The sequence below is a fragment of the Chiloscyllium punctatum genome, chromosome 23 (genome assembly GCF_047496795.1).
Source record: "Chiloscyllium punctatum isolate Juve2018m chromosome 23, sChiPun1.3, whole genome shotgun sequence".
Lineage (NCBI taxonomy): Eukaryota > Metazoa > Chordata > Chondrichthyes > Orectolobiformes > Hemiscylliidae > Chiloscyllium > Chiloscyllium punctatum.
In genome coordinates this window covers 9,213,614-9,357,792 of record NC_092761.1, presented here as the reverse complement: position 1 = coordinate 9,357,792, position 144,179 = coordinate 9,213,614, and the positions used below count along the sequence as shown (strand labels likewise).

Sequence of the window (144,179 nt, the reverse complement as noted above, 5' to 3'; positions counted from 1 at the left end):
ACTGGATATAGACTGGGGAGAGCAGTGAGTAAGTCTTCGTCAAAAAAAAACCACAGCATAATGTGGGTGGTAGAAAGTTTGTGTTTTGGATGAAGTATAAAACAACCATAAAGTATATAACTGGAGGCAGAATGCAGAACTTAGTGGTACAAAGGGATTCGTGTGTCCTGCTCCATACATCACATCAAGTTAGTCTGCACAGGCAGCACGTGATTTGAAAATTAAATTAAATGATACTTTTTCTTGCAAAGAGTATTGGGTCCGATCTTCAGGATGTTTTACTCCATCTGAACGGGAAGCTGCTGAGACGGCATCTGATGCACTGTGTGTAGCTGTAATTCCACGGAAATGAAAAACAAATTGCTTTTCAAACGTTTCAAAGATGTTTCACTTTACTCGTTCTTGCGATGAAGGCATTATGTTAGGTACGAAAAGAAGTTAAGGCCTGAGAATGAGAAATGTTCTTATTGACCATATAAGATTTTGAACTGGTGAATACCTGATGAAAATTTTATCTTCTATGGGAGAACAAGACTGGGAAAGTAAATTAAGAATAAGAGGCATTATTTGAAATGCAGATATTGTGAAGATATTACAAGTTGTATTTTAAAAGTATACAGAGCATATAAACACATCTTCAAATCTAGTGACGCTTTTTGTTCTGAAAGAAATGGCTGGGTGTCCAACAGCAGCAACGATGTACCTACATGAAGCAGGGAATGTGATGGAGTCATAGAGTTCAGGCAGTGTCCAAAGAGACCTCATTTGGTCCAGTTTGGGGCTGGATGACGTTATTGTGTGATTCAACCCATGTTGTTGGAGAGCATTGAGAGGAGCAGGATTTAAAGGTATTTGCAAATGCAGCACCTGATGAAGGATAGTCAACATGGCGTTGTGCATGGGAAAGCATTTCTAACAAAGTTCATTGCATTTTGTGAAGAAGTGACAAAAAAGATTGGTGATAGTAGTATTGTGGGGGCTGTCAGTATATACTTCACCACGGCATTCAACAGGATTCCAAATGGCAGACAAGTTATAAGGTTAGGTCTAAGTAGATCCAAGATAAGCTAGCCAAATGACTACAAAATTAGAGTGAAGATCGGAGACAGAGAGTGGTAGAGGACTGCTTTTCAGACTGGACGCCAATGACCAGTGATGTGCCACAAGGGCAGTGCTGAATCCGCTGCTTTGCATTATTTATATAAATGATTTGAATGCGAATATTTGCCTGTTTATTATGTTTACACATAACATAAAAATTGGAGGTGCAGTGGCCAGCAAAGTTTACTTCAGAGTACAATGGGACCTCGATCAGATGGGTCAATGGACCAAGGAGTGACAGATGAAGTTAAATTTAGGTAAATGTGAAGTGTTGCATTTTGGTAAGGTAAAATAGGACAGGACATACAGAATTAATGGTGGGGGCCTGGGGGGTATTGTTGAACAAAACTGTGCAGGTTCATTGATGCTTGAAAATGGAGTCGCAGGTAGACAGGGCGGTGAAGGTGGGGTTTGGTAAGCTTGCCTATATTGATCAGAGCATTGAGTATGCGAGTTGGGAGATCACGGAGCGACTGGGCAGGATGTTGATGAGACCACATTTTGAATACTGTGTTTAATTCAGTTCACTCTGCTACAGGAAGGATGTTGTTAAACTTGAGAGGGTGCAGAAAAGATGTACAAGGATATTGCTGGGCATGGTGGGATTGAGCTACAGTGAGAGGCTGGACAGACTGGGGCTTGTTTACTCTGGATCATTGGAGGCCGAGGCGTGACATTATAGACGTTGGTAAAATCATGGGAGGCATGGATAGTCTGAATAGCCAAGGTCTATTTCCCAAGATAGGGGAGTCCAAAATTATAGGACAAAGGATAAAGGTGAGAGGAGAAAGATAGTAAAGGGACAATATTTTTGTCCAGACTGTGGATTTCATTTAATTTCGTTTCATCCAAATTTGCATCCACCATTTAAAGGCATTTGGCTGTACATATTAATAGGGAGAATTCTTTGGGATATAGGCCTAATGCTGACAAATGGGTTGAGATCAGATTGGGATTGGTTTATGTCGACAGGGTTCCCTGCTGTATGACACTGTAAGAGAGATGAGGAGAAATTCTAAAAAGGCCATTTGAGTGGTAATTCCCTTACCTAGAGGTATGAGGTGCCTCTTTGTTCACATTTATTCAAACTGAGTTCATTAATATTTGACAGAGATTGAGTCATGGATAATGGAATACAGACAGGTAAGTTTGACTGAGACCACAACCCGATATTCCCCAATCTTAGTGCCCATTGGAGCAGTTTCATAGTGTCGAACGACCTAATCATGCTCATGAGTGCGATGCTCCATTGTTCCATTCAGCCCCTCCAAACTGCTAGACAGGAGCAGTTGGAGGCTACTTACTGCTATAACGTGGTGTAGAGATAGAAGGAAGACAATTCAGAGATCTTTCAGTGGTCTAGCTCCCCTGAATCTCCTGAATCGAGAATTCCTGACATTCACTACCCTCTGTTTGAAGAAACCATTACTCTGCTCATACACAATAACATATTGATATGTGCGATAGAGGTGAATACAAGGGCTTAGCTAAGAGCGACTGGCCCTGGTATCAGGACAGTACTTAACTGAGGATAACATCAAGGAGCCTGAGCAAAATCGCAATTCATCAGAATCCATTGCAAACTCTTCGCTGTTTGGAGTTATTCAAAGCACAATGGAAGATGTTTATCATCACTGGGCATCAATCATCTCAGCTGTGGGACATCACTGCAGGAGATCCACAGTGTAGTTCTCTCAGCCCAGGCATCTTCAGTTTTTAAGCAGGGAATCCGTGCATTGTGGAAGCAAGCCATTCAGCCCATTGAGTTCACACCGAACAGAAGTGGGGATATTCACTGTAAGTTACAAAATGTTCAGAACCCCTCGTCATCCCTCAGGTCCTAAAGTAGTATGTATCCTTGTGCAACAAGACCTAGACAGCATTAAAGCCCGTGCTCTTAAACTGTCGCTAATATTCATATAACAGTGCTGGCAGACATTTCGACAGTAAAAGAAGGAGTTCACTCTAACCATCAATCTGGCTTCACAAGAATGTGGGAAAGTCATTTAGCCCACCAAATCTATTGTGCAAAAAGAGAGACAACCCATTCAATCCCTCCTGCCTGTGACACAGGGCGACAAGCAGTCTGTCCAACACTCCACGTCACTAACACAGGAGGAGAAAGAGACAATTTCACACTCGGAGTCATTTACAAAGGAACAGGAAAAGGACTTTCAGCTTCTCAAGTCACTAACCCGGGAACAGGAAAGTGTCAGACATGGTCTAACATCACAAACAAATGGAGCAGGGTGTAAACAGATAAATTGCTCCACTTTGTTCCTCGTAGCGTTATTACTTATAATACATATCTATTACTTTATCAAGGCTTCTTGGGATTAGAAAGGAAGACAATTTTTAACCAGTTTCAAAGGCACCTTCCATTGCTGAGAGAGCAGAACCATCTTCTCTCTGGAAGTCAGAAGCTTGTGGGGAAAGGCTAAATGTTTCAGAATGAAGGTATTATGGCTTCTGACGGGATTATGGACAATGTAACATTGAGTGCAGAGTCACACAGTAACTGTGCATGAAATTGTTCAGATTTCATTCCGAGCCTGTAGCTCATTGTCAATCGACATGAGGTCTCTGCACAGGGACGTAAACTACTGGGAATCAAGCATCCTATAGAATGTATGGAATTTCCCACCTTATCAATGGATGATGCAACATAATGAGGATCGTTCATAACCATCAAGTTTCAATTTTTATTCTCTCACAGCGTTGCAGATGAAACAGAAAGTTCCTGCATTCTGTCCTTTAGATAATATCATGTCAGGGTTCAGGCTGGTGAAACTCCTTTGCATTGTCTTGGTGACATGGAGATCATTATTTATAAAGTAGACTAAGCCTGAACACATTACCTAAATACTGGCTCAACAAAATACCACCATTGAGGAAGAACGATTTACGTTGGTAATTTAATAATTTCCCATGACCGAACATATATCCTTTACAGTAATAATTGCTTCCTGCCCCGTAAGATTTCTGTTAATGACTTATAATCCAGCACATCTAGGTCCTTTTCAACAACAGCCCTTCCCAACCTCTCACCATTTTTAAAACCTAAATGTCAATGATGGTATTTGTTCATATCTGAATCAATTTTATCTCTTGTGAACAGCTATTGCACAAGAACTGATCCTTCTGATACCCCAGAAGCCTTCCATCCAGGAAAAAAAAGCTACTCTGTTCAGTTTGCTCATTATGCAATTTTTATACATATGGTGTATATTCCACCACACTACCTAACCATGAACTCTAACATACTCCACGCATCTGCATTCAACCATGTCAAACTTCTTCTGAAATTTAAATTACGTCACTCACACTGATTCTCAATTGTCAATGACACGGTGGACAGAGTCCACAAAATCCACCAGGTTTATCAAATATCATTTCCCTTTACTTAATCTAGGCCAAATCTACCAACTTATATCATTTTTCTCCAAGTGTCTCGTTGTCACATTCTTATAAAAAATCCAAAGTTTTCTCTCAGATGACATCAACCTATTTAGTTTTCTGTTTGCCCTCTCTGTCCTGTTTTATTGTGGTTCTGTTCGCCGAGCTGGGAATTTATCTTGCAAACGTTTCGTCCCCTGTCTAGGTAACATCCTCAGTGCTTGGGAGCCTCCTGTGAAGCGCTTCTGTGCTGTTTCCTCCGGCATTTATAGTGGCCTGTCTCTGCCGCTTCCGGTTGTCAGTTCGAGCTGTCCGCTGTAGTGGCCGGTATATTGGGTCCAGGTCGATGTGTTTGTTGATAGAGTCTGTGGATGAGTGCCATGCCTCTAGGAATTCCCTGGCTGTTCGCTGTTTGGCTTGCCCTATAATGGTAGTGTTGTCCCAGTCGAATTCATGTTGCTTGTCATCTGTGTGTGTGGCTACTAAGGATAGCTGGTCGTGTCGTTTCGTGGCTAGTTAGTGTTCGTGTATACGGATCGTTAGCTGTCTTCCTGTTTGTCCGATGTAATGTTTTGTGCAGTCCTTGCATGGGATTTTGTACACTACATTAGTTTTGCTATGTTGAGTATCGGGTCCTTTATTCTTGTGAGTTGTTGTCTGAGCGTGGCTGTTGGTTTGTGTGCTGTTATGAGTCCTAGTGGTCGCAGTAGTCTGGCTGTCAGTTCAGAAATGCTCCTGATGTATGGTAGTGGGGCTAGTCCTTTGGGTTGCGGCATGTCCTCGTTCCGAACACCAACTAGCCACGAAACGACACGACCAGCTATCCTTAGTAGCCACACACACAGACAAGCAACATGAATTCGACTGGGACAACACTACTATTATCGGACAAGCCAAACAGAGAACAGCCAGGGAATTCCTAGAGGCATGGCACTCATCCACAGACTCTATCAACAAACACATCGACCTGGACCCAATATACCGGCCACTACAGCGGACAGCTCGAACTGACAACCGGAAGCGGCAGAGACAGGCCACTATAAATGCCGGAGGAAAGATCACAGAAATGCTTCACAGGAGGCTCCCAAGCACTGAGGATGTCACCTAGACAGGGGACGAAACGTTTGCAAGACAAATTCCCAGCTCGGCGAACAGAACCACAACAACGAGCACCCGAGCTACAAATCTTCTGCCAAAAATTGTCCTGTTTTATATATTTAGGTTTACAAGACCTGCTGTCCAGTTCTCAGGATCCTTTCTATTATGTAACCAGCTTTGAAGAATAGTCTGTAATTCTTTCGCTAGCTCTACTGCCACCTCCTCAATACTCTGGGATGGAACTCATCTGATGCAGAACCTTACTAACCTTTGATTCGATTAGATTTTCAAAAACATACTTTTCATTAATTTTAGTTTCATGCAGTTCCTCATTTTCACCAGACCCTGTTCCCTAGTATAACTGGCAGTTTGCTTCTGTACCTTTTTCAGGGAGATGTACTCAATGTATTCCGCTCATGTGGCAGATGGCTTCTAACAACCAGTGAATATTTCGGAGGACCGCACTTTGGAGATGATAAATATGTTAACAACGTCTCCCTGGAAAGTTCCATAATTTATCCAGTTCACTTCATGGTGAGTGACAGCACAGTTCTGTCCCTGGTATGAGGCTACAGATTATACTGATGAAGGGGGCACAGCTCAGTGACCACATCATTTTTGAAAGGTTCACATTTTACGTTTGGAATTGGTTCAGCTTAGAAAGATATTCCTGGAAATCGCATAGAGGATAGTACAGTGCCCAGTCCCTCCCCGTGTACGGACCTTCCCTTCTGTATAGTCTCGGCTCCAACTGTTTCCCATGAACCAAAACACGCTGTTAATGCAACGTCCAGAGTGGGGTCACCAGACCCTTGGTCTCGCTGAATACATGCAGCAGCTGATTATACACACCAGAAAAAAAATCACAGAACCTGCCTTTATTATCTAATGACAGGCGCAAGTCAAATCCTCACGCACACAGTACACCCATTCCGTGTTGAAAATGTTTCTATTCCTGCCTGAAAAAGCCGTTACATCTCTGGCAGTCTCACAGTAAACGTTCCTTTCTCCAAAGAAGCCGTTGACAATGTAACATTACTTTTATCTGTAACTCAGTAACTATAACGACAGCATCTGTATTGCCAATGGAGCTGACCACCATACTCACAGTAGAGCAATAGAGGGAATATAACTCATTTTAAACAAGGGAATATCCAGATTGACGTGATATTCAGGAATATGCAGAAAGGGATTATGTTAGAAAAAGGTCCCTTTTTATTTTCCTTCTACTTCATCATCAGCAACCCCTTTGTTTGCTTTCCATTTCTCTCTCTCTCTCTCTCTCTTCCTCTGTCTGGCTGGACATTTCTCCATCTACTCAACTAACATCCCCGCTCCCTCCACTCATCCAGCTATCCCTGATATAAATAATATTATTTCCCAATTGCTTTCAGTGTCGATGTAGGGTCACTAGACTTGAAACTATCTGTTTTCAGAGGCTGCCATATTTGCTCAGATTCTCCAACATCTTCAGACACTGGAGAACTTTATTTCAAATCTCCAGCACCCACAGTTCTCTGGTTTACTTCACCTTTAATGTTGTTGTTTCACGGGATGTCAGCATCACAGGCCAGGGCAGCATTTGTTGTCCATCACAAACTGTCCTTGACTGTGAGTTCATTTGTCAAGACAATATTGAGCCTACCATGTGGTCGTGGGTCTGAAGTCAAACTTAGTTTCTTTATAAATGACTGTAAGTGAAATAATGAAAGAAATCCTGATGGTTTATCGTTGCCGTTATTAAAACGAGATTTCATTTCAATTTTTGTCATTCGAATTTAAGTTCTGTCATTGGTTGTGATTGGATTTGAAACAATGCCTTTATGGTTATTACCTGTGCCTCTCAATGACCCGTCCAGTGGCATTGTTACTCTGATATGGAGTCCCTATTATGTAATAGCTGGAGAAGAAAGTCTTTCATCAAACATCTGTTTATCCTCGCCCCACTTTCCAGTACCTGGTCCTTATCCGTGCATGCTCTAGCTCCTCGAGTTTTCAGCTAAATACTCCTGAAGTGTTTTGATGACCCTTAGCTTTACCACACGTTGAAATAGTGAGTTCCAGATTATCAACACTCTCAGGATGTAAACATTCTTCCTAAATCTTCTCCTATATCTATCGTTTTATCTATATCCCTGGTTATTAACTCTTCCCATAAGAAGTTTATTCCTGTCACACAGATCTATCCCCTTTCTATGCACGTTAATCAAATCTTCTCTCAGCTTTCTCCGCTGTCAGATAAAGAGCACCACTCGAGCTCATCTATCTTTGCAGTGGAGAGTGTAGTGCTTTAAGAGCACAACATGTCAGGCAGCAACCGAAGAGCAGGAGAATCGATGTTTCAGGCATAAGCCCTTCATTAGGAATGAGACTTTTGTGTCGGGGTTGAGGGAGGGGAATGGGAGTGGTGGTCAGGTAGCTGAGATAGCGATAGGTGGATGAAGGTGAGGGAGAAGGTGATAGTTCAGAAGGGAGATTCTAGGCCGAGTCCAGAGAGTAGTGCCTAGTTAGAGGCTTTGGACTGGGATAATGTGGAGGGAGATGAAATGAGGAAGCTGTTGAAATATGCATTTATCCCGTGTGGTTGCAGGGTCTTAAGGTGCAATTTGAGACCTTCTTCCTCCAGGCATCGGCTGGTAATGGAATGGTGGTGGCTTGTGCCCGAAGCACCGCTTCTCTTCTCCTCAGATTCTGTCTAAAGTGCTGTGCTTTACCACCACGACAGTCTCGACTCTGAGCTCCAGCACCTGCAGCCCTCACTTTCGCTTATCTCCGCAGGGGGAATGCCTGAGCTCAGGCACCATCTTGATAAATCTCCTCTGATCATCCTCCCTTGAAAACACACGTTTCCTGAAGGCTGGCGATCAGAACAGAACAAAATTATCCAAAGAAAAGCAGAAATGTCGGAGCAAAATCAGTAGGTCTAGTTCATCTGGGGAGAGACTTTCCAGCCAAACGATCCGCCTTTGGAACGAATGGTATGTGTAGGTGGGGAAGGAACGTGATAGAAGGTGGACAGGGTCTAAAACGATTGAACTCCATGTTGGGCACTGAATATTGCAAGGTCTCTCAGTGTGAGATGACGTGCCAATCTTCCAATTCGCGCTGTTCTATGTGGGATCTCTGAAGCAGACCAAACTGAGATGGAGGCATGGGAACACGGTGGAATGTTGCAGTGACAGGAAGTTGGAAGTTCAGGATTCTTTTTTGCTTGCAGACAGAACGTAGGTGTACTTCCATTTGACATCCGCTCTGCTTTTCTCTCCCCAGTCTAGACGAGATCACATTGTGAGCTGGAAATTCAGCTTGCTAATTTGAGGGCGGGGCAGATAAATCAGGGGAACCTTTCACAGTGAGAAGAGACATCGTAAACGAGCAGCATTACACCTTCTGGAATTACGTGGTATGCTGCCATATGGGGAAGTGCTGGGGGAAGCAGCATTGAACGAGGGTGTACAGAGACAAATTGTCCTGCATAGTGCCAGTATTCAGTTGTATAGGCTAGTGGGGAAAGGGTGGTAGAATGTATGTCTTCCTAAGCTTCCTGCTATCAGTAAACACCTCACAATGGAGCACAACTGCCAAATGATTTTCATTCCAACACCGACACTAGGATTAGCTTACAAAACTCACCTGTTTGCATTGTCACTGTCACTCTGTCTCCCCGGGAGCAGTAGGACTCCCCACGCTGATTCAGACAGCACAGTTCTTCCTGTGACATGTCCCTTTGAGAACAGAATGACAGGTATTAATAACCCGTACTTGGAATGGAGTATCTGTATTGTTCAATAACAATCGATAAACTATATTAACTCCTTTTCAAATCATTTGACCCGTAGCCTTGCATGCCTTGGCATCACAAATTCACATCTGAATACTTCGGAGAGTTATGTGGGTTTCTGCCTCTCCGTGTCTTGCATACATTGTGTTCCAGATTTCAACCACCCACTGATCGAAAACGTTTATCCACGCATTCACACAAGTCTTTCCGCCTCTGACCTTAAATCGAAGGCCTCCCGTGATCGAAATCTCCATCAAAGTGAAACATGTATTTCAGTCTACGCTATCCATATCCTTTGGTATTTTGTACATCTTAATCATACCCCCCTCAATCTCCTCTGCCTAAAGAAAAACAACTCCAGTGTGTCCAATCTCTCTTCTTCAGCCCAGACATGATCCTGGTAAATCTCCCCTGCATCGTTTCCAGTGATATCCCATCTCTGCTATAATGTGAATTGCATAACTACACACAATAGTCTCGCGAGAGCCGAATAAACAAATGAAATAAATGATGCGGAAATCGACAGAAACTGATGTTTTTTGGAATAAAGTTTCTTTTCCTCAATGCTGCCCTGTGCCCTTTTCCTCAGCTTGATGTTTCAATAATCGCTGGTCCATGTCAGTATACGCTGCGAGATGGGGATTGATCTCACAACCGCGTTATCGAAATGGATCAACTGGTTTGAAGGTCCCGATGGTGAGACTTAGGCATGGTCACCCAGCAACAGTGAGCGCAGCAACACCAACTGAACGGGGTCAATGTGAAAGTGATTGTAAGGGAAATGGGCGGGGGAACTTAAAGGAGGTAAGTGATTGCAGGAGGGAGGGAATTCTCCAAGAATGGATGAGTCTGATATATGACTCGTAGAGATATGAGAGAGAGAGAGAGAGAGAGAGAGAGAGAGAGAGAGATTTGAAGGAAAAAAACATAATCTCTGAAAGTGCTTTCATCTAAAATCAACTAATTTCTTTCTGCATTTCTTCAGCATGAGTCACAAGGAGTAAAATGCACTCGGATTGGAACGAGTTTACTGCGGCCACAATGCAGAATATTTTAACATTCAAACCATCACTGAGTCATGCAGAGACACGCGTTTAAAATCAGCAATAATTACAGTGACAGAAGGTATGTTAGGAAAAGTAGCAGATGCACAACAGGAATATTAGGCAAGCGATAGCAGACATGTGGGAATTCAGAATTAGCTGAATCTGTAAATTCATTATCCCAGACGCTGTGTTGGTTCCATCGAGTACTGCATGTTGAAGACTGAGTATGATAGATTTCTAGAAACAAAAAGGTTCAGGAGACTGTGAGTGATATTGGTGCAATGTATGTTTCAATAACAATGAGTTTAAAGCGGTTGCTTCACCAACGTCCACACACAAGGAAAGACACAATTGCTGCAGCCAGTCACATGACGCCAGTTCCGAGATCCGGAAATCAGACAAACTTCGTGGCGCAGCCTCGAATACCAAACCGGAAATGGGGTGATAATGAGTACCTGAAGCTATTCTGTGGCACCAGTGACATGATTGGTAAAGGCACGGTCATACAGTCATAGAGATGTCCAGCATGGAAACAGGCTCTTCGGTCCAACCCGTCAATGCCGACCAGATATCCCAACCCAACCTCGTCCCACCTGCCAGCACCCTGCCGATAACCTTCGAAATCCTTCCTATTCATATACCCATCCAAATGCCTATGAAATGTAGAAATTGTACCAGCCTCTATCACTTCCTCTGGCAGCTTATTCCATACATGCACCACCCTCTGTATGAAAACGCTAACGGTTAGGTCTTTTTTATATCTTTCCCTTCTCAACCTAAATCTATGCCCTCTAGTTCTGGGCTCCCCGAACCCAGGGAAAAGATTTTGGCTATTTATCCAAGCGCATGAAATGCTGAGGCTGGAAATGTTCTGTTCAAAGGCGGGGTGGAAGGGCATATTGGTTTCAATTTATGGTATTATTAAGATTCAGCAGCAGCATGAACCCGCACTGAGGATTGGCTCAGAGGAAGCGTGCTGGAGCCTAAAATGAGAGGTCGATGTATTGAAAGCATTCTAAGAGAATTCCCTGAACAGAGCGATATTTTGTTACTTTGACAGTAAGAACTGCTTTCGCTCATATCGTCTCCACATCAATCTCTTGCTCCAGTAAACACTCCAATCCAGCGTACATTGCTTCCATTCCAACACAGAAACGCGTCGTATTCTCTCTCCATCTGGGATAATCTGAATTGGCAATATTATTCTTTGAATGGAGAAGTATAGCAGGGACTTGTTAGTGTAACTGCGATCTATTGGGCTAGTAATCTTTGGAGACTGGAGCGTGGCAGCTGCTGTTATTTAAATTCGATCAATAAAATCTGGAAAATAAACCCAATCTCAGAAACAGAGACAATAACTTTCTATTTCTGAAAACTCATTCATTCATGTCCATTCGAAATGGAAATCTGCCGACCGTAACGAGTCCAGTCAACATGTGATTCCAGACCCACAACAATGTGGTTCACCCATGAATGCCCTCTGACTCAGTTCAAGGAGAACTAAGAATGAACAATTGCCGCTCAGACTAATGATAACAACATTCCGTGGGAGAATAAGGAAGAATAAAAATACATGGACAACGGGGAAAATGGAAATCGTGTCTGTGTCGAGTCGAATTCAACTGATTATCAAACTAAATAGACACAAGGATACCCGCAGCACCAAGATGTTAGAGCCATGGGATGACTGCAGGAAGGAATTCAATTACCCACTGAGGTGTAAACTCACTTGCTCACAGTGCGCACAGGTCACCACTCCCACACATGAGAAGTGATCCCTCAGGAAACCAACGGACAGAGTCACCAGCATGTTTACAAATGACAGCAGGAGTTCGATTCTGCTGTGATTGCAGCTGCTAATCCCAACCAACAATGAACCATGCTTGAATGCGTGTTTCCAGTGGAGTTCCACTGTTTTCTGATGTATACCAATAATTTAGACTTAGTAGGATCCATGATTAAGAAAGTTGATGATGATGCAAGAATTGGTCGTGAAGTTGACTATGACAAAGAAGGTCAGAGACTTCAGGAATTTATTAATCAGATAGAAAGGAAAAAAATGGCGAATGCAATTGAATCCAGACCAATGAGTGTTAACGAAATTGGGGAGAAGAAACAATATCAGTGAGTATTCTGTGTGGTGTAGACGGACAAAGAGATCATGGAGTGGACATTCATGATCGCTGAACATCAATGCACAGGGGAATCAGTTGGATGGAAGTGTGTACTGGAGAAGCTGGAGATCAGAATCAACATTAGAGTGGGGCTGAAGAAGCACATCAGGTCAGGCAGCATCTGAGAAAATAAAAGTGACGTTTTGGGCAAAAGGCCTTCATCAGGAATAAGACTGGGAGCAGCAAAGTTGACAAATAAATGGGAGGGGTGTGGCTTGGGAGAATTTAGCTAAGAGTGCAAAAGGTAAATGGAGGTGTGGTAAGAGTGTTAGGTCGGAGACGAGGGTGGAGCGGATAGGTGTGGATGTAAGATAGACAGGTGGGACAGGTCAGTAGGACGGTGCTAAGCTGGAAGTTTGGAACTCGGGTAAGGTGTGGGGGAGGGGAAGTGAGGAAACTGGTGAAGTCCACATTGATGCCATGGGGTTGAATTGTGATGATGTAGAAAATGAGATAATCTTCTTCCAGTCGTTGGGTGGTGAAGGAGTGGCGGTGGAGGAGGCCCAGGATCTGCATGTCCTCGGGGGAGTGGCGGGGGGGGGAAGTTGAAGTGTTCAGTCACGGGGCGTTGGGGCTAATGGTTGCCAGTTTCCTGGAGATGTTCTCTGAAGTGCTCTTTGAGATGGTGTCCGGTGGCCCCACTGTAGAGGAGATTGCATCAGGAGCAACGGATGCATGTGGAAGGCTTCCTTGGGGCATTGGTCAGAGGTGGGGGTGTGTGGGCGCAGCTTTTGCAATTCCTGTGGTGGCAGAGGAAGGTGCTGGGAGGGGATGGTGGGTCAATGGATGGCGTGGACTTGACGAGGTAGTCGTGGAGGGAACGGTCTTTGTGGGAAGAGGATAGGGCTGGGGAAGGAAAAAAATCCCTGGAGGTCAGTGTTACTGATATTTTTTACAAACCCACTGACATCCACAGCTATCTGGATTCACCTCCTCCATCCCATCTCCTGTACAAATGCTATCCTATGTCCCCAACTCGTCCGCCTCTGGCGCATCAGCTCCCAGAGGAACAGTTCCACCACTTGGCACCGTCCTACTGACCGTTCCCACCTGTCTATCTTACATCCACACCTATCCGCTTCACCCTCGTCTCCGACCTAACACTCTTACCCTACCTCCATCGCCACCAGATTCCCTCCTTCTTTAAAGACCGGAATAACCCTCCCATGTAGTTGAACATGCCCTCCAACGCATTTCTTCCATGTCCCACACATCCATTCATGAACTCCACACCTGCAAACACAATAACAACAGAAAAAGGACAGAGGAAGGTCTTCACTTTCCATTCCACCAACCTCCGCATAAATCATATCATCTGCCGACATTTTCGCCACCTCTAAATTGACCCCACCAACAGGGATATATTTCCCTCCCCAAATCTATCCGCTTACCTCAAAGACCTTTCCTTCCGTGACTACCTAGTCCTGTCCACACCCTCCAATGATGCACCATTCCCTCCCGGTACCTTCCTCTGCCACCGCAAGAATTGCAAAACCTGCACCCACATCGTCCCCCTCACCTCTGTCCAAGGCTCCAATGGTGCCTTCCACATCTATCAAGTGTTCATCTGCACTTCTACACATGTCATTTGTTGTAACTGCTGCTCCAGACGCGGTCACCTCTAAATTGGGGAGACTGGATGTCTTCTGAAAGAGCACTTCAGAGAACATCTCCAGGACACCTGCAAGAATCAACTCCACTGAAACATGGCCAAACATTTAGACTCCCCCTCCCACTCTCCCTTGGATATACAGGTCCTGAACCACCTCCATCGCCACTCCCTCACCTCCCGACACCTGGGGGAAGAATGCCTCATCTTCTTCCTTGGGTCATTTTATCCCTGTGGCATCAATGTGAACTTCAACAGTTTCCTCATTTCAATACCCCATCTTACTCCAACTCTAACCTTTCATCTCAGCACCGTCCACCTGACCTGTCCCACCTGTGTATTTTCATTCCCACCTATCCACGCCACCTTCCCCTCTGACATATCAACTTTACCCCCACCTCCATCCAACTACTGCACTGTCAACTGCCTTCTCCCCAGACCCCCTTTCCATTTATCTCTCTAATCCAGAGGCCCCAAGTCTCATTCCGAATCAACAGTTTTTGCCTGAAAGGTAGATTTTTCCTCAGATGCTACCGGGTCTGCTGTGCTTCTCCAGCACCACTTTCATCTTGAGGGGAATCAGTTGATTGACAGGGGTTTTGGATATTTTCTGTTGTTGACCACAGGCTGTGGACGATAGCAGAACTTTAGCAACCACCAGCTGAGGGAATAGCTAAATGACTGAGCACAAGTCTGGTCACTGCATTAATCAACATTTATTTAATTTTAAGATAAAAGATGGAAGGCTGAAGTATGCAACTTGGCCCATCAAGATTGCTTCATCACTCAATGAGTTTATCACTGATTCCGTTCCATGTCACGGCTCAATGGGCCTTGGAGGGGAACTTGCAAATCGTGGCGGTTCATTGTATCCTCCAACCTTGTCCTAATTGTCAGTACAGCTGTTCAGCTTTGAAGGTTTTGTCAAAGATGCCCGGATGACTTACTCTAATGCATCGTGTAGTTCGTGCACTCTGCTGCAATTGTGCCTTAGCGGTGAAGGGAATAAACATTCAGGTATTGAATAGGATACAATCAAATGACTATTGTCGTGGATGGTGTCCAGTTCCTTAAGTGTTATTGAAGTTACGTCCATTTACGCAAATTGGGAGAGTTCTGTTCCACATCTCATTTGTGTCTTGCAAACGGCGTAGGATTCACGGATCAATGAGTTGTGTTTATAATCAAAAACTGTCTGCCAACGGACATGCTTTTGTTATCAAATTTTTTAAATAGCCAGTCTCAATCCGTTTTTCCTAAATACTAGCTCCGTGGAGCGATTATTAAGGGGGATTAGATACAGTAAAGCAATTGAATGTCAATGGGGTATGATTAGATTCTTATTTGTTACTGTTATCGTTGCTCTATTTCGTTCTTGTGTGGACCAATCTGATTCCAATCGCTATCAGATTTCAAGGTCCAATTCCAGTCTGTGTTTGAAATTTCAACCGTTGCCTCACAGAAATGTCTCCACCTGCCTTAATAATATGTAAGGACGCTGCAGGGGACAGCAGAGATTTACGAGGATGTTGCCAACAATGAAGAAAATGGAGCTACGTGGCATTATTGGTTAGGCTGGGATTATTCTCCTTGAAACAACGGAGGCGTAGGGGAACTCTAAAATCATATAATAACATTTAGAAATGTTCAATATTCATTGGATTTTGACATCGTAAAATACGGGCAGGTGGTTTACCCTCTGGTATGAGAAGACAACCAGAGAACATGAACTCAGAATTAGATATTGCCTATTTAATTCAGAAATGAGGAGGAATTTCTTTGATAAGGGGCCAGTGAATCAGTGGAACTCCTTACTGAAACTGTTGTTGAGGCTGTGTTGTGCATTTTCAAACTGTGCCAGACAGATATTTAACCAGAAAGACGATGAAACATTGTCGAGGCAATGCAGGAGAATGGAGTTGAGGATTGTCAGATCAGCCATGAATTCGTTGAATGATGGAGCAGACTCATAGAACATAAAACATAGAACATAGAAAAATACAGCATAGTACAGGCCCTTCGGCCCTCGATGTTGCGCCGACCAAAGCCTACCTAACCTACACTAGCCCAATAACCTCCATATGCTTGTCCAATGCCCGCTTAAATGACCATAAAGAGGGAGAGTCCACCACTGCTACTGGCAGGGCATTCCATGAACTCACAACCCGCTGAGTAAACATTCTACCCCTAACATCTGTCCTATACCTACCACCCCTAACTTTAAAGCTGTGTCCCCGAGTAACAGCTGATTTCATTAGCGGAAAAAGGTTCTCACTGTCAACCCTATCTAAACCCCTAATCAATTTGTACACCTCTCTCAAACCTCCCCAAACCTTCTTTTCTCCAATGAGAATAGCCCTTCAAAAAACCATGCTGACTATCCTTGATCACATTATTCCTATCCAGATGTTCATAAATCCTATCCCTTACGATTCTCTCCAAGACTTTGCCCACAACAGAAGTGAGACTCACTGGCCTATAGTTACTCGGGCTATCCCTGCTCCCCTTCTTGAACAAGGGGACCACATTCGCTATCCTCCAATCTTCTGGCACTATTCCCGTAGACAACGACGACATAAAAATCAAGGCCAATGGCTCCGCTATCTCCTCCCTAGCTTCCCAGAGGATCCTAGGATAAATGCCATCAGGCCCAGGGGACTTATCTATTTTCATCCTTTCCAGAATTTCCAACACCTCTTCCCTACATACCTCAAGCCGTCCATTCTAATTAATTGTGACTCAGTATTCACATCGGCAACAATGTCCTGTTCCTGAGTGAATACTGACGAAAAGTATTGATTTCGTGTCTCACCAATCTCCTCCGCCTCCACACACAACTTCCCACTACTATCCTTGACTGGACCAATAGCTACCCTAGTCATCCTTTTCTTCCTGACATACCTATAGAAAGCCTTTGGGTTTTCCCTAATTCTACCAACTAAGGACTTTTCATGTCCCCTTCTCGCTGCTCTTAGCTCTCTCTTTAGATCCTTCCTGGCTACCCTATAACTCTCAATCACCCCAACTGAACCTTCACGTCTCATCTTTACATAGGCCGCCCTCTTCCCTTTTACAAGGGATTCCAATTCCTTGTTAAACCATGGCTCCCTCACAAGACCCTTTACTCCCTGCCTGACTGGTACATACTTATCAAGGACACCCATTAGCTGTTCCTTGAACAATCTCCACATATCATTTGTGTTCTTCCCTAGAAGCCTATTTTTCCAATCCACGCATCCTAAGTCATACCTCACCGCATAATAATTTCCCTGCCCCCAGCTATAACTGTTGCCCTGCAGTGCACACTTATCCCTCTCCATCACTAGAGTAAAAGTCACCGAGTTGTGGTCACTGCCCCCGAAGTGCTCACCTCCCTCCAAGTCTAACACCTGGTCTGGTTCATTACCAAGAACCAAATCCAGTATAGCCTCACCTCTTGCCGGCCTGTCTACATATTGTGTCAGGAAACCCTCCTGCACACATTGGACAAACACCAACCCATCTTACGAACTCGAGCTATAGCTTTCCCAGTCAATATCTGGGAAGTTAAAGTCCCCCATAACAACCACCCTGCTACTTTCACTCTTCTCCTGAATCATCCTCGCAATACTTTCCTCTACTTCTCTCGGACTATTAGGAGGCCTGTAGAAAACTCCTAACAGGGTGACCTCACCTTTCCTATTTCTAACCTCCGCCCAAACTACCGCAGATGGCAAGTCTTCCTCCATTACCCTTTCTACTGCTGTAATACTATCCTTGACAAGCAATGCCACACCTCCCCCTCTTTTACCGACATCTCTGACCCTACTAAAACATTTAAAACCTGGAACCTGCAATAGCCATTCCTGTCCCTGTTCTACCCACGTCTCTGTAATGGCCACAACATCGAAGTCCCAGGTACCAACCCATGCTGCAAGCTCATCTACTCGATGGTCTGAATGGCTGACTTCTAATCCTGCATCATTTGATCTAACGCCTTATTTTATTGATAAGTTTAGAATTCTGAGAGGTTGGGATTAAGTGATAGAAAAGCTTTCTCAAACTGATCAGACAGATCAAGAACTAAGCGCACAAGCTCATGAACAAGAAATGTGCTGTGGCCTGGAGACAACGCATGGCACTGGGCACACCTCAGATGGGTATGTGCAGAAGCTGTGATTGCTAAAGAAAAATGGTGGATCTAATATTATTGGCAATTTGGTGATCACGCTGGATGATGGATCGCGGTATGATTCACACAGCAAAAGGTTGTGAAAGAATGAAAGATTCGTTTCATTTCAAACGTTTCTGCAGTTCCAATTCCAAATGACTGTTAAAAATACTGATCAGAACTTTGTGTGGAGTGTTACATTAAAATTCACAATCCCACTGGATAAACTATTGCACCCGATCTCTCCTTATTTGTTCACCTTTCATTCGATGTAAATTCATAGAAAGTCAAGATGTAATGAAAGGAGAAAAGAAACGTTTGCACTCCTTTTCATTATCCCAATGTAACTTACAACAGAATCAAATTGCTTTACTTCGACTTTGATGAGGTATCGATTTATCACAAATCTCCGGTGCAATGAAGGGCAAGAGCAAGATTCTCCACGTTAAATGTTGCATTCAATTTTGCTCCGAATTTATTTCAGCTTAAAGAAAACACTGATGAGAAAAACAGAAGGTTGTCCTACAAAACAAGATGGCAGTTTTGATGCTCAGTTACTTTGGCAGATTTCAATGGGTATCAAGTGAATCCAACATCATGGCGATCGTCCTCCCATGTTTATGGCATGGGATTAAAACAGGAAATCGATCTCCAAGAGACGGGTCACTTCCTATTCATTATGGAATAGCTGTCCTTGACAATAGACAAAATCTGCTCAGATCCATTTATAATGCTTCATGTGGAATATTAATAGAAATCTTTCAAAACTATGAGTTTTTGTTGCTGAATCTTACTCAGCTGCAGACGTTTCCGGTATTTCTTTGCATCTGAAGTCGTCCAAATTAGATATTGTTTCCTCGCACCTTCTACCCCCACACCCTCCTTTACACTTTTACCTGGCCACAGGCTATCTCTCTCCTGGTGAAACTCACTGTTTCTGTGTCTCTAAATGTGCCTTTCAAAATATTTTGGAAACGGATTGTCTGAGTGAAAGAAATTCTGTTCCCATTATTTCTTTGTCCCAAATCGATGGTTTTGAAATCTTGACTTTCAGAAATTTATGATCTTGAAAGAGTGAATTTGCCACATATTTACTCTCTCCAAACCTCAAAAACTCTGGAAAACTTCCATTCGGTTTTTCTTGGTTTAGTTTCAAATTTTCCAAAACACAAATAAATAAAACTCCATCTCCACTAAATGCCGTCAGCATCGTCTCCAATGTCTTAGCAGCCCAGTAAATGTGGCAGTGTCCTCTCTGATAGAATCTCCGATTCCCTCCAATTCAGAAAGTACAGTTCAGTCAATCAGGTCTGTCGGGAGACTCTGAACACCATCTCAACCAGACCTAGCTCCCGTCTCTACCTCCACAGGCCTCTGGCTTGTGATATCAAATAAACCTGCTGGAATAAAACCTGGCATCGTGTGACTGCTGACCTTATTACTGCGTTACCCATGGCTAATTCACTCAACTTACTGAATTCACTCCCTGGACATATCAGCGCAATTTAACATGGCAAATCCACCTAACCTATACACTTAAGAGCAGTGCGAACAACTGAACAAATGTACCATCACATTGAACACTATCTGTATCATTTACACACTGGCAACTCCGCCTAGTGAAAGCAAGCTGCGCCCACCAACCCGAATTCAATGCATCAAAACGCGGTTCTACGCTGTACAACCTCAGTAGTTCTGCTGGAAATGTCTCTGTGCTCAGATCTGAATGGGTTTATTCTGTTTTCTTCCTCAGATTCCTGCTTTAAATAAACATATCAGTCAGGACCAACTCTATATAATGGTTTTCATTGCTACACAAACACAATGTGCAGTTGGCTGAAGTTACGTGTTTGCACTTTCACTTACACTTTGTCTTCCCAGGAGCTGCAGTCCTTCCCCAGCTGATTCAGACAGCACTGTCCTTCCTGTGACATGTCCCATCGAGAATGGAATGCCAACCATGAATAACCTTCACTGGGGAACAGAGCGGCAGGTTTAAAACCTTTAGATGCACCCAGCGGAGAACTGAGCCCTGTGACAGCCGGGGACACTAACCACGATACTGTGGAGGAGGACAACATCGAAGGATACCCTTCAGCCTGTTGTGGCTGCACTTGTCAAACACAACTGCTTAACGACCTGAATCAAGTTTTCCATCGTTTAGCCCATAATCTTACATGTTTTGGCATCGCAATTTAACATCTCAATTTGTTTAAGGTTAGAATGATTTCTGCCTCTCTGACCCTTTCCGCAAATCTACTCAAACCTTTCTGCCTTTTCCCGAAATCTCTTGGCCCCAGTGTCCAATCCCTCCATCAATAACAAAAGCTTCTTTCAGTCTATCCTATCCATATCCCTCAGTATTTAGTACATCTCAGTCATGTCTTCTCCAATCTCCTCTGCTCGGCGACAAACAACCCCAGTCTGTCCAATCTCTCCTCAAAACTGAAACTCTTCAGCCCAGACAATATCCCAGTGAATCTCTACTGCAACGTTCCCAGTGCGATCACATCCATGCAGTACCGGAATTGCAGAACTGCACACAGTAATCTAGCTAGGGCCTAATGAACTTTTTTTTCTATTCTGTTACAGTATGAGGGCGTCGCTGGCTCGGCAGTATTGATTGGTATCCCTAATTGCACAGCGGGTAGTTGAAACTCAACCATATTGTCGTGACTCTGGAGTCACATGGAGGCCCGAGCAGGTAGGAATGGCAGTTTCATTCCTTAAATGACGTCAGGTGTTTTTTTTTCAACAATTGAACATGGATATATAGGAGTTATTAGATTCGTAATTCCAGGTATTTATTGAATCCCAATTTTACCACCTAACATGGTCGGAGTCAAACCCACGTCCCTGGTGTCTGAATTAACAGTTCAGTGTTCAGTGGTAATAGCGCTCGGCCTTTGCAGAAAAGCAGTGAAACTGATCTTATCCAATTAGGTTGCTTTTCCCCGATACTGTTCTGTGCCATTTTCCTGAGCTTGACCCCCCTCCCCCCCCAATAATATCTGGTCCATATCAATAAAAGCTGCTACATGAGTATTGATCTCACAAAAGTCGTAACCAAATGGATCAAATGGTCTGCCGGTCCCAATGGTGGAGTTGGGGCAAATAGAACAAATCTTCACCTTGGAGAAAATCAAAACTTTAAACCAACTGATTCCTTTGCGTTTCACAAAAGACTAGGGCATATTGAGCAATCACTGCCGTGACTCGGATTCGAGCCGAGGTTGTTGCGGCCACAACACAGAATACTAACCAGTATATGACCACGGCACCCCACCAACAAACACACTAAGCCCATGCAATAAGTACAGTATCATAAGGAATGTTAGGCAGATCACCAAATGCACAATATCAGTGTTTAGCGAACACTGGCAGATATGTGGGAACTCAGAATGGGCTGACCGTTTAATATCGGTTCCCCCAGTGGCTGTGGTGATTCCATCATTAATGTGTTGAGGGCTGAGATAAATAGATTTCTCCAAAACATCAAAGATTCCGGGGACAGTGCAGCTTTTGTTACCTGCACATCCACCAATGTCATTTATTGTATCCATTGCTCCCGGTGCAGTCTCCTGTACATTGGGGAGACTGGGCGCCTCCGAGCAGAGTGCTTTAGGGAACATCTCTGGGACACCCGCACCAATCAACCACACCACCCCGTGGCCCAACATTTCAACTCTTCCTCCCACTATGCCGAAGACATGGAGGTCCTAGGCCTCCTTCACCGCCGCTCCCTCACCACCAGACGCCGGGAGGAAGAACGCCTCATCTTTCACCTCGGAACACTTCAACTCCAGGGCATCAATGTGGACTACACCAGTTTCCTCATTTCCCCTTCCCCCACCTCACCCTCGTTCCAAACTTCCAACTCAGCACTGTCCCCATGACTTTTCCTGACTTGTCCTACCTGCCTATCTTCTTTTCCCCCAACCACTCCACCCTCCCCCCGACCTATCACCTTCATCCCCTTCCCCACTCAACTATTGTATTCTATGCTACATTCTCCCCATCCCCACCCTCCTCTCACTTATCTCTCCACCCTTCATGCTCTCTGCCTTTATTCCTGATGAAGAGCTTTTGCCCGAAACGTTGTTTTTACTGCTCCTCGGATGCTGCCCGAACTGATGTGCTCTTCCAGCACCACTAATCCAGAATCTGGTTTCCAGCATCTGCAGTCATTGTTTTTACCAAGCTTTTGTTGAAATGTATACTTCAATAGCAATGCAGTTTAACATCGGTTTCTTCACGAGTTTCCCCACACAAGGCAGTAACCACTGCTGCCACAGAGTCCCATTTCCCAGCCTCAGAATCAGAGGAACTGAGTGGCGCAGTCGCAAATAACCAACTTGAAATCAAGATGGGAATGAGGTCGCAGAGATACTGGCTGGCTCAAGTGACACAACCGGAAAATGCACGGTGTTTCTATGATGGTTTAGAGGCGCAAGCAATTCCGAGGTTGGGAGTGCTCCTAGTCAAAGGCGGGGCAGAATGGAAAATTTGTTCCCGTTTATAATAACAGCAATCTACAGTGCATCTTGCTGAGACAGCTGAGTGACACAACTGGAGCGTGGGCAGCTGTTTTGAAGTTTAATTTTGCTTCACTATCACCCACTTCCCTGGAATGAATTGCTTTCACCATTTTTATTTCCAATTGTTTAATATCTCCCTGCAGTCTGCGGCTTTCTTCCTCATGGTTAATTGCATGACAAACTGTTGTATGACCTGTGCACTGCTGAATCACGGCCACGACAAGTCCTGATGAAGGGCTTTTGCCCGAAACGTTGATTTCGCTGCTCGTTGGATGCTGCCTGAACTGCTGTGCTCTTCCAGCACCACTAATCCAGTATTTGCTTTCCAGCATCTGCAGTCATTGTTTTTACCTCACGACAAGTAAATATGAATCATTGATCTATATGAGAAAATAGTGGAACTCACTGCAGGCATGCTTCGTAAGTTTGCAGGCGACATCAGAATTGTAGACCGTGAGGAAGATTATCTAAGTTTCAAAAGGATCTTAATCCAATGAGTCATTGGACTGAAAAATGTAAAATGGAGTTCAATCTGGATAAATGGAAGGTATTGCATTTTGGTCCAACAAAAAGAGTAGGGCTTTGCGTATGTTGGAGAGCACGGAGGCTCGGGATGCAGTTACTTAATTCCTTGTAATTTGCTTTACCTACAGACAAGATGCTTCAAAGGCATTTAATAAACTTCCCTTCATTGCTCAGTCCTTTGTGTATAGTAGTTATGTTGAAGTTTTGCAGGACATTGATGAGGCCTCTTCTGGAATATTATGTCCAGTTCTGGTCGCCCAGTTGTAGGAATGATATTATTCAGCTGGGGTAGGTTCAGAAAAGGTATATACGCATGTTGCCTGTGGAAGGTTTGAGTTATAATGAAAGGCTGGATAGGCTGAGACTATTTTAAGATTCGAGATTGGGGTGCTGGAAAACCACATCAGGTAAGGCAGCATCCGAGGAGCGGGAGAATCATTTTCTTTCGCACAAGTGTCCTTCACCAGGCTCTTCCCCGAAACGTCGATTCTCCTGCTCCTCAGATGCTGCCTGAACTGCTGTGCTTTCCCAGCACAACACTCTCGACTCTGATCTCTCATCTGCAGTTCTCACTTTCTCCTAGTCGAGACCGTTTTCACTCTAGGTTAGGGGTTTGAGCGGCGACCTGACAGAAGTTTATGAATTATTGAGAGGCAAGTTAGAGTTAATGATAGCTGCCTTTTCCCAGGAGGGGGATTTCAAGATGAGAGAGCATATGTTTAAGATGAAAAGAGAGATTTTTAAAAAAAAACACATATGAGGCATTTGTTCAGGGAAGATGTTTTACGTGTGCAATTAATTTGCTGAGGAAGTGATGGATGAGGGTACGTTTGCAATATTTAATGGACAATTGATTCCAAACATGAATGGGAAAGTGGGATTTTAAAAATAAATTTATTCATGCCTAGTATGTCAATTATTTCCCAGAGGGCATTTAAGATTCAACCACGATATTATCCATCTGGAGTCTCATGTGGGACGGAGCAGATGACGATGACAGTTTGCTTCATCTGGAGACTCTTTAATTCCAGGAGCTTATTGATTTGAAACTCCACCATCTGTCATGTCAGGACTTGAACACTTTGTCCCCAAAATATTACCTGGGTTTTTGGATTAACAACACAGTGATAAAACTACAAGGGCATTATAACCACTCAACGGGTACAGGAGGAGGCAGATTGGACAAGATTAGTTTGGCAGTATGTTCAGCATGGATCGGTTGGACTGATGGGCCTGTTTTCATGCTGTATGACTCTATGATTGACGCTATGGAACAAATAGCTGGTTGGGATTAACAGCAGCATTGACAGCATAACCGAACACCTGATGGGATATGTAATCCTGCTGGAGTCTCGGGAGGTTGTTTTGCTCAGTGATCCCTTCCCACACACGGGACTGGTGAACGGTCTCACCCCAGTGTTACTGATTAAATGAGTTTCCATTTCCGTGGTTAATTGAATCCCTTCCAGCATGTTCCCACATTGCCCTGCTTTCTCTATGGTATCGGCCTCCTTTTTTTCTACACAGGGTGAACGATCCTTTCAAATTGTTTCCACACAGGTACAAATCCTGTTGTCCATGTTGTTTCTGTGTTTTCATTGTTTCTCATTCATCCACAGGGTGTGAGTATCACTGGTCAGTACAACATTTATTCGTCGCCCCTCGTTCGTTGCTGTCTGGCTACTCCACAAACCCGGCTGCGATCCCAGCCTCGGGTGTCTGTCCGTGGGCAGTCTGCACATTCTCTGTGTGTTTGTGTTTTATTACTCCCTCTGACCAAAGATGTGTCAGTTACAGGGATCAACAATGAGAAATGCAGGCTTATGGGATAGGGAATACCGTGGGGTCTGGTGGGATGCGCTTCGAATGTACCGTGTGGACTGGAAGGGTCGACAAGTCTGCTTCGCCACACGGTGGGGATTCTTGAATTTAGGGTCAGCTAATGTTTTTCTGATCCTGGAGTCTCTGGTAGGCAGGACTGGGTGAAGATTGTTGAATCCCCTCTATAAGGGATATGAATGAATGGGATTGCAGGAAATTAAAGTCATGATCTCTGTTTCTGAGGTCAGGCTTGTATTTCAGGTTTTATTCATCGAACTTAAACATCACCGTTTCAGTATCCCAGCCCCCCAGGATGACGAGTTTAAAATATCACACCAACACCACGTTCTCCAGTTTGAAATCTTGCCTGTGTGAAAGAAACTGATACTGAGCTGATGCGAGCAAATGTCGCTGTCACCGCCAGTTTCAGAAACACAGATCCAAATAGCAAAATCATCTTTTAAACCCACCATTGCAAAGTTCACGGCTCAACACGGTCCAGTTGTGCCACTCAGCTGTCTTAGCAAGATGTACTGTCGATCGCTATGAGAGTATAAACGGGGACAACCATTCCCTTGATAACGAGCTCACTCAACCGAGGAATTTCTTGCGCCTCTATACCATCATAGAAGGACGCACGCTCACCTATTGCATCACTGGATCCAGAGAGTAACTCCGCGCACTCATTCTCATCCCCATTTCCGGTTGGATCTGGGTGGCTGTGCCGATGTTAAGCTAAAATGCTATTGAAGCATACATTTCAACAATATCCTGTACTGTCCCCTGAGTCTTTGATGCTTGTCGAAATCTATCAAAATCAGTTTTTCTACATTCTCATTCAAGGGATCTCCACAGCCTTCGAGGACATCGATCTGAAAGATTCAGCTCATTCTCAGGTCCCACATGTCTGTCACTGTTCGCTGAATACTGATATTGTACATGTGCTGTTCTTCCGAACATTTCCTCTGCTAGTATACTTATTGCTGCTTGCAAGCATCATGTTCTGTGGTTACTGTGATCGTGGTTGTCGGTATTTTGCATTGTGACCACAGCATCCTCGATTTGAAACCAAATCACGGCACTAAGTGTTCTCTCCTTTGTCCTTTTTGTGACACATGCTAAGAAATTAATTATTTTACCTTCAATTTTCGCTCTCTCACATCTCTGCGTTTCATATATCAGGATTCAAACACACCCGTTATCGGAGATTTCTCTCCTTCCCAAGATAATTAATCCTCATTTCCGTCCCTCCTCCCATTTCTCTGAGGCAATGCCCAATCTATCACTCTCTTTCACATTCATACTGTTCTGTCTGTGCTGCTGCTGCGGTCACTGAAATTGGGTGAACGTGCCCCAATCCCACCATCGGGACCTTCAAACAAGTCGATCCATTTGGATACCGCGGTTGTGAAATCAATCCCCATGTAACAGCTTTTACTGATATAGGACAGAGACAATTGTTGCGTCAGGTTCATGGAAAATACCCAGGACAGTTTTGGTGAAAAGACATTTTATTGGAAAAGATCGGCTTTTGTGGCTTTCTGCGTTGGTCTTGTGGTAATTTCATAGGACTGATAATCCAGAGACCGAGGTAATAGTCTGGGTACTCGGGCTTGAATCCCACCATGCCATGATCGTCAAATTTGGATTCAATAAATATCTGCAAGGAAGAATCTAATGACTACTATAGATCCATTGACAATGGTTGAAAAAAAATCTGTTTCACTGATGTCATTTCGGAATGGAATCTGCTATCCTTACTTGGTCTGGGGTGCATGTGACTTCAGACTCATAGGAATATAGTTGAGTCTCAACTGCCCTCTGGGCAATTCGGAATGGGTAATAATTTCTGTTCAGCCAGAATCGCCCTCATACTAATACAGAAATTTTAAAACAAATGCTCATTAGCCTCAAGCAAGACCGTTGTGTGCAGTTTTGCAAGTCACATTATAGCAGGAATGTGATCACACTGAAAAAAATGCAGGAGATATTTACCGGGATACTGTTTGGGCTGAAGAGTTTCAGTTGTGAAGAAAGACAGGACAGAGTGGAGTGTTTGTCGCAGTGTAAAGGAGATGGAGACAAGACATGATTGCGTTAGGGTATGGACAGGGTTGACTGAACGAGTTTCCCATTGATGGGAAGATGGATCAGCAAGGGCCAGAGACTTAAGGAGAAAGACAGAAAGCTTTGAGAAGATGTGCGAAAAAGCTTTATCAGCCAATGGTTGGTTGGAATTTGGAATACACTGTCTGTACTTTTCAGAGCGGCAGATATCCTTATAATCTGAATAAATATTCAGATGTGAATTTTTTGATGCCAAGACATATAAGGCTGTGGGGTAAGCGTTCTGAAATGGGATTCAGTTCATTAGGCAGTTGTTTTTGACAAGTGTGGCCACATTTGGTTGAAGGGCCTCCTTTGACACTCCTGTCCTCGGTAGTATAATGGTTAGTGTCCCCGCCTGTCACAGGGCTCAATTCTCCACTGGGGACAGTGTAAACGTTTTAAAACTGTCGCTCCATTCCCAAGTGCGGGTATTGATACCTGTCCTTCCATTCTCGATGGGGCATGTTACAGGAAGGACAGTGCTGCCTGAATCAGTGTGGGAAAGGGCTGCAGCTCTCAGGGAGGCAGAGTGTCAGTGAGCGGCCAAACACGTGACTTCTGCATACTTCACCTTGTGACTGTGTTGGAATGAAAAGCATTTGACAGACTTGTTCCGGACTGCAGTGTTTACAAGAAGCAGGAAGCTGAGGAAGAAACAACATAAACGCATTCAAATATGAGTGCAGAAACATTTCCCGCAGCACGAATGAAATTGTAAAGGACAGAGTAGCGTTTCGATACATTGAATTTGGGTTCATTTGTTTTCATGAGTTTTACCAGGGTATAAAACCATCAAAAAATGATACAGCATTTGCTCAGTATGATGGAACATTGTCTTAATAATTCGCACTGCTGTCAGAGGGAGGGTTAGGTTGATTGGCAAAGTTAAATTGCCCGCTCATGTCCAGGGAGTGAATTAAGTAAGTTAAGTGAATTAGCCATGGGTAATGTGGGGATAAGGTCAGAAGTCACATGACGTCAGGTTATACTCCAACAGGTTTATTTGAAATCATAAGGGGGAGGGATTTCACTTCTTCAGGTGAAATATAAGGAAATAGGGAGGGGAACTAGGTCTGGGTGAGATGTTCTTCAGAGAGTCAACACTGGCTCGATTGACTGAAATGCTCTTTCTGCACTGTAGGATTATGTGATTCTATGAATTGATAATGACGGTGTTTACTGGGGTGTAAAGCCATTAGTAAAGATTCTGATGGGGTGTACTGAGGATGAGAATTTATTCACTTGTCTTCTGGCAAAATTGAGAACAGTTATCCCTGAACCAATGAAGGCTTAATGGGGTTTTTTCAGATTATGAAATGTTTGGAAAGAGCAAATGAGTGGAAAATTCCATCTTTCAAGTAAGTAAACATCGAGATGTCAGGCATTCAAAGCCTTTGATTAACCTTTGAAGGACAAAGAAATGATGAGAACAGAATCACTGTCACTCCGAGAATCTGTTTTTCAAAATATTTGGAAAGGCACATTTTGTGACATACAAGGAATTAAAATCACAAGGAGAGAGACAGCGTGTGGCTAGGTAAAGGTGCAGAGGTGGGGTGTAGTCGATCGGAAGTTGCAGAGAAACAATGTCGAAGTTGGTTGACTTTAAATGTAAAGAAATTTCTTTAATGTGTGCAGCTGAATAAGATACGCTTCCAAAACTCTGCATTTTGAAAGTTTTGGCATAATATTCCACCTAAAGCCTTGCAAATGGAACTGAGTGGATTTTTATTTATTGTGAAGGGAAGATATTACATACTGAATAGGAAGTGACCAGTTGCTTGGAGATCGACTTCCTGCTTTCATCACATACGTTAAGGATGTGAGAACAAACACCATGATGTTTGGTCCATTTAATACTCAGTGAAATCTGCCAAAGCAACAAGCATTTAAACTGGTGGGTTTTCTTTTGCACTTTAACCCTGTTTTTTCTAAGCAGTATTTTCCTTAAGCTGAAATTAAGTCAGAGCAAATTTGAATACAACATTAATCGTTCCAATGAGATATATCTAATTCACTTCTGATCATTACAATGAAAATTGTGAGGTTTCAGCAAAATTACAATGAAAGTAACAAATCAGCATTTCTTGCGATTGAATCCAATTCAGGTTCAGCCATATGAGAAAGGCCATTGAGCGACAACATCGCCTTTATTTCACTCACCATGGCTGCTTCTTCACGTGAGAGAAAAAGTGACTGAAGAAATTACGAGTCAAATGTAGGTGTAAATATACGGAAAATTCTTGTCCTGTTTCATTCTGTCTCAGTTCTGACTCAGAATGTTTTACTGACAGCTATTCATTCTGACGAGCATGGCTATTTATTGGAATTTGCTGTTATTATAATTCCAGTGAAAGCAGTAACACAATAGTGTGGATCCGATTCCGCTCTGGAACTTTCTCATCCATGACTTTCACCACATGTAACCTGATGAGGTCACATGTCACCCCACTACAAAATGTGCAGAGGAGACCGAGAGATTATGGTGGTGGGTTATTATACCGTTGTGCTCCACATTCACAGTTTCGAGTCACACTCTGGTTGCTAACTTTGCACACCGCTCTAGCAGTTTTTCTTTGCACCTCACACTCTGGTATACACTGGATCGAGAAACTTGTTCTTGCCCTTCACTGCACAGGAGATTCAAAAATAATCGACACCACATTAAAGTCGAAATGAAGAGTGAGAGCAGTCATTCTATTCAATTGTAGATGGTGTAACGCATTTTTCTTTCCGCCCTACATTCCATCTTGTCTTTCTATGAATATACATCGAAAGAAAGAGAAAAAAAAAACAAGAGATCGGGAGCACAAGTTTATCCAGTGTGGTTGTTCATGAGTATTTTAACCTAACACTTCACACAAAGATCTGATCAGTATTTCAAACAGTCACTCGGAATTGGAACCGCATAAAATTACTGCAATGAAACAGACATTTTATTCTTTCACAAATTTCTGCTGTATGTGAATCATACAACGATCCATCATCCACCGTGATCACTGACTTGCCAACTGTATAAGATCTAGCAACTTCCTTCAGCAATTGCAGCTTCTGTACACAGCCACCTGTGCTGTGCCCAGCGTCATTTGTTGCCCCCAGGTCACAGCACGTTTCTTCTTCCTGAGTTTATGGGCCTTCTTCCTGATCTGTCTGGTCTGTTCAATAAACCTTTTCGTGTCACTTCATCCCATGCCCTCACAATTCTGAACTTTGAATAAAATAAGGCGTCAGACGAAATGTTAAACCAAGTGGAAGTATGCTATTCAGCCCAAGGGGTCTGCTCAAACGTCCAACGAACTCATGGTTGATCTGGTTTGGAGATGCCGGTGTTGGACTGGGGTGTACACAGTTAAAAATCACACAACAACAGGTTATATTCAAATATGTTTAATTGGAAGCACACTAGCTTTTGGAGCGATGCTCCTTCATCAGGTGACAGTCACCTAACTTCTGCTCACTTAGCTCGGCAAAGTTTCATCATCTTTCTGATTAACTATCTGGCACAGTTTGAAAATACCCAACCAGACAGTCTCAACAGTGGTTACTGGAAAATGCCACAGATTCTTTGACCCCTGAGAAAGAAATTAATCCTCATTTCTGAATTAAATGGGCAATATCTAATTCTGAGATTATATCCTCTGGTGCTCTCCTCAGAGTATAGCGCAAGCCACCTGCCCGTATCTACCCTGTCAAGATCCCACGAATATTGAACGTTTATAATTGTTATTATGTGATTGTAAAGCTCCCCTTCTCCTTTGTTTCTAGGAGAATAATCCCAGCCTAACCAATCATTCCACGAAGTTCTACTGTATACAGAGTTAGCAACGTGTTAGTAAGTCTGCGCTGTCCCTTACAGCGTTCTTACATATTATTAAGACAGGTGGAGAAATTTCGGCGAGGAAACGGGTTGAAATTTCAGGCACAGACGGGAATTGGAACTTGAAATCAAAAAGCGATTAGAATCGGATTGACCCACAAAAGGACCAAATTCAGCGAAGATAACGCTGACAAATGAGAATCTAATCATATTCGATTGACATTCAATGGCTTCAATGTAACTGAATTCCTCTTTGTAATCCTCACTGTTATTGTTACAACTCCCCAAATTCACTACCACTCATTGGTCTGGATTCAATTCCATTTGCCATTTTTCCTTTCCACCTGATGGCTACATCCCTGCGGTCCCTGACATTATTTATCATAGTCAACTACACGACTATGTATCGTTATTAATCTTCTAAATCATGACTCCTAAAAAAAAGTTTGAATAACTGATCTACATCAGGAAACAGTGGTACTTCACTGGAAACAAGCATCCAAACATGGTTCCTTGCTGCATGGGATGAACAACTGCCATGTTCCAATTTCCAAGGGTTGCTAGCCCAGTATCTCACCACTACATTTGCAGATGACACAAAGGTTGGTGGAGAAGCCAGAAAACATAGGGGACTGTCAAAGAAGGAAGGGGAATATACATCGACAGAAGAGTTGAGTGGAGAAATGGCAAATGGAGTTCCATCCAAGCAAATGTGAGGTGATGATTTTGGGAAGTCGAATTCCAGAGCCAAGTATACAGTAAACGGAAGAGCCTTGGGTAAACTTGATGAGAAGACAGATCTGGGAGTTCAGGTTCTTTGTACACTGAAGTTGACTGCGCAGGTGTATAGAGTGGTCAAGAAGGCATATGGCATGCTTGCCTTCACTGGATAGGGCAATGAGTATAAGAGCAAGCAAGTCCTGCTAAAATTGTACAAGAGTTTGGTTCGGCCGCGTTTAGAATACTCTGTGCAGTTCTGGTCGCCCAATTACCAAAACGACAGAAGTATAAATCGTTGCCCATCAAACTACTTCACCACTCAATGAATTTACCACTGATTCCTCTCCAGCTCATGCTGGTATGTGCCTTGGAGGATAATTTGCAAATGGTGAAGTTTCAGTGCATCTTCAACCTTGTCCTTATAGTCGGTACAGTTTTTGAGCTTTGAAGATTCTGTCAACAAAGCCTGGATGACTTACTCCAGTGAATCTTCTATGTGGTGCATTCTGCTGCAATTGTGCCTTAGCAGTTAAGGGAATAAATATTCAGGTGTTGAACAATATACAGTTAAGTGACTGCATTGTCGTGGAGGGTGTCCTGTTCCTTCAGTGGTATTGAAGCTGCACCCACCTCGGCAAATGGAGAGAGTTTTGTTAAGCATCTAATTTGTGCATTGCGGACGATGTCGGGTTCACACGGAGACAAGAGTTGAGTTAATAATCAAAGTCGAATGAAGGACATGTTTTTGGGAATGATGTTAGTAAAGACAAAGGATTCCCCCTCTGCCCCACCCAGTCCCTGGGATCCTTTGGCCTGCTTGCACCCGCACCCGCCCCCCCCCCCCCCCCCCCCCCGCCTCACGGTACCATAAATTCAGATTAGATGAAAATGGGGGAGGAGAAGAGACAGACAGACAGGGACTGGTAACGGATGACCCACAAGAGGAGGATGAAGGGGCGGTGGAGAGGGATGTTGTTGTTCCCTATCCTCAACAAAAGAAAGGGAAGATAAAGTAGATGTAGAGGAGGGCTCTGGAGTATCTTAACCAAAGCCTAAGGGGGAAAGACAAAAACAAAAAAAGCGGAAGAATGTAAAGATTATCCCCTTCGGGAGGTACCAATATGTGACAAAGAGATTGGGGTTTTAAGTGCCCCCTCACCAGTGGGGAGGTCAGAACATTTTAAAAGGAAATGAAGGTCCTGGTTGAGGATCCGGAAGGGTTGTCTGAACAAATTGATCAATTCTTGGGGCCCAGTCTATATACGTGGACTGAGTTAATGTCTATTTTGAATATACTATTTACTGGGGAAGAAAGGGGACTTATACCAGGAGCAGCCATTAAAATATGGGAATGGGGATACTGGACAGGGAGAGACGGAGTTTCCCCTCAGAGACACCCAGTGGGAAAATCAAAACCCGGAGCATAGGGAAGAATTGAAAGACCTGATTCTAAAAGGAATAAGAGAGACAGTTCCAAAGTCGCAGAATTTGACTAAAGCCTTTGAAGTTAGAGAGGAGAAAGATGAGACTCCCTCAGCTTTGTTGCAAACATTAAGAGACTCAATGCGGAAATAATCTGGAATGAACCCTGAGGACCCAACGGCACTGGGTGTTTTGAAAGTATGTTTTGTGACAAAGGCATAGCCAGACACAGAGAAAGATAATGAAGATAGAAAGGAGGAATGAAACACCATTAGATGAATTGTTAAGAGATGCACAGAAAGTTTTTGCAAAGAGAGAGGATGAGAGGCAAAAAACAGAAGGCAAAAATGATGGTCGCTACAATTGATGAGGTGGTTAAGAAAAGAATGGAACCAATAGTGAGCAACCGGAGCGGTGGGTGGCAGCATTTAGGACAGAGAGGAAGAGAGAGAGGGAGAGGACAAGGGGGAGTATTTGATAGAGGGTTCGGGTGACAGGGGCAGAGATGGAAGTCTCCACAGGCAGGATGCGATTATTGCAAACACTTGGGCATTTTAAGCGGGAGTTTCCTGACCTACAAAGGGAAGAGAGGGCAATTCCGCTTATGAAATTTGATGAAGAATCTGGGTATCAGGGGTTCCTGCCCCCGGGGAGCCACCAGAAACTCTTCATAAACTTGAAGATGGGACCCTGTGGATATGGGGGTAGCACGGTCGTCGCTGAATTTTAAACGAAAGAAAGTAGGAATGTCAACACAGTCAATTACTGTTTCAGGGGTAAAAGGGGAAGGATTTCCTGTTCCAGTATTTGAACCTGTGATGATAGAAGTTCCGAAGTATACAGTCACAGGGGAACTGTTGTATATCCCTGATATAGGAAGTAACTTACTAGGGAGAGATTTAATTATCCGCTTCAGACTGGAGATTTGAATTCAGGAAAAAGAATTAGTTGTACAAATGGCAATGTTGACAGAAGACGTGGAAAGATAGATAGACCCTATTATATGGGCTAAAGAAGGGAACCCTGGAAAAATACAGATCCGTCCCCAAAAATTAAGTTTAAAAAGTTTATGAGCGACAATATCCCATTTCCATAGAGGGTAAACGAGGACTGAAGCCAGTAATTGAGGGGATAGAGATGGTCTGTTGGAGCCATGTATGTCTCCTTATAATATCCTAATCTACCAGTGTGAAAATCCGATGGAACTTATCGATTGGTGCAGGATTTGAGAACATTGAATCGAAAAGAACAGGTCAGGCGCCACCCAGTGGTGCCAAACCTTATGAAGTAAGATCCCTCATGACAAATGGTTTAGTGTGATAGATTTAAAGGATGCCTTTTGAGCTTGTCCCTTGATGGAGGAAAGTAGGAACTTTTTTGCCTTTGAAAGTTACGATCCCAAGACAGGACGGAAACAGTAATACTGGTGGACCGTGCTCCCTCAGGGGTTTACGGAATCCCCGAATTTATTTGGACAAATGTTAGAACAAATATTGGAGAAATTTAGCAGCCCCAAGGGAACTACCCTGTTGCAGTATGTAGACCGACCTCTTAGTAACAGGAAAGAGAAGAGAAAGAGTAATAGAAGCTACTAAAAAAAAATTGAATTGCCTGGGTCAGCAGGGACTGCGAGTATCTAAAAACAAACCACAATATGTGGAGCGAGAAGTGAAATACTTGGGACATTTAGTTAGTGAGGGAAAGCCAAAGATCAGCCCTGAACGGATAGAGGGAACAGTGGGGATTCCGCTGCCCAGGACTTAACGGGAATTACGTAATTTTTTGGGGTTTAATGGGAGATTGCAGATTGATTCTTATGCTCAAAAGGCGAATGAATTATATGTCAAACTATTAGAGGAGGAACCAAAGTGTCTGAGTTGGGAAGAAGAGGAAAAATAACTACTTAAGAATTCAAAAGAGATCTGATCCATGCCCCCATATTAGCCTTACATTCTCCAGATAAACCTTTCCAGCTCTTTGCTACCGTAGATAAGGGAGCGGCTTTGGGAGTATTAACCCAGAGGTGGGGAGGAATGAAACAGCCAGTAGCATATCTTTCGAAGCTATTGGATCCAGTATCCCGGGGGTGGCCTGAGTGTGTGCAGGCCGTGGCTGCCACTGCATTGTTGGTGGAGGAAAGCAGGAAGCTTACATTTGGGGCAGCCCTAATAGTAAGTACCCCACACCAAGTGAGGACGATCCTAAACCAAAAAGCTGGGCGATGGTTGACAGGACTCGTGGGTTCTGAAATATGAGGCAATATTAATAGAAAAGGATGATCTAGTGTTGGTCACGGACAATTGTTTAAATCCAGCTGCCTTTCTTTGGAAAGGGGAAGGAGACTCTACTCAGAATCCAGAGCACAACTGCCTTGACATTATAGAATACCAAACTAAGGTCTGCATGGACCTGAGAGATGTACTGCTTCATGCAGGAGCCCGACATTTTATAGACGGATCATCCCGGGTGACTGAAGGGAAAATATATAATGGGTATGCAGTTGTAGATGGGACGAAAGGTAGTGTGGTAGAGGCAGGAAGGTTGGCAAATGGGTGGTCAGCTCAGACCTGCGAACTCTATGCATTGGAAAGAACCCTTAGGGCGTTAGAAAATAAAGAGGGAGCAACATACAGTGACTCTAAATATGAATTTGGTGTTGTGCACACTTTTGGAAAGGCATAGCAGGAAAGAGGACTGATAAATAGCTGGGGGAAGGAATTAGCACAAGAGGAGTTGATTAAACGGGTCTTGGAATCCGTATTACTCCCCCGAGAAATCGTGGTAGTGCATGTAAATGGTCATCAGAAAGGAAATGAACCAGAAGTTAGGGGGAATAGATTAGCCAATGAAGTGGCTAAGGAAGCAGGCCTGGACCCACAAGGAGTGCTGATTCTTTCCCTAATATCTACTGTCCCTGATCCCCGGAAGCTCCTATATTTACTGAAAGAGAAGAAAAAGAATTGAAAGTTTTCGGGAGCTGTAAAAACAGCAGACGGGCATTGGATGTTACCTGATGGAAGGAGAATGTTAAACAAAATGATGATGCGAGAAATTATGGCTGTCCTACATCAAGGCAGCCATTGGGCCGTACAAGCAATGTATATTTCAGTTCTTAGTGAATATGGATGTAAAGGAATATGTACAATTGCTAAACAAATATGTGAGGGATGTGTAATATGCAGAAAGGTAAATAAGAAAGTCTTGAGAAAACAGACCCCAGGAGGAAGAGACCCGGGATTGAGATCCTTCCAGAGTATACAAGTAGATTATACTGAACTACCCAGAGTAGGAAGACTAAAATATATACTGGTCATAGTAGATCATCTATCTGGTTGGGTTGAGGCATACCCCCGAGCTACCGCCCCTGCGAGTGTGTTGTGTAAAACAATATTAGAGCACATAATTCCCTGAAATGGACGAGTGAACCACATAGATTCCGACCAAGGAACTCATTTTACCTCTAAAGTGTTACAGGAGATAATGAAAGGGTTGGGAATTTACTGGGAGTTCCATACTCTATGGCACTCGCCATCATCAGGAAAGGTTGAGAGAATGAACCAAACACTCAAATGACAGCTCAGTAAATTGATAATAGAAACCAGACTCCCTTGGACCAAATGTTTACCTATAGCTCTCTTGCGAGTACGAACAGCCCCAAGGAAAGATTTGGGACTATCCCCTATGAAATCATATTTGGATTACCTTATCTGGGAACAAACGGAGAATTGACAATTCCCAAAACTAAAGACTTGTTCTAAAGAAATATATACTGGGCTTGTCCACCTCTTTGTCTCTCCTCAGGAAACAGAGTTTATTCGCACAGACTCCGCTCCTTGAATTCACCGTTCATCCCATCCGGCCGGGAGATTGGGTCTTAGTAAAATCATGGACAGAAACTAAATTACAGCCGGACTGGGAAGGGCCGTATCAGGATCCTTTGATTTCGGAAGCGACAATAAGGACGGCGGAGAAAGGCTGGACTCACTACACTCGGATCAAAGGGCCAGTGTAAACTACAGTTGAGGAAGAAGTCTGGACAGCCGAATCAACACATGACCCGCTGAAACTCAGGCTGAAGAGACTTGAGTAACTAATTATACGGTGGGGACGTGAGTGTGGGATTATTTCTGTAGCATTGTGTATTAAGTTTTTTTGTGCTTCAGCACAAATCTTAGAATGCTGGGGATGCTTAGAGTTATGATGCTAGCTCTTTTAGTATTGGGATTTTGTCAAAGATCATTTTCATATGTTTTATTAACGGTCCCTGAGTCTGATAATCCGCAAGTAATAGACCTGATTCATGTAGCTTAGTAAATTGTGGGAATGGAGATAATCAGAGACAGTACTGCAGCTCAGAGATACATCTTAAGTCCTTTGGGGATGGTACTTGGTACAATGGTCTTATCACAATACACCGGACCACCTTCCGATCACCTCTCGATTATCCTGATAAAGACTGTAACCCAATATACCTAATGATAAAGAAAACCACATGGCACGAAGCAATTCTCAGGGTCGGGGGTGGGGGGGAGGGGGGAGGGGCACTTATGAGATACAATTAGATTAAACGATTGGGATAGAAATGTAAACAAACAGGAAGGATTTCTCGGGCTGTTGCTTTCAAATTAGCGTAGGACAGGGAAAACGGGCAGAACTATTGGATAATAAGGTAAAACCTTTCACCCCTCCCGATGACTCTAAAGTAGTAAAAATTAGAGATAAAGGACTTGAAACAAACCATCTAATAGAAACTGGGTATGGGGGTGCAGATGGGTAAAGTATGCTGTAAAAAGTCGGAACAAGAGCAATTGCTATGCATGTGCCTCTGGTCGGCCAGTGGCCCAGGTGGTTCCCCTTCCGCTCGGGTGGAAGGGAGACAGGAAGGGCATGAAATGTATGATAGCCCTGTAACAGGATGAGACTGCATGGAATGATAGGAATTGTACCTCCCTATCTCTGATGTTCGCTCCTTTGGAGAAGAAAGATTCGAAAGCCCCCTCCCCTCAACACGTTTTCAGCCGGAGTCGGAAATCACTCGTTGTGTGTGCATAGACGAGGTACAAATCGGTCTGGAGATTTGTGGGAGCTGAAAGTATGTACAGAGATTAAGAATGTCACCGAAACGGACAAGGGAGAGAACTATTCAGCACTAAAGGCTCCCTGAGTGGATCTATGGTGGTACTGTGGAGGCAAAATATTGAGAACCACACTACCACTGGATTGGAAATGGATATGTGCAATTGTACAATAGGTAATTCCATTTACCCTGGCATTTGAGAAGGAAAAGATAGTGGGGAAAAAGGGAAGGAGTAAGAGAAAACTGTTCGACACTTCTTTCGATGACAGGATTTATCTCGATTCTATAGGCGTCCCTAGAAGGGTACCTGATGAGTTCAAGGCTCGTAACCAGATTGCAGAAGGCTTTGAGGCAGCTCTCTTTTGGTGGGTAACAATTAATAAAAATGTAGATTGGATAAATTACATTTTCTATAATCAACAACGATTTATAAATTATACAAGAGACGCGGTTAAAGGAATATCAGAACAGCCTGGTGTGACAATTAGGATGGCATGGGAAAACAGAATAGCCCTTGATATGATTCTAGCACAAAAAATGTGTGTGAGTGAGTGATGTTAGGAGGAAGCTATTGCACCTTTATTCCTAATAACACTGCACCTGATGGTTCAATTACTCGGGTGTTAAGGGGATTGCCTACTTCAGCAGAGGAACGGGCTGAGAATTCAGGAGTAGACACATTTCTCACGGGATGGCGTGAATCATGGTTTGGAAAATGGAAGGGGGTGGTGGTTTCCATCCTTACTTCCCTGATAGTAGTAGCCGGGGTATTGGTAGCCATTGGCTGTTGTGTCATGCCCTGTATACGAGGACTCACCCAAAGACTGATTCAGACAGCCTTAATAAAACAGATACCCCTGAAATGTAATCAGGCGGAGGAACTTTTTCGATTAAATATTGAGGAGTTGAGTGAGACCAAGATGGATGGAATCTCCAGAATGATGCTTGCAAATTTTGGGGGCAATGCTTAAAAGAAAAATGCAGAAGATAACAAATGGTAATTAAAGATAAAGGGGGAAATTTTGGGATATAGTTAAAGTAGTATCACTTCTGCAATCATAATTATTTATGCAAGGTTTATGCACTCACACCAGTGTATAATTGTTTCAACCAAGAGCTGAGTCAACAAGAATGAAACCTATGTGAAGAAAATATATAATTGTTTTTGTATTAGCTAAAATGTGCATACAAGAATGAAACGTGACTGCAAACAATGGCAGATGGTACAGGCAATGAGATAAGGTGCTGTGAGGATGTAAGTCAAGCCAGATATGCTTGTACAAGCAGTAGTTATAAATCTGTTTCCCACTTTTGCAAAAACACAAAAACAAACCCCAATTAAAAGGTGATAAGGATCAATATGGTTGGGGAAAGGGAGGGAATGTCACAAGTCGGGGAATTAGGTAGAGGTGATGGAGGATATACCTAACAATGGACCACAGCAGGATGTGGTGAAATGGCCAAGTAAAACTTGTAATTTGTTAAGCACAAGGCCGGATCAGCCAAGCGAGAAATAACAGCAATGGGCTCCAAGTTTGGAGTAGTGAGTCCTATATAAGGTATGTATTTGCGAAACGTTGTGTGCCTTATTCCAGGCACCACGCTTGCAACCATCTAATAAACAAACTGATTGCTTCAGATCTTGTCTTGGGCTGAAATTATTGAAGTGAGTGGGCTTTGTTTCTCACAGTCTATAATTTAAATTTACTTTGATTTCTATTCTCTCAAGTTCTCATATTAATTGCTCCTCGTTTTCTTCTTAACTTTGAGACACATCTCAAAATTCCGAGCACAATTATTTCGATATGAATTATAAGTTAGTATCTGGACAAGAGAACCAATGAACAGCTACATAGACCTCTTGAACATGAGGGTTGGGCATTGAGAACAGAGGATCAGTGGTTAGCACTCGTATCTTCGTGTTATGCACTTGGGTTTGATTCCATCCTCGGTCACATGTTTGTGTGGAGTTTGCATGTTCTGGTTTTCTCCCACAATCCAAAGATATGCAGGTTAGGTAAATTGGCCATGCTAAGCTGCATGTTCTGTTGAGGGATGTGTAGGTTATGTGCATTAGTCAGGGGTAAATGTCCAGTAATCTGAGAGCAGAATGGTGCTGAGTGGATTATTCTTTGGAACGTCAGTGTAGACTTGTTGGGCCAAATGGTCTGTTTCCACCTAGTAGGGATTCCATAAACTTAGAATTGTGTTTTGCTAAACAAAACTGACATTTTTTTAAATTGTTGAATTGAAAACTTATCTTTAACTGTCAATTGTCAATCTTGTAAAATATCTCCATGTTACCGAAATCAATGTTCAAACAAAACACTGCACATAAAGCCACACAAAGATCTTCATGACCGTCTAATTACTGTTCAGAGAATAATCACAGTAAATTTTTATTGTTTCTGAGATCAATCCCCACTATCACAGTAAGGATCTGGTTATCATTCCCTCCAATAAACGCAATCGTTGTCCCCTGGTATTTCAGTTCAGTCGTTATAGAGCATACTGGTTGTTCAAAGGATGGTTATTCTTTATTATGAAGGGCCAAGGGTTCTAACGGCAAGAGATGTTGTTCGTTCTGATTTGTTGCATGTTCTCAAAGAAGTTTTCACTATAAATATTGCAAACAAATGTGTTTATTTGGTCTTGTTCAACTGCTGATGCTAACATTTTCAGTTCATGTACATTAAGCATATTTGGAGCAAGTGAGGAAAGCTGTGGTGTTGGAAAAGTGCAGGGACATTCAAAGAGCAGGAGTATCGAAAAGATTCCTGATGAAGGGCATATGCCCAAAACGTCGATTCTGCTTCTCCTTGAATGCTGCCTGACCTGCTGTGCTTTACCGGCACAACGCTCTTGCCATTAGAAATATTTGACTACATATTCAGGTATAATACTAAAAGTTGCCTCTGTCAATTTAATTTACTGTGCTTTCTATTCACTGAAGTTTTCATGTTAATTGCTCCTCTGTTTCTTCTTAAATCTGATACAAATTTCATAATGCAGAACACATTAAAATTCACATGAATTATAAATTTACAGTCTCGACAAGAAAACCAATGGAAGGCGATAAAGAATTCTTAAACAGCCTACACATTTGAATGAAAAAGCACTTCCTTCTAAAAAATGTTTCCACGTCTGTATCTTTTTCTCAATTCAATAATCCTGCAAGTAGTTTATAATTGTCAGTTGATTTTTCGGAATGAGTACCTAATCAATGTCAATGTAACAGCTGAAACACTAACAACAGATTGATAACTGGGTGTTAAAGACCTGATTTGAAGCCAACAAATGTTTTGTATTTACTAGAATTCCATCAGAAAACATTCTTGAATCATAATACAAGAAGTGAGATATGTGAGAGATGTGCAAACCTTATTTTTTAATGAACAAACTCCCATATTTCCAAAGCATGTCAATCTTTCGGTCAAAATGAACAGTTGAATGGAAAAATAGAAACAAGTTTCTGACAATTCATAAATTGAACAACAATTACAAATTCACTTTGATCAAAGGACAGAGTAATATTTAGATGAATCACAACATTTAGTAACAAAGTAGGTAATCAGCTGACTGACAAGTAATAGGTGGCAGCATTTGTTAGTTTACTGAAGAAGATATCAACTTTATTTCAAATTTATAGCACGAGAGAACAATGTTTAATGTGTTTCAATTGTTTGCACTTGCCCCTTTGCAACAAAAAAAATCAATCTCATTACTTAGACAACGTAATCTTTAATTCTGCAACATTTTCAAATACTTTCCAGGAACTTATAAGCAACAGACTTAGATACAGGTATCTCCACTATCCGAAAGTCGAGCGTTATTATGAAACCTTACATAAACTGAAAAGGGGTAAATCGAAGAAGCATTAATTTATATGGGAAAGACCTCCACTTTTTTCGTAAAAGTGTAAATCCTCTTCAGATTTCTTTCAGTTCGAGACAACAGGGACCGATGTAATTCCTTTGTAAAAGCAAAGTGGCTAAAGCGAATTTTCCAACACATATTTCTTGGTAACCTGACAGAAATAGGTATCAGACTTTGTGATTATTGATAAAAGCAGATTTAATGTTGGATTGAAAAGCAGTTCAATCTGTGCTTAGGTACTCCGTAATCAACATTCAGAGCAGCTCTTGAGAGATTTCTGTTGAAGGTGTGATTTGAAACCTTCCCTCGGGTCTAGTAATAGAGACACTGCCACAGCTCCACAGGCTCCTTTCGTAATGTTCCCACTCGGGGCGGTAGGACTGCAATATTATGTTTAAAGTGGTTACACAAATGAAAACTAATCAGCTGTTTATTGTAGTAATTCGAATGGGAATTAATTAGGTCGTTTCTGTGTGTAATGGATTGGAAATTAAACAATATTTTACAATAACAATAGAATAAATGAATGACAGTCTTAAATAAAGAGGAATCTCATTACAATTCTTTGAAAGACAAATTGACAAAACTGCCGTGATCATTGTACTTTAATTTTAAAAATGCATCAGTCATTCAATGTGAATATTCAGCCGAAGACAGGTTCCCTTCCTTTCAACAATATACAACTTCCACAATTTCAAAACGAACAGTCATTGATAAAGGAAGGAACAAGCAGATGTTGATTCTATTTTCTTCACATGAACGTGTGATTCATTTAAGTAAGTTTGATATATGTAAAAAGGAAACTCTTATTGTGGTTCTAAATACAATAAATGTTAGCATGAAGTGAAATATTATCAAATCAATTCAACTGTGTTTTCTCAGTTAAAATACCGTTCAATATTCAAAGTAGTCGAGTGATTGTACACTGCAATATCTTTACAGTAATTCAGTGCTGAAACATAATTCCACATTTGTACCCCTTATAATGAAGCAAACTTGTGCCAGAAGTCAGAGGAGATAGGGGAGGTCCTTAATGAGTACTTTGCTTCAGTATTCACGAGTGAGTGGGACCTTGTTCCTTGTGAAGACAACGTGAAACAGGCTGATATGGTCGAACAGGGCGATGTTAAGACAGAGAATGTGCTGAAAATATTTAAACATCATGGGCCATAGGTTGTTATGAGCAGGGAGGTAAGTGATTACTGTGTTTTGGCAATGATCTTTGCATCGTCGCTGTCCACTGGAGTCATACCAGATGATTGGTGGTGGCAAACGTTATTCCCTTATTCAAGAAAGGCAATTGAGATAATCCTGGGAATCATCGATGGGTCAGTCTTAATTCAGTTGTGGGCAAATATTTGGAGAGAATTCTGAGAGACAGGATTTATGATTATTTGGGAAAGCATAGATTGATTAGAGATGGTCAACATGGCTTTGTGAGCGGCAGGTTATGCCTCACAAGCCTCACTGAATTATTTGAGCTTGTGGCAAACACATTGGTGAGGACAGAGTAGTGGATGTGGTGTATATGGATTTTAGCAAGGTGTTTGATAAGGTTCCCCATGGTAGGCTCATTTAGAAAGTAATGAGGCATGGTATATAGGGAAACCTGCCTGGTTAGATAATACATTGGCTGACCCATAGAGGACAGGGTGAGATTCAATGGATAGTTTTCAGCTTGGAGCACGGTGACCAATTGTGTTCTGAAGGGATTAGTTCTGGGACCTCTGCTCTTTGTGATTTTTACAAATGACTTGGATGAGGAAGTGGAAGAGTGTGTTAGGAAGATTGCCAATGACACGAAGGTTGGTGGAGTTGTGGATAGTGTGGAAGACTTTTGTAGGTTGCTAGAGGACATTGACAGGAAGCAGAGCTGGGCTGAGAAGTGGCAGATGGAGTTCAACCTGGGAAAATGCGAAGTTATTCATTTTGGAATTTCAAAATCGAATGCAAATTTTCAGATTAAATGCAGGATTTTTGACAATATGGAGGAACAGAGGGATTGTGGGGTGCACATCCATACATCCCTCATAGCTGACATCCAAGGTGATAGGGTTATTAAGGCAGTGCATAGTGTGTTGGCTTTCATGAGCGGGGAGATTGAGTTTAATAGCCACGAGGTTATGCTGCAGCTCTATGGATCCCTGATGAGACTACACTTGGAATATTGTGTTCTGTTCTGATCACCTCATTAGACATAGGATGCAGAAGCTTTAGAGAAGGTGCAGATGAGATTTATCAAGATGTTGCCTGGACTGGAAGGCATGTCTTATGAATAAAGTTTGACAGAGCTGGGGCTTTGGTCATTGCAGTGAAAGAGGATGATAGTTTACTTGATAGCTTTGTGTAAGATGATGAGAGGCATAGAGAGAGTGGATAATGAAAGACTTTTCCCGACAAAGTGGCATAATTTTTAGATGAATGCGGGAAGTTGTGGGGATTTGTGAGAGATAGTTTCTTTATAGATCGTGGTGAGTGTGTGGAATGCAGTGTCAGTGGTGGTAGTAGATTCAGATCCATCAGGGACATCTAAGCATCTCTTGGATAGGTACATAAATGATAGTAAATGAAGGGCATGTTGGTTAGTTTGACTTAGAGGAGGATAAAAGGTCGGAACAACATCGTGGCCAAAGGGCATGTACTGTGCTATACTGTTCTATATTCTATGGATTGAAATGAACAATTATTATATATTAGCAACATATAGATTTTCAATCTTTATTAGCTTACTTAAAAATAATGATAAATTTAATCTTGCTATTTGACTGTGCTATCTGCAAAAATGAACAGGAATTGTTGCAGGGAAAAGTAATTAGGATTTACTAAATTTATAAGGCTGGGATTACACAGATCATTCAAATGAGCAAAAGTCATATTTTGAACAGTGCACGTTGCATCAGAAATAATTGATTCTTTTGTAGATGTGTGATTGGAAATAAAATGGATTTTTATATTACTGTATAGGTACTAGGGAAGATTGGATTAAATTCAAATATAAACTTCACTGTCGTTGTTAGCAAGACTGAACTAAAGCATACTATAATTATTGTCGGACAAATGCCTTAATAATTATTGTTAGAATCATGAAAAAGGATATATTGGACCATTTTTCAAACAGCCAATAAATTAAATTGTGAACCACAGTGTACTTGTTACCCAGACCAATTATTATGCAATTATCGTAATGGTAATGACGTGATAACTAATGCTAAAACCTAAACAGATAAATTGGTTCAATACTTTGTCAGCATGTTGCTCTGAAAATGATTGGATATTTATTAAGATCAGTAAACTGAGGGACAAAATATGATAGCTCGCTTGATAGAATTGAAGGAAAAAATGAGACAGTGTTTATTGAACACGATTGTTTTTGTTTAAATATGCAAGAATAATATATTTTCCTCCATTGGTTTTCTTGTAGAGACATGTTTTTTTTTAAATTTTGTCATGATTCAATGTTGAGACACTTGTGTCAGAGTCTGCAAAGGGGAGAGTGAGAAAGAATGAAATTCTAAAAAAGCAGAAAGGAAAGGAATTGGCGAGCAGAGGAGCTCCAACTGTACTGTCTCACCCTGCCAACATCTTATTGGGTATTGGGTGAGCTGGAACGCAGACTAGTCAAGCAACAAGCTGACACAGTCATAAGCACAGAATCATAGCTTACAATGTCCGAGACACCATCGTCACCATCCCTGTATGTCCTGTCCCACCGGCAGGACATGGATGTAACTGAAATGCTGGAACATGCAGGGTAATGGACTAAGATCTGCAGAATATGATCAATGTGATTTATTTGACATTTCTCCAGAATATTAAACTCCAGTACAAATTCAAAAGTTACTAGCGCCATCAGACTTGAACTACAAATGTCAGAAAAAAGAAATATCAGATATTTACAGCACACTTGGCCAATCCTGGGTATGTGTTGGCTGTAATAGAACTCCCCAGGCTTTTCAGCTTTTTGTACTCACCATTGAGAGCAACGATTTCAGACTGAACTCTGCCCTCTATGGTTTTATAATCTGTTTTTAACGTATTTCTTTGACAGCTGGACACCTTGTTTCCTTGTTTCTTTCCCAGCTCTAACTCCATTCCCCGTAGCCTTGAGGGACGACCATTTCTGCTGTTTAATCTCTCCTGCCTTCCCCCATGTGACAGACTATCTTTATATCCTTGTCTCACCCCCACCTTGCTCACAACCTGTTACATTTCTGATGGTTCCCAGACCTCTGTAACTTTCACTGCACCCCCTGGGTGAATGGCGCGAGTTTTGAATTCTCTTCCTCCTGAGATAATCAGAATTTTTTCCGGTTGCAGTGTCCCCCAGATTTTATTTTGAAAAGCAGAGCATTTGTGTCAGAGTCAAGTATTTGTGAGCCTTCATCCACAATTCCTAGCATTTGGATGTAATTTGTGACCCTCCCACAGATGTGTAACGTTACTGGATTGGGCATGCTAACATGGTCGCAGTGTGCAATTTAGGTGGGTTGGGCTAGCCATGGTTAATGTGTGGTTATTGTGGTAGCGTGGGTGAGCAGGTCGTTGCAGACTCGATGGGCCGAATAGAGTCTTTCTGCACCCACGGGATTCTGTGCTTCTAACTAGTTGTGATTGTTGTCATGTTTTCCTCATGCCAGTTTCATTCAACTCAGATACATATGCTTCCTTTATGATTCTGTGGGTGCTCACTCACTCATTTCCTTCAGTTTTACATCAAGTTCACACTGTGTGAGAGGGTGGGAATGGATTTCTAAATATAAATACTCCAGCCAAAATCCCTCACTGGTCAGGAACTGTTTCTGCTACTTTCATCACTCACAAGGAAGAGGAAAATAAAGGTTCAGTCACAAATCTTACAGGACTATAGCGGTTATAATCACCAGGAAAGGCTGAACAGCTCAAAATGCTTTTCTCAAGAAAAGAGGAGGCTCAGAGACAACCTGTTAGAAGTCAAAAGTTTTGTGTCTGTGTTTTCAGAGATTTGAGGTTGAAATCATTGGTTTGGAAGCATGTTTCATTGCCCCAGATCATCAAAGGTGCTGTCTAAATGTGCATCTTTCTTTCTATCTGTCGGAGTTAACAATCAGATGGACAGTCAATGTCTGAGTGTCTTATCAAATCCCTGATTGAATCTGTCTCCGCCCTCAAACTCAGGTGCCTCACCACTCACTGGGTCATGGAGAAACTCTGCCGTTACAATGAGAACTTTCTTTGCTGTCACCGCTCCTCGTGATTCCGCCTAATCCCCACTTCCCTTCATTAAATCCCAGCTGCCTCTAGTCCACCCACATGGACATGTTGAAGAGCATGACAGGAGATTGGATTGAAACCGAGAGTTCAATAGCCTGATAGAAATAGGAAGAAGGAAATACACGGTGATTGTGCATCCCAGGGGAAACAGACTCCAGGATTAGTCCTTGTAGGCATTCCTGCAGTAATACGAGACAGCATTCCATAATGAGAGTAAACCCGGGTGGCAGGAGAGGGAGCCACTGAACATTAGCAAGTTAATTTCAAACACAGGAGGTTTGTTCAGTCAGTAACAATGTGTTCGACATGGAGGTGAAGTTAGCAGTGAGGGGAAATGTTACCACAAGCTGACAATGGATAACTTTCATTGGAACAGGAGGACCCATTCAGCCCCTTGACTTTGCTCTGCCATTCATGATGATCATAGATGATGTGTGACCTAACGGACAATTTTCAAAACCCTCTAATTTCATCAATAAACTCCTCTGTAACAGACAAGAAGAGTATTGGAAAATTAAACATCTGCAAATGCTGGGAAATCAGAAAAAAATAGAAATCGCTGGAAAAATTCAGCAGTTCTGGCAGCATCTGTGGAGAGTGAACCTTTCAGGACCAGTGACCGGTCAGGTGACCAGCTGCAGCTGACCATTCTGCCTGTTCTGGAACACACTCTGGAACAGGTTTGGGTGTGAGATTGTCAATAATAACGGAGAGAAACAGGAGGACCGGCTCAATCAGAATAAGGAATTCACTTAACCCTTCCAGTGGAACACTCACCGACACAGTCACACTGAGGAGAGGCTGTTCACCTGCCCCACGTATGGGAAGGGATTTACTCGATCTTACAATCTGCTGAGGCACCCGAGATGGCACAGTTGGTTTAGCCCCTTCACCTGCTCCATGTGTGAGAAAGGATTCATTCAAATCTCTCACTTGCAGAGACATTAGTGCATTCCCACCGGGGAGAGGCCATTCACCTGCTCAGTGTGTAGGAAAGCATTCACCATGTCCTCTGACCTGCTTAAACACTAGCAAGCTCACTCTGGGGAAAGGTCATTCACTTGTTCTCATTGTGGGGGGAGATTCACTCAATTGCAGCACCTGCGGAATCCCCAGTGAGCCCACACAGGGGGAGAGGCCATTCAGATATTCAGTGTGTGAGAGAGGATTCAGTGATTCATCCGGCCCCACTGAGACCTCCGTGAGCCTACACAGGGGGAGAGCTCATTCAGATGCTCAGTGTGGGAGAAGGGATTCAGTGATTCATCCTGCCCCACTGAGACCTCAGTGAGCCTACACAGGAGGAGACCTCATTCAGATGCTCAGTGTGGGAGAGGGATTCAGTGATTCATCCTGCCCCCAAGACCCCAGCGTGTTCACACTGGTTAGGAGCTGTTCACCCCTCTGTGTGACAAGGGATTTGCTGCGTCTTCAACATGATTGAGACACCAGTGAGTGCTCACAGGGACGTGGTCATCCCCCTGCTCCGTGTGGACTGCAGGACTCTGATTCTGGAGTTACTGTCCATCAGAGTCAGGAGTGGGCCTTGTACATGATGACACTGTTGGAGTATTGATGTTGTTGTTGTTAACACATTAACTGGGTCGGAGGTGACTGAACTTACATTGCCACTTTCTGAACCTCAGGATCTCTCTCTGGGCAGTTAAGTCTCCACAAACAGCAATGTGACAATGCCAGAGATCATCTGTTTTGATTTAAATTGTGATGGTAGCACGGCTGCTTCACAGCATCAGGTACAAGGTTTGAGTCCAGCCTTGGTCCACGGCCTGTGTGGAGTTCCCACATTCTCCCCATGATAGTGTGGGTCCCCTCCAGGTGTTCTGGTTTCCTCCCATAGTCCAAAGATGTGCAGGTTAGGTGGATCAGTCGTGCTAAATTGTCCACAGGATCCAGGAATGTGCAGACTAGGTGGATCAGCCATGGGAAATGCAGTGTTACAGTGATAGAGTGCTCTGGGCATGATGTTCTTCGGATGGTCGGTGGAGTTTGATGGGCCAATGCTCTCCTCCCACACTGTAGGGATTTTATTCAATGCTTGAGGATAAAGGCTGCAGAGCAGGGTGTCCTTGGAGAAGGAGCATGTGGTGTGCATCAATGCTCTCTATGCCTTTAGATAGAGGTGGGCACCGTAGGGGATATAGTGGTTTATCTCCACCGCTGCACCCTCCGCACAACTCTACTTAGATTTAGTCCCTTCTCACTCTGTAACTTGTAATGGTTTGCTTGGCACGCAATGGGCTTTGTTTGGAGATATTCTATTGGTCACACAAATGGTTTACTGCTGGTGATGATATGTCTAGATTAGAGTGGTGCTGGAAAAGCACAGCAGGTTAGGCAGGATCCGAGGAGCTGGAAAATGAATGTTTTGGCAAAAGCCCTTTTCCAGCAGCCCTCTAATCTAGGCTCTGGTTTCCAGCATCTGCAGTCCTCACTTTTGCACTGCTGTTGATTATATGTTAACCAAAAGCAAAATGGCATAATGATGATTTTGATGGTGGGAAGTTTGCTGTGATAATATTTCTGGGTCGGAGAAATGGGGAAAAAGAACACTTCACAGCTCACAGAACGAGAACTGAAAATCAGTTAAATCAAACCAAAGGTTCAGACAGGGAGGGAATATTTCCCTGGAGTTTGAGTAGCTGGAAAGTGATGGTGTCCGGGAATAGACAGGATTTTGTTTTACAAAGGTTGAAAGTTTTAAAACTGTTATATTCAGACAGTTTACGTTATATTCTTTAATTTTATTTGCTGTGCAAAAAACATTTACAACATTTTAAAACCAAAATTTACAAACCTTGTGTTAAAGATAAATGTTAAATAAAATCCTTCAAACCATCCCTCACTGAAAACTGCTGTGGAAGTGCAATCTCCTGGAGAATCCCTGCCCACTTCTTCCTATCCGGGCTCCATGGTTATATACATACCTCGGAGATAGCAGCAGGAGGAGACCTTTCAGCCTTTCAATCCTGCTCCACCATTCAATGGGAAACAGCTGACCATCCAGCTCAGGCTCCTGTTCCTGCTGTGTTCCAATCCCTTTTCATGACTTTACCTTGGAGAACTATATCTAAGCCCTCCTTTGGCTTCACTGTCTTTTGTTCCAGTAACGTTGCTGTGTTATTGTGTGGGTGTAGGTGGGAGTAATGTGATGGTGCTGCCTCCTGGAGGATGCACTCAGCATCCCTCATCATCCTGCAGTAACATCAACCAGGGTTCAGCAACTAGAGATAGAAACCATTCCCAGGATATGCGCATCACTGGCTCAGCCAGCATTTATTCCCCATCTCTAGTTACCCTTGGGAAGATGGTAGTGAGCTCCTGTCTTGTACAATTCACAGTCAATTTGGTGCAGAGAGAACGACAATGCTGCGAGGAGAGCGTTGCAGGATTTTGGCCGAGTGATTCTCTATCTTTGCTTCTTCAAACGTTGGTTAACTTAATCATGATCTGCACATGATTTTGAGATTGAAGTCTGCAAATCTTCACCATCTAGCAGCCTGTATAAAGGAATATGCACAGGTTAGAAATTCAGAACAGACAATTCTAGTTTCTCTGGAATATTTTCCACCTTTCTTCCCCCAAAGCTGTAACCCTCCAGCCCACTTACTCTCTCCCACCATTCTGACTCTGCTACCCCCTAATGTACACCCGCCACATTCTCATGGAGTAACTGATACACAGCTCCATGCCACCATTTCCCGTCCCTGGTTAGACTCTGCACCCTTTCTGGGTTCACTTCCTATCCCTTCAGTTGCTGCAAGTCAATAATGCAACAGCACAATGAAACAAAAGAAAACAGAAAGGGAGGTGGCAGATCCTGGACAGAAGAGGAACCTTCAGTCTGCGAGAATGGGTCAGATCCTTCTTCGTTCCCAATTAGTTGATTCCCTCCATTACAATGAATTGGGGATGGGGAAAGGCCTACATGGGTGTAGTGACACTTTGACCCCCTCCCCCAACAGATCAATACTATGAGCAGATACATTCATCCTCCAGCCAATCATAGTGTTAAAAACTTTCTGCAAAGTATATTTACCCAAAGCACATGCTCGAAAACCCGCCCACATTCTGTACATGTACAGTGCCAGATTTCCCCACACACGTGTGATCCCTGCCTCAGGGATTGTGGGAGTTGTAGTCCAAATGAAGCCACTGGAGCCCTGTCTCTGGAAAGTCAATGAAAATTGTGGACTGGAGGGTGTTGTGTATCTGATCCCCATTCAGACACACAGAACATATGGACTGTCACTGGGTTTGACTGAGACATCTGCTTCCACAACCTGATTTTCTGATGTAAGGAATACAGATTCAGCCAACTGGGGGTGTGGAGAGGTTAATAGGAGGTGAAGATTTTAAGTAGAGGTGTCTCAATGGTTAGCATTGCTGACTCACAGAGTCAGGGACCTGGATTTGATTCAGCCTTCGGTGACTGTGTGGAGTTTACGCGTTCTCCCCGTGCCTGTGTGGGTTTCCTCTGGGTGCTCCAGTTTCATCCCACAGTCCAAAGATGTGCGGGTTAAGCGGATTGCTTATGCGAAATTCCCTGTGTCCATGCCTGTGCAGGTTAAGCCATTAACCAGGGGAAATACAGGGAATGGGTGAGTCTGAATGGGATGCTCTTCATAGGGTTGGTGTGGACTCTGTTTCTATTCTATTCTCATGAAGAAGAAATGTACCTATCTCAATGTGCTATGAATCTGTGGAATTCCCTATTCAAAATGCAGTGGATGCCAGGACAATGAGCAAATTTACTGAAGAGACACAGATGTTGAATTTGCAATGAGTTGACGGGTGAGAGAGAGCAGGTGGGAAAATCCAGCTGAGAGCGAGGTGAGCTCAATCATCATGGTATTATATGGTGGAGCTGGTTCGAAGGGCTGCATTGCCTCCCCTGTGCCCAGTGCTTATCTTCTTATGGTAATAACTGGTAAGCTGAATCCAAAACTCACCACCTTCAGCAAAGGAGATTTTCAGAAAATGCAGGATAGTCAGGTGGATTAGCATTTCCAACTTAGATAGTAAGGAAGCATGTGGGAGATAATGATTTTGCAATTTTAAACTGAGGTGAGTTAAAAATCACACAACAACAGATTATAGTCCAACAGATTTAATTGGATCGTGATGAAGGAGCAACGCTCTGAAAGCTAGTGTGCTTCCAATTAAACCTGAGGGACTATAACCTGGTGTTGTGAGATTTTTAACTTTGTACACCCCAGTCCATCACCGGAATCTCCAAATCATGTAAACTGAGGGGAGACAGTGATTTATGGTTTTAGACTGTTCAGTACATTCACACCGTCCAGAATACTCTGTTTTGAATATCTATCCTGTACTTTATTACAAAGCCAAAGTGTCTGACAATGAAAACCAAAACACCCAGGTAACATCGCCTCACCTCGTAATCTGATAAAAGACTTGTGATAAGTCTGGTTGAATTTTTAATACAGTTGGGAAGCAGGAAGATTAAATCCAATCCCAAGATCCTGTACTTGAACAAAGGAGACTACAATAGGATGAGGCAGGAGTTGGCTAATGTAGACCGGAAGCAAAGACTTTAAGGTGGGACAGTTGACAGACAGTGGAGGAATAGCAATGAATTTTTCAAACTGCTCAGCAACAGTATATATCAGTGAAAAGGAAGGACTGTAGGAAATGGAATAATCTGACACGGGTGGCTTCGGAAATAAGGGAGTTTACCAAATTGAAATAGAAAACATACAAATTGGCGAAGACTAAGGAGAAACTAGGAGATTAGAAAAACTTTAAAAATCAACAGAAAGCTTGATGGGATTGGGGAGAAAAGTGATGAGTAGCTATCCCCAGGGCCAGAATAGCAGTTTACACTGCTAGAGGGGAAACTATTGTGTGGAGAACATATGGCCTCTGTAATTGTTGAAGCACTTAACTGTTACCATAGAGATAATCCTGATTGAGTTCAAAATGACAGCACACTAGAAAAAGCTTGTACTTCCAAATAAACATGTTGGACTATAACTTGGTGATGTGTGGTTTTTAACTTTGCCCACCCCGCTCCAACAGCGGCTCTTCCACATCAGAATCCTGACAGACAGCCCCACTGAAACTGAAGTGCCTGTCAGATACCTGACTGAGCCACAGGGGTGTGGGGGAGGGGTATGTGGTTTAACCACAAAGTGCTGAGCTGAACTCGACTTTTTAAACTGTCGTTGCCATGGAGATAATATTGAGAGACAGCGTCCATTCAAAACCACAAACCACAAAGTTATAAGAATGGGAGCCATACATCGGACAGGTGGGGAGTTACCTGATGCTGCCTGGAGGTGTTCTGCATGTACACTATCCATGTAACTGCCATGTTTCGTCAATAAAAGACTCAAAGAAGACCTCTCAGAGTTCTGTGCCGAGTTATCCCTATCCAGCAGGGTTCAGGAATATGAGCACACAGCAGTCAGTCTTCACAGTGGAGGATACGAAGAGCATGGCAGTAATTGATAAGGAGACGGAGGAAGGCGAGGACAAAGGAACAATCATTATCACGAGAGTATTAGAGCTGGGTAAGCTAATGTAGCTAAAGGTAGACAAGTCACTTTGCCCTGATGGAATACATCCCAGGGTACTACCAGAGGTGGTGGGAGGAATAGTAAATACATTTGGAGTCAGAGTCCTACAGCAGAGATAGGTCCTTTGGCCCAAACTGGTCCATGCCAGCCAATATACGTGAACCCATTCCCCTGCACTTGGCCCATCTGCATCTGACCCTTTGCTATCCATGAATTTGTACAAATGTCTTTTACATGTTAATGTATCCACCTCAACAACTTCCACTGTCAGCTCAGTCCATATACATACCACCTTCTATGTAAAACAGTTGCCCCTCAGGTTCCCTTTCATAATTTCTCCTCTAACCCGAAACTGATGCCCTCCACTCCTTGGTTTCCTGGGAAAAAGACTGAGTGCATTCACCTTTCCCAAGCCTCTCATGATATTGTACACTTCCAGAAATAGATCTTCCCTCTATTTCCTCTGCTCTAAACAAAAACAAAACCTCGCTTGTCCAACCTCTCCCTCTAACTCAGACCCCTGAGCCCATTTCTTCTGCACCTTATCCAGTTGAATAACTGAAACCTACACTGCATTCATCACATTTCCAGTGTTTCCCCACGGCGCAGGAACCAACGTGACAACGTCAACGGTTAACATACCATGATCGATAATTAACCCCTTTACAACAATCCCGTTTTCATAGTAATTTCCATGGTGTAGGGATCCTTGTGTCTTTCTGGTTGTATGATTAATTAAAAACTTGTCCTCAGACAAAACACATCTGAAACTTAATTATTCCTGGGAAATGTGCCATGATTTTTCAGACTTTTAAAAACAAATGTAATCTCTCTCTACAGTCACCACGCTAACATGGACTTGGCTGTGTCTCAGTAATTTTTCTAGACACACTGACATTTGAAATATTCGCCCACGGAGTGAATACACACCTTTCCTTCCACATGAAAAGGCCAATGATATTCAGATCGGCATGGATCAAGTAACTATCAAAACTGAACATGAAGTTCAGTTTGAATTTCTCATCCACAAATCCGCCCTTTCAGTACTCTACAACAGAGAATACAAGTCGTTGAATTCTGCTTCCGAGCTCCTGCCTGCAGACTGAGGACCAAAACAAAGGGGTGGGACGATGGCACTGCTGCCTCACAGCACTAGGGTCCCAGGTTCGATTCCAGTCTTGGGTGACTGTGTGTGGAATTTGCATGTTCTCCCCGTGTCTGCGTGGGTTTCCTCCGGGTGCTCCGGTTTCCTCCCACAATCCAAAGATGCGTAGGTCAGGTGAATCAGCCATGCTAAATTGCCCATAGTGTTCGGTACATTAGTCAGAGTGAAATGGGTCTGGGTGGGCTACACTTCCGAGGGTCGGTGTGGACTGGCTGGGCCGAAGGACATGTTTCCACACTGCAGGAAATATAATCAAATCAAATCAATGAATCTGACTCGGAAACTCCTGGGTGTTGGTGAATCCTCCCCCACCTTCCAGGGTTTCCTTCTTTGTCAGACCCACATTGATTTTTTTTCCAATCTGGAACCTCTTATTTATTTCCCCCATACCGACCCTCTGATGAAAACCATCCTGCACACACTGGACAAATCATAACTGGTTGAACAAAAATAAGCCAAATTAGAACTTTAATTGCAGGCCCACCTTTGTTCCTTTCCATAACATTCCTGAATCTTCACCCGAGTTCTGATAACTTTCTGCAAAATACTCCCCCCAAAGATACGCCGACTACTTGTCACGATACCAGGGCAGGGACCATTCCCCTGGGTCCTGTTCTCAGAGGGAGGAAGGGAGGGAGCAGCCAATGACAGATTAATCCCACACATCCACAGCCTCCCTCGCTGGCACTGACCCATACTGCACATACGTCAACAATTGGCCAGCACTGCGCCCGAGCACTGGTCTCCCCTCCTAAAGAGCATGCTCCAGATCACACAGGTGCATAGGTGATTGACAGCAGCTGTGCCCAATAGAGTGGAGGGGGCGGGGCTGCAGGACTGGGACAATGGGATTGTAAACAATGAATGAATGTGGAGGACACTGGGGGATGGATAGGTCAGTGAGGGACAGGAGCAGTGCAGCAGCAGGAGGGGATCCTGGACAAACTGAGCAATGGGAGAGTCTGACAGGAGAGAAACTACAGGATGGTTCTGTTTGGAGGCTCAGGCAGGGACAGCTGGGAGACTGAATGGCCTGGTGGCTTGGCCACGTTTTCTAATCAACCTCTTCAAAGCTGCTGTTACCAAACTCTGAACCCGATTCTCTTGGTCCAGAGGTAAGGACACTACCACCATTTCTTGGTGGGCTAGTGGAAAGAAGGGAAGGTTTTTCTCAATCTCACTCACATGGAAACTCCATGAGCTCCTCCCACTTACTATCTATGGTAGGGATGGAGGAAACAGAGCAGATGGGAGGGAGTTTAGGGATATAGGGACTGCCTTTCAGTTGGAACTCATCTGTGTTGGTGATATTAACAAGACTCAATACACAGTCACCAACACAAAGCTGGTGTACGTGAACTTTATCCAGAATATTAACACCCATAACTGGGTGACGCAGACCCCAATGTACAGAGTTAAGTCCTGGATATTAATAACTGCTTTGTGTGTGAGAAATCACGTCTCATGAACTTGTGTAAATTGTTTTGAAGTAACAACAAAGAGGATTGATGAGTACAAAGCGATGGAAATGATCTACATGGACTCCAGTAAGGCATTTAACAAGGTTCCCCATGGGAGACTGGTTAGCAAGGTTAGATCTCTTGGAATACAGGAGAACTAGCCATTTTGATACAAAACTTGTTCAAAAGTAGTGGTGGGAGGTTGCTTTTCAGATTGGAGACCTGTGACCAGTGGGGTGACATAAAGGATAGGTGCTGGATCCACGAAATTTCATAATTTATATAAATGATTTGGATGTGAATATAGGAAGTATTGTTAGTAAGATGACACCAAAATTGGAGGTGTAGTGGACAGTGAAGAGGATTAACTTAGATTACAATGGGATCTTGATCAGATTGTTGAATGTGCTGAGGACTGGCAGATGGAGTTTAATTTAGATAAATGTGAGGTGCTGCATTTAGGAAAAGCAAATATTAGCAGGGTGTATAATTTTAAGGTCCTCGGGAGTGCTGCTGAACAAAGAGACCTTGGAGTGCAGGTTCATAGCTCCTTGAAAGCAGAATCGCAGGTAGATAGGATAGTGAAGAAGGTGTTTAGTATGCTTTCCTTTATTGGTCAGAGCACTGAGTATAGGAGTTGGGAAGTCATATTGCGGCTGTACAGGACATTGGTTAGGTCACGCTCGGAACATTGCGTGCAATTCTGGTCTCCTTCCTATCAAAACAATATTGTGAAACTTGAAAGGGGTCAGCAAAGTATTACAAGCATGTTGCCAGGGTTGGAGGATTTGAGCTACAGGAAGAGGCTGAATACACTGTTTTCCCTGGAGCGTCAGATGCTGATGGGTGACCTTATAGAGGTTTATAAAATCAGTAGGGGCATGGATAGGGTAAATACACAAGGTCTTTTCCCTGTGGTAGGGAAGAGGCATGATGGGGATGGGATACAGAGGGGGGAGTCCGAGAGTGGAGGGTGATGGTTATTTTGTAGATCTACAACACAACCCTGTTCCTGTTTTCTCCCCTCCCCTTCAATCCCTCTGAAGGGCTCAGAACAAGGGCATAGTCGCTGGAATGTAGAGCTTCAGGGTGACCAAGTGCTGAAGGTTGCATTTGGGGCGCTGACCTTTATTGGTCTGTGCACTTATAATAAATAGACCTGGGTTCAATTCCACTGTCCTGGATTCATGTCTGTGGCTACAGACGCGCCTGTCTCTGACCCTGACTACTGGATACCCTGTCACTATGGGTCTGCCATTCGCCTACCTCCAGTTCTGCGCAGCGGAGCTATCTGTGGTGTCATGAACCTGGCTGTTGCTGATTTCCCCTGAGAGTCCACCCAACCTGATTCCCCCCTTATCGAATCCCAAGCGGTGCACAACATCTATTTGAGAAGGGGAATGATCACTGGGGCGTCCTTAACTTCCTTCCTGAGCCTTTTACTTGATCTGATGGTCACTCATTCCCTTTCTGCCTGTGTAATCCTCACCTGCAGTGTGACTAACTCACTAAAAGTGCTGTCCATAACATTCTCAATATTGCTCCACAGTGAGTCCAGGTCTGAAAAGCAGTTTCCCAGCAGTTGCAGATGGGCACTCTTCCTGCACACATAGCCGTCACGGACACTGGAAGCGTCCCTTATTTCCCACATTGTGCAAGAGGAGCACACCACTGGTCTGAGGTATCCTGTCACAACGTCTCTCTAGTTTGAGCTAGTCACTCCCATTAAGAGAATTGAAATGAGCTGGCAACCTTCCTTCACTTCAAACATTTCCATTATAATATAAAGCCATGATCTTTACTTAAGCTAACATTTTACACTTTTAAAAACTTTTTAAAAAACCTCAGCCGGTATCGCTTACAACTTGGCTGTTCCCACTGGGAACAAGTGAATTTCTGAATGGCCTGAACTAAAACTGAAGCTGTCGGTCACCTTCCCCCTGTCTCCCCTCGCTCTGTTTACAACCAACTCCAAAACACACTCATTGAGCCAAGCAGCCCTCACAGTGCAGCCCTGTCATTTTCATTGTCTGCTCACACCTACACTGCCCTCAGCCTCCTTTACTGTTCCAATGCATCTCAATGGGAGCTCAGGAACAGCAGCTCACCTTTCAATTCAGCCATTTGTAACCCCAGAGTCAACATGGACTTCAGCAGTTTCTGAATGAACAGACAGTTGTCAGAACCTGGGACATTTCACCTGAAATGGTGCTGGAATTTGAGTCCACAAGGAATTTTAATGAGAAGTTTGTAGGGAATTGAAAATAAGGAGTTTACAGGTTAACATCATGAAATGGGTGATTGGGTCTAAATCTGACCGTTCCTTTTGAGAGATGAGGTGTAATTTGGATAAATCTGTGCTCCCTCTCAGGCCAATACCTTCTTCCACAGCTGCAGGGCCCAGAATTGAGCACAAACCCCAAGGGTGATCCAACCACAGTTTGAACATCTTTCTTCTTTTTGCTTGAAAAAAAAAGATACTTGCCCTCAGACAGAACAGACAAACCTTTCTCCTTCCACAGTTAAATGTCAATGGTATTCAGATCCTGATGACCCTGCTGATGATAGAAAATTGCTTTGGAGAGCCCCGTCTCAATTATTCTCAATTAATATCCTATAAAATGAATTCACAAAACAAAACTCACAGTCAGTGCAGGCTGAACAGTAAAGACAAATATTTCTCTTGGTATGTGTAGGATGTGTAGATGCTCCTCTTCAAAATGCCCGCCCCCACCCAGGCAGAGGACATGTCCATGCCCCAAATAAAGATGGTGGCCATAACCCAGGAACTATCACCGCCTGAGGTGCACAGCCATTTTCCCATTTGCTGTAAACGTGGGACCAAGAGTTTCTAATTCAGGCCCAACTACCTGTTCAGTGTGTAATTAAACCCTCCCAGTCTCAACTGGATCCAACTCCCCTTTCCAGTTTCCTCCTCCTGCACACACCAACGGTCATTCTAGGTCCAGTGACCCTTCCTCAGAACCGACAACAGCTGGGAAAATTAGAATCCCTACAGTGTGGTAGCAGGCCATTCGGCCCAACAAGTCCACACCCACCCTCTGAAGAGTTTCTCAACCAAACTCATCCCCCGACCCTATTATTCTACATTTCCCCTGACTAATGCACCTAACCTATACATCCCCGAACACTACGGGAAATTTAGTTGGGCCAATTCAACGAACCTGCATATCTTTGGTCTGCAGGAGATAGGGGTTAAAGAGTAAATAATAGGTCGGGATGGAGCCCAAAAGAGACAGTAACATTTGGAAAGACAAAGGAGTGGATAACAATCTGGCTGGGAGGGTGTATAGCTGTTAATGGAGGGGACAGGAACCTGTGTCTGGCAGTATCTCAGTGGAGGTGCTGGAAATGGCAGCTGATTATCTACATTCTGCTGCAAAACAGACCCCAACCTTCCAGTTGCCTGTCACTTTAACATACGAGTCTGTTCCCTGGCCAACATCTCTGTCTCATGCTTACTGCAGTGTTCCAATGAAGCTTGATGCAAGCTGGCAGAACACTCCAGGACATACCAAATCACCCCGTATTTCAAGGACTGCAATTTCCCCTCCCATGTGGTCAACAATACTCTCCAGTGTATCTCCACCACTTGCCACACCTCTGCCATTGAACCACACCTCTCCAACTGCAACAAGGATAGATTCCCCCAGTTCTCACCTTCACCCAGATACAATGCATCATCCTCTGTCATTTCCACCACCTACAATCAGATCCCACCAGAGATATATTTCTCTCTCCATTCCTTTCAGAATTCCACAGAGACATTCCCTGTGAATTCCAAGTCAGATCCATGCACCCCAACAAACCCAGTCCCAGCCCCTTCACTTGCCAATGCAAGACGTGTAAAATCTGTGCCCACACCTCCTCCCTCACTTCCAAAGGACCCTTCCACATCCAGCTGAAATCTCATCTTCCCCATTGGATACCTTTAACCAGAGAATCAAAGTTTCCTCATCGCCCCTCCCCTGCCTTATCCCAGACACAACCCTCCAACTCGACACCACCCTCTTGAACTGTCCCACCTGTCCATCTTCCTTTCCAATTATCCACTCCACCCTCTCTCAATTACCCTCCACCTACATCTACCTTCCTAGCCTTCCTAGCTCCCTTCCCACCAACCCCACACATCCCTCTTATTTATTTCTCAGGTCTCTTACTACTCCCCCCCCCTCCAATCCCGACATTCCTGATGAAAAGAATATGTCCAAAACGTCGATTCTCTTGCTCTTGAGATGCTGTCAGACCTGCTGAGCTTTACCTTTTGGTTGTTGTGTGAGATTTACAGCATCTGCAGTTCTTTTGGTTCTAATTTACCAGGAATTTCTAATTCAGGTCTAGCATCCTAAAACCGTGCATTTATAAACCCTCCCAGTCCACAATAGCTCCATTTCTTCCGCAGACTTTACAGTCTCTCCCACTCCCTTCACACTCACTAGGTCCCCCCTCACCATGTCACTGCGCCTGCACAGCTTATGGCCACGTGTTCGCCTGCTGGACCCATCCCAATTCACTCCCATTGACTGGAGGATCACGCCAATTCTCCTATTGGTCTGAAGCTGCTGTCAAGCACCCGGGCCCCATTGTGACATGAGAGGGCTCCTCCCAAGAGCATCGGATGCTGGGGTGGTGACCTCATAGAGCTTTATAAAAGCATGAGGTGTATGGATGGGAAAAATAGACAACGTCTTTTCCCTGGGGTGGGGGAGTCTAGAATGAGAGGGTGTAGGTTTAAGGTGAGGGGGAAAGATTTAAACGGGACCCTAGGGATAACTTTTTTCACACCGAGATTGGTGCATGTATGGAATCTCCTGTTCAGGGAAGTGGTGGAGGCTTGTACAATTACACCATTTGGCATCTGGATGGGTATGTGAATAGAAAGGGTGTAGAGAGATATGTGCCAAATGTTGGCAAATGGGACTAGATGAGGTTGGGATATCTGGTCGGCATGGACCAGTTCGACCAAAGGGTCTAATTCCATGCAGTAGGTGTCTACGGCTCTGCCCTGTGATGAGCTTCTTCATTCAGAGTGAATGGGGCAGTAACACCGAGCACAGAGGTTTGGGGCTATTCAGCCCATTGGGGCTGTACTCTCCCCCTATGGAGATGGTGCCAGTCTATCGCAACTCACCTCCCATTTGTCTGTAGTCCTCCAAATCCTTCCTTAAAAAAGTTAAATTCCAAATTTGTTTTGACAATAACTACTGATTCTTCATTGAGCTGTTGGTCAAACTGTTCCAGATGCTCAGAACTTAGCGAGTAAAATAATTTTCACATTTTTAACCTGCATTATTTGCCAGTTACCTGAAGGTAGTTACTAAAAATTGTGATGTTAATAATTTCTCCCTGTCTCTCTGTAAATTAAATATCCTGGAAACAAATCTGCTTCTGGTCGAAGTCACTGACTAACCTTCTCAAATCCAAGGAGAATTATCTGATCTTCTGCTAACTCTCCATAAAAGAGAAACCCATCTTAATTTGAGTCGAGCCATAAAGATGTACAGCAGATATCCTAAATTAACCTCATCCCATATGTCAGCTCTTGGCCTATATGCTTCTAAACTTTTGCTAATCACATACAACATCTCAAAGGCATAATTGGGTAATTGTACCAGCCTCCACACTTCCTCTGGCAGCTCATTCCATAAACGTACCATGTTCAGTTAAAAACATTGCTCCTTAGGTACCTTTTACATCTTTTCCCTCACACCTGAAGCCTGTGCCCCCAAGCTTTGGACATACATATCCTGGGAAAAAGACCCCGGGATTTCACCCTATCCATGCCCCTCACAATTGTATCCGATGCTCCAGGGAAAACAGCCCCAGCCTATTCAGCCTCTACCTATATAGCTCAAACCCTCAACCCTGGCAACGTCTTTACGGATCTTTTCCGAACCCTTCCAAGTTTCACAATATCATTCCGATAGCAGAGAGACCAGGACTGAAAGCAGAATTCCAGAAGTGGCTGAATCAATGTGCTGTGCAGCTGCAAAATGACGTCCCAATTCCACTACTCAATGCACTGACCAGTAAAGGCGTATGATTTCACTTTCAAGGAACTATGAACCTGCACTCCAAGGTCTCTTTGTTCAGCAACACTCCCCAGGACCTTCCCATTAAGTGTATAATTCCTGACCTCATTTGCTTTTCCAAAATAAAGCACCTCATATTTATCTGAAATAAACTCGATCTGACAATCCTCAGCCCATTTGATTGAAGTCCCATTGTACTCTGAGGTGACCTTCTTTGCTGTCCAGTGCACCTCCAATTTTGATGTTTCCTGTAAACCCACTAACTATACCTCATATATTCACATAGAAATCAATGATATAAATGATGACAAGCAGTGGACCCAGCACCGATCCTTACACCATATTGCTCATCACAGGCCTCCAGTCCAAAAAGCACTACTCTCTGTCTCCAACCTTCCAGCCAATTTGTATCCAAATAGCTGGTTCTCTCTGCATCCCATGGTGTCGAACTTGCTAACCAGTCTGTTATGTGGAACCTTTTTGAATGTCTTTCTGAAGTCCAAGTTAGTGATGTATGTACAAAGCCATGCTGACTATCCCTAATCACTTCTTGCCTTTCCAATTACATATAAACCTGTCCTTTAGAATTCCTTCCAACACCTTGTCTGCCACTAACGTCAGGCTTACCAGTGGATTGGTCCCTGGCCTTTCCTCATCACCTTTCTCAAATAATGGCGCCTGTCTTGCAGCACCTCACCTGTGGCTATCGGTGATAGAAATATCTCAGCGAGGGGCCCAGCAATCACTTCCCTAACTTCCCACAAAGATTTGGGATACACCTGATCAGGTCCTACAGATTTACTCAGCTTTATGTATAAGACATCCAGTACCACCTCCTCTATAATATGGATAGTTGTCAAGTTATCACTATTTATTTCTCCAAAGTCTCGCGCTTGAATATCCTCTTTCAGTAAAAGCTGACATGTATTACTTGGATAGTATTTCTCCCACCTTCTCTGGTTCCACAGACAGCCTTGTTGATCTTTGAGGGTCATTATTCTCTGCCTGGTTACTCTTTTGTCCTTCATGTTTAGTAGAATCTCTTTGGATTGTCCTTAAACCTCTTTCCCCCCAAAGCTCTCTCATGTATCCTTTTTGCCCTCCTGTTCTCCCTCAAGTGTACTCCTACTGCCCCTGTAGTCCGAGGGATTGACTCAAACCCAACTGGCTGTACCTGCGATATCCCTCCATCTTTTTGACCAGACCCTCAATTTCTCGAGACACACAACATTCTCGACACCTACCAGACTTGGCCTTAACAGGAACATACTGTCTATGTACTCTTGTTGTCTCATTTTCACAGGACTATGGAGGCAATGGCAAATGAGGACATGGAAATAGTCATTCTCAGGAAAGAGGTAGTGTTGGGAAAGATAACATCCCAAAAGTACATGGGTCTCCTGGCCATGATGGAATGCATCCCAGGGGACTAAAAGAGATGGTGGAGGGTCTATTGACCTTCCTTGCTAGAGGGATGGTTATGCTGCAGTTGTACAGGGTGCTGGTGAGGTCACACCTGGAGTACTGTGTACAGGTTTGATCTCCTTACTTCAGCAAGGATGTACTGACACTGGAGGGGGTGCGGGGGGGGGGGTCACTAGGTTGAGTTGGGAGTTGAGAGTGTTGGTGCATGTGGAGAGACTGAATAGACTGGGACTATAATTGTTGGAATTTAGAAGAATGGAGGTTGTATTGGAAAAAATAAAATTAAGAAGGGAATAGAGAAGATAGAAGCAAGGAGGTCATTTCCATTGGGGGGCGGGTCAACCTAGCATCAAAATAAGGGGGTATCTTATTTAGGACAGAGTTGAGGAGGAACTTCTTCAGCTAAAGGTTTATGAATCTGTGGAATTCCTTGCTGAGTGCAGCAGTTGACGTTATCAACTTGAATGTCTTTAAGGCTAAATGTAGATTTGCAAACAGGAAAGGAATTAAGGGTTATGGTGAGAGATCAGGAAAGTGGAGCTGAGGCCATGAAAAGATCAGCCATGATCTTATTGAATGGCAGTGCAGGCTTGAGGGGCCATATGGCTTACTCCTGCTCTTATTCCTTCTGTTCTTATGTTCCCACTTTCCAGCCGTCCTTTTACCTGGGGGTTGCAAAGAAATATTGAAAGTTCTCACCTTGTACCGTCAAAATTCATATTTGTCCAATTTTGAACACCAACTTTTAGATTTGGTCTATTATTTTCTGTAACTATTTTAAAACTAGTAGAATTATCGTCAGAGAATCTCAAGTGTGGAATCAGGCCATTCGGTCTATCACATCCACACTGACCCTCAGAGCCTCCTCTCTTACCCCTGTAACGCTGCATTTCCCATGGCCAATCCACCTAGTCTGCACATCCCTGAAAACTATGGGCAATTTCACATGGCCAATCCACCCAACCTGCACATCCCTGAACACTGAAGGCAATTTCACATGGCCAATCCACCCAACCTGCACAACTCTGAACATTATGGGCAATTCATCCTGGACTATCCACCCAACCTGCACATCTTTGGACTATGGGAGGAAACCAGAGCACCCGGATGGAACCTACACAGACAACCTCAATAAGGTGATCATCCTGTTCTTATTTGCCAAATCCACCCAAGTAAGTTCACCGGGCGAACTTCCATGAATATCCTCCCTAAGCACAACAATAATATGATCCCTCATCAAAAACACTATTCCACCTTTTCTCTTATCCCCCTTTCTATCCTTCCTCTTACATCTATTCCCTGGAACATTAAGCTACCTGTCCTGTCCAACCTAAGCCACGTTTCTGTAATACCCACTATATCCCAGTCCCATGTTCAAAACTATATCTTAAGCTCATCTGCTTTCCCTGTCAAACCTCTTGCATTGAAATAAATGCAGTGCAGTGCTATCAAAAGGACAGACTGATGGGCAGAGGGGGCGGGATGGCCCTGTTGGTGAGGGATGACGTTCAGTCCCTTGCAAAGGGGGAGACACAGAATCAGGAGATGTAGAGTCAGATTGGAGGGTGGCTAATGTTGTGCCAATTTTCAAGTAAGGTGGGAGAGAGAAAACATGGAATTATAGACCGGTTAGCCTGATGTCAGTGGTGAGGAAGACGCTGGAGTCAATTATAAAAGATGAAATTATGGCTCATTTGGATAGCAGTAATAGGATTCGTCAGAGTCAGCATGGATTTACAAAGGGGAATATACTGACTTGGATTGAAAATTGGCTGGCTGACAGGAAGCAAAGAGTAGTGATAAACGCTTCCTTTCAGAATGGCAGGCAGTGACTAGTGGGTACCACAAGGTTCGGTGCTGGGACCGCAGCTGTTTACAATATACATTAATAATATAGATGAACGTATTAAAAGTAATATTAGCAAATTTGCTGATGACACAAAGCTGGGTGGCAGGGTGAAATGTGAGGAGGATGTTATGAGAATACAGGTTAACTTGGTGAGTGGACGGATGCATAGCAGATGCAGTTTAATGTGGATAAATTTTTGGTTATCCACTTTGGAAGCAAGAACAGGAAGGCAGATTACTATCTAAAAGGAGTCAAGTTTGGTAAAGGGGAAGTACAACAAGATATAGTTATTTTTATACATCAGTCAATTAAAGCAAGCATGCAGGTACAGCAGGTAGTGAAGAAAGCTCACTGCATGCTGGCCTCATAACAAGATGAATTGAGTATAGGAGCAAAGAGGTCCTTCTGCAGCTGTACAGGGCCCTGGTAAGACCGCACCTGGAGTATTTTGTGCAGTTTTGGTCTCCACATTTGAGGAATAGCATTGTGGCTATTGAGGGAGTGTTGGGTAGGTTCATGAGGTCAATTCCCGGAATGGCGGAATGATCATATGTTGAAAGATTGGAGGGACTGAGCTTGTATACACTTGAGTTTAGAAGAATGAGAGCGGATCTGATGGAGACCTACAAGATTATTAAAGGGTTGGACACTCTGGAGACAGGAAGCATGTTTCCACGGATGGGTGAGTCCAGAACCAGAGGACACAGTTTAAAAATAAGGGAGAGGCCATTTAGAACAGAGTTGAGGAGAAACGTCTTCACCCAGAGAGTAGTGGACACATGGAGTGCACTACCCCAGAAGGCAGTGGAGGCCAAGTCTCTGGATACTTTCAAGAAAGAGATGGATAGAGCTGTTAAAGATTATGGAATCAAGTGTTACGGAGATAAGACAGGATCAGGATACTGATTGTGGACGATCAGCCATGATCATAATGAATGGTGGTGCTGACTCAAAGGGCAGAATGGCCTATTCCTGCACCTATTGTCTATTGTACCTTGTCAGTCCTACCTCTTTCTGTGCCTTTCCCTTGCCTGTCTAACTTCTCAACTGTACCAGCCTCAGACTTACGTCGTTTCTCACTAGCTCTTGGTTTACCCCCTCGCCCTCACTGGTTTAATGCCCCCCGAATAGCACTAGCAAATCTCCCTGCTTGGATATTAGACACCTTCTAATTCAGGTGTAATCCATCCTTCTTAAGCATGTCAATTCTACACCAGCAGAGATTCCAATGATCCAAAAATGTGAATCTTCTCCCCTGTATCAGATCCTTTGCCACGCATTCATCTGCTCTACCCTGCTATTGCTACTCTCGCTCGCATGTGGCACCGGGAGTAATCCAGATATTACTACCCACAAGGATCTGCTTATTATCCTCCAGGCTAATTTGCTATATTCTCTCATCAGGACTTTAGCCTTTTCTCTTATGCCATTGGTACCAGTGTACAGTGACCTCCCACTGATCATTCTCCCCTTTCAGAATATCCTGCACCCTCAGAACCATCCTTCCCCCAGGCAGTAGGGAGGTACCACCCCATTCTGACGTCTCACTGTTCACAACAGAAACTGCTGTCTGTGCTGCAGACTAGAGAGCCCCCTATCACCATAGATCACGTGGAACCTGATATACTTGACATTACACTAGTAACTTGGCTGTCAGTGCGATATTCCCCTGAGAGTCTGTGACCCCCGACGCTTTCCAAAACAGTATAATTGTTTGAGATGGAAGTAACCACAGGGGACACCTGCACTACTTGCCCTCCACTCCTCCATTTCCGAGAGGAAACTCATCTACCTGACTGGATTGGCAGTTTTCCTACCTTTCTAAAACTGCCACCTATCACAACCCCCGGCCCCTCTAAATTCTTCATTACCTTTAACCATCGCTCCATCTGGTCCATGAAATTCTACAGGATTTGCATCCTCACTTCCTGCAGACAATCAGGATCATTGAAACTTTTCTTAATCTCCTACGTCCAACAGGAAGAGCACATCACTGTATGAATGGCAATCTCTGCACCTTAACAGTCCACAGACCCAGAAAAAGGCACATAGTCTTATAGCTTTACAAAACACTACTCTAGAATAAATTAGTACCAATATTTTACATTAAAAAACTGAATCAAAGTATCATAGGATGTGTACTTAAAGAAATAAGCCACCGTCCTACTGAATGTTGTAGCTTTACTAAAATAAAACAGACTAAGATTTATCTTTGAAGAGACTGAAACCCACTGAGTTCAGTCGCAGATGAACAGCACTAAACAGAACCTTCGGTTAAATTTTTCCATGCCGACCAGATATCCGAACCTAATCTTATCCCTCTTGCCAGCACCTGGGCCATATCCCTCTAAATCTTTCCTATTCATGTCAAGTATCCAAATGCCTTTAAAATGCTATAATTGTCAGCCTCCACCACTTCTGGCAGCTTATTCCATACATGTACCAGTCTCCTCGTGCAAAAGTTTCTCCTTTGTTCCCTTTGTATTGGAATAAATGCAAAATATAACATCTTGAAAAAACAAACGAGGGCAGACTTACACTAATTAAAAACAGGGCCTCGCGTCGTGATATGGAATGAAGAGGCCGTGGGGTTTGGGTCTTTCAAGTCTGTGTCACATGTCGACAGGGTGGTTAAGAAGGTGCTTAGCACACTTGCCTTCATTGCTCAGACCTTTGAGTACAAGAGTTGGGACGTTATTTTGGATGTTGGGGAGGCCTTTTCTGGAATTCTGTGTCCAGTTCTGGTCATGCTGATATCGGGAGGACATTATGTCTTTGGAGCAGATTCAGAAGAGATTTACCAGGATGTTGATGGGAGTGGATAGTTTGAATTATAAGCAGAGGCTGGATAGGCTGCGACTTCTTTCAGTGGCGCGCAGGAGGCTGAGGAGTGACCTTATTAGACGTTTCTCAAAACATGGAGGGTTGGTATCAGTAACGTGAACAGCTGGTGTCCTTTCCAGGACGGGACACGATTCAAGACTGGGTACATACCTTTTAAGGTGACAGCAGAACGGCTTTAAAAAGGCGTTTGGGAATTTTCTTTTATTTTTGTTCAGACAATGGTTTCTGTGTGGAATGAACTATCAGAGGAAGTGGTAGTTGTGAATCAGATTACAATTTTAGGGTGGCACGGTGGCTCAGTGATTAGTACTGTTGCCAGGACCCCTGGTTCGATTCCAGCTTTGGACAAAGTCTGTGGGACTTGCACATTCTCCCAGTGTCTCCATGGGTTTCTTCCGGGGCTCCAGTTTCCTCCCTAATGAGAGAGCAGCCCTATGGTCTGGTAGGACAATGCTGCCTTTACCTTTTACACAGTGATGCCACTGTGTCTCTGGGATGGGGAGAGGGAATGCTGAAGGTAGTGGGTGGGACACCACTCAGACACAGTGCTTTGTCCTGGAGGATGGTCACTTTCTTTAATAGTGTTGGGGGCTGCACTGATGCAGGCAAGTGGAGAATGTTCCAACACAATCCTGATGTGTGCCTTATAGAGAACAAACAGACATTGGGGAATCAGGGGTTTGGGGAAACTGAGGTGTTCTCCTTGTAGCAAAGGCAATTGCGGGAAGCTGTGACAGAGGGGTTTAGAAAAGTTACACGTTATAATAATAAACCTTACACCCATCAGCTCATTATACAAGGATTACAGGACACACATTAAAGGTTTGGGAAGATTCAAAGGAGAACGTTTATGCAGCAAATGGGATTCAGATGGAATACAATACTCACACACAATGTAAATATCCAGGTCCTGATGAATTGACTAATTCAATCAGAGTTAGGTGTTACAATGACTGAGATTACCATCTGAATGTCCACCTGTAGTATCCTGTAATACAAGTTTATAAAACCCATCATTGTCAGTTCAGGTTAGAAACTTCGCACCATCCCCTCCTCCTGGGCCAGGATGACTGGACACATTACCCCTTGTGGAGGTCAGCAGTCAGTTCAGGTGGAAATTTATGTGGGTTTCTAGGAGTTTCCACCTTGGGACTTCATGTGATTGAACAGGGCAGATCTTTGACACATGGGACAGAATATTCCAAGAGTCAGTGAGATATGGAGAGCAGGATTTGCTTCCTTTTCTTTCCTTCCATGCTGCTGCTGTGCTTCATAAAAAAGACATGGGGTGTGAAAGGCTCATGCAGCTCGATGGGCAAGTTGCCTCAATTCAGACCAATGGGCAGCAAGCTCCTCCCATACAGTATCTCTAAAAACAGAGCAACTCTGCATGCTTCACACTGCCCAGTGCTCCCAGTAAATGTTTAGAAGAATGGGTGGGGAACTCCTGGAAAAGGCATAACTGTAAAGTTCTAAGAGGATTGTGAAGAGAGAGAGATGCACAGGAGAAGGGGGCAACAAGTTGTCAGATGGAGTATAATTTGGGAAAAAGTGAAGTCGGTCATTTTGGAGGGGATAATAAGAGAACGGAGTGCTATTCACATAGTGGAAACTGTAGAAAGCTGCACCACAAAGGGATCGGGGGTTATTTGTGCAGGAAACACTGAAAGCTAGCAGATTCTGGGTCAGTCACGAAATCAAGGGTTCATTTCAGATTCATCAAGTTTAAGGTAACACTGACATGGGTAAGGGGTTTCAGTAGCAATGGAGCTAGGGTGAGGTGGAGACAAGCAACATTTTAGAGATTGGAATTCCTGGTGTTTGTGATTGCATAGATGTCTGATCAGAAGGTCACCTTGGGGTTACAGATATGACAGCAATGTTGTGAAGAGTCTAGTTCTATCTCAGACTGCACCCAGAGAGAGGGAGGGGCTCAGAAGTAAGAGAAAGGAATTTGTAATAGCAACTGAAGGTAATGGGTTTAACCGTAACAATGTTTCTTTGGAGGAAATTGCAGTTAATCGGGTAGTGGGAATGTGATAAGCAGTTTGGTAACTGAGCAACAGTGGAGCAATGGAGAGGGATGGTGGGGAAGGAGAGCTGGACATCGTCAGTGTACATGTGAAACCTCACACTGTGTTTTTGGACAATGTCACTTCCTGGCAGTGTGTAGGTGAGAAACAGGAGGGACCAAGGATAGATCCTTGAGAGACACCAAATACAAGGAATTCAGAAATGAAAGGGAGAGTGGAGATGGAGCAGGATTTACAAATGATGGTGAGGTCAAATGTTAGTTTTTTTGGCAGAATGGATGAGAAGGACATAACCAGAAAAGACAGACAGACAGAACAAGGAACAATACCTGTGAATTGGGGAGGGGGAGTGATGAGGAGGAAACAGAGTTGGAATATCTGTAGTTTAGCGAGACTAGTAAAAGATCAAGGTGAGCTCTCATAAGGCTTGACAAGAGACTGGAGAAAGATGTAAGTTTGGGACAAAAATCAGGAACACCATGTGAGGCAGCTTGTCTCGGTGGCCTAGTGGGAGGGAGAGAAGCAGCAGAGGCAGCTGATCAGATTGTCTCAGTCTCAGTGACAGAGAAACTCAATGTGCGCCTTGCTCTTGTTGTTGGAGGGAAGGATGAAGGAGACAGGATGATGGACAGTGTTTTACAAAGAAGCAAAACCAGGGTTAGTGATATTTAAAATGAATGAACAAACCTAATGTATTTAACTTTTATCCAGAATATTAAAATGTACAACTGAAGTCCTTGTTCGAATCCCAGCTCGGCAGATGGTAGAATCTGAATTCAAGAAAAAATAATGAATTAGGAATCTCCTGATCTCCATGGAACCATTGTCAATGGCGAAAAAAATCCTGCCAACCTGACAGTTGGCCAACAAGCTACTCACTGTATTAATCACTGCAAAGTCTCAACAAAGGAATGAAACTGGATGGACCACTCGGCATCTAACAAGGCATTAGGAAATACAACCACAGAATCAGCCCTCTCGACTCTGCAACATCCTGCTCACTAACATCTGTGTTTTTTTGTGCCGAGCTGTCTCACAGACTAGGCAAGGAACAGCCTGACAAAGTCATACTCACAGAGTAACCCCTTACAGATAATGGCCAGACACCACAATAACCATCCCTAGATAGAGTGTGATGATGGAGAAGTACAACAGGTCAGGCAGCATCTGAGGAGCAGGAGAATCGATGTTTTGAGCCTGAGCCCTTCATCAGCCTGACCTGCTGTGCTTTTCCAGCACCACACTCTCGACTCTGATCTCCAGCATCGGCAGTCTTCACTTTCTCCTGAAATCTCTGGATATGTCCTGTCCCACCAGCAGGACAGACCAGGCAGAGGTGATGGCACAGTAGTGTACACACAGGAACCATTTGCCTTGGGAGTACTTAGCATTGACTTTGGACACCAGGAAGTCACATGGCTCCTGCTAATTACCATGTACCGTGCTCCCGCAGCTGATGAATCAGTGCTCCTCCACGTTGAAAAACACTTGGAGGAAGCACTGAGGCAATAAAATGGTGACAAGCCTACTCTGGGTACAGGATTTGAATGTCCTCTACCAAGCGTAGCTCAGCAGCAGGATTACTGACTGAGCTGGTCGGGTCCTCAAGGACATAGCTGCTCAACTGGGTTTGCAGCAGGCGGTAACGGAACCAGCAAGAGGGAAAAAACATACTACATCTTATCAGTATGAATCAACCAGCAGCAAATACATCTGTCCATGACAGTATCGATAAGACCGACCATCCCACAGTCTTTTTGGAGACAAAGCCTTACCTTAAAGTTGAGAAAAACCTCCATTGTGCCGAGTGGTACTATCACCGTGCTAAATAGGACAGATGTAGGAACTCAAACTGGATCTCGCTGAGGCACTGTGGGATAACAACAGCAGCAGAACTGTACTCCAGCACAATCTGTAATCTCATGGGTTTGTAAATCCTGCACTCACCCATCACAATGGACAGGAAAGGACAGCATGCCATGAGCAGCACCAGACAGACATAAAAATGAAGTGTCAACCTGGTGAAGCTACCAAGCAGGACTATCTGCACATCAAACAGCATCAGCGGCAAGCAACTGAGCTAAGTGATCCCATAGTCAATGGATCAGATCAGAGCTCTGCAGTTCTGCCACACCCAGTTGTGAATGGTAATGGACAATTAAACAACTCTTTGCAGGAAGCACCACAGATATCCCCACCCTTACTGATGGAGGGGTTTCACACATCCATGCAAAAGACAAGATGACAGCATTTGCAGTAATTTTCAGCCAAATGCAAAGTGGGATGATCCACGTCAGCCTTCTCCAGTGGTTCCTAACGTCACAGATGTGAGCTTTAAGCCAGTTCAATTTAGTTCGAACAATATCGAGAAATGGTTAAGTAGTGTAAAGGCTATGGGTCCTGCTGACAGTCTGGCAATAATACTGATAGATTGTGCTCCAGAACTTGCCACCCACCAAGTCACGTACCGCTCCAGCACTGGCATCGACCGACAATGTGGAACATTGCCCAGGGATATTCAACACAAAAACACAGGGCAAATCCAACTCAAGCAACTTCCCTCTGTCAGTCCACACTCGATCAGCAGTAAAGTGATGGAAGATGTCATCATCAGGGCTATCAAACAGCAGCTGCTCAGCAACAGCCAGCTGAGCGATACTCATTTTAGGCTGCACCAGGGCCACTCAGCTCCCGATTGTGTTACTGCCCTGATTCACAACCTGACAACCAGCTGAATCCCGGAGGTGAGGTGAGGGGAACAGCCCAGTCCCACTCCAACACCACTATATCAAGGTGATTCCACCCTCATCTCAGCTCATATACTGAAACTCTCATCCATCGTGTGTCATCTCAAAACTTAATTATCCAAACACACTCCTGGCCAGCCTCCCAAATTCAACCTCCCTGTAATCTCAAGAAAAAAATGAAAGCTCTATCGCCCACGTGCTCACTTCTCCCCAAACATGTTGATCTGTCAAAAGGCTCCTATTCATAAGCAACAACAATTTAAAATTCTCATTCTTGATTTGATTCCTGGCTGTTATCATCCCTAGCTCCCTGCACCACACATCCTTTATCGAGGTCTCAACCCATTTTCTTCGAGACTCCCAACGATTGGTTAATTCATTACTTCAACTGTGTAGCTGATTCTACAGTTACTAAAGCAACATGGTCTGGAACTTACAGACAAAACCTCACAGGTCTGCTTTTCACCTTTAAGAAATCCCTCAAAGCCTGCTTTTTGGCAATGCTTTTGGTCACCTGTCCTAAAATCTCCATCCCTGGCCTTATTTCTAAAGTTCTCAATTACATTTTTGTGAAATTATAAGCATGATCATAAAACTACAAACTGTTCTTGATTTGGACATTATCTTCAAATAATCACTGTTGCTGTAATGAATAATCTGTAATGTCTCTTACCCAACCACATTGTGGGAGCACCTTCACCACACAAACTGCAGCTGTACAAGAAAGTCAAACATCACCCTCTCCACAAGCAACAGGGCTTTGGCATTAATCACTGGTATCTGTGGAAGGAGAAACAAAGTTAATGTTTCAGGGAGTGCAAAATGGATTACAGGGAATGAAAATGGTTCAGAATTTGATTATCAGAAATGGATGGAAAATACACTTGCTTATTGGAAAAAAGAATTCTTGACTGTCAAAAATACTCAAGAAAAAATAATCTGGGCAAACAATTCTTCTGTTGCCTCCATGTCCAAGATTACTTTCACAATCAGGACTCCTGCCCACATTCCAAGGACCCCTTCACCCACCTCCAACACACTGCATCCACCTGGACACCCCGTGCTGGCCTATTACCTGCCCTCGACCTTTCATTTCCAACTGCCGCCGGGACATTAGCTGCCTTAACCTGTCTACCCCCCTCCCCCACTCCAACCTCTCACCCTCACAACGTGCAGCCCTCCAATCCCTCTGCTCCAATCCCAACTTCACCATTTTGCCAGCAGATAAAGGGGGCGCAGTGTTAGTCTGGCGCACTGACCTTGACACTGCTGAAGCCAAATGCCAACTCGAGGACACCTCTTCTTACTGCCCCCTCGACCATTACCCCATCCCCATCACCAAACCTTCATCTCCCAGACCACACAGAACCTCATCAACTCAGGAGATCTCCCACCCACAGCTTCCAACCTCATAGTCCAGGAACCCCGCACTGCACGGTTCTACCTCCTTCCCAAGGTCCACAAGCCTGACCACTCTTGCCGACCCATTGTCTCAGCATGCTCCTGCCCCACTAAACTCATCTCTACCTACCATGACACTGTCCTATCCCCCCAGTCCAGGAACTCCCCACATACGTTTGAGACACCACCCACGCCCTCCACCTCCTCCAAAACTTCTGTTTCCCCAGCTCCCAATGCCTCATCTTCAACATGGATATCCAATCCCTCTATACCTCCATCCGCCATGACCAGGGCCTCCAAGCCCTCCATTTTTTCCTCTCCCAACATCCCCAACAGTACCCTTCCACCAACACTCTCATTCGTTTGGCCGAACTGGTCCTCACCCTTAACAATTTCTCCTTCGAATCCTCCCACTTCTTCCAGACCAAAGGGGTAGCCATGGAAACCCGTATGGGCCCCAGCTATACCTGTCTCTTTGTTGGCTACATAGAACAGTCGATCTTCCGTAATTACTCCCCAGTCCACTACATTGATGACTGCACTGGCGCCACCTTGTGCTCCCGCGAGGAGGTTGAGCAATTCATCAACTTCACCAACACATTCCACCCTGACCTTAAACTTACCCGGACCATCTCTGACACCACCCTCCCCTTCCTAGACCTCTCCATCGCCATTAATGATGACCGACTTGACACTGACATTTTTTACAAACCCACCGACTCCCACAGCTGCCTGGATTACAGCTCTTCCCACCCTATCTCTTGTAAAAATGCCATCCCATATTCCCAATTCCTCCGCCTCCACCGTATCTGCTCCCAGGATGATCAGTTCCACCACAGAACACACCAGGTGGCCTCCTTCTTTAGAGACTGCAATTTCCCTTCCCGCGTGGTTAAAGATGCCCTCCAATGCATCTCGTCCACATCCCGCACCTCTGCACTCAGACCCCACCTTCGACCCCACTAACCTTCGCATAAACCAAATCATTCGCCGACATTTTCACCACTTCCAAACAGACCTTACCACCAGGGATATATTTCCCTCCCCACCCCTCTCCGCCTTCCGCAAAGACCGTTTCCCCCATGACTACCTGGTCAGGTCCACGGCCCCCAAAATCCCACCCTCCCATCCTGGCACTTTCCCCTGCCACCGCAGGAACTGTAAAACCTGTGCCCACACCTCTTCCCTCACCTCTATCCAAGGCCCTAAAGGAGCCTTCCACATCCATCAAAATTTTATCTGTGCATCACTATTATCATTTATTGTATCCATTGCTCCCGATGCGGTCTCCTCTACATTGGGGAGACTGGACACCTCCTAGCAGAGCACATTAGGGAAGATCTCCGGGACACCCGCATCAATCACCCCCACCGCCCTGTGGCCCAACATTTCAACTCTTCCTCCCACTCTGCTGAGGACATGGAGGTCCTGGGCCTCCTTCAGCGCCGCTCGCTCACCACCAGACACCTGGAGGAAGAATGCCTCATCTTCCGCCTCGCAACACTTCAACCCCAGGGCATCAATATGGACTTCAACAGTTTCCTCATTTCCCTTTCCCTCACCTCATCCCAGTTTCAAACTTACAGCTCAGCACTGTCCCCGTGACTTGTCCTGACTTGTCCTACCTGCCTGTCTTCTTTTCCACCTATCCACTCCATCCTCCGACTGCCCCCGACCTATCACCTTCATCCCCTCCCCCATTCACATATTGTACTCTATGCTACTTTCTCCCCACCCCCACCCTCCTCTAGCTTATCTCTCCATGCTTCAGGCTCTCTGCCTTTATTCCTGAAGGGCTTTTGCCCGAAACGTCGATTTTACTACTCCTCGGATGCTGCCTGAACTGCAGTGCTCTTCCAGCACCTCTAATCCAGAATCTGTACCCCACCACATCACTTTGCCCTACAATCGTGGTATCTGGCTGTACACAAAGAGAAGTGGCACAGTCTGTACTGGGATGCCCTGGGGCCCTGAAACACATGGTAAAGACGAAAATCACCAGAGCATTGAGAGCCCCACCACATTGTTTGCATGTTCTATTGTTTTTACTCTGTTCCTGCCTTCCCTTGTTTTTTCTTAATCAGGTTGTTGTTACACACACCTGCCCTCTCGATCCAAGATTCAGGACATTTTCACCACATTACAAGGCATCGACTCCAACCTCCCCTGTCCCTTAGCCTACTGAGTCGCGCCTGAATCAACTCCGCAATTGGGAGGAAGGGGCGGAACAGGAGGACCGAGCAGCAGCCGGTCGTCGAACCAGAGTGAGTGAGGAACGGGGCCAAAGCATTCTCGGAGAGTGAACGCTTCAGGATTGATCATTCTCACTACATAGTGGAGCATTAAGCCTCTCCCATGAATCAATGTGAGATTTTAACGAAACAGTTGAGATGTAAATCTGATAACGTACATTAGGGAGATTTAAACAATCCTTGGATAAACACATGGGTGATTTTGCAAAAGTTTAGGGGGACGAGCTGAGAATAATTCACAGGTCGGCGTGAATAATTCACAGGTCGGTTTACACAACTCGAGTAAGAAACTTATTTTCAAACTCACAGAACGATTGGTAATTTACATACCTGGCTAGTATGGTTAAGTTGGACCGAACAATCTATTTGCATACTAATCCTCTCGATGACTATAACTCGACAGAGCAATTGTTAATGACTCATATTTTCCCCATGATCCTGTGTAGATATGAATATTCTCTATAAACTCACCGATAATCTCAGACGCACGCGCAGTTTGGTTTCTATGTGGAGCATGCGCAGCGTCACATTGATCAGGACACAGAGAGAGCGACATGGAGCTGCTTTCTCCGGCAGCGGCTGCGATCAGCTTCAGAGAGCGGCGCTTAGAGCCGGTGTGTGGGAGCCTCGCTGGGAGAAAGTAGCGGAGAAATTTCACAATTCCTGGATACAGGTTAAAAATAACTCGAAAAAGACCCCCCAGGCCCGGCTTAGGAGGTTGCGGTCTCTGATCAGGGAAGTGGCCCAGTGTCATGGCCGCCATTTGTTTGAGGGAAGAGGGAGCGCGGGCCTGAGGGCCGCCATCTTGAGAAGGTCAAGGTGCAGGAGGGCGGGGCTCTCGGGGTCTGTAGAACAATCAGAGGAAAGGGAAGACCCATTGTTATTGATTAATTCCACGAACACAGCTTCACTGGGTGATCCTGCAGGAATATCCTCTCTCAGTCCTGCTGTGATGTTTCACCCCATCAGAACCAGCAGCTCTCCTCCTCTCTCAGCTCCCCTTCTGTCCTTCCTGCAGCATCTGTCCCCTGGAACATTGAGCTGCCTGTCCTGTCCCTCCCTCAGTTGTTGTTCTGTAATTACCTGTGATATCCCAGTCCCATCTTAGACTACTTCACTAAAGACAGGAATGCACCCGATGGATTTTTCTTAACATCAGCAATTGTTTAATACTCATTTACAGGTTTTTAATTACATCGTTTTTGAAGCATTTACTTCACATTCAATCATTTGCAATGGTGGGATTTGAACCTGTGTCCAGAGAACATTTGCTGAGTTTCTGTATAAATTGTCACACAATAATGCCACTAGGCCATCACTTCACCTGCTCACAGTTTGTATATCCCATTGCAACATGAATCAAAACCCTTTCTTCCTGCACAATTGTTTGATCCGGCACTCTGGTGATGTGACTCAGTACCTCTCCATGTGGTATCCATGTGTGGGTCTAATTGCTGCCTCTGTCAGCGTCTCTCACTCTTGAAGCTACTCCAGATCATGAGCCAACAGAATTCTCCACTCCAGAGAGATGAGGCAGCACAGGTCAGGAATGGAGACCGGGATTTTCCAGATCTCTGTGGGCTCACTGTCATTGTATATGTGTAACCCTCACAGAATCAGTCTAATTTCCCATTCTGCCTATTTCTGTGTCTTCTATAGGTACTCATGGAGTTCCTGACTCAATAGACTTGCCAACTGCTGGTTGGGACAATGGTTGGTCAGCCAGAAAGACGAAGTCAGGGAGGTCGGGAGTCTTCAATAAATCCTGCTGCCAAGTAAGATCATTCCAGTGCACAGAGCAGAAAGTAATAAGGGGGATCCAAACATCAGCTAACAAGACGTGACATAGAGAAAGTGCTGGAGGGGGAGCACAGTACAAACACGCCCCAGGCTCAATCACCACGCCTGCTGCAAATTTTGTTGTGATGAGACAGCTTCGGGAGTTCCCAGTTATCAGTCAAGGCCTGTGCTTTCTTAGGGAGCATCAGAACAACTGAGGGGAAAGCAGGCCTCCCACGAGAGTGTGGTAATGCTGCCTGGGATCTTTCTGTTCCCTATTCCCTCTCCAACACTGTTTCTATGGCTTGTATTGAGGACCAGTGTCTTCAATCATTCTAACTCCTATAACAGTTCCTATCTCTGTCATCTCCTCCCCTCTCACCAATTATTTCACATATTTGAAACCTACAGTCCAGATGACCATCCATATCGCTGTAACTTGCTTCAGTCTCTACAACATGCCTTGTCTCGATAGTCTCCTCCTCCGATAACTGGAGACATCGAGTCTGTTTCTGTGTGGCATGACTCTTCAGCTGAGATTTCCTAAATGGAATGTGTCGCGTTTGCCTGTGTTTGGCTCATATCCCTTCAAACCTTCTCCTCTCCATGTACCTGCCCGAGTGTCTTTTCCATGTTGTAATTGTACTTGTTTTTACCATTTGCTCTGGCAGTCCATTCTGTCTATGCACCATCCTCTGTGGATAATGTTGCCCCTCAACCCCCTCTTTAAATCCTTGCTCTGTCACCTCACGTTTATGCCTCTAGCTTTGGACTCACCTACCCTTGGAAATGCACCTTACTTTGGCCCTACATGGTTTCATAAATCTTTATAACGTCACCCCATGGCCTCCCCTGCCCAGGAGAAATATAGACGACAATGTTACCTATATCTCCAACTCATGTACTCAATGCTCTGACCAATGAAGACAAGTGTGCCAATTGCCGCTTTCAACACCCTGTCGCCCTGTGATGCCAGTCCAAGGAACAATGTAACTGCATCCCTTGGTCTCTCCCTTTTCTACAACACTGCCCAGGGCCCAACCATTACCCGTGTTAGTCCTCCCTGGTTTGTCTTAACTAAATCCAACACCTGAATTAAAATCCATCTTTCATTCCTTGGCCCACTGGCCCAGTTGATTAACATCCCCTTCGATAACTATATTCCCTGCCCACTCTTCCACTAATCTTGGTATCCATAAACATACTAACAGGGACTCCTAAATTTTCACTCAGATTGTTTATGTAAATGGTGTACAACAGTGGTCCCAGCACCAATCCTTACAGCACACTGCTGGTCAGAGACCCCAGTCTGAACAACAACCCTCTTCCACCACGCACTGTCTCCCACTGTCATCCCATTTTGTGTCCAGTTGGCAAGCTCTCCCTGATCCTTTGTGATTTACCCTTACTAACCAATGTATCATGCTACACCCTGAACAAGGGTTTGTTGAAGCCAGAAACAACGTCTGTTGCTCTGCCTTCGTGTATCTTTTTGTTCACATCTTGAGCAAACTCCAGTCCAGTTTGTGGGACATGTTTTCCCAGGCACAAAGCCATGCTGGCTGTCTGTAATCAGGCCTTATCTTTCCAAATGCATGGACGGCCTACCTCTCAGAATGACCCCCAACAACTGACCCGCCCTGATGTCTGCTCATCAGTCTGTCGTTCCCTGGCTTTCTCTTGCAGCCTTTCTTAATTAATGACACAACATTATAATCATAGTTGGAGTAATACCGCACTGTTCAGTTAACGCTAACTATACTCTAAAACGGATGTCATCCCACCTGCCTGTTCCTGGATCATATCCCTTCAAACCTTTCCTATTCCTGTACTAATCCAAATATCTTTTGAACATTATAATTGTCCCCATGTTCACCCCTTCCTTGAGAAGTTCATTCCACACACAACCCACCCTCTGTGTAACAATGTGCCTTTCGTGTCTTTTTTTGATATGTCTCTCCTCTAAACTTAAAAATGTAGTGCCTTGTCTTGAAACTCCCCTGTCCATGGGAAAAGACAACTCCCATTAACTCTATCTATCCTCCTCATGATTTTATAAACTTCTATGAGGTCATCTGTCAACATTCAGATTTCAGTGAAAAACACCAACCTATTCAGCCTTTCTTTATACTGAAGCCTTTTGTACCCAGCCATATCCCAGTAAATCTCCTCCCAACCCTTTCCAGCTTAATAATATCCTTCCTATAACTGGGCGACCAGAACTGGACACAGTATTCCAGAAGAGGACTCACCAATGGCCAGTATAATCTCAATGCGACTTCCCAACTCCTATATCCAAAGGACTGAGCAATGAAAGCAAGTCAGGCCAGCACCTTTTTTTAAACTATCCTCTCTCTCCATGTTGCAAACTTCAAAGAATTATGTAGCTGAACCATGAGTTCCCTCTGTTTTACAACACTACTGAAGATCTTGCCATTAATTGGATACAACCTGCACGTGTTTGTTGTACAAAATGCATTACCTCGCGTTTAATCAGATTGAACTCCATCTACAGTTTTTCAGCCATTCACACATTTCATCAGGATCCCTTTGTAACCTCAGAAAACCTTCTTCACTGTCCACAATGCCACCCTCCAGTCTAACAGCCTATCACACATAGCTCTCGATGGTACAAGTATCTCTACTCGGGGCCCTACAATTTCTTCACCAGCTTCCCACAATGTCCTGAGATCCATTTGATCAGGTCCTGAGGATTTATTTACCTTTGTGTTTTAAAACCTCTAGCACCTCCTTTTCTATAATGTGGACTCATTTCAAGACATTGAGTCATAGAGATGTACAGCACAGAAACAGGCCCTTCGGACCAACTCCTGCATGATGTTTCTAGTCACATTTGCCACAATTTTGCCAATATCCCTCTGAACCCTTGCTATTCATACATCCATCCACATGCCTTTTTAATGTATTTCTATCAGCCTCCACTATTTGCTCTGGCAGCTTATTCCATCCACTCTGCGGGAGTCAGTTGTCCTTTAGACCCCTTTGAAAAGTTTCCCTCGCCTGGGGAAATGACCTTGTCTATTGACCCTGTCGATGACCATCATGACTTTAAACACCTTTTATCGGTTAACTCCTCAGCCTCCCATGTTCAAGTGAAAACAGCCCCAGCCTATTCAGGCTTTTCCCTGAAGCACAAATCCTCCAACCCTGGCAACATCTTTGGTCATTTCTTCTGCACCCTTTCATGTTCCACGACATCCTTCCGATGGCATTGAGACCAGAATTACACACAGTATTCCAATAGTGCCCAGGCCAAACACTGTTTACTTCCCTGAGCGCCCCAGTCTTTATCCACAATAAGTTCCAAAGTGAAATATTTGTTTTGGATCTTGTAGTTTCACACATCGTTGCCTTCATTGATCATTAAGGAAACCGGGTTTGTCCCGAGCTCTTCTTTTGCTCTTAATACACTTGTGGAGTCTCTTTGGATTCTCCTAAACCTTCTCTGCCAAAGCTATCTCGTGTCCCCTTTTTACATTCCTGATTTCCATCCTAAGTGTATTTCTACAGCCCCGATGCTCCTGAAGGGATTCCCTTGAGTCAGCCAGTTATATCTGACATGTGACTCCTTTTTCTTGACCACAGCCTTGAAACTCAGCCACTGTTTCCTAATTCAGTCAGCATTGAGCTGCACACTAACAGGAACATGCTGTCGCTGAACGCTCCTTTTATCTCGGTTTTAAAATATTCCTACTTGCCAGACTTCCCTTTATCTGCAAATAGCCTCCCCAGATCTACTTTAAAAATTCATGTCTAATACTATCTTGCTCCATTGAATAACTTTAACTTGTGGACCAGGCCTGTCCTTTTCCATCGCTATTTTCAAACTAATACAGTTGTGGTAACTTTCCAAAGTGCTCCCCCACTAACACCTCAGTCCCGTTCCCGACCTTGGGGAGGTCAGGTTTAGCCCCATTCTCCAGTTGGGCCACTTACATAATGACTGGGAGTTTTCGGAACACACTTAACAAATTCCTTCTAACCAAATGTTTAACTTAGTAACAATCCCAGTCCAGGTTTGGAACGGTTAAGATCCCCTATCATTACAACCCTATTATTCTAAGAGATATCTGAAATCTCCTGACATATTTGCTCATCCATCTCCCATTGCCTATCGCTGTAGTCTGACCGTAGAAAACTAATGACCAATTTTTATTTCTCCGTTCCACTAATATCATTTAACTGGGTGATCCTACATGAATCCTCCCTCGAGGTACTGCTGGGATGTTTTCCCCCAATCAAACCCACCAGCTCTCCTCCTGTTTTCCCTCCTGTTCTATCCTTCCTGTAGTATCTGTCTCCGGAACATTGAGCTGCTGCTCCTGTTGCTCCCTCAGCTGTGTTTCTGTAATATCTATGGGATCCCAATCCCATGTTCCCATCCATGCTCTGGGTTCATCTGCCTTATCTGTCTGGCCCTTTGTATTGAAATAACTGCAGTTTAATCCACCAGTTTTCCCTCATTGTCTGCTATGTCCTTGCCCTCCCTTGTCTTCTTATATTGCTCTCTTGAACATTTGTACCAGCCTCAACTTTCTTTCTGACCTTACGACCCTTTGGGGTCACACAGCCCCTGCCAGACAAGTTTAAATCCTCTCGAGCAGCTCCAGAAACGTTCCCCACCAGATGTGGGTCCCCCTCCTGCTCCCAGTTCATGTGTATTCCCCACCCTGTCTACCTGTGCTGACACCTTCAGACATCCAGGGACTTGTCCCTGTGTTCCTCAGTTCTCCAGGAGGACCTACCCTTCATGATGTATATCATTTGTTTATTAGACTTCCCACAGTGCATTACCTCACAGTGATCAGAAGTAAACTCTGTCTGTCATTACTCTGCTCAGTTTATCATCTGATCGATATCAGACTGCAGCCTGAGTCCATCCCCCTCACTGTGGACAACACCCTCACCTTTCAGGTTATCTGCAGACCTACTAATGTTACCTTCTGCTTTCACATCCGAGTGATTAATGTCCATATTGAACAGCAATAGTTCCAGCACAGATCCCTGTGGTACACCCGCTGGGCAAAGGCTTTCAATCCCAAAACCAACCCTCCACCAATTGTGGACCCAATTTACCAATTTACCTTAAATCCAATGGGATCTTCCCTTTTGGACCAGCCTTCCGTGTGGGACCTCGTCAAAGACCTTAATGAACTCCATATAAACCACATCATCTGCACTGCCCTGATCAATATCAGAGGACAGTCGTCGAGCAAATCCAACCAGACAATCCCGAATGAAATTGTGGGGGTATCCGTTTTTGGCGAATACATTGTATAGGTGTTCTTCTTCCTCTTTTTGTAGTTCTGGTGTACTGCAGTGTGTTATTGCCCTTTTGAACAGTGTCTTGATGCAACTTCGTTTGTGTGTGTTGGGGTGGTTGCTTTAGTAGTTTAGGATTTGGTCTGTGTGTGTGGCTTTCCTGTAAACCTTTGTGGTGAATTCTCCGTTAGTTGTTCTCTGTACCATCACGTCTAAGAATGGGAGTTGGTTGTCCTTTTCTTCCTCTCTAGTGAATCGGATTCTGTGATTGTGGCATTGATGATCCGGTGTGTGTTCTCTATTTCTGTGTTTTTAATGATTACAAAGGTGTCATCCATGTATCTGACCCAGAGTTTGGGTTGAATTTGTGGTAAGACTGTTTGTTCTAATCTTTGCATTACCGCTTCTGCTATGAGTCCAGAGATGGGTGAGCCCATGGGGGTGCTGTTGATTTGTTCATATATTTGGTTGTTGAATGTGAAGTGTGTTGTGAGGCCCAGGTCCAGTAGTTTGAGTATGCCGTCTTTGTTGATAGGTTCAACGTCCTGTTGTCTGTTCTGTATGTCCAGCAGGTTGGCTATTGTTTCTCTGGCTAGGGTTTTGTCGATGGAGGTGATCAGTGCCATTACATCTAATGAGTCCATGGTTTCTTCCTTGTCGCTGTGTATATTTCTGATGATGTCCAAGGATTCCTGTGTCGATTGTACAGAGTGTCTGGATCCACTGATCAGGTGTTTCAGTTTCTGCAGTAGTTCTTTAGCCAGTTTGTGTGATGGTGTCCCTGGTAGTGATACTATGAGTCTGAGTGGGATGTCTGGTTTGTGCACTTTAGGTAGTCCATAGAATCTGGGGATGTTGTTGCTTTCAGTTTTCATTCTCTGTAGGTCAAACATGGTTATCTGTCCGTTTTTATTGTAGGTTTCTCAGTGTCTTGTTTATCCTGTTGGTGAGCTGCGGGGTGGGGTCAAACTCCACACAATTTCATCCACAGATGCCTCAGGGAAAGACAGCGGAACGAAGACATGCCACGACCCAAAGGACTAGCCATACTGCCATACATCAAGAACATTTCTGAACTGACAGCCAGACTACTGCGACTACTTGGACTCATAACAGCACACAAACCAACAGCCACTCTCAGACAACAACTCACCAGGACGAAGGACCCGATACCCAACATGAGCAAAACCAATGTCGTGTACAAAATCCCATGCAAGGACTGCACAAAACACTACATAGGACAAACAGGAAGACAACTAACGATCCATATCCATAAACACCAACTAGCCACGAAACGACACGACCAGCTATCCTTAGTAGCCACACACGCAGACGACAAGCAACGTGAGTTCGACTGGGACAACACTACTATTATAGGACAAGCCAAACAGAGAATAGCCAGGGAATTCCTAGAGGCATGGCACTCATCCACAGATTCAATCAATAAGCACATCGACCTGGACCCGATATATCGACCACTGCAGCAGACAGCTGGAACTGACAACTGCAAGCGGCAGATACAAATCACTATAAATGGCAAAGGAAAGATCATAGAAGCGCTTCACAGGAGGCTCCCTGAGGATGTCCCCTAGACAGGGGACGAAACGTCTGCAACACAAATTCCCAACTCTGTGAACAGAACCACAATAATGAGCACCCGAGCTACAGATCTCCTCACAAACTTTGAAGCCCTTTAGACTCTACAAAGCTCCGTCATGAACAAGCCACCATCTCTCTATTTCGTTTGCCTTCGTCAGTGTCTGCAACTCTCGCTGTATCTTCTAGTAACGTTCTTTAGTTACTGCAGGTCTGCCTAGCTCCCCTGATAACTTGTTTCATCCCTTACAGCTCGCTCAATCACTGTAACACCATCTGCCCTGTCTAATCCTCCTCTTTTCCACTGTCTTCCAGGCCAAACGGCGATCCTGTAAGAGAGCAGTGTGGAATGGGATGTTATAAATCTCAGCTGAGGCTTGAGGCCTTCCATTACCTGGGAGTCACAAGGGGAGAGAACCTGAGCGATTGCAGCACAAAGCGGGAGAATATAAATCAGCAGCGAGGGTCAAGGCCGACTGGGACTTGGATTTGGATAAAAAGCAGAGCAGGAGGCTCGAAATCAGCACCGAGTCACAGAGGGAGTGACCGTGTGAGGGAGCAACTTGGAGCAGGAGCTTGAGGCTGACTCACACCTGGGAGAATATAAATCCGCACTGAGGATCGAGGCCTAGTTGTACCCGGGAGTCACAGAGACGGTGACCCTGTGAGGGAGCAGACTGGAGTGAGATCTGGACGATTACACGTCTGGGAGTCACAGAGACGGTGACCCTGCGAGGGAGCAGACTGGAGTGAGAGCTGGACGATTACACGTCCGAGGACGCACATCCCTGTGTGTGCACGAGTCCCTCCATTGTTCTGTGTTTGTGTGTGTGTGTGTATGCGTGTATGTCCCCTTCCCTCGCTGTGTGTGTGTAACTCTCCTCACTGTGTATGTTTGTCCCTCCCTCGCTGTGTGTGATCATGTCCATCCCTCAGTGTGTGTGCGTGTCCCTCCCTCTGTGTGTGTGTGTGTGTGTGTGTGTGTGTGTGTGTGTTTCTGTGTGTGTATGTCTGCTTGTCACACTCCCTCACTTTGTGTGTGTGTGTGTGTCCCCTCGCTGTGTGTGTGTGTCCCCCCTCTCGCTTTCTGAACACATGTCCCACCCTCGCTGTGTCTGCATGTCTCAACCTCGCTGTTTGTGTGAATGTCCCACCCTCGCTCTGTGTGTGTGTGTGTGCCCCTCTTGCAGTCTGTGAGGGTGTCCTCCACTCGCTCTGTATGTGTGTGTATGCGTATTACTCACTCACTGTATGTCTGTGTGTCCCTCCCTCAGTGTGTGAGTGTGTGTGTGTGTGTGGGCGTGTCCCTCCCTCGCTGCGTGTGGGCGTGTCCCTCCCTCACTGTTTGGGCGTGTTCCCCCCTCGCTGTGTGGGAGCGTGTCACTCCCTCGCTGTGCATGTGTGTATCCCTACCTCGCTGCGTGTCTCAGCAAGCCTCTTGCTTGCTGTGTGTGTGTCCCTCGCTCGCTGTCTGTGTGTGTTTGTGTGTGTGTGTGTGTGTGTGTATGTGTGTGTGCGCGCGTGTCCCTTCCTCGTTGTGTGTGTACGAGTCACACCGTCACAGTATGTATTTGTGTCCCCCTTCACTGCGTGACCTTCACTCGCTGTTTGTGTGTATGTTTCTCTCTTGTTGTGTGCATGTCTCACCCTCGCTCTGTGTGTGTGTGTGTGTGTGTGTGTGTGTGTGCCTCTCCCTCGCTGTGTATGTGTGTGTGTGTGTGTGTGTGTGTGGTCTCACCCTCGCTGTCTGTGTGTGTGTGTGTCCCTCCCTCGCTCTGTGTGTGTGCGTGTCCCTTTGTCCCTTGCTGTGTATGTGTCAGGTCCTGTGTGTGTGTGTGTCCCTCTTGCTGTGCGTGTGTGAGTGCATGTCTCCCCTTGCTGTGTGTGCGTGTCCTTCTCTCCCTTGCTCTGTGTGTGTGTGTGCACGTGTCCCCCTCTTGCTGTGAGTATGTGTCCCTCTTGATGTGTATGTGAGTGTCACTCCCTCACTGTGTGTCTGCGTGTATCCCCTTAACTGTGTGTATGTGTGCGTGTCCCTCTTGCTGCGTGTGTGTGTGCGCGTGGCCCTCCTCGCTGTGTGTGCATGTGTTGCCCCTTCACTATGTGTATGTGTGTGTGTGTCTCCCTCGCTCTGTGTGTGTGTGTGTGTGTGTGTGTGTGTGTGTGGTCCCATCCTCGCTGTCTTTGTGTGTGTGTATGTCCCTCCCTTGCCGTGTATTTGTGTGTCCCTCTCTCACTGTGTGCCTGTGTTTGTCTGCTTGCGCATGCGTGTGTCCCTCCCTTGTTGTGTGTGCGTGTCCCCCTCTTGCTGTGAGGATGTGTGTCCCTCTTGCAGTGTATGTGAGTGTCCCTCCCTCGTTTTGTGTGTGTGTGTGTGTATGTGTCACATCCTCACTGTATATGTTTATGTGTCCCCCCTTCACTGCGTGTCCCTCACTCGCTGTTTGTGTCACTCCATCGCATTGTGTGTATGTTTCTCTCTCTCGCTGTATGTGTGCGTATCCCTTACTCACTCTGCGCGTGTGTTTACGTACGTGTCCTCTGTGTGTGTGTGTGTAATTGTGTCTCCCTCCCATGCTGTGAGTGTGCGGGTCCCCCTCGCTGTGTGTGCGCATATCCCCCTTCGCTGTATCTGTGTGTGTCCCTCCCTCCGTGTGTGTGTGTGTGTCCCTCCCTCGCTCTGTGTGTGTGTGTTTGGTCCCACCCTCGCTGTCTGTGTGTGTCCCTCCCTCTCTGTGTATGTGTGAGTTTCCCCTACTTGCTGTGTGTGTGTGTGTGTGTGTGTGTCCCTCTTGCTGTGCGTGTGTGTGCGTGGCCCACCCTCGCTGCGTGCGAATGTGTCTCCACCTCACTGTGTGTGTGTGTATATATATAATATATATATATATATGTTTTTGCGTGTCCCTCCCTCGCTTTGTGTGTGTGTGCCCCCTTTCAATTTGTGTGCACTTGCCCTCCCCCTCGTGGTGTGTGTGCTTGTCCCTCCTTCGCTGTGTGTCATGCCCTCGCTATGTGTGTGCATGTCACTCCCTTGCTGTGTGTGTGCGCGTGTCCTTCCCACGCTGTGTGTGTCCATGCTCCCTCCCTCGCTGCGTGTTTCAGCGTGTCCCTCCCCCTCTCTGTGTGTGTGTCCCTCGCTCTCTGTGTATGTGCACGTGCATGTCCTTCCCTCACTGTGTGTGCATGTCCTTCCCTGGCTGTGTCTGTGTATGTGTGTCACTTCGTTGCGTGTCCCTCCGTTGCTGTGTGTGTGTGTCCCTTCCTCGCTGTGCATGTGTATACGTGCCCCCTTACTGTGTGTGTGGGTGTCCCTCCCTTGCTTTGTGCGTGTGTGTGTGTGTGCGCCTCTTGCTGTGTGTGCACGTGTCAATCCCTTGCTCTGTGCGTGTGTCCCTCCCTTGCTCTTTGTGCATATCCCCACCATTGTGTGTGTGTCCCTCCTCACTGTGTGTGTGTGTGTGTGTGTGTGTGTGTATGCGCGCGCGTGCATTCCCCCCTTGCTGTGTGTGTGTGTGTCCCTCCTCACTGGGTGTGTGTGTGTCCCTCCTTTGCTCTGTGTGTGTGTGTGTGTGTTTGTGTGTGTGAGAGAGTGTGTCCCTCCCTTGCTGTATGTGTGTGTGTGTGTGTCCCTCTTGCTGTGCATGTGTGTGTGTGTGTTTGTGGCCCTCCCTCGCAGTGTGTGCATGTGTCTCCCCCCTCTCTGTTTGTGCGCGTGTCCCTCTCTTGCTGTGTGTGTGTTTGTGTGTGTATGGGCCTCCCTCACTGTGTGTGTGCGTGCCCCTCTCTCGCTGTGTGTCTGTGTTTGTGTGCTTGAGCATGACCGTGTCCATCCCTCGCTGTATGTACATGTCCCCTCTTGCTGTGAGTATGTGTGACCCTTTTACAGTGTATGTGAGTGTCCTTCCCTCGCTGCGTGTGTGTGTGTATGTGTCTGCGTGTCAATCCCACACTGTGTGCGTGTCCCTCCCTTGCTGTGTATGCGTGAGTTTCCCCCCTTGCTCTGTGTGTGTGTGTGTTTGGCCCTCCCTCGTTGTATAAGCATGTGTGTCCCCCCTCTCTGTGTGTGCACGTGTCCCTCTCTTGCTGTGTGTATGTTTGTGTGTGTCCATGTCCCTCACTGGCTGTGTATGTGTGTGTGTGTCTGTGTATGTGTCCCTCCCTTGCTTTGTGCGTGCGTGTGTGTGTGCGCGCCTCTTGCTGTGTGTGCACGTGTCACTCCCTCACTCTGTGCGTGTGTCCCTCCCTTGCTCTTTGTGTATATCCCCACCATTGTGTGACCGCATCACCCCTCACCGTGTGAGTGCCTGTCCTCCCTTGCTGTGTGTGCATGTGTCCCTCCCTTGCCGTGTCTGTGTGTGTCCCCTCTCGCTGTGTGTGCGTGCCCCCTCTCAAATTCTGTGCACATGCCCTCCCCCCGTTGTGTGTCTGCTTGTCCATCCTTCCCTGTGGGTGTGCGTGTCCCTCCCTTGCTGTTTATGTACGTGTTCCTCTCTCGCTCTGTGCGTTTGTGTATATCCCTCCCTCGCTGTGTGTGTGCATGTCCTTCCCTCGCTGTGTGAGCATGTCCTTCCCTCGCTTTGTGTGTGTCTCTCACTCGCTGCGTGTATGTGTATGTGTCCCTCCCTTGCTGTGCGTGTGTGTGTGTGTGTGTGTGTGTGTGTGTGTGTGTGTGTGTGTGTGTGTGTGTCCCTCCCTTGCTGTGTGTCTGCGGGTAACCCCCTCACTGTGTGTAGTGCGTGTATCCCTCCCACGCTGTGCGTACACGTGTCCCTCCCTTGCTCTGTGTGTGTATCTGTGCGTGTCCCTCCCTCGCTTTGTGTGTGTGTGTGTGTGTGTGTGTGTGTATGTGTGCGTGTCCGTCCCTCGCTTTGTGTGTGAGTGTGTGACCAGCTTGATGTGTGCATGTGTCCCACCCTTGCCATGTCTGTGTGTGCCCCCTCTCAATTTCTGTGCACATGCCCTCCCCCTCGACATGTGTGTGCTTGTCCCTCCTTCGCGGTGTGTGCGTGTCCCTCCCTTGCAGTGTATGTGCGTGTCCCTCCCTCGCTGTGTGTCTGCGTGTATTCCCCTCACCATAAGTGTGTGTGTTTGTCCCTTCCTGGCTGTTTGTGCGCGTCTCTCCCTTTCTCTGGGTGTGTGTGTGTGTGTGTGTGTGTATGTGTGCGTGTCCCTCCTTCGCTTTACGTTTGTGTGTCCCCGTCCCTCGCTGTGTGTATGTGCGCATCCTTCCCTCGCTGTGTGTGTGTCCCTCCCTCGCCGTGTGTCTGTCTGTATTCCCCTCACTGTGTGTGTGTTTGCGTGTCCCTCCCTCCTTTGCTGTGTGTCCCTCCCTCACTGTGTGTGTGCGTGTCCCTCCCTCACTGTGTGTGCGCGTGTCCCTCCCTCGCTGTGTGTGCGCGTGTCCCTCCCTTGCTGTGTGTGTGCGTGTCCCTCCCATGCTGTGTATGTGCATGTCCCCTCCCTCACTGCGTGTCTCCGCGTGTCCCTCCCTCGCTGTGTGTGCATGTCTTTCCCTCACTGTGTCTGTGTGTGTATCTCCCTTCGCTGCGTGTCTGTGCGTGTCCCTCCCGCGCTTTGTGTATGCGTGTGTGTGAGCCTCTCTCTCACTGTGTGCGTGTCCCTCCCTCGCTGTGTGTGTGCATGTCTCTTCCTCGTTGTGTGTGCGTATCCCTTTCTTGCTCTGTGTGTGTGTGTGTGTGTGTGTGTGTGTCCCTCCCTTGCTGTGTGTCTGCGGGTAACCCCCTCACTGTGTGTAGTGCGTGTATCCCTCCCACGCTGTGCGTACACGTGTCCCTCCCTTGCTCTGTGTGTGTATCTGTGCGTGTCCCTCCCTCGCTTTGTGTGTGTGTGTATGTGTGCGTGTCCGTCCCTCGCTTTGTGTGTGAGTGTGTGACCAGCTTAATGTGTGCATGTGTCCCACCCTTGCCATGTCTGTGTGTGCCCCCTCTCAATTTCTGTGCACATGCCCTCCCCCTCGACATGTGTGTGCTTGTCCCTCCGTCGCGGTGTGTGCGTGTCCCTCCCTTGCAGTGTATGTGCTTGTCCCTCCCTCGCTGTGTGTCTGCGTGTATTCCCCTCAACATAAGTGTGTGTGTTTGTCCCTTCCTGGCTGTTTGTGCGCGTCTCTCCCTTTCCCTGGGTGTGTGTGTGTGTGTGTGTGTGTGTGTGTGTGTATGTGTGCGTGTCCCTCCTTCGCTTTACGTTTGTGTGTCCCCGTCCCTCGCTGTGTGTATGTGCGCATCCTTCCCTCGCTGTGTGTGTGTCCCTCCCTCGCCGTGTGTCTGTCTGTATTCCCCTCACTGTGTGTGTGTTTGCGTGTCCCTCCCTCCTTTGCTGTGTGTCCCTCCCTCACTGTGTGTGTGCGTGTCCCTCCCTCACTGTGTGTGTGCATGTCCCTCCCTCGCTTTGTGTGCGCGTGTCCCTCCCTCGCTGTGTGTGCGCGTGTCCCTCCCTTGCTGTGTGTGTGCGTGTCCCTCCCATGCTGTGTATGTGCATGTCCCCTCCCTCACTGCGTGTCTCCGCGTGTCCCTCCCTCGCTGTGTGTGCATGTCTTTCCCTCACTGTGTCTGTGTGTGTATCTCCCTTCGCTGCGTGTCTGTGCGTGTCCCTCCCGCGCTTTGTGTATGCGTGTGTGTGAGCCTCTCTCTCACTGTGTGCGTGTCCCTCCCTCGCTGTGTGTGTGCATGTCTCTTCCTCGTTGTGTGTGCGTATCCCTTTCTTGCTCTGTGTGTGTGTGTGTGTGTGTGCGTGTGTGTGTGTGTGTGTGTGTCCCTCCCTTGCTGTGTGTCTGCGGGTAACCCCCTCACTGTGTGTAGTGCGTGTATCCCTCCCACGCTGTGCGTACACGTGTCCCTCCCTTGCTCTGTGTGTGTATCTGTGCGTGTCCCTCCCTCGCTTTGTGTGTGTGTGTGTGTGTGTGCGTGTCCGTCCCTCGCTTTGTGTGTGAGTGTGTGACCAGCTTGATGTGTGCATGTGTCCCACCCTTGCCATGTCTGTGTGTGCCCCCTCTCAATTTCTGTGCACATGCCCTCCCCCTCGACATGTGTGTGCTTGTCCCTCCTTCGCGGTGTGTGCGTGTCCCTCCCTTGCAGTGTATGTGCTTGTCCCTCCCTCGCTGTGTGTCTGCGTGTATTCCCCTCAACATAAGTGTGTGTGTTTGTCCCTTCCTGGCTGTTTGTGCGCGTCTCTCCCTTTCTCTGGGTGTGTGTGTGTGTGTGTGTGTGTGTGTGTATGTGTGCGTGTCCCTCCTTCGCTTTACGTTTGTGTGTCCCCGTCCCTCGCTGTGTGTATGTGCGCATCCTTCCCTCGCTGTGTGTGTGTCCCTCCCTCGCCGTGTGTCTGTCTGTATTCCCCTCACTGTGTGTGTGTTTGCGTGTCCCTCCCTCCTTTGCTGTGTGTCCCTCCCTCACTGTGTGTGTGCGTGTCCCTCCCTCACTGTGTGTGTGCATGTCCCTCCCTCGCTGTGTGTGCGCGTGTCCCTCCCTCGCTGTGTGTGCGCGTGTCCCTCCCTTGCTGTGTGTGTGCGTGTCCCTCCCATGCTGTGTATGTGCATGTCCCCTCCCTCACTGCGTGTCTCCGCGTGTCCCTCCCTCGCTGTGTGTGCATGTCTTTCCCTCACTGTGTCTGTGTGTGTATCTCCCTTCGCTGCGTGTCTGTGCGTGTCCCTCCCGCGCTTTGTGTATGCGTGTGTGTGAGCCTCTCTCTCGCTGTGTGCGTGTCCCTCCCTCGCTGTGTGTGTGCATGTCTCTTCCTCGTTGTGTGTGTGCATGTCTCTTCCTCGTTGTGTGTGCGTATCCCTTTCTTGCTGTGTGTGTGTGTGTGTGTGTGTGTGTGTGTGTGTGTGTTTCCCTTCGCTGCAGCTCTTTGCGTGTCCCTCCCTCACTGTGTGTGAAAGTGTGTATCCCTCCCTCGGTGTGTGCGTGTGTCCCTCCCTCGCTTTGTGTGTGTGTGCGCGTCCCCCATTGCTGTGTGTGTGCGTGTCCTCCCCTCACTGTGTGTGTGTGTGTGTGTCCTTCCCTCGCTGTGTGTGTGTGTGTGGATGCATGTCCCCCCCTTCGCTGTGTGTGTGCGTGTCCCTCCCTCGCTGTGAGTGTGCTTGTCCCTCCCTCGCTGTGTGTGGGTGTGAGTCCCTCCCTTGCTGTGTGTGTGCTTGTCCCTTCCTCGCTGTCTGCATGTGTGTCCCGGTCTGTGTGTGTGCGTGTCCCTCCCTCACTGTGTGTGTGCATGTCCTCCCCTCACTGTATGTGTGTGTCCTTCCCTCACTGTGTCTGTGTGTGTGTGCGGATGCATGTCCCCCCCTTCGCTGTGTGTGTCCGTGTCCCTCCCTCATTGTATGTGTGTGTGTCCCTCCCTCGCTGCGTGTGTGCGTGTCCCTCCCTCGCTGCATGTGTGCGTGTCCCTCCCTCGCTGCGTGTGTGCGTGTCCCTCCCTCGCTGCGTGTGTGCGTGTCCCTCCCTCGCTGCGTGTGTGCGTGTCCCTCCCTCGCTGCGTGTGTGCGTGTCCCTTCCTCGCTGTGTGTGTCCCTCCCTCGCTGTGTGTCTGCGTGTATCCCCCTCACTGTGTGTGTATGTGCATGTCCTTCCCTCACTGTGTGTCTGCGTGTATGGCCTGGTTGCACACGATGGCGATTCTATTCAGGTTATTGTCCAGCCCTGTCAACCATCCCCATCTCTTACACCTTGCCTTATCCCCAATATTCTCCTTAACACTGTAATCTCCTCCAGACTCGAAAACATTCCTTGTCAATGTAACCTTCTCCAGTCCTTCAAAGATCGATATGTCTGTCACCTCTTCCTGCTTTTAGAACCCTCCCTATAACTATTACCATTTGGTACAGCACTCCCAATCATTGTTCCCTCTTGAAACTCCCATAAACATTTTTATCTCTGAAAACTCATCTGGACTGTCTCAATTTCCCTTTGGCAGTTACATGCTGAGACCTGATCTATATCAGTGAAGTAGTTAAGTCTTGGCAACACTCACTGTTATAATCTCCCTCCAGCCTTACAGCACTGAGGATCTGGAGAAGGTCTTTTCAACCCGACAGCCATCTCTGTGTCTGTAATCTCCTCCACTCCCCATAATACATTCTGTCTGAGCTCCTCTGTAGTCCACTAAACACTCCCTAACACTGTCTGTATCAGTGTAACCTTCTCCAAAAACACAACCTTCCCTATCTGTGTAAATCCCTCCCCCGGTCCCTATCCCTCTCAGCTCCGTCTAACAATACAACCCTCCATGTCTATGTATTCACCTTCAGTCCCTACTCACCTCCCTATCTGTGTAACCTTCTCCATGCATTTTTGCTTCAGTCTCTTCAACTGTCCCTGTCAGTGTAACGTCTTCCAGACGTGAAAACTCTGCTCTTTTTGACTTGCTCAGACCACACAACCCTCACTATCTATAACCTACTCCTGTCTGAGAAACCTACCTCTGCAAATTGCTCCAACTATTCAACTCTCCATAAGCTCCTGCAGCTCTTACATCCCTCCCTATCTACCAAATCTCTTCCAGTCCCTAAACACCAACAGTCTGTGGAGACCCGACCACCATCCCTATCAGTGTAATCTCTCAGGTCTCTGCAGTAATCCTGATCTGTCAAACTCACTTCATGCCTGTGCCTCTCCCAATCCAGTCCCTACAAAACCCACTATCTATTTAACATCATCCTGTCACTATCACCCCCATGTCAATGTAAGCTCCTCCTGTGTCTCCACCATCTACCCATCTCCATAACCTTGTCCAGCTCTTACACCACTATCTGTTTAAACGTCACCCTCCCCTACAACTTCCTCCTGTTTGTGCTATACTCCCTTATCTGTGAAACTGTTTCTGACCGAAATTGTTATCCCAGTCTCTGAAAAGAAATCCAGGTTCCACAGCCTCCATAACCCCCAGAACCTAAGCCTTCCTATGTCGATAACCATCTTCAGTCACGACTCCCCTGCATATCTCAGTTTGTTCTTCCAGTCGATACAAACATCTTTATCTCTGTAATCTGCTCAGTTCCTTAAAACAGTCCCTGTCTGTGATCCAGCCCTGTCCTACAAACATCCTTATCCCTGTAAACTTCTCCATCCCTCCCAACATTCCCATCTCCATGAACCCCTGACAGCCCTACGGCTCTCCACATTTCTGTAACCTCCTGTGGGTCTATGGTCCTCCCTACCTGTGAAACGACCTCCAGTCCCCACGTCCCTCCCAATCTGGGTGCTCTGCTCCAGATCAGACCATTGTTGTCTCTGTAAACACCTCCACTCCTGACAACTCTTCCCATTTGTGTAACCTCGTTCAGACCCCATACTCTCCAGCTTCCTGAATCCTCTTCCTTAATTGCAACCAAAACCACATGTTTATGTAATATTCACCAGTGCTTACACCCTCCCCAACTCAGTAACCTCTTGCAGTCCTAACAAAACACTGAAACTTTGAAACCTCTCATTTCCCTACAATCCTCCCTCCCTCCCTCCTCAAATGCCTTCATCACCATGAAACCTCACAATTACTGAAACCTCCTTTTGGCACTGCAACCCTCCTAATGTCTACAAAATCCTCGTGTCCTGATATCCCTCCCGATCTCTGTAACCCCCACCATCCTCCAGTGTCATTCTGGGGAACATGGCAGAGGAGAGAAGATTTGTCGCGTCTGGACCATATTACAGAGGTTGAATTCTGGGATTTACAGATTTAGTCTTATGTCTGTGAAGTGCAGATTATTGGCGAGGACTCTAAAGACAGGATTTATGACTACTTGGAAAACCATAGTTAAATCAGAGACAGTCAGCATGACTATGAGGTGTAGGTCATGTCCCACAAACCTTATTGAATTCTTTGAGGGTATGACAGAATATGTTGATGGCTCATTCAGAAAAGAAGGATGATTGGGATACAGGGAAATCTGTCTGTCTGGATACAGGATTGGATGGCCCAGAGAAGACAGAGCGTGGCAGCAGATGGACAGTATTGAGCCTGGAGCTCAGTGACCAGTGGGGTTCTGTATCAATCAGCTCTGGGACTCTGCTCTGTGTGATTTTTGTAAATGACTTGGATGTGGATGTTGGAGAGTGGGTTAGTAAGTTTGCCAATCATGCGAAGGTTGGTTGAGTGGTGGGGAATGTGGAGGGCTGTTGTAGATTGCAATGGGACATTGACAGGACGCAGAGCTGGGCTGGAAGTGGCAGATGGAGTTCAATCTGGATAAGTGTGAAGTGATTCATTCTGGAAGGTCGAACTTGAATACAGAATACAGGGTGAACAGCAGAGTACTTGGCAGTGCGGAGGAACAGAGAGATCATGGTGTCCGTGTCCATAGATCCCTCAAGTTGCCAAGCACGTTGATAGGGTTGTTAAAACGTCATATGTTGTATTGGCTTTCCTTAGCAAGGGGATTGATTTGAAGAGTCATGAGGTTTTACTGCATCTTTATAGCGTCCTGGTGAGACCACCCGTGGAATATTGTGTTCAGTTCTGGTCCCCTCTTTACAGGAAGGATATGTAAATTTTAGAGAGGGGACACAGGAGATTTCCCAGGATGCTGCCTGGAATGGAGGGCAGTCCTTATGGAGAAAGGTTGGAGGAGCTGAGGCTTTTCTCATTGGGAGTGAAGAAGGGGGCGGGGCGACCTGGGGAGAGGGGAACAAGGTGATGAGAGGCACAGAGTGAGTGAATAGTGAGAGACGTTTCCTCCTATCGCATAAATGGCTATTACAAGGGGGTGTAATTTTAAGGTGAATGGAGGATGGATAAGAGGATAGAGAATGGTAGGTGGTCGGATGGACTGCCAATGGTGGTGGTAAAATTAGACACATCTGGGACATTTCATAGACTCTTGGACAGACACATGGATAATAGTAAAATGAACGGTATGTAGGTTAGTTTGATCTTACAGTCGGATATAAAGTTGTCATAGCATCATAGCCGAAGGGTCTTGTTCTGTACTGTTCTGTGTTCTACGTTCTGTCTGGTAAACTGGGTAATAAGCTCAGATCAATGTAAAAAGGATATGGCATTCAGGAGGAGCTAGTCACCTGGATACAACATTGGGCTTGATAGTAGGAGACAGAGGGTGATGGGAGACATGTTTATCTGACTGGAGACATGTGACCAGCGGTGTAGTGGGTCCACTGTTGTTTGTCATTTGGATAAATGGATTGGATGGGAATATTGGTTTCCTGGTAAGTAAGCTTCTTGGGTGTCACTGACATTGGTGGTAAAGTGGTTAGTGGAGAAGATTATATGATCCAACAGGATGAACAGTACTGCTGGGATAGTGAGCTGAAGAATAGCAGATGGAGTTTAATTAGATAAAGGTGAAGTGTTCCATTTTGGTGAAACACACCTGGGTGGGACTTGTCCATTTAATGTTCGGGCCCTGGGTAGTGTTGTCAGTCAGTGACCCAGGGAGATAGGCTGGTGAAGCAGGAGTTTGGGATGGTTATCTTCATTAGCAGAGCATTGAGAGTAGGAAAGACATTGGTGGGGCTATCATAAAAACATTGTTGTTCAGTCGGAAGAACACACCTGGTTCACTTGCCTCATTTAGTGAAGGACATCTGACATTCTAACCTGGTCTGGTCGACATGTGACTCCAGATCCACAGCAATATGACTGACTCTGAGCTACCCTCTGGGTAATTAGCAGTGGGGTCAAAGAATGTTGTTGCAATCAGTGACACCTACATCCCATGAATGAATAAATAAAAAATACATATGTCCCTCCGTACCTCTGCAAACCCCTCCAGCTGCAGAAATCCGTACTGGCTTTGTAACACCATTCAGGCCCTGAGCACTCTCTGTAACACTCTCACCACCTCCAGCACCTTCACCTCTCCCTGTTCCTATTGTGTCATTAAACCTTGACAATGATTCCTCTTCCCACAGCCCTCCTCCTGCGAGCAGACCCTTTGCACTCCATTTAACATTTACTCCTAAAGCGCACTCTCACTTCAGGATTTAAGTATTTTGTGGTGATCTTCTCAGCCTCATAATCAAGTATGATCCCTTTTGTCCTGAGTGAGGGACCAGTGGGGATTTCTTGCTGAGGTTTTTACTGTTTCAATGGAGTGTCCTTTTGTTGAGTGTGTTATACTGTTCCTTTAAATGTTCCTTCACTGTCCATTTACAGACACATGTTTCACTCTGTTTAGCGTGTTCACCTTGGTCAGTTCTCTCAAACTCATGTAATTGACTATTTTTGTTTCTAGTTGTAGCTTGTCCTTTCTGTGATTCACTCTAAAACTTTATGTTTATTTAAACTGCACTTTCTCACAATTTCCCAGAGGATCTCTCCAGGTGACATTACTCATTCACTAAGTTACATCACACAACAGTCGCTCTGAAATAGTTACGTCCCTAGTCAGTTGCACAATGTGTTATTCAAAGAAACACTGAAAAAAAATTCTCTGAACTCTTCTTCCAATATCACTCTTGTCAGTGTGAATGTCCGAGATTTTGGGAATATTGATGTTTCCCTAAGTTATCACAATGCTTTTATTAAAAATTCTAATTGATTCCTGTTTATTGCAGTGATGAACAATGAAATGCTGTTCGGTGGCTAAAACTGTTCTGCTGCTTGTGTCCTTGGCAAGTAGTAGCCAGAATTTACATTCAGACTTTACTCTACTTCAAAATCTGATGCCAAATGCTTTCTCTGTAATGCCTTTGGTATCCATTATTGTTAGTGTTACCCATTTTGCCTGAGTTTCCACAAGCTTGTGAACCATTGAATATTTATGCTCCACCTTCTGTTCGCCCTGTAACCATGTCTCATTGCTGTCTAAATCCCTTTTATCTCTGTGTCACAAATCCATCGACCTTATTGCAGAGACTTTGTCCATTCCAAACAAAACATAATTTACTCTTTCTCACAATTTCCTGTCACAACCCGATTCACTGATGTACAGTTTTAACTAAACTTTCCCGTTCCTTTTCTGCTTGTCTTCAGTCACATTCCCACGCTGTTCTGATGCGTCACCTTTTCTCTTTGGATTTGGAAAGCTCCTTTCACCTGGACCCTGCCCCTGCATCCTCTCTGTCAGTTTACAGCCCTGTCCATAAACCTACCGACATGATTGGCCAGGACACTGGTCCCATCGTGGTTCCAGTGGGGCCCAGTGTAACGGGATTGCTTTTATTAACTCGTGGGATGTTAGTGTCTCTGGCTGACCAGCCTCTCTTGCCCAGTCCTAGCTGCCCTTGGGCTGAGTAACTTGCTTGGCCATTTTAGAGGGTAATTAAGAGGCAAACGCTTTGCTGTGGGTATGTCGTGTAGACCACGTGAGAATAGCAGATGTCCTTCTCGAAATGACAAATGTTTGGATTTTTTGTTCATTGGCAATTGTCTCATAGTTATTTATGGATTATTAATTATTATCTTTAAAATTATTGATTTCTGATGGTGTGATTCAAACTTGTCTCCCGTGAACATTAGCTGAGGTTTTGGATACATGCTCTAGCAATAATGCCACTAGGCCATCACTTCACCTGCTCACTGGTTGCTCATTCCTGACCAGTTATACCGTCATGAAGCAGAACCCCTTCTTCCTACACAATTGTTTGATTCTAAAACCTTCTGACATGATTGTTTGAACCTGATACCTTCCAGCACTCTGGTGATATCACTCAGTATCTCTCCATATGGTATCCCTCACTGTATGGGACTAATTGCTGCCTCTGTCAATGCCCCTCGCTCTTATAGCCACTCCAGATCCTGAATCAACAGAATTCTCCACCCCAGAGAGATGCAGCAGCACAGGCCAGGGACGGAATCTGGGATTTTACAGATCTCTGTTTTACTCAGGACCATTTTCCATGTGTAACTCTCACTACATCAGTATAAATTCCCATTCTGTCTATTTGTCTGTCTCCTGTAGGTGCTCAGGAAGATCCTGACTCAATAGACTTCCCAACTGCTGGGTGTCTCGTCCATCATCACATTGAAGATGGTTGGTCAGCCAGAGAGACAAAGGGCAGGGAGATCTGGAGCCTTCAATAAATCCTGCAGTGAGGTAAGATCACTCAGTGCAGAGAGCAATGAGAGGGCTCCAAACATCGGCTATCAAGACATGACATAGATACAGTTCTGGAGGGGGAGCAGAGTACAGACACACCTCAGTCTCAATCACCACCCCTGCAGTAAGTTTTGTTGTACAGAGACCGCATCGGGGTGTCACAGTTATCAATCCAGGCCTGTGCTGTCTTAGTGAGCATCAGTACAACAGAAGGGAAAGCAGGCTTCCCAAGAGAGAGTGGGAATGCTGCCTGGGATCTTTCTGTTCTGTATTTCCCTCTCCAACACTGTATCTATGGCATGGTGAAGACCGATGTCTTCAATAATTTTTAACTCCTGTAACAGTTCCTGTCCCTGTAGCCTCCTCTCTTCCCGATTGTCCCTCCACAGATTTGAAATGTATTGCATTCCAGACTATCATCCCTATCACTGTAATTTGCTTCAGTGTCTACAGTGTGCCTTATCTCTGTAGTCTCTTCCTCCAATGACAGAGTCATGCAGAACAGAAACAGAACCTTTACTTTGATCCAACTAGTCGATGCTGAAGATGGTTCCTGAACGGGTCACCTTTCTTTGCAATTGGCTCATATCCCTTCAAGCCTTCTCCTCTCCATGTATCTACCTAAAATGTCTTTTCCATGTTGTCATTGTGCTTCTCTCCATCACTTCCCCTGGCAACTTATTCAATATGTGCACCATGGTCTCTGTGAAAAATGTCCTTCTCTGATCCCTTTTAAGTCTTCCCTCTCCCACCTCATATTTCTGCCCTCTAGTTATGGACTCCCCTACCCTGGGATAGAGACCTTCACTATTCACGTTACCTGTACCCCTCATGGTTTATAAAGCTTTTTAAGGTCACCCCTCAGCCACCTATGCCAAATGGAAATACGCAGGACAATAATATAAATATTTCTGCTCGTTTCCCTGCCACTACTTTGCTACAATGTTCTGGGATACAGTTGTTCAGGACCTTCAGGCTTTTTCTACTTTTGAGTTCTTCGACATCCAACACCACCTCTCCTGTAATGGGGACTCTTTACAAGACATCACTGTTTCTCTCCCTTTGTTTCCTAGTCTTTGTCCACAGTATGTTCTGACATGAAATATTCATTTAGGGTCTCGCCCATCTCCTGTGGTTCCACACCTGAGCGGCCTTATTGTCTCTCTCGTTGCTTTTTTTGTGCTTGTATGCTGTAGAATTTCCTTGCATTCTCCTTAACCTTATCTGCCAAAGCTATCTCATTCCCACTGTTGTGCATTCCAGCTTATCCACCTTATCCGTGTAAGTCAAACCCTCCAGTATCAATAACATCTTCGTCAATCTTTGCTCCGTGTACAGTTTCAGAAAATGCTTCCTAAATCGGGATGATCAGAATTCTCCACAGTGCTCCAACTGGGGACCCAGCAATGTCTTGTCCAGCCGTATCATGATGGACCAACTCAGGTATTCAATGCTCTGACCCATGATGGTAAGTGTGTCTCATCCGCTTTCACCACCCCTGTCCACCCGTGACACCGCTTACAAGGAACAATGTCACTGCACCCCTTGGTCTCACTGTCTGTTCGACAGCATTGAACAGGGCCCTACCATTAACAGTGTTAGTCGTCCCTGTTTTGTCTTAACAAAATCCATTAATTAAAATCCATCTTTCATTCCTTGACCCACTTGTCCAGTTGATCAAGAGCCTCTTCGATAACTGTCTTCACTCCCCACTGTAACACTTATTTAGCTTACTAACAATGATTCCTATATTCTCGTTTATGTAAATAATGCACATGTGGCCCAGCACCAATCCTTATGGCACACCGCTGGTCAGAGCCTCCAGTCCACACGACAAACCTCTCCCACTACCCTCTGTCTCCTACTGTCAAGCCCATTTTGTGTCCGTTTGTATCGCTCTCCCTGATCCCATGTGATCTAACCTTACTAACCAGTGCACCACGATAAACCCTGTCAAAGGCCTTGCTGAAGTCAGGATAGACAATGTCTACTGCTCTGTCTTTGTCTATCTTCTTAATCATCTCTTCGACAAACTCAGTCATGTTTTTGAGACACTACCTTGTATGCACAAAGCTGTGCTGACGATCCTTAATCAATCATTACCTTTCCAAATGCATGTAACTGCTGTCCCGCAGAATCGCTTCCAACAACATTCGCACAACGTACATCAAGCTAATTGGTCTTTAGGTCCCTGGCTTTCCCTCGCAGCCTTTCTTAAATACTGGAACAGCATTAGTCACTCTCCAGACTCTCAGCTCATTACCTGTAGCTGTCTTTGATAGAAATATCTCTCTAAGGTACCCCGCAATTTCTTCCCTAACTTCCCTCCCCCCCCCCCGCCCCCCACAAATGTCATGGGATCCACCTGATTAGTTCCGAGAAAGTTGTCTACTTTTTATGTGATTTAAAACCTTCAGCACCTCCTGTTCGCCAATGGGGACTCTTGTGAAGACATCACTGTTTATTTCCCTGACTTCCCCGGAGTTTCTCCACAGTAAGTTCTGACGTGACATTTATGTTCAAACTAATAGAATTATGGTGATTTTGCCAAAGTGCTCCCCTACAAACACTTCAGTCCCTTTCCCTACTTTTGTTTCCCAAGGGGAGGTCAGGTTTTATCCCTTTCTGCAGTCAGGCCATTTCCATATTGACTGAGACAGTTTTCTTGAACATTCTGAATGAATTCCTCCCATCCAAGCTGTATACGTTATGGCAGTCCCAGTCTGGGTATGGAAAGTTAAAATCTCCAACCATTAAAGACCTATTATTGTTAGATATCTGAGATCTCCTGATATATTTACTGCTCTATTTCCCGTTGACTATTGGGGGCCTGTAACACAGTCATATCAAAGTGATGATTCATTCTCCTTTCTCAGTTCCACTAAGAAAATTTCACTGGCGATCCCCAGACATATCCTCTCTAAATGCTGCAGTGATTTTTTTTCACTAATCAAGAACTCCACTCTCCCTCCACTTTTGCTTCCTGTTCTGTCCTTCCTATAACATCTGTCCCTGGAACATTGAGCTGCCGGTAATGTCCCTCCCTCAGCTGTTGTTCTATAATACCTGTGATATTTCAGTCCCATGTTCCCATCCTATGCCATGCACTCATCTGCCATATCTGTCAGGCCTTTTACATCAAAGTAAGTGCAGTTTAATTGATCGGTTTTCCCTCATTGCCTGCTCTGCTCTTGTCTGCCTTATCGACTGAAATGACTCTTTGAAATTCAGTCCCATCTTCAACCTTCAGACTGTAGCCTGAGACCATCCCCCTCACTGTGGATAACACCCTCGCCATTCATGTCATCTGTAAACCTTCTGCTATCACATCCAACTCATTAATGTACATAATAAACAGCGATGGTTCCTGCACAGATCCCTGTGGTACATCCGCTGGTGAAAGGCTTCTCATCACAGAAACAACCCTCCACCAGCTTTGGATCCAATTTGCCAACTTGCCTTGGAGCCCAGTGGCTCTTCCCTTTTGGAACAGCCTTCCATGTGGGACCTTGTCAAAGGCCTTAATGAACTCCCTGGAACCCACATCATCTGCACTGACCTCATCAACATTTTCAATCGTAATTTCAAAGAAAATTCAGCTGAATTCATCAGACAGGATCTTGCTTTACCAAATCCGTGCTGACTATTCCTAATTGTTTCCTGCCTTTCCAGTTATTGATTCAAACTGTCCCTCAGAATTGTTCCCAGTAATTTCCCTCCCCCTGCTGTCAGACTATCTGCTCTGTAATTACCTGGCCTTTCCTTTGGGTCCAGTGACTACAACTGTCTTCGTTTTAACATAGTTATGGAAAAAAGATCAGACAGGTCCACAGATTAAGGTGTGAAACTGGAGCAGGGCCAGATTTGGGGCCATGAGGCAGGATCGAGCGAGGTCGATTGTGTGAATTAAAACTCACACAACACCAGGTTATAGTTCAACAGTTTTATTTTGAAGCACTAGCTTTCGAAGCGCAGGTGATCATCCAAAAATATGAAAGGATTAAACAAAATTTGTTTGATATTCCATTCCATGACACTGCTATCCTGTTGCTATAAATTATGAGCCTGATGATCGTGCTCCACAACCACCTGATGAAGTAGCGCTCCAAAACCTGGTGCCTCCAGATAAACCCGCTGGACTGTAAGCTGGTGTTGTGTGATTTTTAGCGTTGTACACTCCAGTCCAACACCAGCTCCTCCACATTATGACTGCCATCAATTGGGCGAGTCTGTTTAAAGGAAAATGAATGACTGGCAAACGGGAAGCTTTTAAAAATGTGATCTCAAGAATCCAGGGCCAGTATATCCCTGTTAGAGTGAAGGGAAAATCTGGCAGGTTCAGGGATTCCTGGCTGATGAGGGATATTGAGGCTCTGTTCAGGAAAAAGAAAAGAATACATAGAGTTTAAGCTATTCATATCTTCTTCCAGTCCTAAAGACATGATCAATCTCAGGTCCCTGCAGCACTCCTGATCTGTAGAACTCACTGCAATGCCTGTGACTATCTGATCCAGTTCCGAAAAGACTCACTATCTGTGTAACATCCTCCATTGCCTATCACCCATCCTGTCAATGTCAGGTCTTCCAGTCTGTCCATCATCTACTCATCTCCATAACCTTCTCCATCTCTTACACCCCGATCTGTGTAAATGTCACCTTTCCCTTCAAACATTCCACTTTGACCAAACTGCATGATATTACTAATGCTCCCTTATCTGTGAAACTGTCTCCAACCAAAATGGATGTCCTTATCTCCCGATAAAATTGTCAGACACCACCCCCTTTATACCTAAATAACCCCCAGAACCTAAGCCTTTGAATAACTATAACCATCTTCAGTCACGATTGCCCTCCACATATCTGCTTGTTCTTTTAATTTATAAAACCGTCTAGATTTCTGTAATCTGCTCCATTCACCTAAAACATTCCTGTCTGTGCAAACCACCCCATCCTACCACCATCCTTATGCCTGTAACTGCTTCATCCCTCCCAACCTCCCCATCTCCATGAACTCCTGTAGGCCCTACAGCTCTCCACATTTCTGTAACACCTTGTGGCTCTCTGGTCCTCCATCCCTGTGAAACCACCTCCAGCCCTTACACCCCTCCCAGTCTGGGTCGTCTGCTCCAGATCAGACCATTGCTGTCTCTGTTACCTCCTGACAATCCGAGCACACCTTCCTGTTTGTGTCTCTTCATTCAGATCCCATCTCTCCAGCTTTTTGAAACCCCTTGGTGCCATTGTGAGCCTCCTTATTTAGAATATAGAGCAGTACAGCACAGTGCAGGCCCTTCGGCCCTCGACGTTGCACTGACCTTTTATCCTACTCTCAGATTATACTAAACTACAGACCCTACATTTTACTATCATCCATGTGCCTAACTAAGTGTTGCATAAATGGCCCTAATGTATTGGACTCCATTACAAATGTTGGCGGTGCATTCCATGCATCTGTCACTCTGTGTAAAAAAAAACCGTCACACGTTTCCTGTAAAACTTTCTCCAATCACCTTCCATTTATTTCCCCTCGTTATAGCCATTTGTGCAAATGGAAAATTATCTGGTTATCCTCTCTATTGAGGCCTCAAATCATCTCGTTCACTTCTATCAAGTCACTTCTCATCCTTTTTCATTCCAATGAGAAAAGCTCTACTTCTCTCAATCTTTCTTCATTGGACCTCCACTCCTGATAAATCTCCTCTGCACCCTCTCTAAAGCTTCCACATCTTTCTGATAATGAGGCAACCAGAACTGAACACAATATACCAAAAGTTCTCTAAGCAGGGCTTGATAGAGCTGCAGCATAACTTCGTGGAACTTAAATTCAATCCCCCTGCTAATGAAAGCCAACACACCATACACCCTCTGAACAAGGCAATCAACTTGACTGACAACATTGAGGGATGTATGGACGTGGACTTCATGATTCTTCTGTTCCTCCACACTGTCAAGAATCCTGCCTTTCACCTTGTAAAGGTTGTCTGTGGAATCCTGCAATCTTAAACCCTCCCTATCTTGGTAACTTTCTCTGATCCCTACAACTTTCGTAAACAGTGAAGCCTCTTCATGTCCCGACAATCCTCCTTCACTCTGAAACCTCCTTTATTCGCATCAACCCTCAAAAGTCCTGAAGCCTCTTTATTTTTAACCACAGCAGTATTCCTACTATCTGCAACACCCTCCCATCCTGATATCATTCACTGTCTCTGTAACCCCCATCACCCTCCAGTCCCCACTGGGGACCATTGCAGAGGAAGGAAGGGTTGTCGAGTCTGGGTCATGTTACAGAAGTGGGAAGGGCCGCAGAACCTGGAGGATGGTACAAATGTATGAAGGGACATGGATCCTGCAGGAAGCTAGAGAGAGCTGGATTCATAGAACCTGCAGGATGGGACCGAGAATGGGTTGTGGAACCTGAAGGATATTACAATTTGAATGACTGACTCTTTTTGATCGGACTATTGGGCTGATCTCGCTGTCCTATTTATGCAGATATTTACCATAATGACTGTGCACAGCTTCAGATTCCCAGGTTCGGAGATGTGAGCTCAGATGTGAATCTATTTGCCCATTCTGTCTGTGTGCCTGACACTGACCTGGTGCTGCTCTGGTAGAAAGCACTCTCCGTGTATATCTACATGACTGACCAGAGCTCACCACATCAAAGCCTTTGTTTGGAATGTTCTTTTTTTCATTATTTTCAAATGGCAATTTCGCGAGATGCAGTAATTGGGGAGTTTCCATTTTGAAAGAATGAAACCTTTACTATTGGAAATTGGGAAGCCTTCCAAAATGAGATAATGGCAGTCCAGAGACTGTATACAGTGTTCCTGTGAGGGTGAAAGGAAAGGCTGGTAAGGTGTAGGGAATGCTGGATGATGAGAAAAGTTCAGAAAAAGAAGTAAGCATATGTCAGGTACAGACAGGAGATCTCCCAACGTATTTGTTCCTCAGTCTGCCACAGATTATTCAGGGTCAGGACACTCTTATCAAAGTGATGACCCATTCTTATTTCACAGTTCCACTAACACAGTAGCCGATCCCATAGGACTGTCCTCTCTAAGTATTGGTGTGATGTTTCATGCAATCAAATCCCACCACCACTCGTCTTTCTTCTCTTGCCAACCCTTTTATGCTTCCTGTGGTGTCTCTACCTTGAAACAATGATTTGTTGGTCCTGTCCCTCCCTCAGCAGTGTTTCTGTAATGATTTGATTAGATTAGTTTACTTAGTGTGGAAACAGGCTCTTTGGTCCAAAAAGTCTACACTGACCCTCCGAAGAGCAACCCACCCAGACCCATTCCCCTACATTTACATCTTCACCTAACACTACGGGCAACTTAGCATAGCCAATTCACCTAAACTGCACATCTTTGCGACTGTGGGAGGAAACCAGAGCACCCGGAGGAAACCCACGCAGACACGGGGAGAATGTGTATATTCCACACAGATAGTAGCACAATGATAACTATAATCTTCCAGTCCCATATTTCCTTCCATCCCCGCGATCATCTTCCTTAGCTATCAGGCCCCTTGCATTGAAATAAATGCAGATTAATCATCAGTTGTTCCCTATTCCCTCCTATGTTCTTGCCTGCCTTGTCTGTTGAAATTGCTCTCTTTAACTTGTGTATCAGGCTCAATCTTCTTTCTGTCTTTATGACAGTTTAAGGTCCAAACCCCTGCCAGACTAGTTTATGTCCTCTCAAGCTGCTCCAGTAATTTGCCCCACCAGAATGTTGGTCCTCATCCCACCCCCAGGTCAGGACCATTCCCCACCCTGTCTCCCTGTGCTGATACCTTCAGGGATCTATGGACTTGTCCACCAAGGTACCTGTGTTCCTCAGTACTCCACAAGGACCTACCGTTCATTATGTCTGTCCGTCGCTTATCATTCCTCCCACAGGGTATTATCTCACTTCGATCACTACTAAATCCTGTTCAAATTATCTACTGAAAGACATTGGACTCTAGACTGAGATCATCCGCCTCACTGTGGACAAAACCTCACCTTTCATGTCATTTGCGAGCCTACTAATGGTTCATTCTGCTTTCACATCTCAGTTATTAATGCATATCATAAACAGCAATGATTCCTGCACAGATCCCTGTGGTACACCCACTGGTGAAGGAATTTCAAACACGAAGCAGTCTGTCCATCAATTGTCGATCCAATTTACCAACTTGCCTTGGACCCCAATGGCTCTTTACTTTTGGATCAGCCTTCCGTGTGTGAACTTGTCAAAGGCCTTATTCAATTCCATTTAACATCTGCACTCCCCTCATCAATACTTGTAGACACCATTTCAAAAAACTCCACTGAATTTCTCAGACAGTACCTTCCTCTCCCAAATCTGTGAGGATTGAGCCGAGATGATCCTTACCTTTGTAAGTGTTGATTCATCCTCAGAATTGTTTCCAATAATTTCCCTCCCCCTGATGTCAGACTATCTGCTCTGTAATTACCTGGCCTATCCCTGCTGCCCTTCTTAAACAGAGGAACTACATTAGCTATCCTCCAGGCATTCGGCACTTCACATGTGGCCAGAAAACTATTAAATATATCCACCAGGGCCTCAGCAACCACCTCCCTTACCTCCCATAACAGCCTGGGATACATTTTATCGGGCACTGGGGATTTCTCCAGCTTTATGCCTATGAGAACATATAATACCTCCTCCGTATTGATCTTAACATATTCTCGAACCTCACCATCCCAAATAAAATCCATGGCTACAATGCCTTTCTCCTGTGTGAATACAGGTGAGAATTATCCATTGAAGACCTCACCTAGTTCCTCTGGCTCCATGCACAGATTGTCTCTTTGGTTTCTAACAGACCTCACTATTTCCTCAGTAATCCTCATATTCTAAACATACTGATAAAATACCTTGTGACTGTTCCTTAATAGTATCTGACAAAGATATTTTATGGTAATTGTGTGTCCCTCATTTCTAAGGATATCCTTGCAGTCCCTAAAGGTTTGAATGGCTTCACCTGGTTTTATTGCACGGTGTTTTCTTTATCAAACTCACGATGTCGCTTGATCAGTATTCACTGGATTTGCTGCCTTTTCTATTCCTTCATCAGGAACACACTGGCCCTGAATTCTCACTGTATCACTTTAACATACTCCCACTTTCCAAATATAAACAAACTGCAGATAGTCCTCCCAGTATATGTTTGCCAGATCCTCTCTAATGATAGTGATACTGATAGGAGACTCCGTTGTGAGGGGGACAGACAGGAGACTGTGTGGCTGCAGAAGAGACCCCCGGGTGGTGTGCTGCCTCCAGGGAACCAGGGTCAAGGATGTGTCTGAGCGGTTACTGAACATTCTGAAGGGGAGGGTGAACAGCCAGAGATCATTGTGCACATCGGCCCACGTGACAGAGGTAGACAATGGGATGGGATCCTGTGAAATGAGTATCAGGAGTTAGGTAAGAAGTTAAAAAGCAGGACCTCAAGGGCAGTGATCTCCAGATTGCTCCCAGTGCCACCTGCCCCAGTGAGGATAGAAATAGAAAGATAGGCCGGATGGATGTGTGGTTGAGGAGTTGGGGGGTGGGGGTGGGGGGGAGTTGGCGAGGTTAAGGTTTGGATCATTGATATCTCTTTTGAGCTAGAGGTGACCTATACAAGATGACAGGTTTGACTTGAACCAGAGGGACGCCAGTATCCCGGCAGGGAGATTTCTTAGTGTTATTCGGGGAGGGTTTAAAAAGGTTTGGCAGGGACTCTGAATAAGGGAGGGCCTATCGAACAGTCAGAGGAAAAATGCATCAGCCATCGAGAACAAGTTTGCTATTCAGGGTATCCAGGGGCACAGTCAAGGGAGGGAAAAGACTTTTGGTTTAACATGCATTTATTTCAATGACTGGTAAGGAGGACGAGCTCGGAGCATGGATTTGCTCTGGGGACTGGGATATTATAACCATAACAGAAACATGGCTGAGAGAAGGGCAGGACTGGCAGCTCAATGTTCCAGTATACAGAAGCTACAGGTGTGTCAGAAGGACAAGTAAGTGAGGAGGGGAAGCTGCCCTTTTGATGCGGGAGGTCAGAACAACAGCGCATCGAGATGATACGCTTTAAGAGTCATCAAATGAGGCCATATGTTGAGACGTTAGAAACAAAAAGGGGATGGGCACTCTGTTGTGACAGTATTCAAGATCCCCAAATAGCCAGCAGATACTAGAGGAGCAGATGTGTAGAGAGCTTGCAGGTACCTAATGAAATAATCATGTCGTATTGGTTGTAGATTTTAACTTCCCCTGGATGGACTGGGCCACCCACAGACTAAACGGCCCGTCCGGAGTGCAATTTGTCAAATGTGTCCAAGAAATTTTCTTAAATCGAGATGTAACTCGAATAAGGCCTAAATCTACTCAGGCGGGTGCAACACTGGACCTCCCTCAGACAATGTGGTCAGGCAAATGACTGAATAGTCAGTCAGAGAGCACTTTGCGTCCAGTCACCACAACTGTCCTGGTTTTAATATAGTTATGGAAAAAGATGAAACAGGTCCACAGATTAAGGTGTGAAACTGGAGCAGGGCCAATTTTGGGACTATTTGGCAGAATCGAGGAGAGGTTGATCGGGTGAATAAAAAATCGCACAACAGCAGGTTTAAGTCCAAGAGGTTTATTTTGAAGCACCAGCTTTCGATGCGCAGGTGATCATCCTAAAAGGTGAAATGCTGAAACTAAATGTGTTTGATATTACATTCCATGACACTGCTATCCTGTTGCTATAAATTCGGTGCCTAATGATTGTGCTCCACAACGACCTGATGAAAACGCAGCGCTCTGAAACCTGTTACCTCCGAATAAACCTGCTGGACTGGAACCTGATGTTGTGTGATTTTTAACATTGTCCACCCCAGTCCAACAACGTCTCCTCCACATTATGATTACCATCGATTCGGTGAGTCTGTTTGAAGGAAAAGAAATGACTGACAAATGGGAGGCTTTTAAAAGTGTGATCTCAAGAATCCAAGGCCTGTGTGTTTGAGTGAAGGGAAAATCTGGCAGGTTCAGGGATCCCTGGCTGATGAGAGATCTTGAGGCTCTGTTCAGGAAAAAGTTAGCAGCATACATTGACTTTAAGCTATTTGTATCGTTGTCCAGTCCGAAAGATACAATCAATCTGTGGAGACCGAACAATCCTCTCAGGTCCGTGCAGAACTCCTGATCTGTAGAACTCATTCCAATGCCTGTGACTATCTGAGTCACTTCCGAAAAGACTCACCTATATATGTAACATCCTCCCATGGCTATCTCCTACCCTGTCAATTCAAGCTGTTCCAGTCTCTCCATCTGTTCAGTCATCTCCATAACCTTCTCCAGCTGTTACACCCCTATCTGTGGAAATGTCACCCTCCCCGACAACCCTTCCCAATTTGACCAAACTTGAGGAGGTTACTAATGCTCCCTTATCCGTGAAACTGTCTCTAACCAAAATTACTGTCCTTTCCTCCTGGTAAAAATGTCCGACTCCACATCCTCTATATCTAAATAACCTGCAGAACCTTATTCTTTCTTTAACTATAAACATCTTCTGTCGCGACTGCCCTCCACGTAGCTGTGTGTTCTTCTAATCTATAAAACCGTCTTGATTTCCATAATCTGCTCCATTCACCAAAACCACTGCTGTCTGTGTGAAACACTCCATCCTACCACCATCCTTCTACCTGTAAACTGCTCCATCCCTTCCAATCTCCCCATCTCCATGAACACCTGTAGGCCCTACAGCTATCCACATTTCTGTAACACCCTGCGGTTCTATGGCCCTCCCTCCCTGTGAAACCACCTCCAGTCCTCACACCCCTCCCAGTCTGGGTCATCTACTCCAGATCAGACCATTTCTGTCTGTGTTACCCTCGACAATCCGAGAACACCTTCCTATTTGCGTCTCTTCATTCAGATCACATCCTTCCCAGCTTGCTGAAACCTCTTTGTGCCATTGTAACCCTTCCGATTTAGAACGTAGTACAGTACAGCACAGCGCAAGGCCCTTCGGCCCTCAATGTTGTGCTGACCTTTTATCCTACAGGCCCTACATTGTACTATCAGCCATATGCCTATCTAAGAGTTGTTTAAATGTCCCTAATGTATCGGACCCTACTACCACTGCTGGCAGTGCAATGTACGCACCTGCTACAGTATATGTGAAGAACCCACCCCTGACCTCTCCTATAAACCTTCCTCTGATCACCGTCAATTTATGTCCCCTCGTTATTTCCATTTTTGCAATGGGAAAAGTATGTGGTTATCCTCTCTATCTAAGCCTCAAATCACCTCATTCACTTCCAATAAGTTATCTCTCGTCCCTTTTCATTCCAAAAAGTCAAGCCCTAATTCCCTCAACCTTTCTTCATAAGATCTCCCTTCCAGTCCAGGCAGCATCCTGATAAATCTCCTCTACACCCTCTCTATACCTTTTACATCTTTTTGATGATGAGGCAAGCAGAATTGAACACGATATACCAAGTGTTGTCTAACCGCGTCTTGATAGAGCTGCAACATAACCTCGTGAATCTTAAACTCAATCCCCCTGCTAATGAAAGCCAATACACCATAAGCCTTCTGAATAAAGCTAAAAACTTGAGTACCACCTTTGAGGGATCAATGGACGTGGACCCCAACATTCTTCTGTTCCTCCACACTGACAAGAACACCGCCTTTCTCCTTGTAAAGGTTGTCCTTGGAATTCTTCAATCTTAAACCCTCCCAATCTTGGGAACTTCCTTCAATCCTGACAACACTCGTACTTTGCGAAACCTCTTCAAGTCCCGATAATCCTCCTTACCTCTGTAACCTCCTTTATTAGTATCTTCCCTCAAAATTACTGAAACCTTTTTTTGCCACAGCAATACTCCTGATATCTGCATAACTCTCCAGAATGGCTGTGCACAGCTTCAGGTTCCCAGGCTGGGAGATGGGAGTTCAGATGTGAATCTATTTGCCCATTCTGTCTGTGTGCCTGACACTGACCTGGTGCTTTTGGAAACTTCCAGATATATGTTACTGACCATAGCTTACCTCATCAAAGCCTTTCTTTGGAACGTTCTATTTTTGTCATTATTTTCTAGCAGCCGTTTCACGAGATGCAGGAATCGGGGAGTTTCCATTTTGAGGGAATGAAACTTTTATCACTGGAAATTGGGAAAACTTCCAAAACGAGGACGGCCGTCCGGGGACAGGAGACATATTCCTGTTAGGGTGAAAGAAAAGGCCAGTAGGTGTATGGAATGCTGGATGAGGAGAGAAATAGCGGTATAAGTTTTGAAAAAGAAGTAAACATATCTCAGGAGTGAGTGTGAATCCTTAGGAGAGTATAAAGGCAGTAGGAATATACTAAAGTGCGAGATGAGGAGGGCGATATGGGGACATGAGATAGCTTTGGCAAATCGGGTTAAGGTGAATCCAAAGGGTTTCTATAAAAATATAAAGGACAAATGGTAACTAGGTAGAGAATAGGGCCCCTTGAAGATCATCAAGACGCCCTGCACTTGGAGCTGCAGGAGATGGGGAGATATTAAACAAGTGTTTTACATCAGTATTTACTGTGGGGAGGGCATGGAAGATACAGAATGTAGGGAAATAGATAGTGTCAACTTGCAAAAAGTCCATATTACAGAGGAGGAGCTGCTGGATGTTTTGAAATGCATAAAGGTGGATAAATCCCCATGACCTTATCAGGTCATAGAGTTATACAGATGTACAATATGAAATAAACACCCTTCGATCCAACCCATCCATGCTGACCAGATATCCCAACCCAAACTAGTCCCACCTGCCGGCACCGGGCTCATATCCCCCCAAACCCTTCCTATTCGTATATCCATTCAAATGCCTCTTAAATGTTGCAATTGTACCAGCCTCCACCACTTCGTCTGGCATCTCATTCCATACACATACCACCCTCTGTGTGAAAAAGTTGCCCCTTCGGTCTCTTTTAGATTAGATTACTTTACAGTGTGGAAACAGGCCCTTCGGTCCAACAAGTCCACACTGACCCGCCGATGCGTAATCCACCCATACCCCTACATGTAGCCCTTACCTAACACTACGGGCAATTCAGCATGGCCAATTCACCTGACCTGCACATCTTTGGACTGTGGGAGGAAACCGGAGCACCCGGAGGAAACCCACGCAGACACGAGGAGAATGTGCAAACTCCACACAGTCAGTCGCCTTTTATATCTTTTCCCCTCTCACCCTAAATCTATGCCCTCTCATTTTGTACTCCCCGACACCAGGGAAAAGACTTTGTATATTTATCCTATCTATGCCCCTCATAATTTTGTAAAGCTCTATTTGGTCTCCTCTCAGCCTCCGATGTTCCAGGAAAAACAGCCCCAGACTGTTCAGCCTCTCCCAATAGCTCAAATCCTCCAACCCTGGCAACTTCCTTGTAAATATTTTCCGAGCCCTTTCAAATTTCATGACATCTTTCCGATAGGAAGGAGATCAGAATTGCATGCAATATTCCAACAATGTCCTGTACAGCCGCAACCTGACCTCCCAACTCCTGTACTCAATACGATGAACAATAAAAGAAAGCATACCTAACGCGTTCTTCACTATCCTATCTACCTACAACTCCACTTTCGAGAAGCTATAAACCTGCACTCCAAGGTCTCTTTGTTCAGCAACACCAGGACCTGATCAGGTGTACCCTCGAACTCTGTGGCAAGGTAGGGAAGTGATTGCTGTGCCTCGCGCTGGGATATTTGTATCATCGATAGTCCCAGGTGAGATGCCAGAAGACTGGAGGTTGTCTAACGTGGTGCCACTATTTAAACAAGATGCTAAGGAAAAGCCAGTGAACTACAGACCGGTTTGCCTAACATCAGTGGTGGGCAAGTTAAAGGAGGGAATCATGATTTGCATGTATTTGGAAAGGAAATGTCTAATTAGGGATAGTCAGCATTGCTTTGTGTGTGGGAAATCATGACTCAAAAAATTGAATTGAGGTTTTTGAAGAAAAAGCAAAAAGGATTGATGAGAGCAAAGCAGTCAATGTGAGCAGTATGGACTTCAGTAAGGTGTTCGCAAAGTTTCCACATGGGAAATTGGTGAGCAAGGTTAAGTCTCATGGAATACAGAGAAAACCAGCCATTTGGATCCAGAACTGGTTAGAAGGTAGAAGACAGAAGGTGGTGGTGGAAGGTTGTTTTTCACACTGGAGACCTGTGACCAGTGGAGTGCCACAAGGATCGGCGTTGGATCCACTCTTTTCGTTATTTATATAAATGATTTGGATGTGAACACAGGAGGTGTATTTAGTAAGTTTGCTGATGACACCAAAATTGGAGATGTTCTGGATAGCGAAGAATGTTACTTCAGATTACAACAGGATCTGGATCAGATGGGCCACTGGGCTGAGACGTGGCAGATGGAGTTTAATTTAGATAAATGTGACGTGCTGCATTTTGAGAAAGCAAATCTCAGCAGGACTTACGCACTTAATGGTATGTTCCTAGAGTGTTGCTGAACAAAGAAACTTTGGAGTCAGGTTCATAGCTCCTTGAAAGTGGAGTCGCAGGTAGATAGGATAGTGAAGAAGGTGTTTGGTGTGCTTGCGTTTGCTCATCAGAGCATTGAGTAGAGGAGTTAGGAGGTCATGTTCTGGCTGTACAGGACATTGGATAAGTCACTTTTGGAATATTGTGTGTAATATTTGTCTCCTTCCTATCGGAAGGATGTTGTGTAAACGTAAAGGTTTCAGAAAAGATTTACATGGATGTTGCCAGGATTGGAAGATTTGAGCTACAGGGAGAGGTTAAATGGGCTGGGGTATTTGAGGCTGATGGGTGACCATACAGATATTTATAAAATCATAAGAGGCATGGATAGGTTTAACAGACGAGATCTTTTCCCTGGGGTAGTGGAGTGCAGAACCAGACAGACTAGCTTCAGGGTGAGAGGGGAAAGATATAAAAGGAACCTAAGGGACGACGTTTTCAGGCAGAGGGTGATGCGTGTATGGAATGAACTGCCAGATGAAGTGGTGGAGATTGCATTTAAAAGGCATCTGGATGGGTATACGAACAGGAAAGGTTGAGAGGGATTTGGGCCAAGTGTTGGCAAATAAGATGAGATTATGTTTGGATATGTGGGTGGCATGAACGAGTTGGACACCGAAGGCCCTGTTTCTGTGCTGTACATCTCTCTGACTGTAAATGTTTTCCATTGCCCATTTCCAGCCATACACTTCACTGTTTCCCCTGTTTACCTTTGTCAATTCTCCTCTCAAACACATGTCAATGGCTTTGGATGTGATTGTTGGGTGTGCTTTATGGTCACTTTAAAAATCCATCATCTCGCTGAATTCCACGACACTACAATTTCCCCGAGGATATCTCAGTGTGACATTACTCCTTCACTCAGCTTCTTCACCCAACGATCGATCTGAGATAGTTATATCCCTGGTCATTTGCACAACGTGTTATTCAAAGAAACACTGACAAAAACATTCGGAGAGGAGTTCGGAAAATATCATTTTTGACAAAGATTGAAGTCTCCCAAAGTTATCACAGTACCTTTGCATTACACAGGAATTCATTGGAATGTGTAACAGTGTTCAGCAATGAAATATTATTAGGCAAGATAAAAACTTCTTCTGCTTGTGTTTTTGACATGTATTATTCATAATCTTTCAGGTTGATTCAGCTGCATCATCTGATGCCAAATTCTTTCTCTGTAATGCCTTTGTTATCCATTACTGTCAGGGTTACCAATCCTGCACTCCCTGAGACCCTTCAAGGATGTGTACAATTTAATATTTATGTTCCACCTTTTGTTTCTCCTGTAACCACATCTTTTTGGTGACTGAATATTATTTATCTCTGTGTCACACGTCTATTACCTTATGGCAGGTACTTTGTTCATTCCAAAGAAAGAACATTGTAATTGACTTTTTCCCAGAGTGTCCTGTCACAGCCTAATTCACTGATGTACAGTAATAGTTAAAATCTATCCCTTCCTGTACCTTTCTGGTTGTCTTCAGCACATTCCATGCTGTTCCGATGCTTCACCATTTCTGTTTGGATTTGGAAAGATCCTTTCATCTGAACCCTGTTCCTGCATCCTCTCTCTGTTTACAGCCCTGTCCATAAACCTACCGACATGATTGGCCAGGACACTGCTCCCAGCACGGTTGTTTTTAATTCACTCGTGGGATGTTGCTGTCTCTTTCTGGCCAGTATTTCATGCCCACCTCGAGCTGCCCTTGAGCTGAGTTTCTTGCCGGATCATTTCAGGGGGCAGTTGAGAGTCAACCTGCTTGCTCTGCATCTCGAGTCGCATGTAGGCCAGACCTGCTGTCGATAACTGATTTCCTTCCTTAAAGGATATTAAGCAGTTAGATGGGTTTAGCTGACACTGCCATTAAATTTTGGATGAACAGTCTGGTGAGAATAACACGAGGTCATCACCTGTCCCACTCGTAGTTCACCCGTCACTGAGTACTGATCCTACTGCATCATGAATCGAAACCCTTTCACCATGACCGTTGTCTGGTCCTGACACCTTCCTGCACTCTGCTGATAGCACTCATTATCTCTCCATGTGGTACCCCTCACTGTGTGGGTCTAATTGCTGCCTCTGTCAGATTCTCTCACTCTTGCAGATGGTCTGATATCCTAAGCCAAAATAATCCTCTGATCAGGGACAGAGACTAGGATTTTTGTGATCTCTGCTGGACTAGGTGCTACAGTACATGGGTTATCCTCACTGCATCAGTCTAATTTTCCATTCTGTCTATTTCTGTCTCATGCAGGTAATCAGGATGTTCCTAACTCCTGTCTCATCCATCACCTCATTGAAGATGCTTGGTCAGCCAGAGAGAGATGGAGAGGGAGGTCTGGAAGCTTCAATAAATCCTGCAGCCGGTAAGATCACTCACAGTAAACAGCACATGGAGGGGTTTGTGGCCTTCTGTATTCAGACCTGGAAGACAGGACATAGATACAGAGCTGGGCAAGGAACAGCAACATTCTAGGCTTCATTCCCACCATCTTGTAACGGTCCTGCTTTCACCTTTGCTGTACTGGTCCTCACTGAGACAGCACAGAAGCCCCAAGCATCCATCCTGGCCCATGTTGTATTAGTTATCTCTGTAATATCCTGCAGTCCCGATAATCCTTCCTCTGTGTGGAAGCTTCTCTCGTCCACACAATGCTCTCTGTGTCTGTCAGGTTCTCCAATCCCTAGCACCCTAATCCCGGAACTTCTTCAGTAGATACTAACTTCCTTCATCCCTGTAAACCCCACAGTCCTGTCTGTCCCTGTAAGCCCCTCCGAACAACACCACTCTCTATGTCAATGTATTTGCCTTTAACCTCTCCATTCGTCCCTATCTGGGTAAACTTCTCCAACATCCGCAAGCATCTGTTTTGGGACCATGGCTGTTTGTCATTTTTATAAATGACCTGGAGGAAGGGTTAGTAGGTTGGGTGAGCAAGTTTGCGGATGATACGAAAGTCGGAGGAGTTGTAGACAGTGAGGAAGGATATGGCAGGTTACAGCAGGATATAGAGAAGCTGCAGAGCTGGGCAGAAAGGTGGCAAATGGAGTTCAATGTAGCTAAGTGTGAGGTGATTCACTTTGGTAAGAGTAATAAAAAGATGGATTACTGGGCTAATGGTAGACTACTTGGTAGTGTGGAAGAGCAGAGGGATCTTGGTGTCCATGTACACAGATCTCTGAAAGTTGCCACCCAGGTAAATAGTGCAATGAAGAAGGCATATGGCGTACTGGCTTTTATTGGTAGAGGAATTGAGTTCCGGAGTCCTGAGGTCATGCTGCAGTTGTATAAGACTCTGGTGCGGCCGCATCTGGAATATTGTGTGCAGTTTTGGTCGCCATACGATAGGAAGGATGTGGAGGCATTGGAACGGGTGCAGAGGAAGTTTACCAGGATGTTGCCTGATATGGTAGGAAGATCCTATGAGGAAAGGCTGAGGCACTTGGGGTTGTTTTCATTGGAGAAAAGAAGGTTTAGGGGTGACTTGATAGAGGTGTACAAGATGACTAGGGGGTTAGATAGGGTTGACAGTGAGAACCTTTTTCCACGTATGGAGTCAGCTATTACAAGGGGGCATAGCTTTAAATTAAGGGGGGGGGGGTAGATATAGGACTGATGTTAGGGGTAGCTTCTTCACTCAGCGAGTCGTAAGTTCATGGAATGCCCTGCCAGTAGCAGTAGTGGACTCTCCCTCTTTGTGGGTATTTAAGCGGACATTGGATAGGTATATGGAGGATAGTGGGTTAGTGTAGGTTAGGTGGGCTTTGATCGGCGCAACATCGAGGGCCGAAGGGCCTGTACTGCGCTGTATTCTTCTATGTTCAATGTTCTATGTCCTACAACCCTTCCTTTTCTGTGAAAAAATCGTAGCTTCCTTATCGTTCTGCAAACCTTCAATCTTAACCTATTTAAACTTCACCCTGTCCCCACAAACCCGCCCGACCACAGGAACCTCTTTCAGTTTGTGCAACCCTCCCCATCTGTGTAACTGTCTCCACCCAGTAACCTGGCATTCTCCACTGCCTTCCTATCTCTGTAGTCTTCCTGAACCTAGAAGCCTTCTTATATCTGTGAACGTGTTCAGTCGCTACAACCTTCCATATCTCTGTTAATACACAATAATCTTCTCCCTGAAACAGCCCATGTTTGTGCCTCTCAGTCTGCCTGCCTCTCCCTGTATCCATCCCTATGCCTATCTCCAGAACTCAATCCAGCTATCTCTATCTTTATAAATTCCTCCAATTACCCAAACTCCTTTGTCCCTCTGACATTTTTGACAAGATATAACTCTGTTTAAGTCTAACATCCTCGAGCCCCTGTAAGCTTCCGTATCTCCTGTAATCTGTACCATTTGTTCAACCCCCCACTCCACACCCCCCCCACCCCCACTGCTGAGGAATGACTCACTGCATTCGCCATAAGGCAGATGGAATGAGAGTGAACAGATATGATGGAACTGTCATTACGGAGATGTAGCTGCAGAATGACCGTCGCTGGGAAGGGAATATTGAAGGGTTGTTGGGATCGAGGCAGACGAGGCAAAAAGCCAACAAGGTGTGAAGAAAGGATGAGGTTAATGCATTAATGAAATTGCCACGTGGAACTGAAGTCCTAAATTTGGAGGCGATTTGAATGGAGCTGGGAATAAACAAGCAGCAGCAATCATTGGCCGGAATCCTTTTATAGGGACAACCAGTGATGGGAATGCAAATATGGTTATAGTCAGGACACTGAATATACTTGCAGCAAGGGCAGTACAGTAACTGTGTGTGACACTGGTCTCCATCCGCACTAGATAACTAATAAGTGTCAGTGTTGTAATGGATAAAATCCTGGATGGTTTTCAATAACATCATTGAACAGACAGAGAATAGAGAGATATGGACCATGTGCTGGCAGATGGCATGTGTTGAGAATATCATCATGGCCGGCACAGCCATGGTGGGCCGAAGGGCCCATTGCTGTGATGTACTTTCTAATTTCCTACTTCCCAGCATCTACCCGATCAAAGCTCTTCAGAATCTTGAATCTTACATTCAATTTTTCTCTCATGTTTTCTAAACTTCAATGGGTTCAACCTCAATCTAATCCACCTCTTATTGGAAAATTCATCCATTCCCAGGAGCAACCAAACGACCCCTTCTCTGACCTGCCTCGAATAGAAGAATATCTTTCTTTCCTTCGGGCACTCACACTGTTCATAGTCTTCTGGGTGTTGTCTGACTCGTATCTTGTATAGTTTTAGCAAGACCTTCCTATTTTTAGACTCCATTCCCTTTGTAGTAAATGCCAGCATTTGATTTGCCTTCTCTATTACCTGATGACCCTGTAAGTTACCTTTTACAAATTGAGAAACAAGAACTCTCACAACCCTTTCTGCAACCTGTCTGAAACCAAATAATGTTCGGCTGACAGTAAGTCAGGAGCATACTGAAATGAGTGAGAAAGGACCTATCAATAAAAAAAAAACTGAAACCTTAGAAACACATTTTCTAAAGAAGAATGTAGTTTTGAGTCTTTTGGATTTTATTTGTTGGTGTGGATATGAATGGCAGAATAGATAAGGGTGTGGGGGATGGTGGTATGGGGGAGTTTTAGTATTTGAATTTTCAGAAGCCTTTATGCAAGTTTCAGTAAGGGCTAAAGAATAACTTGGAAGAGAATCGGACCCCTTCAATATCAATATCAATATCTTGGTCGCCGATGTGTGGAACCAGAGGAGATGGGTGAGATCTTAAACAAAATAAAATCTTGTCTGAATTTACTGTGTAGAAAGACACGGACGATCGGGAGGTTGGGGAAATAACCAGTGATGTCTTAGAAAGAATCCTCAACAGAGAAGAGAACGTGCTGGAATTTTAACACAAATAGAGGTAGATCAATCCTCGAATATTGTGGCAAGTTAGGGAAGAGATTGCAGTGTCCCCAACAGAGAAATGTATATTATCAACAGACACAGTGAGGTAACGGAAGACTGGAGGGTGGCTAATGCTGTTCCATCACTTAAGGACTGCAGGGAAAAGCCAGGAAATTACAGCGCAGTGAGCCCAGTGATGGGTAAGATGTTGGAGGAGGTTCTGAGAGAAAGGAGCTACGCATGTTTGGAAAGGCAAAGGCTGATTAGAGATAGTCAGCATGGCTTTGTGAGTGGCAAACCATGTTTCACAAACCGGATTGACTCTTCGAGGAGGTGGTCAAGAGATAGATGAAGGCAGAGCAGTCAACGTTGTCCGCATGGACTTCAGCAAAGCATGTGACAAGGTTCCAACGTGCCGAACATCTAGTCAAGAGGAAGAAGGAAGCTTACATAAGGTTGAGGACGCAAGGATCGTTAGGCTTCTATAGGGTTATATGGGGGTGGCACGATGCCTCAGTGGTTAGCACAGCTTCCTTATAGCACCAGAGACCTGATTTCAATTCCAGTCCCGGGCGACTGTCTGTGTGGAGTTTGTACATTCTCCCCATGTCTGCGTGGGGTTCCTCCAGTTCCCACCCACAGCCCAAATCAGCCATACTAAATTACCCACAGTGTTCAGGGATGTGTTGGATTGACACATTAGTTAGGGTGAATGGAGAGTAATAGGATGGGGGAATGGTTTTGGGTAGGATGTTCATCAGAGGGTCGGTATAGAGTTGTTGGGCCAAATGGCCTGTTTCTGCAATCTGGGGACTCTGAAGGTAGCCAGGAAGGAACTGAAGAATGGACTTAGGACTGCCCGAAGGGGGCATGTAAAAGCTTTGTTGGGAAGGATTAAGGAAAAACGTAAGGCATTCTCCAATTAGCTGAGGAACAAGAGGATGGCCAGACTGGGCGTAGGGCCGGTCAGGGATAGTGGAGGGAACTTGTGCCTGGAGTCACAGGAGGTAGGGGAGTTCCTTAATGCATACTGTGCTTCAGGATTCACTACTGAGAGGGGCCCTGTCATTTGTGAGGACAGCATGAGAAGGACTGATATATGTGAACAGGTTGATGTTAAGAAGGAGGATGTGCTGAGTATTTTGTAAACCTAAGGATAGGTAAGTCTGTTGGACAAGACGGGCTGTACCCAAAGTTACTGCACGAATCGAGGGAAGGGATTGCTGTGTCTTTAGCGATGACCTTTGCACCATCACTGTCCACCGGAGTCGTACAAGATAGAGGCTGGCAAATGTTACTCCTTTGTTCAAGAAAGGGAATGGGTATAATCCTGGTAATTACAGACCTCATGTTCTTATGTCTGTGGTGTGCAAATTATTGGAGAGGACTGTGAGAGACAGGATTTATGGCTCCTTGGAAAACTATAGTTTGATTACAGATAGTCAGCATGGCTTTGTTAGGGCCAGATCATGCCTCACAAATCTTATTGAATCCTTTGAGAATGTGATAAAACACATTTATGGCTCATTCAGAAAGTACAGAGGCATGGGACACAGGAAACCTGTCTGTCTGGATACAGAATTCCTGGCTTGTAGAAGACAGAGGGGGATGATGGATGGGAAGCATTCAGCCTGGAGCTCGGTGACCAGTGATATTCTGCAGGGATCGGTTCCAGGATCTCTGCTCTTTGTGATTTTTTTTAAAGTGACTTGGATTTGGGTGTGGAAGAGTGGGTTAGTAATTTTGCAAATGACATGGAGGTTGGTGGAGTGGTGGATAGTGTGGAGGTCTGTTGTTGGTTGCAGCTAGTTATTGACAGGGTGCAGAGCTGGGCTGAGAAGTGACAGATGGAGTTCAATCTGGAAAAGTGTGAAATTATTCATTTTGGACGGTCAACCTTGATTGGGTTAAATGCAGAATATTTGGTAGGGTTGTGGAACAGAGGGATTTTGGGTTCCACGTCTATCAATCCCTCAAAGTTGCCACCCAAGCGTATAGGGTTGTTAAGAAGGAATATGTTGTGTTGGCTTTCATTAACTGGGGGATTGAGTTTTAAAGCTGTGAGGTTATGCTGCAGATCGATAGAGCCCTGGTTAGACCCCATTTAGAATATTGTGTACAGTTCTGGTCCCCTCATTACAGGAAGGCAATGGAAGTTTTAGGGAGGGTAAATTGGAGATTTACCAGGATGCTTCCTGTGCTGGAGGGCATGTTTTGTGAAGAATGTTTGAGGGAAGTAAGGCTTTTCTCATTGGAGTGAAGAAGGGTGAGGGGTGACTTGGTAGAAGTGAACAACATGATTTGAGGCACAGAGAAAGTGATAGTGAAACACTTATTTATACCATAGCATAAATGGCTACTATGAGCAGGCATAATTTTAAGGTGATTTGTGGATGGTTAAGGAGAGATAGGTTCTTTACACAAAAGCTATTAGGTGGGTGGAATGCACTGCCAGCAGTGGAAGGACAGTCAGATTCATTCGGGACATTTAATCCACTGTTGGATAGACACGTGGATGGCAGTAAAATGAAAGGTATATTGGTTAGGTTAATCTTACCGTAGGATAAATGTTGGCATACTATCATGGCCGAAGGGTCTTGTGCTGTGTTCTACGTCCCGTATGGTAAACTGAGTAATGAGCTCAGATCAATGTAAAAGGATATGGCATTCAGAAGGAGCTAGTCAACTGGATACAAAATTGGTTTGATGATAAGAGGCAGAAGGTGGTGACAGGCATGTTGTTTTTATGACTGGAGACATGGGACCAGCGGTGCAGTGGCTGCAGATTGTCGTCATTTGGATAAATGGTTTGGATGGGAGTATTGGTTTCCTGGTAAGTTTTTGGGTGGTACTGAAATTGGTGGCAAAGTGGACTGTGAAGGATGTTATCTGTGATTCAGCAGGATAAACAGGACTGCTGGGATAGTGGGCTGAAGAATAGCAGATGGAGTTTAATTAGATAAAGGTGAGGTGTTCCATTTTGGTGAAACAAACCAGGGTGGGACTTGTACAGTTAATGTTCGGGCCCTGGGTAGTGTTGTCAGTCAGAGACCAAGCCATGCAGGCACACAGTTCTTTGAAAGTAGTGTCACAGGTAGACAGGCTGGTGCAGCAGACGTTTGGGATGGTTACCTTCATTTTGCAGAGTATTGAAAGTAGGAGTTGGGATATCATGTTGTGGCTGTACAAGACATTGGTGGGACCACTATAAAAGCTGTGTAGATCAGTCTGAAGAACCCATCTCGTTCACCTATATCCTTGAGGGAAGGACAGCTGACATTCTAACTTGGTCTGGCTGACATATGCATCCAGTCCACAGCAATATGGCTGCCTCTTAACTGCCCTCTGGACAATTAGCAGTGGGGTAAAGAATGCTGGTCCAATCAGTGACACCCTCATCACATGAATGAATAAATAAAAATGCATATGCCCCTCACTACCTCTGCAAAAACCTTCAGCTGCAAGCAATCCGTACAGGCTTTGTAACAGCATTCAGGCCCTGACCACTCTCTGTAACACTCTCACCACCTCCAGCACCTTCACCTCTCCCTCTTCCTATCGTGTCATTAGCTCCTTACAATGATTCCCCTTCCCACTGCCCTCCTGCTGCCAGCTGACACTTTGCAATACCTTTAACGCTTTAATACCTTTATACTATCTCTGATTTCAGGATTTTAAGTACTTTGTAGTGATATTCTAAGCCTCATAATCTAATATGATCCATTTGGTCATGAGTGAGGGACTGGTGGGAATTTCTTGCTGAGGATTTGTCTTTTTCAATGGAATGTCCTTTTGTTGAGTGTTTTACACTGTTCCTTCAAATGTTTTCCATTGTTCATTTACAGAGGCATATTTCAGTTTGTTTATCCTGTTTACCTTGGTCAGTTCTCCTCTCAAACTCATGTAATTGGCTGTTCTTGTTTCTGGTTGTATCTTTTCCTATTTGTGATTCACTTTAAAACTTTATATTTCTTGAAACTGCATTTTATCACAATTTCCCTGAGGATCTCTCCAGGTGACATTACTCATTCACTAAGTTTCATCACACAACGATCGCTCTGAGATAGTTACGTCCCTAGCCAGTTGCACAATGTGTTATTCAAAGAAACACTGAAAAAAATTCTACAACCTCCTTTTCGAATATCACTCTTGTCAGTGTGATTGTCAATATTATATGAATATTGAAGTTTCACTAAATTATCACAATGTGTTTGTTAAAAATTCCAATGAGTTCGTGTTTAATGCAGTGATGAGCAATGAAATGCTGTTCGGTGGCTAAAACTGTTCTGCTGCTTGTGTCATTGGCAAGTAGCAGCTAGAATTTACATTCAGACTGACTCTACAAATGCTTTCCCTGTCATGCTTTTGTTATCCATTATTGTTAGTGTTACCCATTTTGCCTGAGTTTCCACAAGCTTGTGGACCATTGAATATTTATGCTCCACCTTTTGTTCGCCCTGTAACCATGCTGTCTAAATCTCTTTTATCTCTGTGTCACAAATCCATCTACCTTATTGCAGAGAATTTGTCCATTCCAAACAAAACATAATTTACTCTTTCCCACAATTTCCTGTCACAACCCGATTCACTAGTGTCCAGTTTTAACCAACCTTTGTCCCATCCTGTTCCTTTCTGCTTGTCTTCAGCCACATCCCCATACTGTTCCAATGCATCACCTTTTCTATTTGGATTTGGAAAGCTCCTTTCACCTGAACCCTGTCCCTGCATCCTCTCTGCCAGTTTAAAGCCCTGTCCATATACCTACCGACATGATTGGCCAGGACACTGGTCCCAGCAGGGTTCGAGTGGGACCATTGAATGGATTACTTTTTAAAACCTGGTATGGGATGTGGGTGTCTCTAGCTGACCGGCCTTTCCTGCCCACCCCTAGCTGCCCTTGAACTGAGTAACATGCTCCGCCATTTCAGAGGGTCACTCAGAGGCAAACACTTTGCAGACCACGTGCAGACCACGTGAGGATGGGCAGATGTCCATCTCGAAAGGAGAAGTGTTTGCATCTATTGTACATCTGTAATGGTATTTATGGATTGTCAATTACTATTTTAAAAGTAATTTATTTCAAATTCCACCATTCCAGCTGGTGGGGTTCAAACCTGCCTCCCCTGAACATTAGCTGAGATTTTGGATACATGCTCTAGCAATAATACAATACCATTAGGCCATTACTTCGCCTGCTCACAGGGTGCTCATCCCTGAGCACTGATACCACTGTATCATGAAGCTAAACCTGTTTTTCCTTCATGATTGTTTGATCCTGTTACCTTCCTGCACTCTGGTGATATCACTCAGTATCTCTCCATGTGGTATCCCTCACTGTGAGGGTCTAATTGCTGCCTCTGTTAACGTCTCTCACTCTTGTCGCTAATCCAGATCCTGAGGACAGCAGAATTCTCTACTCCAGACAGCCGAGGCCGAACAGGCCAGGGATGGACACTGGGATTTCCCAGATCTCTGTGATAGTGAGGACCATTCTGCATGTATAACCTTCACTGCATCAGTCTAGTTTCCCATTCTGTCTATTGCTCTGTCTCCTGTCGGTAATCAGGAAGTTCCTGACTCAATGGACTTCCCAACTGCTGGGTGCCTCGTCCATCACCTCTTTGAAGATGTTGTTCAGCCAGAGAGACAAAGGGCAGGGAGATCTAGAGCCTTCAATAAATCCTGCAGCTAGGTAAGATAACTCTCAGTGCACAGAGAAGGGAGCAATAAGATGGCTTCAAACATCGGCTAACAAGACATGACATAGATGCACTGCTGGAGGGGGAGCACAGTACAGACACACCCCAGGACAATCACCACCCATAATGTAAGTTTTGTTGTACTGAGACAGCATCGGGAATGTCACAGTTATCAATCCAGGCTTGTGATGTCTTAGTGAACATCAGTATAACAGAGGGGAAAGCAGGCTTCCCATGAGTTTGTGGGAATGCTGAATGGGATCTTTCTATTCTGTGTTCCACCTCCAACACTGTACATATACCATGTCTCGTGGACCAGTGTCTTCAATAATTTTAAACTCCTATAACAGTTCCTTTCCCTGGAACCTCCTCCCGTCCCGATAGTCCCTCCACATATTTGAAGTATACTTCATTCTAGATACATTATCCATTGCTGTAAGGTTGCTTCAGCGCCTTGTCTCAGTACTCTCCTCCTCCAATAACTGGAGAAAGAGCCATGCAGAACAGAAACAGTTCCTTCGATCCAACTAGTCCATGCTGATCACGGTTACTGAACGAGTCGCATTTGCCTGCGTTTGGTCCTGATCCCATCAAACCTTCTCCTCTCCATTTACCTGCCCAAATGTCTTTTCCATGATGTAATTGTACTTTTCTCTACTACTTCAGTGGCAGCTCATTCAATATGTGCACCATTCTCTGTGTAGAAATGTTCTCCTCTGGTCGCTTTTAAGTATTTCCTCTCCCACCTCATATTTCTGCCCTCTAGAAATGAATTCCCCTATCCTGGGGTAGAGACCTTCACTATTCACCTTACGTATACCCCTCATGTTTTTATAAACCTTTATAAGGTCACCCCTCAGCCACCTATACCCAATGGAAATATGAAGGATAATGATACAGATATCTCTGCCACGTTACCCACTGTGACTTTGCCTCAATGTTCTGGGATACACTTGTTCAGGACCTAGGGCTTTCTCTACCTTTGTGTTCTAAGACCTCCAGCACCACCTCTTCTGTAATGGGCACTCTTTTCAAACATCACTATTTCTTTCCTTTTGTTTCCTAGTCTTTGTCCACAATTCTTTCTGAGATGAAATCTTCATTTCGGGTCACACCCATCTCCTGTGGTTCCATGCATGGATGCCCTTATTGATCTTTGAGGAGCACTATTATCTCTCTAGTAGCCTTTTTGTACTTGTGCGCTGTAGAATCTCTTTGGATTCTCCTTAACCTTATCTGCCAAATCTATCTCATCTGCCCTCCCCCCGCCCGCCATGTTGCCTTCCAGCTTATCCAGCTTCTCTGTTTCTGTCAAACCCTCCAGTATCAGTAACATCTCCGTCAATCTTTGTTCCATTTACAGTTTCAGAATATGCTTCCTAAAGCAGGAGGATCAGAATTCTACACAGTACTCCAACTGGAGTCCCAGCAAAGTCTGATACAGCCGTATCATGATGGACCATCTCAGGTACTCAATGCTCTGACCCATGAGGGCTAGTGTGCCAAATGCTGCTTTCCCCGCCCTGTCCACCTGCGTTGCCACTTCCAAGGAACAATGTAACTGCATCCCTTGGTCTCTCTCCGTTCGACAACACTGTCCAGAGCTCTGCCATTAATTGTATTAGTCGTCCCTGGTTTGTCTTAACAAAATCCAACATCTGAATTCAGCTCAATCTTTCATTTCTTGACCCAAAGGCTCAGTTGGTTAAGATCATCTTTGATAACTGTATTCACTGCCCACTATAAATCTTATCTTACTATCCACAAACTTACTAACAATAATTCATATATTCTCGTTTATGTCAATAATGCACATGCGTGACCCCACATACCAATGCTTATGGCACACCGCTGGTCAGAGCCCTCCAGTCTGCACAACAACCCTCTCCCACCATCCTCTGTCTCCTACTGTCAAGCCCATTTTGTGTCTGTTTGTCTTGCTGTCCCTAATCCCATGTGAGCTAATCTTACTAACCAGTGTACCATGCTAAACCCTGTCTAAGGCCTTGCTGACGTCAGGATAGACAACGTCCACTGCTCTACCTTCATCCACCTTCTTGGTCACCTCTTCAACAAACTCTATCAAGTTTGAGAGACACGACTTTGTATGCACAAAGCTATGCTGACTATCCCTAATCAATTGTTGCCTTTCCAAATGCGTGGAAGTCCTATCCTGTGGAATTGCTTCTAACAACATTGGCACCGCTGACATCAAGCTAATTGGTGTTTATGTCCCTAGCTTTCCATCACAGCCATTCCTAAATACTGGCATAACATTAGTCAATCTCCAGGCTCCCAGCTTACCACCCGTGGCTGTCAGTGATAGAAATATCATTGTAAGTTTCTTCCCCTAATGTCCTGTGATGTACTTGATTAGTTCCCAGAGAGTTGTCTAATTTTAATGTGTTTGAAAACCTTCAGAACCTCCTGTTCTCCAATGTGGACTCTTTTGAAAACATCTCTGTTTATTTCCCTGCTTCCTCAGTGTGTTTTCCACAGTAAGTTCTGACGTGAAGTTTATGTCTCGGATCTCACCCATTTCCTGTGGGTTCACACATGGATAGCTTCATTCATGTTTAAGGAGTCACATTCTGTACAGAGTTAATCTTCAGTTGGTAATATACTTGTAGAATCTCTCTGGATTTTCCTGAACCTTCTCTGCCAAAGCTCTGTCAGTTCCCCTTTCGGCCCTCATGGTTTCCCTCTGAAGAGTATTACTGCACCCACAATGTTCTTCAAGGGATTGACTTAATCCAGCTGGCTGTATAGGACATGTACCCCTTTTGTCTTGACCAGAGCCTCAATATCCCCAGTCATCCAGTATTTCCCACTGGTATCAGCATTGTCCTTCACACTAACAGCAAAATGCTGCCCCTGAAATCTTAATTTATCTCTCTTTTGAAAGAATCCCACTTGCCCAATGTCCCTTTATCTGCAAATATTGGACAGTCTTGTCTAATACCTTCTAGATTGCGGCAAGGCCAGTTTTGACCTTTAACTTGTGGACCAGGCCTGTCCTTTTCCATCCATATTTTCAAACTAATAGAATTGTGGTGACTTTGCAAAAGTGCTCCCCCACAAACTCTTCAGCCCCTTTCTCTGCCTTGTTTCCCGAAGGGAGGTCAGGTTTTATCCCTTTCTCCAGTCGGTCTAGTTACATACTGATTGAGTCGGTTTTCTTGAACACACTGAACAAATTCGTCCCATCCAACCTGTGAACACTCTGGCAGTCCCAGTCTAGGTTTGGAAAGTTAAAGTCCCCCACCATTACAACCCATCCTTCTTACAGATATCTGAGATCTCTGACATATTTGCTGCTCAATTTCCCGCTTACCACTGCAGGCCTGTCGTACAGTCATATCAAACTGATTATTCATTCTTATTTCTCAGTTCCATTACAGCTTCAGTGGGCGATCCCCAGGAATATCCTCTGTCAGTGTTGCAGTAATGTTTTCACTGATCAAAATCTCCACTCCCCCTACTCTCTTGCCTCCCCATTTATCCTTCCTGTTGAATCTGTCCTCTGGAACAATGATCTGCGAGTCCTGTCCCTCCCTCAGCTGTGTTTCTGTAATTCCTGTCATTTCCCAGTCCCATGTTTGCATCCATGCCGTGCATTCATCTGCCTTACCTGTCAGGCAGTTTACATCAACGTAAATGCAGTTTACTTTGCCTGCTGTGCTCTTGCCTGGTTATCAATTGAAATTACTTTGTTGAAATTCTGTCCCAGCCTCAACCTTCAGACTGCAGCCGGAGACCGTCCCCCTCACTGTAGACAACACCCTCATCTTTCCTGTCTTTTGCAAACCTGATAATGATACCTTCTGCTTTCACATCCGAGTTATTAATGTCCATAAGGAAGAACAATGGCTCATGCACAGATCCCTGTGGTACATCCGCTGGGCAAAGGCTTTCAATCACAAAACCAACCCTCCACCAATTGTGGATCGAATTTGCCAACATGCCTGCGATCCCATGGGATCTTCCCTTTTGGACCAGCCTTCCTTGTGGGACCTTGTCGAAGGCCTTCATGAACTCCATGGTACCCACATCATCTGCACTGCCCTCATCAATATTTTCAGACACCATTTCATCAGACAAGATCTTCCTGTATCAAATCCGTGCTGACTATCCCTAATCAATCCTTACCTTTCCAGTTATTAATTCAAACTGTCCCTCAGAATTGGGACATTGGCGTCTCTTCTTGGGTAGAGGTGAAATGTACCAGGGGGATGGATGGCACTGGATGCAGAGGGGCACCAGTATCCCAGGGAGGAGATTTGCTTGTATTACCTGGCAGGCTTTAAACTATTTTGGCAGGGAGTTGAGACTCTGAATAAGACAGGGGCCATCAACTAGACAGGGGAAAATACATCAGCCATTGACAGCAAGTTTCCTATCCAGGATATCCGGGGCACAGTATAGGGAGGGAAAAGATGTTTGGTTTTCAGGGAAGTAATTTCAACGCACGAAGTCTGACTGGTAAGGCAGACAAGTTCAGACCATGGATTAGCTCTGGGGACTGGGATATTATAGCCATAACAGAAACATGGCTGAGAGAAGGGCAGGACTGACAGCTCAGTGTTCCAGTATACAGAAGCTACAGGCGTGAGAGAAGGAAAAGTAAGTGAGATGGGGAAGTTGTCCCTTTGATTAGGGAGGACAGAACAATAGTGCTGAGAGACAATATTGTTAAGCAGTCATTAAATGAGGCCATATTTTCAAAAGTTAGAAACAATAAGGGGATGGTCAGTCTGCTGGGATGGTGTTCGAAACGCCCAAATAGCCAGCAGGTACGAGAGGAGAAAATGTGTAGTGGGATTGCAGGTACCTATAAAAATAATAAAGTAGTACTGGATGGAGATTTTAACTTCCCGTGGATTGACTGGGTCACCCAGATTGTAAAAGGACCGCACGGGGTGGAATTTGTCAAATACGTCTCAGAAAGTTTCCTAAACCAAGATGTGGAGGGCTCCATGCTACTCTGACGGATGCAACACTGGACCTCCCCTCAGAAACCGAGGTCGGGCAAGTGACTGAAGTATCAGTCAGAGAGCACTTTGGGTCCAGTGACCACAACTGTCTTCGTTTTTAACATAGTTATGGAGAAAGATCAGATAGGTCCACAGATTCAGGTCTTAAACTGGAACAGGGTCAATATTGGGGCCATTCAGAAGGATCAATTATTTGGGTGAAGGTAAAAATCACACAACACCAATTAAAATCCAGCTCTTTACACAGGAACCTTGATTATCTGAACGAGATGGGTGGGCAATAGTACATTCAGATAATTGGTTATTCGATTAATTGATTCCATGTCGTTCCTCGAGGGCTTGGAGTTTTCGGTAATGCCGAGTTCACATTGAGGTGACTAGGCAGCAGCAAACCAGGCGTGAGACCTCACGCCCCATCAGCCCCCAAAACTGCCCCACTGCTCGCCCCCAAAATCTTCCAGCACCGCCCCCTCACCCCTCAACATCGCCCCTGCCCATTCCCAAACCCATCCAACACCACCCTCCGCCCACCTCCAACAGATCACTCCACCCGCCCCAAACTCATCCAACACCACCCTCTGCCCGCCTCCAACAGAGCACCCTGCCCACCCCCAAACCCATCCAACATCACCCTCCGCTCGCCTCCAACAGAGCACCCCGCCCACCACCAAACACATCCAACATCACCCTCTGCCCGCCTCCAACAGAATACCCTGCCCACCTCCAAACCCATCCAACACCACCCTCCGACCGCCTCCAACAGATCACCCCACCCACCGCCATACCCATTCATCATTACCTTCTGCCCGCCTCCAACAGAGCACCCTGCCCACCCCCAAACCCATCCAACGTCACCGTCCGCCCACCTCCAACAGAGCACCCTGCCCACCCCCAAACCCATCCAACGTCACCCTCCGCCCACCCCCAAACCCATCCAACATCACCCTCTGCCCACCTCCAACGGAGCACCCTGCCCACCCCCAAACCCATCCAACACCACCCTTCACCCACCTCCAACAGAGCACCCTGCCCACCCCCAAACCCATCCAACGTCACCCTCCGCCCACCCCCAACACAGCACCCTGCCCACCCCCAAACCCATCCAATATCACCCTCTGCCCACCTCCAACGGAGCACCCTGCCCACCCCCAAACCCATCCAGCATCACCCTTCACCCGCCTCCAACAGAGCACCCTGCCCACCCCAAAACCCATCCAACATCACCCTCCGCCCACCTCCAACAGAGCACACTGCCCACCCCCAAACCCATCCAACATCACCCTCCGCCCGCCTCCAACAGAGCACCCTGCCCACCCCCAAACCCATCCAGCATCACCCTTCACCCACCTCCAACAGAGCACCCTGTTCACCCCCAAACCCACCCAAGTCATCCTCCGCCCACCTCCAACAGAGCACCCTGCCCACCCCAAACCCATCCAACATCACCCTCCGCCCGCCTCCAACAGAGCACACCGCCCTCCCCCAAACCCATCCAACATCACCCTCCGCCCGCCTCCAACGGAGCACCCCGGCCTCCCCAAAACCCATCCAACATCACCCTCCGCCTGCCTCAAACAGATCACCCCGCTTGCCTCCAAACCCATCCAACATCACCCTCCGCCCGCCTCCAACAGAACACCCCGCCCACCTCCAAACCCATCCAACATCACCCTCCGCCCGCCTCCAACAGAGCACACCGCCCTCCCCCAAACCCATCCAACATCACCCTCCGCCCGCCTCCAACGGAGCACCCCGGCCTCCCCAAAACCCATCCAACATCACCCTCCGCCTGCCTCAAACAGATCACCCCGCTTGCCTCCAAACCCATCCAACATCACCCTCCGCCCGCCTCCAACAGAACACCCCGCCCACCTCCAAACCCATCCAACATCACCCTCCGCCTGCCTCTAACAGAGCACCCCGCCCACCTCCAAACTCATCCAACATCACCCTCCGCCCGCCTCCAACAGAGCACCCCGCCCTCCCCCAAACCCATCCAACATCACCCTCCGCCCGCCTCCAACAGAGCACCCCCCCTCCCCCAAACCCATCCAACATCACCCTCCGCCCGCCTCCAACAGAGCACCCCGCCCTCCCCCAAACCCATCCAACATCACCCTCCGCCTGCCTCAAACAGATCACCCCGCTTGCCTCCAAACCCATCCAACATCACCCTCCGCCCGCCTCCAACAGAACACCCCACCCACCTCCAAACCCATCCAACATCACCCTCCGCCTGCCTCTAACAGAGCACCCTGCCCACCCCAAACACATCCAACATCCCCCTCCGCCCGCCTCCAACAGAGCACCCCGCCCTCCCCCAAACCCATCCAACATCACCCTCCGCCTGCCTCAAACAGATCACCCCGCTTGCCTCCAAACCCATCCAACATCACCCTCCGCCCGCCTCCAACAGAACACCCCGCCCACCTCCAAACTCATCCAACATCACCCTCCGCCCGCCTCCAGCAGTGCACCCCGCCCTCCCCCAAACCCATCCAACATCACCCTCCACCCGCCTCCAACAGAGCACCCCGCCCTCCCCCAAACCCATCCAACATCACCCTCCGCCCGCCTCCAACAGAGCACCCCGCCCTCCCCCAAACCCATCCAACATCACCCTCCGCCTGCCTCAAACAGATCACCCCGCTTGCCTCCAAACCCATCCAACATCACCCTCCGCCCGCCTCCAACAGAACACCCTGCCCACCCCAAACACATCCAACATCCCCCTCCGCCCGCCTCCAACAGAGCACCCCGCCCTCCCCCAAACCCATCCAACATCACCCTCCGCCTGCCTCAAACAGATCACCCCGCTTGCCTCCAAACCCATCCAACATCACCCTCCGCCCGCCTCCAACAGAACACCCCGCCCACCTCCAAACCCATCCAACATCACCCTCCGCCCGCCTCCAACAGAGCACCCCGCCCTCCCCCAAACCCATCCAACATCACCCTCCGCCCGCCTCCAACAGAGCACCCCGCCCTCCCCCAAACCCATCCAACATCACCCTCCGCCTGCCTCAAACAGATCACCCCGCTTGCCTCCAAACCCATCCAACATCACCCTCCGCCCGCCTCCAACAGAACACCCTGCCCACCCCAAACACATCCAACATCCCCCTCCGCCCGCCTCCAACAGAGCACCCCGCTCTCCCCCAAACCCATCCAACATCACCCTCCGCCTGCCTCAAACAGATCACCCCGCTTGCCTCCAAACCCATCCAACATCACCCTCCGCCCGCCTCCAACAGAACACCCCGCCCACCTCCAAACCCATCCAACATCACCCTCCGCCCGCCTCCAACAGAGCACCCCGCCCTCCCCCAAACCCATCCAACATCACCCTCCGCCCGCCTCCAACAGAGCACCCCGCCCTCCCCCAAACCCATCCAACATCACCCTCCGCCCGCCTCCAACAGAGCACCCCGCCCTCCCCCAAACCCATCCAACATCACCCTCCGCCTGCCTCAAACAGATCACCCCGCTTGCCTCCAAACCCATCCAACATCACCCTCCGCCCGCCTCCAACAGAACACCCCGCTCACCTCCAAACCCATCCAACATCACCCTCCGCCTGCCTCTAACAGATCACCCCGCTTGCCTCCAAATCCATCCAACATCACCCTCAGCTCCCCCAAAACTGTCAAACACTGCCCCTGCCGCTTCCAAAAGCGCCCCCCCGCCCGGCCCCAAACCTGTCCAGCATTACACCCCCCGCCCGCCCCACCCACCATTCGCGCCCATACCCCCAGCTGCCCCACCACCTCCTTGTGCACCCCTGCCCCCATCATCTCCTCCCCCTCCTGGGCAGCTAGAGCGGACACCAACAGTAAGACAGCTACTGCCTTTGGTGGGTAAGTCTCCAAACAGCGCACGCGCACATGCACACATAGCCACACACACAACTTTTCCTTCAACATTTTGAAAAGTTCCACGTCTGCCCTGTGCAGGACAATGTTCGAGAGAATATCTGGGGAAGGGGGATTTAGGATTTACCCCTATGTAGAACTCCAGTCTAAGTCTGGAGAGTGAGAGATGGTAGGAGGTCAGTCATTTGGAGATGGTACCTGGGCTCAATGTCCAGGACTGTTCTCGGCAGTATTTCGGTAAGCCAAGATCTGTTTTAATCAGTGTGAACAAAAAAAAACACAGTCAGGGTTGAAACAGCTCTTTGATGTAATGTTTCTATCGGGACCTCAAGATCTCCTTTGGATAATCCGATATTCGGATAATTGATATTTGGATAATCAAGGACCCTCTGTGTTTGGAAGCGCTGGTAATCATTCTAAAAGATGAAAGACTTAATCAAAACTTGTTTAATATTTCATTCCATGACTCTGCCATCCTGTTGCTGTAAATTCTGTGCCTTATGACTGTGCTCCACAACCACCTGATGAAGAAAGCCATTGCTTCTAAATAGACCTAGTGCACTTGTAAGCTGGTGTTGTGTGATTTTTAACTTTACCCATCCCAGTCCAACACCGGCACGTCCAAATCATGGGTCAGTCTGTTTGATGGAAAAGGAATAACTGGCAAATGGGAGGCTTTTAAAAGTGTGATCTCAAGAATCCAGTATGTCCCTGTTAGTGTGAAGGGAAAATCCCCTACAACCCTTCCTACTTTGACCATTCTGGAGATGGTTACTAAAGCTCCCTTATCTGTGAAACTGTCTCCAAACAAAATTACTGCCCTTCTGGTAAATCTGTCAGGGACCACACCCTTCATATCTAGCTCACCTGCAGAGCCTAAACATTCCTGTATCTATAAACATCTTCAGCCATGCCTACCCTCCATATCTCTGATTCTTCCTCCAGTCAATACAACCCACTTTATCACTGTAATCTGCTCGATTCGCCTAAAACATTCCTGCCTGTGTAAACCGCTCCATCCAATCAACATGCTTATCCCTGTCAACTGAGCCATCCCTCCCAACCTCTCCATCTCCCTGAACTCCTGCAGACCCTACAGCTCTCCGAATTTCTGTTCTCTCCCATGGCTCTATGGTCCTCCCTCCCTGTGAAACCACCTCCAATCCCCACACCCATCCCAGTCTGGGTCATCTGTTTCAGATCAGGCCATTGGTGTTTCTATTACCTCTGGCACTCTGAGAAAACCTTACTAATTGTGTCTATTCATTCACATCTCATCCCGTTCAGCCTCGTGAAACCTCTTCCTGCCATTGTAACCCTCCCTGTTTGGAACACAGAACAGTACAGCACAGTTTCTCCTGTAACCACATCTTTCTGGTGACCAAACCTTGCTGATACTTTGACAATTCCAAAAAAAACTGAAATTGACTTTTTCCCAGAATTTCCCGTCAGAGCCTAATTCACTGTCCCTTCCTGATCCTTTCTGCTTGTCTTCAGTCACATTCCCACGCAGTTCTGATGCGTCACCTTTTCTCTTTGGATTTGGAAAGCTCCTTTCACCTGAACCCTGTCCCTGCATCCTCTCTGTCAGTTTAAAGCCCTGTCCATAAACCCACCGATATGATTGGCCCGGACACTGCTCCCAGCTGTCTGTTGCTGTCTCTGGCGGGCCAGCATTTCATGACCACCCCCAAGCTGCCCTTTAGCTGAATGGCTTCCCGATCATTCCAGTGGGCAGTTGAGAGTCAATATCCTTGCTCTGGGTCTGGATTCATATGTAGGCCAGACCGTCAGTCCATAACAGATTTCCTTACTTAAAGGGTATTAAGTAAGTCAGATGGGTATCCCTACTACCGGCATTAAATTCTGGATGAGTAGTCGAGTGAGAGTAACACGAGGCCATTGCCTAGCCCACTGATTGCTCCCTTATCCCTGAGTACTGCGCCCAGTGCACCTTCTTCCTGACCGTGATTTGATCCTGATACCTTCCAGCACTCTGGTGCTATCACTCAGTATCTCTCCAATGGTATCCCTCACTGTGAGGGTCTAATTGCTGCCCGTTGCTGCACCTTTTGCAGTTATTCCAGATCCTGAGCCAACAGTATTCTCCACACCAGGGAGACGCAGCAGCACAGACCAGGGATGGAGACTGGGATTTTCCAGATCTCTGTGGGACTCAGTGCCATTCTCCATGTGTAACCCTCACTGTATTAGTCTAATGTCCCATTCTGTCTCTTTCTCTGTCTCCTGTAGGTACTCAGGATGCTCCTGACTTAGCAGAATTCCCAATTCCTGTTTCGTTCATCACCACGTTGAAGACAGTTGGTCAGCCAGAGAGATGGAGAGTGAGATCTGGAGCCTTCAGTAAATCCTGCAGGTCGGTAAGATCACTCACAGTGAACAGAGCAGAGTGTATTTAAGGAATCGAACTTTGGTCTAGAAGACATGTCATAGATACAGTGTTGAAGAACGAACACAGTGCATGATGGTCCCAGGCTCAAACACCCCCCCTTGTTAATTTTTAACTCTGCTGTACTGAGCCTTCCTATGTCAATCCAGGCCTGTGCTGTCTTAGTGAGGATCAGTACAACAGAGGGGAAAGCAGGCCTCCTTTAGGAGATGGTATTGAAACCTGGGATCTTTCTGTTCTATATTGCCTCCTCACGCTGTCTCTTGTCATGAGATAGAGTCATACAGCAAGGAAACATGCCTTTCGGTCTAACTTGTTTGTGCCAATGTCTTGAATGCTTGTAATTCCCAGAATTTTTCCTATTTCTGTAACCTCCATCACTCCCATATTCCCGCTGTATATTTGAAACCTACTCCAATGCTGACGACTCTCCCTGTATGTAAATTGCTCCAAAGTCAATAACATGCCCAATCTCAATAATCTCATCCTGCACCCAGTACAATAATTCCTATTTCTATAGTTTTGCACAATACTTACAGTGCCCCCATCTCTGTAAAATCATCCAGCCTGGACCAAAATACCCACGCGTGTTCCTTCCTCATGCCCCAAGAGAACATAATATCACTGTAACCTCCTGCAGTTCCGATCACACTCCTGAATCCTGGCCTATAGCACCACACGACCTCAGTAACCTTCTCCCATCCCTACCAACTTCCTTATCTGTGTAAACAGCTCCAGGCCTGTTTCAAGCCACAACAGCAGTCCACATCTCTGTTTGCGCGTCCATTCCTACAATCCTCCCAGCATCTCAAACACTCTCTATTTGCATAATTCTGCAATTTGGGGCAGCACGAAGGCTCAGTGGTGAACAATAGTGCTTCACAGCACCAGAGACCTGGGTTCGACCCCAGCCTCGGGTGACTGTCGGTGTGGAGTTTGCACGTTCTCCCTGTGTCTGCGTGGGTTTCCTCCAGGTGCTCTGGTTTCCACCCACGGTCCAAAGATGTGCAACTCAGGGGAATTGGCCATGCTAAATTGTCCACAGTGTTAGGTGCATTGTTGGAGAGAAGTGGGTCTGGGTGGGTTACTCTTTGGAGAGTTAGTGTGGACTTGTTTGGCCGAAGTACCTGTTCCCATGCTGTAGGGAATCTAATCTAAACTCTCCCTCTGCATTCCATATTACTGTCCCTAAACATATCCCTCTATCCATAAACAGCCCCATACCCTTCACACCTCCAAGTCTCTGTGAACTCCCACAGCTCCAACATCCCTCTTTCACTGTGTAACCTTTTCCAGTCCTGAAACACTCTGCAAATGTTGACATCCTACAACCATCCCTATCTGCGTAATCCTCTCAGGTCCCTGCAAAACCCCCGATCTGTGGAACCAGCTCCAATGCTTGTGACTCTCCCGATCAGTTTCTACAAGACTTACTATCTCTGTAACATCCTCCTGTCACTATCACCCGCCCTGTCAATGTAAGCTCCTCCAGTCCCCCCATCAATCTGATCATCTCCATAACCTTCTCCAGCTCTTACACCCCGATCTGTGTAAACGTTACACTTCCCTACAACCATCCCTAAAGCTGAAACCTCCTCCAGTGCGTGCCATGATCCCTATCTGTGTTAGTGTCTCCAGGCTTTATTGCTGTTCCTGTCTCTGTAAGCTCTGACAGATTGTACAGCTTACCAGTCCGTATACTTTCCAGAACCTCAGCATCTGACATCAACAAAAGTCTTCATTAACTACAGCCTTCCATATCTCTGTTTGTCCCTCAATTCTATACAACTTCATAATCTCTGTAAATAGCACCATTCCATAAAATACTTTCTGTCTGCGTAAACTGCCCCAATCCTACACTGAGAAGCCTCCCTGTCCTTTTGATCACCTGTAGTCTCTTCAGATCTCCCTATATCTTCCCTGACTCCGTTGAATACAGCCCATCTCATGTTATAACTCCTCTAACTCATATGTTCCTCCCCATCTCTGTGATATTCTTCAGTTACTGCAATTCTCATTCTTTATCTTCAGAGTTTCCAATCCCCCTGATCGATGTAAGGTTATTGATCCCTTGCAGCATGTTTAACACCTGGAGCAACCGTCAACTCCTCAACGCACCCTGTCCCTGTAACCTCCTCAAATATTACAGCTCACTGTCTTTGCAGTGTCTTCCAGTATCTACAACCCAGTTGATTTCTGTAACCCCCTCCACAACAGAACTCCACATCTCTGTGTAACTGATATGAATGCTGTAAACCTACCTTCACAGTCCTCAATAACTCTCTGAACTCCTGCAGCCCCATAACCCTCAGTATCTCTGGCTCCTCCAATCCCTACACTTCTCCCTGGCTGTGTAAACTAATCCAACCTCTTCAACCCTCCCTATCTCACTCACTCCTGCAGCTCCAGCTATTGTCCATGTCAGTGTAATTCCCGGCACCAACAATCCTCCCAGTCTCAATAAACTCCTGCAGCTCCAACTACCATCACAATCCGTGCAATCTCCAGTCCGTCCAATCCTCCCTTTCTCTATAAACTCCTGTAGCTCCAAATACCACTCCATCTGTGTAATCTCCAGTGCCTATAACCCTCCCTTTCTCTATAACCTCCTGTAGCTCCAACTACTACTGTGTAATCTCTCGTCCCTATATTCCTCCCGATCTCTGTAACTCCTTCAGAACTGATAATCCTGTATCTCTCCTTGACATCTTTCAGCCCTACAACCATCTGATCTCTAACCACCAATAGTGATCTCAAACCACCCAAACTCTGTAACGTCCTCCAGTCTCTACCACCCAGCTTTTCTCTGTTCGCTTCTCTGGTATCTGTATTCCCCTTTATCTCCGGTTACAGATCCTTGCTCAGTGAAACAATGTACTGAATCTGTAAGAAAACAAGAATCTTTGGTGTATCAATATATTTGCCTCATTTTCTAAATTTTAACGACTGCAAGTTCAATCTTCTCCAGCTCTTCTCATCAATGTCCCTCCATTTTGAAGATCAGCCTGGTGAACCGTCTCTGGCTGCCTCCAATGCAAGGACATTTTCCCTCCAGATAGGGCACCAAACCTGTTCACAGTATTCTCAGTGCGGGCTGACTGGAGTTCTCTATATTTATGAAAAGTCTTCCCTATTTTTATTCTCCATTCCCTTTGACATCAATGCCAGCATTCCATTTACCTTCTCAATATCCTGCTGGCCCTATATGCTACCTTTCTGAGATTTATACACCAGGATTCCCAAGTTACACCATAGCGTAGCTTTCTGCAGTTGATCTGAAACCAAGAGCTGACAGCAATAATCACAAAAGTGCTGGAATGTTAAACGATATGCCAGAAATACTAACTGCACACTTAGAAACCTATGGAATAAGGGCAGTCCATAAGACCATCATGTATAGGGATAGAATTAGGCCATTCGGTCCATCAGGTCTGTTCCACTATTCGATTATGGACGAATTGTTTCTCAACCCCATTCTCTCACTCCCTGTAACCCTTGATCTCCTTATTCATCCAGAACCTGCTTATCTCTGAGTTAGGTACACTGAATCACTTCGCATCCACAGTCCCATGAGGCAGTGAGTTCCACAGATCCATCACCCTCTGGCTGAATAAATTTCTCCACTTCTCCATTCTGAAGGATCATCCCTTCACTCTGAAGCTGTGCCCTTGGCCCCTAGTCTCTCCTGCTCGTGGAAACATCTTGCCCACGTCCACTCCATCCAGGCCCCTCAGTATTCTGTAAGTTTGAATGAGATTCTCTGAAACTTCATCAAGTGCAGACCCAGAGACTTGACCTGCTTCTCATATGACATGAATTTCATCCCTGAAATCTTTCTTGGAAACCCATTCCTCGTAACCCTTCACATCCTTTGTTCAGACTCTGAATGTATAACGTGTAGAGTGTCGTCCCAACACTGACCCCTTCGGAGCTCCCCCCATCACCAGTTCCCATCGTGAAAAAGACCCTTTTCTTCACACTCTCTGCCTTGTGCCAATCAGACAAATCCTCTCTCCATGCCCAGCATGTTGTTCTGACAGGGACATTTCATTTCACACCCACTGCTGGATTTATTTTTCTGTCTGGCTGTAAACAGCAGAGTTTCCCCATTACCTTCCCATCTGTCATTCCCTGGAGAAGGTGGTGGGGAGCTGCCTTCCTGACCCATTGCAGTCCTTTGGGTGTAGGGACAGACACAGTGCTGGGAGGATGGAGAGTGGTTTGGAGGGCACCCTGGAAATGCTGGTGTTCCCGTGCACCTGGAGCTCCTGTCCTTCCAGGGTATAGTGGTTACAGGTTTGTGAAGTGCTGTTGAAAGGGCCTGTCCGAGTGACCTCAGTGCTACTTGTAGATCTTTTATTCCTTCATTCATTGGTGAACATGAGCTTTGTTGGCTGAGCCAGCATTTATTGTTGATTTGGAGTTGTCCCTGAGAAGGTGGTGGTGAGCTGACTTCCTGAACCACTGCACCAGCCGTTGGAACTGTTGTTATCTGTGTCCCCTCTAGCAGGCGCTACAACACTCCTCATGTCTCGAACTGCACACAGACAATGCAGCTCTACCTTTTATATCTGACATCCTCCCCGACTTATAACTCTTGTAGTTCCTCACAATATCTCACCTCATCCATTCCCATCTGTGCCTGAGATCTCTAAACTTTCTTTATTCTTGTTTAAAGTTCTGATCACCTCAACTCAATCCCTTTTTAAATGTGTAACCCCTTCAGTTTCTGTAACTCTCCATATAACTGTAATCAATGATAGCACAGGTTCCCTTCCTAAATCTCTATAATTACAATGGTTGCATGTGCTAAATTGGCACTTTTCATCCTCCTTATCCATCTCAGGAC

General features: G+C 45.5%; 2 long non-coding RNA genes across 4 annotated transcripts; one reads left to right on the top strand and one right to left on the bottom strand.

Moving 5' to 3' along the window:
- Window positions 1-69,761: 69,761 nt before the first annotated feature.
- LOC140493962 (uncharacterized) lies at window positions 69,762-74,421 on the bottom strand. The gene is made up of 3 exons (XR_011963806.1): window positions 74,320-74,421; window positions 71,587-71,669; window positions 69,762-69,854 (listed from the first exon to the last, which is right to left on the bottom strand). It is a non-coding gene; the product is annotated as an uncharacterized lncRNA (long non-coding RNA).
- Window positions 74,422-77,859: 3,438 nt separating this feature from the next.
- Window positions 77,860-129,522, top strand: LOC140493961 (uncharacterized). Of its 3 annotated transcripts, none has more exons than XR_011963803.1 (5): window positions 77,860-77,972; window positions 78,959-79,074; window positions 100,827-100,961; window positions 118,752-118,863; window positions 129,418-129,522. It is a non-coding gene; the product is annotated as an uncharacterized lncRNA (long non-coding RNA). The 3 variants fall into 3 exon arrangements; XR_011963805.1 differs by lacking the exon at window positions 129,418-129,522 and adding an exon at window positions 127,922-128,036; XR_011963804.1 differs by lacking the exon at window positions 129,418-129,522 and adding an exon at window positions 127,747-127,779.
- The last annotated feature ends 14,657 nt before the right edge of the window (window positions 129,523-144,179 follow it).